The following is a 103,753-nucleotide window of genomic DNA, read 5'->3' on the forward strand; positions in this document are numbered from 1 at the left end:
CTATCATATACATCTATTTGCATTAGGGTGGTGATTCAGTTTTCCAGGCAAGTGGTGTAATGAAATTCATGGCAAATGTTCAGTGCCTGAAATGAATACGTACACGTGTTCTTGTTGTCCTCATCTTTCTTTGTCATAAGCAAAATTATTGAGCTCATCTATACTACTTATTGTGCCCCAACCTCTGTAGTAACTACATCTCCCACTTTTTATCCTGTTATCACTTATTACCGGTTCTTTTAAAAAAAGAGTGCCTAGAAAATAAATTCACTAAAAATTGTTGCTATTTTTGGAAGTGTAACTTATGAATGTGTAAAGTATTGTGTAAACGTTTAATACTTTGATATCATAGTTTAGATTTGCAACACGCTCTCTGTTGTGTCTTTTTATTGGACCAGTAATGTGAAAATATTCTCTTAATTGTGATGGTGAGGTTCGAACCCAGAATTAGTGTTTGTTATGATATACTTGATATGCTCTGATATCATATTGATGTCTTTAAGTTGTTGTTTGAATTGTGTGGTTGCCTAGTCTAAAACCTTAAAGTTCATGAGAAGGAACATATTTATCTGTTAGGTTTTAGGGCTACACCAGTTAATAAACAGAAATTATTTTGAACTGTCACAAAAATGACAGAGTGTGCCATGGTAGCTGGTCGGGTAATGTTCATAACCTTTGAATGATCCATCAATACTGAAATGTCCCTTTTGAAGCTTTCTCGCTTGGATTTATTACTTTATTTCCCGAGAGATTTAAAGAATGTATAACCTCTCTATCTCCATGAGTTAGGGGTAAGGGGTAAGGTTTGTGTACACTCTACCCTTCCCAGACCCTAGTTTGTGGGATTTTACTGGTTATGTTGTTGTATTGGGTAGTTCGATATTCCGTTGGCTTCAGACTGTTTCAACTCCATAGCCTTGCAATCTACGTTTTTTGTAGTTGCTTCCCCTGGCACTGGTTTTGTATCTTGGTTTTGCAACAGTTCTATTTGGATAGTTGAAAATGAACAATGTGCTTATTGAGACTTCAATTACAAAGGTGTTTGGAATAATAAAGGCCTGTTTGTAACTGAACCTCTGTTGAAATAATCAAAGGAAAAAGAGAAGAAACTTCTGATAAAAAAAGCTCTATTTAGGATCCTTATACTATAGGATCAGAAGTTGCTTTATTGTTTAGGAGTAGTGCTACTTTCAGTTTCTGGAACCAATTAGATATCTCCTATGTAGTGTCCTTGCTATGCAGAACTATGTTTATCTGTGAGAAAGTTTGTATAACATGTGACGCCGTTGGTTGCTTAACATGTAGTGTCTTCTTAATCACAGGCTATGGGGGAATTCTTGGTCAGGTGATTGTTGCCTGTCATCAGTCACTTGCAAGTAAGTGTTTGTGGACATATGTCCACTTTGGAATAAAAGAAATAAAATTTGGGTTTTGCTGACTCCTACTTAAGCAAATAACAAATACATCACTCTTCAAATACACCAGCTTTTGATGTTTTTTTTTGCATGGAAAGCAAGTGCAAATGGAAATCATCTGTGGGAGCTAACTTTTGGACCTTCAGATTACAGTACAAAAGTATATTGAATTTCCGTGTGATGACTCAGTCATCCGGGGAAAATATGTGCTTGAGGTGGTGACATCTGGCGGTTAATGTCTCAACAATCAGTGCTTTTCAAGAAGCAATTCATCATACCTTGATCGAATCAGAGGCTAGAGAAATTCTTTGGTTCATGGAGCATCTAGCATGGGAGGAAGTGTTGCAGGTGTGTCTCATTGCATCCTGTTGTTTTTGGACTGGTATTGGAGTGCATTGCTCATGAATTCGTCTCTTTATCAATTTTTTTGAAGAGGTATAGTAACTCATCTGAGAGAAATGCAGAGACGTGGAATTATTAGATTTTCATCTTCAAATGAAGGTTCATAGAACCAAAGTAACTTTAGAAGCACTTCTCCAGAGTAAAGCACAGCTTCCAAATTAGATCTCCTTTTAGCTGTGCTTCTTCCAAGATTCTCCTTGTCTTTCAAGGGTACTATGTTGAGCAGATAGACACACCATATTTTCCAGTAAAAGTTTCCGTATGTATTTGTTTTCAATTTTTCCTGTGCATGCTGTACTGCACCTTAAGTACAGTATTAGTGAGTTGTGTTGAAACAATGAATACTATTTTTTATCACATTAAAATAACTTAACTTTATCCGGATTGAGAGTGCACTACCATGGATGATCATTTCTGCAGATTCTTCTGTTGGTATCAGTGTTCTAAGACCCCTGTTGAATCGTATTCTTCATGCCCAGCTGTCTCATCTAATGGAGAGTTCAGTCGTATGTGTTCCTTGTAGGATTAATACTCAAAAAACAGATAAGAAAAATAAATGAATCAGTAATTAAGAGGCTCTTGAAAACGAGAAAGAGGAGAGGTGAAGTAGGCTCAATCATAGTAGTGTTACTTTTCTAATTTTATGTTCTCTGATCAACAAAAAGTTGTTTTTATTTATAACAACAAAATAAATTTATTACTCTTTTCACTTTATCCTAGCTTAGAATTCTCTCTCCCGTAATGTTTCCATTAAAACCAAGAATCTCTGGTGAAAAAGAGTTATGATGGCATTTGGCTAGACATAGCCAAATAGCTCATACAACGAATTGAGACCAATCAATTAATGTTTAATCATTTTGTATACATTAAACAATAAAAATCTGTTGCTAAATTAGCGATGAATTTTGAAAAAAAAATAATTTACTTATGGGCTGTTTAACAAAAAATTAGCAACAAAATTCGTAACTAATTGATATCTTTTTTAGTAGCTAGCTTGCAAAACTTCAGTTGCAATTCATGTAAATTAAACAAATGACTACTTTACACAATATTTGTTGTTGCAGCATCCGCAGAAGATTGGTGAAAGGCTCTTGACAAGGTGATTCCCGCCGTCATAGTTCTCCGGACCAATGCTTGCCAAGCATTCAACACCGAGGCTGCTGGTGCAAGTTATGCTACGGGCTTCGCCGATTTTCTCTATGGTGCATATATAATACCTGCAATATAAGAAGGAAGAAGCAAAGAGAAAGGAGGAACCCCGATAATATGTATCTCAATTTTATACAGGTACATGACTGCATGCACTAGCTTTGTATTATTAATTGGTACTGCTTTTGGGAAGTACTAGAACTGGGGTTATGGGAATTTACTTTTAGCATTTTGACTCTGATGAATTGCTTATTTATATCATGATATAGAACGTGCCTCGAGTCTGAAATATTTAAACTAAACCAGAAGTCACTATCTTCAAGGCTCATAGTACATGTATATTGTGTAGAGTTCCAGTTTCTATGATCCCCATCATCCTCATACTTGGCCGAGGACACGCTATATCATAGATTAATTCTGCATCAACATATCTTAGTATATAGGCCTGTCCAGCAATACTGGCAACACAGGGAAAATGCGCCCTTCAAGTAATGTGACCAAAATGATCTCTTCAGACATTTTAACAGTAAATTAGTAACATTTCACAACATTCTCAATAATCTTTTTAAAAGGATTTTCGCACTATAATTTGACAGTCTTATGTTTTTTTGAAACCATGGCTCTTTTATAGCCATTATCAGTGCAAGATTGATGAAACTGACTTACAAGTATGTATCTCCGCAGCTCCACCCGTGGTTCTATGTATGCATAAGTATTTGCATACGTCTATTAGCTTTTAAGGTTTCTATACTCGTGAAACTTCTATATATCTTGATTGATATTTTTATTCTTCCAGACATCCTGTGGCCATAACTTACGTTTGAAGTGCTTCCAAAAATGGATTGGACAAGGCAAGGATACAAGAGTCAAATGCCGCAGTCAAATTAGTCGCCAAATGATTAATCAATCAACCACAAATAGACTCGGCACTGGTGACTGCATAAAAGTGATGCTTTTACAAGTCCTCAAGTAGCATGTCCTTAGGTAAGCACACACTTGTCTATGAGTTCAACCGAGCCCAATATCTTTAAAGTAAAAAATAATTCTTGGATCAACCTGTGTATACAGGTGAATCAAGAAGATCACCCTGACAGCCCGTTTATTAGGGAAGGTGCAGCAATATAAAAGAGCTGGAATGGATATTGCATCAAGCGGGAGGGTATTTGTGACACTGAGCCCCAATATTTTAACAGAAAAATTTAATTCTTGGATCCACCCTTGTATACTGGCGAATCAAATAGATCACCCTGATAACCCGTTTATTAGGGAAGGAGGGGCTATATAAAAGAGCTGGAATGGTTAATGCATCAAGTGGGAGGATATTTGTGACCATCCCTTCAGATCATTTCGGGCCAATATTGGTGGAGAATGATCTGGAGAGAAATCAAGGTGTTTTTGTTGGAGAATTGTGGACACATCACTTGAATTGCAGGAAATGGGGTGTGCATTGTCCCCATGTTACTGGAATTGCAGGACATGCAATCTATGGTGCTCTCAGGTGGTTATGAAGATGATGAGGATCATGGAGAATGGTTTCTCTACAGAGGAAAGTACGTGTTAATTATCCCTTCATAGATGAATTTTCAATATTTCTGGTTAGTTTTGAAGGTACTACTTCATACCGAGGCATGTACGTATAGGCTGATTGATAATATTTTGTACTTGAGAGTTTTTCATTATCAGATATTTACAGATAGACATTCATAAAAAATATGAACAATAACCTAGAAAAAAGTAGATTATATGCTACTCTCTCCGTCCCATTTTATATGTCATCCTTTTCTATAAATAGCTGAACCACAATACTTGTCATTTTATAAAATTTATGCATAAATTACCATATTTTGCCTACTATACCCTTGATAGAATAGTTAATTAATCTTGTCATTATTAATAAAGTTGACTTAAGAAAACATTAAATAATGGTAGAAGGGTAAAGTTACATCTTTTCTTAATGCAAGTGCAAAGTAAAAAGGTGACATATAAAATGGGACTGAGGGAGTACAACATATTAAAAACATCGAGTTAGTGTAAAAATTCTTTACCTTATAGTACATACACAAGTTAATTCCATTTTGTAAGAATTAATGTTAATTAGCACTAGAATGGTTTCCTTCACAAGGTCTAATTCCTCGGCATTCAATTGTAAGATTTTTTGTAACTTAGTAAGTTTGCAATATTTATGGTTTTGATTTCTACATAAGAACAACTTACCTAGTTTAACTCTTAGGAATCTTTCTAGTAGTTATGTATATACCCATCTAGTTAATTACATTTGACGAAGTTTAATTTCTATACCTTGACATGTTTTAAAGATCTGTATATTATTCTACCTAGTTGACAAAATCAGCTGACACAGTACAAAGAAGGGTCAGATCTAATAGGAAAAGAAATAAGGAGGTCAAGAAAGTACCTGTGGTCGCACTGTGAACTCCTGGCGGCTACCTTCATTAACTCCACACACTAGTAGACAACACATTACCTCCTAAGCGAGAACAAGGAAAATATCAGTGGCAATAAATGAACAAATCTGAGATAGAAGAGAAGAAAAAAGAAATACCTCTCAATATTGAATGCTCCCGTGTGAGCTCTGACATACAGAGAAGGAGAGGAGCAAGATGGAAACAAACAGATTAGGAACCAAAGTGTGAGGTTTCGGTGGCTGCCGGAGGGAAGCATCTGAAAGGTTAAGCTTAAAAAGGAAAGAGCGGAATAGGCGGAAGTTATTAGGTTTCCTCTCTTAATATAGATAGAGGGTTTGGTTTGGGTTGGGCCGTATTTTCTCCATCATAAACATTGTTGATAATTGATATACGGCCCAAAGCTTTATCTATAATTAGGATAGGAAACCAAATAACTTCCGCCTCTTTCGCTCTTTCCTTTTTTAGCTTAGCCTTCTAGATGCTTCCCTCCGGCATTCACCGAAACCTCACACTTTGATTCCTCATCTGGATTTGTTTCCATCTTTCTCCTTTCCTTCTCCGTATGTCACAGCTCACACGAGAGCATTCACTACTGAGATGTATTTCTTTTTTCTTCTCATTTATCTTAGATTTTGTTCATTTCTTGCCATTGATAATTTCTTTATTCTTGCTTTGGAGGTATGTGTTGTTCACCAGTGTGTGGAGGTAGCCGTCAAGAGTTCACAGTGCGACCACATGTACTTCCTTGACCTCTTTATTTCTTTTCTTGTATCCTTTTAGATCTGACCCTTCTTTGTATTTTGTCAACTATGTAGAATAATATACAGAAAAAACATCTGGAACATAAAGGGATACCCTTCTTCATCCAAGTTATCTTGTGTCAGCACTACTTCCTTAGCCAATAACCAAAAAAATCAAGCTACTTTGTGTGGGATTTTGTTTTTCCAAATGTGTTTCCAAGGCCATTGGAGTATCTGCTGGTTTGGTTGGTTCATCTGCCTAGAGGCTGCATTTACTTTAGAAGTCCCGTTACTATTTCGCTGCCACTATAGGATGTCTTGTTCCAGCCTTCAAACCACTGAATTGGTCGATGGTGCTGAAGAATTCTTAATGGTGATGATGATGGTGAAGTTCAAACCCGGATACTTTGCTTGCTTCTGACTCCTTATGACCCCATACTTTTTTGAAGGGTCGTCGGGACATGGGAGCCTCACGGATTTTATGTCTGTTATGATATACTCTGATATCATGTTGATAGGTGTGAACTGTCTCATTTAAAAGCTTAAGCCGTTGTTTGAGTTGTGTTGCCTAGTCTAAACGCTTAAGTTGCAAGTAAAGGAACATATTTATTTGTTAATTTTAGGTCTGCAACCGTTAATAAGAAGAAAATTGTTTTAAAATGTCGCAAAAATGACGAGTGTACCACGGTAGCTGGTGGGTAATGTTCAAAACCTCCAAATGATCCATCAATACTGAAAAAGCCTCATTTGAAGCTTTCTCACCTGAGTTTCCTACTTCATTCCCGAGAGATTTAAAGAATGTATTTCGATAGCTCGATATTCCTTTGGCTTCAAACAATTTCGACTCCATAGCCTTGCAATCTACTCTTTTCTACTTGCTTCCCATGGGCACCGGTCTAGGTAATGCATCAGTTAACGGCATCCATTTACTATCTTGGTTTTGCAATAGTTCTATTTGGATAGTTGAAGATGAATAATGTGTTTACTGAGACTCGTCCTGCAAACGTGCTTGGGAAAATAAATACCTGTAACTGTGCCTCTACTGAAATCGTCCAAGGGAAAAGAAAGAATTACTTCCGATTAAAAATAGAACGTTTTAGGATCATATTACTTTTGGGTTAGAAGTTGATTTGTAGTGCTACTTTCAGTTTTTGGAACCAATTAGATATAGTGTCCTAGCTACGCAGAACTAATTTATCTGTGAGAATATTTGTATTACATAAGATGCTGTTGGTGCTTAATGCGAGAATTCTTGGTCACATGATTGCTACAGGTTCTTTAATAATGTCTTTGCTCAGGCATGTCATCAGGTACTTGCAACTTGCAAGTAAGTGCTTGTGGACATTTTGAGGTGTTTTTGCATGGAAAACAAGTGAAAATGGAAATCATCTGCAGGAACAAGCTTTTGGACCTTCAAATTGCAGTACTAAGCATATAGAATTTTTGTATGATGACTTAGTTACACGGTTATTCTATGTGCTTCAAGCGGTGACGGCTTTATTACATGCCTTCAAATGTGTGATGTATTATGTAGATGTCTTTGATTAATGGCAGATGGCTCAACAATCGGTGCTGCTCAAGAAGCAATTCACAATATCACCGATCAAGCAATACCACAACCGAACCAGAGGCTAGGGAAATTCTTGGTTCACGGAGCCTTCACCATTGCATCCTGCTGTTTTTGGACTGGTATTGGAGTGCCTTGCTCATGAATTCGTCTCTTTATCAATTTTTTCGATGAGGTAATGTTACCCCATTTAAGGGAAATGCAAAGACTTGGGAGTTTTCATCTTCAAATGAAGGTTTACAAAAGCAAGGGAACTTTAGAAGCACTTCTCCAGAGCAAATTAAGCACTACATCTGAATTAGATTATTTTTTGTAAAGTTGTACTTCTGCTAGAGATTCTCCTGGTCTTTTAAGGAGTATATGTTGAGCAGAAAAGCACTGCCCGGTCACCGTATTTTTCCTGTACAAGTTTCCGTGTATATCTAAACCTTAAGTAGAAGCATGTTAGTTAATGATTTATGTAATTTTCATCACGTTTGGCGTCCTTTTGCTCAAACCCGTTCATCCCATCATTGTGTCAGGCACATTTGGCTATTGAAATCTAGTGAGTTGTGTTGAAGCAATGCCCCTGATATGGTGAAATAGATGACAACGGAACAATGAACGGCGAGGGCATTGAGAGTAAAAAGTAATGTCTCTTGGTAATTCGTCATTGAAAGTCTCTTGATCGAGTCCGTCAGGAATGATGAGAGGAGAAAGGGAGAAGCTGAGCTTGAGGAATAAGCCCACATCCGTCTTAAGGCATATAGTGGTAAAAACTTACTCGAGTGTTTACACCAACCCAATATTCGTTACGATAAGTTCTTACCTTGAAGCATTTTGTTGCACTTTAATCATTCTCGTGAAGAGGCGTGTTTCCCTATGAGGATGATAAAAAAAAAGTAGTGCTTAGGCTTTTAGGTAGATAGATAGATATGTAATGCAGTAAAGTTTGACAATATTATATAGGATATGGAATCTGATTGACTGTATCAAGTTTGAAATATTGAACCTTACATTAATCTTTAGAGGAAAGAAGAATTTTACCCTCTGCAGAATCTCTATCTTATCTGCTAGTAGTAGCAGGGACTCTTTATGTATTTTCAAGAAAGCAACAAAGTTAGTTGACTACTTGTTGTTTCTGTCTTCCACATTGCTACATGTTTTCACATTTAGTTATCAATAAACAGTATGATGAATTTATAATATCTCTAACTTTGAATGTTAAATTATTATAATATCTCTAACTTAGGTTGTGACTTTTTTAATGAGTTGTGACTTTTCCGATAATTGCGACTTTTTTCAAAGGATTGTGATTTTTCGATGAGTTGTGAATTTTTCAAATAGTTGTGATTTTTTCAACAAGTGGTGACTTTTCCAAAGAGTTGTGACTTTTTCAAAGTTTTGCGACTTCTGGAAAGGGTCATGATTTTTCAAATAAGACACAAAAAATATTTGTTTATACTACTCTTTGTTGACTATAAATAGAGTTACTTCTTCTCATTTTCCAACCACAATTTTTTCTAATCATCTACTCCTCTTCTTCTTGCATATTAATTTTTTTTGTGTAATTTATTATCGTTGAGTGAATTCAAAGTTTAGTGAAATATGAGGTACCACTATTCTGATGAAGTAAGTCGTTCTATCCTAAGAGGGTATATTTCATAACCTCGAGTACTTGAGGAAAATAATATAATTTTGATGATATAATAATTATTATTTTTTGCTTAATATATACATTAGTATGTAATGTTTCAATATATGAAGTTAATATGATGTAGTCTAAATTTATTTATTTTTGTTAATAATTTCTCTTATGATGTAGATATATGCTTTTGAATTTATTTTTCCAAAATTTAGAGAATTGTCACGATTTGTTTTTGATGCTCAAGACAAAAGAATGATTTTATTTATCAATGCTACTTATGTGGTTTAGACAAAAGAAAAATTGTTATTACTATTTAAACATTGCCCTTTTGTTTTACTTATTTACTATTTCTGAATATTTCAGTATTTTAGAAGAAAAGTTCATATGACTTGTAATAACGCCAGTTGAAGTTTGTATTAGTTGAATTTTTATTTTTTATTTAATAACTAATTTTATGAGATAAATATTTTCATTAATGCAAATATTTATTTATATTTGGGTAGGTGTATTTTAAAATGTTCCGAGTTCTTTTTTCTAAAAAGAAAACTCACCACAAATGTGAAAATATAAAATATAGTTGTTCTTTTCACATGTTCATATGACATCTAAACAATTTAATGTACAATACACATGCAAAGCACATCTGGTTAGATGACAACAAAAATACAAAACAAATATTGTCTATAAGGTAATATTAGTGAGATGAGACTAATTACATGATTGAACCTCATCAAATTGAAATAAATATATACATAATTGCATTTAACTAATAAAATTTTTCATTGACCATCTTCATAGGCTTGCGTGAATAAGAGATATATATGACGATCAATATTGAACATTTTCAAAAGAATCTGTAATATTTTTGCTAAGCTTATTATTCAAATCTTCGCTTAAATAAGCAAATATTATTTACTATAACATATATATTTAAAATTGGTAATTACGTGTCAAAAAATTAGTATATATAAAAGACAGTAGAAAAAAATGATAACTTAGGTGCGACGACATCTAGAGTTGTGAAGGCGAGTTAGAGCGTGTTAATTAAGTGAGATCGAAGTTGCATGTGGAAATACATGACATCTCAGACATACTCTTTGCAGTTTATAAGGCTATGAATATCTTCTTTAACGGAATGTGCAAGAGTGTAAGAGACGGATCAAAAGAAGTACTGATTAATAACCCTTTGGGGTGGTCCAGTGGTTTGAGCTTGGGATTTTCATGTTAGAGATCTCAAGTTCGACATTCCTTGTCTTTGAAAGCAAGGAGTTTGCCTTCTGGGTCGAGCTCATCACACCGGGCTTGCTTGGTGCGGGTTACCTCTCCTGTGTGGTTGGCGAGCTATTGCATAGAAGCAAATGTTTTACCATGTGCGCACCCAAAGAGTAGTGGCTGCAAATTTTCCTTGTCATAAAAAAAAATACTGATTGATAAAAAAATATTTACACCAATCGCTACTATTTAAAAGTAAAACGTATAAATTGAAAAATAAAGAGTTTCTAATAAAATAGTATTCACACCAGTCGATCCATAGTTCCGTATATTATTATAAGTAAGACATATAAAATGGAACATAAGAGTAACTAAGGAGGGGTTACTCCCTACAAGATTTTCTCTATATTCAGGCTCGAACCCAAAACTTCTGATTAAGGGTGAATCAGTCTCACTATTGCACCACTGAATATACCTTCTACTTACTACATTAGCAATTGTTAAAATACAATTTTGAATTTTGTTTGGATGATTGTTACACATTTATTTCATAAGGTATCGTATAATTTTAGTAAAATAAATTAGGTAACATCCCACCCATAAGTCAATTAAAGTTATGAATAATGATGATTCATGAACATTGTGCGGCGGTCGGTTTATGTGTTTTATTCACTCACTATTATACACATGATGAAAGCCGAAATCTATGACTTCTCAATTGTTTTTTTTTTCAACCTTTTCATATTTGTTCTAATCTTTATATATAAAAAAACCTAATTAATTAGTATAAGATACAGAGAATTTGCACAACTACGATTATTCACTTTACTTTCACTCTAATCTAAGCTTAGCTTTTTTTTTTTTGAACTAAAATATAGACATTGTTTTTTGAATAAAGCTTCATGATGACAATTCCATGCATGTTTTCATGCAAAAAAGGGAAGCTTAGATCATTATCTTTCAACTTTTGGAAATGCATGTCAAAAGGTGAGTTTCATTTTGGACTATACTAGATTCACAATAAAGAGTGTTTTTTCTGTCTTTTATTTCAGGCCTGAAGCATGTTCTTTTCCTTTTTTGGATAGAAACTAAAGTAGTAGTATTATATCGGGTTCGGAGTAAAAAAGGCAACTTTTTCTTTCAAAATGCAGAAATGGCTTTTGAATTATTTTTTCCTACGAAAATTGGACAATGAGATCCTTTCTTAATTTTAACATCGTTAGCGGCATCTAAAATTTGATCTTAGTACTTTCTCTGCTTTAATTCATGTGTCCATTGGTACGTTATTTAATTAGATACAAAATTTAAAATAAATTATTTTAGACTATGTATAGTGTTATTTTTGTTGGGAGAGTGAGAGAATTAAATCTCACATTGGAACTAGAAAGAAAAAGAACTTGTTTGTAAGGTGTTGGATAATTACTTGGCTATTCTTGATGGTGTGAGGTTTTCTATTTTAAAAAAAAATTGTGTTAATTTGGTCTAAATTAAATAATATCATACCGTGTTTAGAGCATTTTAATTGATCATTTAAAGATTGATGTACCTACCTTACATGTTTAGATGCAGAGAAAATTATTACTCTTAATTATTCAGTGTTTAAATTTAATTAAAGACAAGGAATTTTTAGTAATCAAATATATGTATTCATATTAACACATTTTAATCTTGGAAAAAGTTCAAAGTACGTAGCATTCACACTAGGAAAGTTCCTATGAGTAAAATTTTATTGAATAAGTATTTGCAAGTATTTTTATGTAAAAGGTACTTGCGCACATTCATAATCTAATTTTTTTTAAAAAGTTGCAAGAGAATTTAAGACTAGATTCCCTTCACTTAGCATCAACATTTAGCATTAATTAATTAATAGTAAGATTTAAGTGAAAGTGCGGCGTTCCACATATATAATACTATGCTTCTATAGTCTAAGTGAAAGGAATTAGGCATTAATTAGTCCACGCTAATTACTTGCGTGGGCCCTTCTTCTTAATTAATTACCTACCCTTGCCATGCAAAAGAAGCAATTAATTAATTACTAGCCAACTTAGTTCAGCTAGCTAGCTATAGCTACACATAATCAAAATTCTACTCGCTATGTATATATAGCTCCTTAAATTAATTAATTAGGCATCATTTTGCTCGAACTCTCCAATATTGTTATCGTAAACTTGTCAGAGTTCGATCATATCGATCGTGTATATATAGCTATCGTTTTAATAAAATGAACAAAACACACAATAAAAAATAAATATCATTATATTTATAATCCTTAAATTATAATTTCAATATAATTTATTTTCGAACCAAGCGATCCCTAGCTATACACATATTTCATAGATTAGGGAGGAGTAAAGATATAATTGAAGATTAAACTTAGTCCTTAAAACACATAAAATTCATATTTTCCCATTACTTCACCAATATATAGTTCATAAATCATAACAAGCAATAAACTGAAATACAAAAAATAAAATAAAATTGAAAGCCCCACAGTAAAACCACAAGATAGAGCTATTGCATAGGAGCGGGAGTTTTACCCTGTGCGCACCCAAAGGGTAGCGGCTGTGAATTTCCCTTGTGATAAAAAAAAATACAAGATATGTCTCTATCCCTTCTTAAATTAAGCTTATACCATTAGATCATAGACTGAGACAACACATATTTATTTATTTCCTCATATTCTCAACAATACTCATCACTTGCAAGCCTTATTCTTTTTCATGGTCCAAACACGTACATGGATGTTCATACTCAGGACCTTTAATTTGTTAGCTGGCTCTGATACCATCGTCATGCATATTGAAAGTTACTTTTCCTGCTTATATTCTTCCCAATTGCTTTCATCATGTTGAGGTCCACCACTTGAAGTAGAATTTCCAAAATGCGACCCAGAATATTTCATAAAATCTTCTTCTTCATCTTCTTGATAATTATAATTAGTACTTACTTGTTGCTGCTCATCATAAACTGGCAATTCCACTGATGATTGTGAAATATCAAAAGACGATCCTGATGATGAATACTGATAACAAGTACTTGGTGAAACGTCGAAATTCAAATCAATATTATTGTCACTACGAAGTAACAAATCAGCATAGTGATGAACATTAGGGTAATTCTGTTCAAACGTATTATTTGATGACGTGGCAGGTGTAAATTGATGTTGATTAATGTATTGGAATTGTCCTTGAACTCTTTCAGGGAAATTGAGTTTAGCTTTGTTTCCTTTGAATCTAAGAGCAGCTTCATCATAAGCAAGTGCTGCACCTTCTGCTGTTTCAAAAGTACCAAGCCAAACCCTAGCTGCTTTTTTTGGGTCCCGAATTTCTGCTGCCCATTTACCCCATGGTCTTTGACGAACTCCTCTATACCGCCTTCTTTCTGAATTCCCTATGTACATAAATTATTATGAGATTAAGTGTCCGTTTGGATTGACTTATTTTAGGTGCTATTAAGCAGTTTGAAGTGTTTGGGTAAAGTTAAAAAGTGTTTATAATAAGCACTTAAAAATAAGCCATAAATTAGAAATCATAATTAACTTATGGCTTTTGGCTTATTAGTCATAAGCCAAAAGTTAATCCAAACAGGCCATAAATAACAAAGTTCACATGATAAACATCAAGCTTCTAGGTTCACTCATAAAAAATAATCAGGTCTGCACGTGAGGGGACAAGCAATAAAAATATTAAAGTAAATAAAAATATCTTCTCTAGAACAACTTAAATTTTTAGATGAGACAATATTCACATAGAAATAAGATCTTGTTCTTTTTTCTCCTTAAGCTATACTTTTTTTTTTTTTTTGGTTTCCCATCCGGTGTTCGAAGCCCACATTGGAGCTCCGACTAAATCCGGATCGCGCACTGCAAGGCCCATTCAGGGGTGGCGCTCCCAACAGGATTTTCTCCATACCCAGGGGCTCGAACCCGAGACCTCTGGTTAAGGGTGAAGCACTCCCATCAGTGCACCACAATCCATGTTGGTCTCCTTAAGCTATACATGGAAGATAATATATATACCTTGATCTTGAATAGACGATTGAGATTGATTTTGCTGAGTAGATTGTGGAATTAGGGTTAGTGGATTAACATGCACGGCGTCCACGGAGGAATCACCACCAGCAGAAGAAGAAGAGTTACCAATGACTTGAGAGAGTGCAGAAACCATAGCAGACATGTCTTGTTGAGATCGAGCTGATGAGTATATTGGGAATATATTACTAGTGTCTTTTTCTTCTCTTTCATTATTAGAGCCTGATCTTTTCATCTCTTCGATCTAACAAAAACATTCAAACAAGAGCTTAGCTAGCAGCCAGCTATATTACTAAAAATTAGTAAATGAGGTGAGAAAAAGGAGTGAGCTAGGAAGGAGGAGTGAAGAAGATATTAGGGTTTACTACTCTAGCTTTTTTATGAACACAATGTGAATACATACTAGTTATGTGGAAAAAAAAAATACTCTATACGGTCCAACTTTATTTTTTTTTGTTTTGGAGACTAGTACAATATTCAACTTTGTCTGCTTTCTTCTTTTGTCTTTATTTCATATGCGGCATCAGAATATATACTCATTACATTTCGATTTATATGGAGCAATTTGACTTTAATAAGCAAAATGGAATATTTTCTGAAAAACTTGTGGTCATAATATGTGGATGACTTAGAGCGTGTTTGAATTGAGTACTTATTTTAAATACTTTTGTATAGTTTGAGTAAAATAAAAAATATTTTTAAGTATTTGTTCAAATTTTTGATACATTTTTTTTTTCTTTCAAATTTTATAAAATTAGAATAAAGTTATTTGACAGTAACGTTTTACGTATTATTTTACTAAAAAAAATCAATGGCAAAAAGACAAAATCGGATGAATTAAATAGACATACAATGTTACTACCAAATTTACTGCCAAATACATTATATTAATTCGTTACTCACAGAAAATTTTTTAAGCTAAAACGTTATTAACAGTAACATGTAATTTTAAACAAGCACTAACATTTGTGGCTATAAAATTTTTCTAAGGGATAAAAAAATTAAAAGTCATGTTGAGTTCTTTTGAAATTTTATAAGCGTGTCATTTTTCTAATTAAAAAAAAATCATTACTTATTTAATTTGGAAGGGAGGGAGTATATGGTTGCATTAGCTTAGTGAATTTGAAGAAGAGAGAAAAAATTCCCAAATTTTCAATTTGATTTAGTAGTGTATTAGTTAATGGTAGAAAAAAATAATAATGAAAAAACAATAGTTTAACCAAGAGAATGTTTAAGTTCTGCTTACAGCCTTAAACATGACAGTTACAACGGATAACGGACAACTGGAAGGTAACTGTAACAGAAAGGAGATTGGAATTTGCAAGTATAAAGAGCAACGGACTTACGTTTTTTTATCAACAAAATCAATTACAAGACTATGCTGATGAAAGATATCAGCTTAATCTTCTGGGCAACATGAAGCAAAATTTTAGTCTAGAGAGATGGACATTTATATGTACAAGTCTTGTATGATCGATCACAAAGTCGGCTGTATCTTTCTGAACCGCATGTATTCCAACAATTGAGAAGGTAATTCTGCTAAAAGCGATTGAACGACTGAGACATCTCCATCTGCGAATCGAAGAAAAGGCATCACATCAAACAGATGCATAATTTTCTGAAAGCTCTTAAAGAATGTTTTGTTTGATTATCCTTTTCTATTCACCGAGAAATTTATAATATGACCTACTTTGTACATCACGGAGGGGAACAAATTGTACTATATCACGAACAGCAACTCGTCCAGTTGTAGATTCTAGCCTCTCTCCTTTATCAGCATCCAATATCTGTAAAAAGGAATCCACAATACAGTAATGTAAAATGGATGACATAAAAAGCAATGCTTGCTGAGGAAACAAGTTGTTGCACTTGCATACCTCCATTTCCTTAAAGTCTGCACCTCCAACCCAACAATTAGAATTGACAATGGCAAATCCGCTGCTTGAACAAGAGCGTCCTTTGTTTCTTGGAGATCTGTTATTACTCCATCCTGGATTTTTTCTATAATATAATCAGAACAGGAAGGCATAGGACATTCAGTTATAAAAAGAAAACGTCCTCAATGGATTAACCCCAACTCAAATTAGATAGAGTTTGATTTCCAACAAAAGCTGAAGTTTCAAGCTTCTCTACATTTTATGCATTCCAGTGAAATTTATTCATTGGAATGCAGACATATGACCGTGAAAGGATCTATGAACTATAACTCTGACTGGTATAACTCAAGACGATAACAGATGATGGTTAGCATTTCACTTGAAAGGTAAAAAAAAAAGATACTCATCAGGAAAACGGAGGAAGATATATAACATAGAAAATGAAATGTACCGTGATAATTAACAAAACGAAATACTTCCGCTCTCTGTTCGTCAAAGACTGACTTGCTATATGTGCAGCAGAAGTAATCACTGGTCCAAATAAAGTTGGACCTGCAAGTGAAACATTATGAAGGGCACTAATGTATGCCATCATGATACCCTGGATTCCTTCCACCTAGAGTTAAAAAAAGGGCTGAAATTTATAAAATGAATAAGATACAGAAAGCTAAAGCAAGTCCATAAATGTGGAAGTACATAAGGCTCTTTAGGTACCTCACAGTAAGTACTGCTACCATTTAAGTTGAAGCAATGAGAAACTGGGCCATCAATTGGCCGTGCTCCAAACCCCCAAGCAGGAAAACGTTTGTCTGAATCATAAAACTGCAATACCTCCCCAACATCCAGGATTGCCTGACATTGGGATTCTGGTAAGTATCTTACTTCATATGAAGGGAAATATCATTACAACTGAGAATATTTTCTTACTCTCTGATAAGCATTTGGTCGTCCTGAAGGGTCAATATAATGTAATGAATCAGGGAGCCGTGGATTTCCATTGGAAGCTGACAAACAATAATTCAGGCAAAAAAGAATACAGGCTCAGATACAAGTTAAGCAAGAATACAAACATTAACATACAAAACTTTCTTTTAAAGATAAGGGTAACTGCGTATTCACAAAAGGTTTATCATCAAATGATGAGCATACGCCACTTATTTTTTTCTGAATAATAATCGTCTGTGTATACATACGATACAGAAAATTATTGAGAAAATGTAATAATTTTCCAGGGTCTTTTGCATAAGAGGGGTGGGGTGGGGGGTTAGGGCAGATCAGGATGAGTTTCACATCTATAACTCTTGTTATTATTTATGGTAATAATAATAATAAGAGTTGACAGCGGAGGCATCAACCTTTGGTGTCTCAATCCAGCCCCCTGTGCATCCTAATAAGGAAGAGGTTGGAATTTGTCTAAATAAATTGTACCATTGATGAAGACGACAAATATGAATTCCATGCTTAGCTATGGAAACAAAGAAAGACTTGCGAGAATCTGTTTATATATATATGTACATATCAATGCACAACCACATACCAGTAAAGTCAATGGCCACCATGAAGTTGAGTTCATAGCCAAACGCCAAGTAATCAAGGAATGTATACTGTATTTTCTCAGAATAGCTTTCCACGAAAAGTTGACTCTTTAGAACCTGGATAGAAATCATGTGATTGTCATGATTAAATAAGCTTAGCTGGCAGTTGCGTTGTCTGATTAACGAGCTCTTTACCTTGTTTTCTTGTTTTGGTCCCATAGCAGTTGGTATAAAAAGATTTGCACTAGTACCCGCAGAATGCAACTTTTCTAAATCTAATAGTGATGTCTGAATCTTTCTGACAATCAGTAGAAATACTGTCAGCTTCCAGTCTGTAGAGGTCAGAAATGAAGAAGAGACGAAAAAGTTTACCCAATTAAACTATGCTTGCCATTGCTATTGAAGTCATAACACTCGATAATTAATGGGTTCTCCTGCATCAATTCAAATGTTTCTAAATGGAAAATCAAAGAACAAACATTGTGCCATGCATCATACCATATATAGAGTAAATGATAATTTCCTCGTGGGAAAATATATTATCAATCACATCTTTTAAAATAAATGAATTCAAAGTATAGCCCCTCAAAATCAAAACAATTAGATACTTTGATGAGTAAAGTTCGTTTGTATTGCACAGAAGGTAAGATCCCATAGACATCTACAGAATCCCATCAACACAAGATACTATTGCTAATGCAATCATAAAGTCAAAAAACGACAGCTGATTTCAAGTTTTAGAGAATAGATGGGTGAAATATTATCTGTAAGAGAACAAAGATCTGCCAAAAGTGAGTTTGGAAGTTTCATCATTTGAAGTATAAATTTATTCTTCTGCACAGAATTCATATGGAAAAATACTAGCAATGTTTTCTGAACTTGCCTAAAGGCCTAGAAAAAGGTCAGCACATTGCCCCTACAGCTCATAAGATACCTTGTTTACTTGGAATATCATATAGTTCCCGACCAAGAAAAAAAATCTTTAAATGATATTTTACCCTCTTTTTCAGGGTTCTATTATCCCAGGAAACATAACACAATCTTAAGAAAATAGAAAATTGATCACTCAAAAGAGCATTGTCTTGTACCTTACTTCCAATTTGTTGAATTTTCAAGAACACCGGTTTCCAGGTGGGTGAATGATCATTTTTCATCACTTCTGTTTTGCAAATTGGAACGACAATTCCACTTTCAGTAGTTTTGGATACCACCAGAAATGGATCCTGCCAAACACAAAAGAATTATGTATATCAGCAATTCAGCATCATATGATTCAAAATGATAATAGATAATACTATTCTGATGAGTTTTATACACTTTTTGAAAACAAATCCTTCGATTCCAATTCTGAACATCTTAATTTCAACTCGACAGTAGTCTTTGAGCTGATACTTTCTTCAGCAAAAATTGTAAGCTTGCCAAACTTCCGTGCATGTGCTTGACCAGAAAATTGTTCGCCACTTACAAGGTCCATGGTCAGGGATCTGTCAGATTTTGTGACAATCTACAAGGAAATATGTTTAGCTTTCACTTGATTAATAGAAAAAATAACCTCTCAATTACAATGACAAACTACAATGGCGAACACCAGAACTTACTTGAATCCAAAGATAGTTGGAAAGAATAGTTTTAAGCAAGTTACACAGAGATGAAATATAAATAGGTTCAGTGCTTGTAACGTTATCCGACAAAAAAATTCATAACCTCTTGAAAGATAAAGTAAATGGTACGTATGGAAAAGCAGATAGACAACACTGTAGCTACCCACCAACAGGAAATCCATATCGAATAGTGGCAAAAATGTTATTGCACCCAAGTAGGTATTGACAATTGGACTGTGAACAATCTATTCCAGGTCTCAACTAAATAGTGGAGCGCATATCCATAACCAAGTACTACACAATGTAATTAGTAGAAAAGACTCGAGGTGAAATGTGTCTTCGCTTTACTGTTCAGTCAGCAGACCAATAACAGCCTCAGTAGTAAACCCGTTGTCAACACTTCTAGCAGAAAACTATGGCGATAATACAATTTCAGGAAGAGAAGTTGTGATTGAAAAAGGTTGAACACCTGAGCCAATGTGCAACTGGCCTCACCAAGAAAGTCCTGCTCCTCCAGTTTAAGCATCTGCATTAATTATATAAACTTCCATGATTTGTAGGATCTTTTCTGTGAAAGCACTTGAATGAGCATTAAAAGCAAATGATTTTATACCATGTATCCTTTCATTTTTTTAACAAAATATGTAACACATGACTGTATCTTCTACTCTCTAATAGCATTTGCAAAGACAATGCATTAGAAATTTTCCATAATAGGCAAACAAAAGCAAATTCAAAGCGTATGATGGGTGCTCATATATAAGATGTGAAACTATTTTCCCTAGCTTCAATTAGATACGAATGTAATAGAGAGCAAGAGAAAATGAAACCATAAATCTGGTTAGTTGTACAAATTATTTTTACTATTGATCTACTTTTTGTTTTAACTACTGATATTATCCACGGTGTACGTGAAGCAGTGACTCAATTTGAAAGATAAACATCACGGAGACAACTAGCTCCTAAGAAACAGCATATGTAGGACTTCTGAGACCAAGTAACTGCAAGGATCTCAAAAAGAAAGACTCTCTTCAAATATTAAAATGGAGGGGATACTTTTCACGTCTCGCCAGAGATGCCAAAAGAATGGGATTGTCCCATTAGAAGAAGACAGCTAAAAAGTGGCACGCGTAACTTAAAGGCAGGTGAGGTATGTCTAACTTAAAGTCAGGTGCATATGAAATAGTCAAGGTTCTAACTGTTACAGCAACATCAAGAGAATTGCTTGAAGGTTTGGAACCCTTCCGTAAAAAGCGAAAAACATGGCAAAGCTACAATGATCTGTAGCAATTACACCCAATATTATTTTTTAGCATGCTGCAAATATGAACTGTTGTTTTATGCATCATTCGTGTAAGTTATTGAAGGTGCATGTACACATTATATATGCAGCTGTTTTACAACAGAGGTGACATGTTGATTTCAAAATCAAGCACATAAAGCAGCAGAGTAAACAACAAAAAAACATGGATTTGGACATTGTAAAGCACTCGGTATATAGCACATTAATTTGTTCAAAACACACTTCTATTAAGTCTTCTCCATATAATCAGCTTCAAGGTTCATGTAAAACATAAGTAGCTGTGCTTTCTATTCCATTTTATATGACATACCTTTCTTTTTAGTTTGTCCCAAGAAGAAATTTTTCTAAATTCAACTCTGTAATTTTAAACTTCCTATTTTACTCTTAAAAGGCATGCTCTTATAACCATAAAAATGGCGTACATATTTAAGATCATAAGTTCTAAGCATACTTTTGGTATGTGTGAAAAGTCTTTTTATCTTCTCTTAAACTATGTTAGGAGCCGGACACCACCATATGAAAGATAGAGGAAAGTTCAAATTTGCCTCTGAACAATCTGGATATGCTTAATTTTGCCATCCAGTTCACATTAGTTCCTCCATACCCTTGCCATTAGCAAATCATATTGTATTTTCCCTTAACATTAACTAAGCTCCTACATGAATATCTCTGACTCCATAAGTGAAAATTCTTCGAGAAAAAGGAACCAAATTTACTCTTCAACTTTTGTCTATGATTAATATTACCCTCAAGTTGGAGTGGTGTTAGGATCAAGGGCAAAAAACTAGACTTTTCTCTAATGATGGGGTGGGAGTGGGGGAGGGGGGAATATTACACCAAAATTCTAAGCGCAAAGTTGCTCAATTTCGGATGGACACAAATTTGATGTGTTCCTCTATAAAATAAAGCTGAGAGAGGATTAACTAATTCAAAATTACAGGTTTGCCTGATATGATGACCACTGGTCAATTAATAACGAGACAAGGAAAAGCTGTAATTATAATTAACAAAATTTTAGAGGGAGCAACATAAATACCTTGACATCTTGATTATGAAATTGAGTGTCAATATCATACACATGGAACCTGAAATAAAGGCAAGCTTGTCATATAAATTATATTTGCTTGACAGAAACCAGGAAATGGAGTATCAAGACTCACACCAAATTCTGCACCGTCTCAAAATAATAAGCCATAGTATATTTTGTAATCCACTTTGGGTTCAATGAGTTCAGAACTACTTCAGTACGGGTAAGCTCTTTCAATGAACCATCTTTTTCTTTTGAATAAAGAACTGCCATAGGGTCACTCTGTAACAAACAAATCCTCAGTTAAGTTAGTAGCATGTTTATATTTTAAAGAAAGTACATGGAATTTTGTTCACAAATGCAGCACCAAGAAAGCAATGAAATTGCACAATATTTATGACTTAACCCCTGGAGTCTATAATGTCCAAAGCTAGTAACATGCCTATGTTAAAAAATGGACTACGATGCTTGAAGATACAAGATGTCTCATATTGACAAGGCATAATTCATACATCTTTAAAAATATCATTTATCAAAAACAAAGGGATAAAAGAGAATTCGTAATTTATAAAACTAAAATATTTCCAAAGTCCAAAGAAATAGTTTCCAGAGAACTATGAGTGATGCTTAGATGACTATACTTCTTAGATAGGTGGACGTTAGTCCTTTTAAATATTAAAAAGTACTCAACACAATATCGAAATACAACTTAGCCAGTCAAACATCAAAGATGAGCTCAGAGCATACACCACACAGAAATCAAGAAGTTCTAGCTGGTCCAGGACCTAAGTTGCTCGAACACAGGTGTGGGTGTCCGATATGGTGTGGATCTAGAGGTCGGATCCTTCATGATTCAAATTTTAAGATTCAGGGGTATGGATATGGATGTGGGGATTCACCTAAAAATAATTCAAATATATAAAAATAAATTATAAAACATGTCTAAACTATTTAGAAAGAAAGGCATGCACAAATCTTTGAGAGCAAGTTTGAATTTGTAATTATTATTAAGTACAAATGTATCTCCGTATTGTTTTTTGGTGTAACATGGCTATTGCAAATGATATAGAGGCCAGAATAGACTTCTTGAGTTCATTGTACATTCAACAGCGTTGTTGAATCGTTAAAGAACCTTCTGGCTGCAGACTTCTTTAATACACATATCTTTTAATGATAAAAAACACAAGCCTAAATTATGATTTCACCCTAGCTTTTGTTTTGATTTCAGCAACCATTGTGTTGAGTCTTGAATTTCTCTATCGATTTTGGTCTAAGTACCCAAAATTGATTGTATATCCAGTTCGGTTCCAACACACACCCATATCGTGTCGACACGGGTGCATGACACCAAAAAGAAGAGTTTGTGCAACTTATTCCAGGACTGCAAACCCAAAACCCAGTGTACTAATTATGGGCTTGTCCAGCAAGCAATATTTTAGAAGTTACCTGTACAAAGTAAATCAAAGACAAAAATGATATCAAGCTAGCAGGCAATACTCGTATTACATGAAAATAACCTCTATGCTCGGTACCATTTTCTCGAGTATAGTTCCATTAAACTATATGGTTTACAGGGTGTCTTTAGAAGTTAGATTTGGAGAGTGAAGGACATTAGGCCGAACAGATGATATTCTGGGAGCGTTCATGTATGTAATAATACTGACAACATCTGTTCGGAAAAAATAAAACAAATTCCGAAGCAAGCATTTAATGTACCCTCATATTGGAAAAATGAAGCAATTCTTATTCAACAACATTATAAGAACAAATAAAAATCAACAACCATACTCTACACTAACAAAGATGATGATTCATACAATACTCCTGTTCTACTATATCACAACATACGAAAGTCAGCACTATCATTTACATAATCTAACACAAGTCAAATAAGCGACAAACCTTGGAAAGCACATCACGATCACGTAAGCTGGTAGCAGATAGAGACAACTGCAAATGTACAAATAAAGAAATATATTGTTTTTTTAAAATCAATACTGAAAAATGAAGAGCAGATATTAATTATAGATAATGACCAAACCACTATAACGGTAAGCAGTTTGTACAGAGTGATAGAATTGCAATATGATGCTGATAATAAAACAGTAAATGAAAACCTGCATTATCAGTGTACATATGGACTGGATGAGGTAGCTTGCTTCACAAATAACCGCACCGTGATATTTATCTATTCATGAAAGTATTAGGTAAAACCGTAAAAGAATATATTACCTTTCTACACTTGAGTTGAATAGGTACAAAAGTACTTTGCATTTCCCTCTCGTAAAGTGTTGTCATATGGAACAACTTGTTGAGATCTCCTATCTTGGTATCGGCTATGGCTATTGTTTAACTATAGCCATTAAATTGTACTTCTTTTCTAAGAATTTCTTCTATTTATTAATTTCAAATGTGTGGGAGAATGTTGGAGATATTTTATGTTAATATTACAAATAATAACATTAAATTGCATGAAATTTTATTTTTAGTGGCTACAATGGTGAAGGTGGCCATAGTTTCGCGTGTATATCTTGAATCAACTATCTTATGATCTACCCACTGATTAACCTAATAATAGGTCAAGTTATTAACCACTAACGGATGATCTCAAGTTCTTACAACTTCATTGCCCCACTAAACTCTTATTTATTCGATGTAAAAAATTCTGTGCTTATAAACAAGAGTTTTTCTGCCTCGTGATGATAATTTAAAAGTATAGTAGTGTGCATCAAAAGTGAGATGTGATCGTGCAAAAAAGTTGTGAGAAAGAAAAAGCCTAAGCCTAAGCCTCCAACATATTTCCCATAAAAGAGCAGGTATTACTTGTGGGAGAAAGTGTCTTTGTACAAGAGCTTTGGACTCAACTAGTCCAGAGTTTGTTGAGTCTAACAACATCGGACTAGTTGTTGTATCCTAGTTCCTAGAAAAGACAAGTTGAAGAATTAATGCTATATCAATGAAAATATAGTGCAGTAGGTGTGGATCTTCAAAGAGAGCATGATATCCATGTTTCAACCTACAGCATTTGTTCTTTTTCTTCTTTTTTCAATTGTACTTGTATTTGGTCAACATCGACAGGCATTCAATTTCCTTCAGAAATAATCTAGATGAAAGTTAACCACTTACAATGAGTACCTAGTTATAGTACGAGTCCGGATGTAAGGAGTCCATGTCCATTTTGATCACCAATCAAATTTAGAGAGGGACATCTGATCGAGCTAGTGACTCACTAATCACGGAGTAAGTCAGGTTTTGAAACGGACAAATGCTAATTCAACTTGGAGTCCAATCTGGTCGATGAAATTTTCTTCCCAAATTATCACAATTCAACCACAAACCGGTAATACAGTGATAAATATAGTGTAGTAGGCCTGAATCTGCTTAAAGAGAGCAAGATATATGTGTCTCTGTCTCACCCTAACAAATTTGTTTGTTTTTTTTTCTTCTTTTCAATTGTACTTGTATTTTCCGACATATACAGGCATCCGAACTCCATTTATAATCTAGCATAAAATCAGCCACTCACAACAATTAACTAGCTATAGTACAAGTTCAATTTTAAGGAGTCCCTGCCTATTTCAATCACCAAAGGGATATCTAATCAAGCCAGCTATTCAAAATCACTGAGTAAGTCAATTAACAGTCAATGCCTATTAACTTGTAGTCCAATCTGCTCAAATGAATTTCCTCATCGAAAAATATCATAAAATTCAACCATAAACCGAGAAACTAACTCCTCAAAATTAATTTTACACTGGTTAACAAAACATAGAGAAAATGAGATGTACGTATAATTAAACAACATTGAATGAAAATCGAAGTAAATAGAGAGAAAGAGAGAGCCAAGTGCCTCGATCTGAGAGTAGAGGCCTTGGTAACCGCGAGACTTAAGGAAAGCATCGACGGCTTCGTTAGGGGCGTTTGGTTGATTTCCTTGGTTAACTCCGGTACCGCCGACTGCCGACTGTCCACCGGCAACATCAGAGCAGCAATTTCCCATGGCCGCCGCTTTCAAAGAGATACAATTTCTCTCTCCTTAGCTGTGTGTTTCTGTGTAATATATATTTATAACGGCAGTTCAACAATGGATTTTAGCAGAAATGAGACAACTTTGTGGGCCACCCCACTGCCTCGGTTTTTCCGTTTAAACAAAAGCGCGTTTTTTCCAGATTAAAGTACGACTATTTTAAGTGTTTCGTTCAAAGAAAAATAAGGAAAAATAAATAGCAAGTAATAAAAAAATAACGGAATGGTAAGTACTCCTTTCTCCTTAATTAGAAGTCTGAGATTCGAGTCTCCTTGATTTTGGAGTCACCTAGATTCACAGTTTTTATTGCTCATTCAATGTACAACCTCTTGATTCTTGATTTTAATTCTTTCAAAGTTTTCGAATTTGATTTAAAGATTAAGCAAGTGTCATTCGTTTAAGATACGTCATCTGAGTGATCTCTATTGGAATATGAAACCCAAAGACTCACATTTCTTCTTTCTTGGTCAACAACCAAGTCCGCATTTACAACAAATCTCTCTTTCTTATACTTGGATAATGCTTATTTTTCCACACGCCAACTTTTTGATATCCAAAAATCAAAAGAAATGAAGTTCTTTTTCTTTTTACATCTTAGAAATTTCAAAATGAAACTCAGAGAGCTAACAATTTTCTCATGTCTGCATTGAAGTCGAACTAATTTGTATTTGAGTCATGTAGAGGGGAAGCGCTTCCTATCAAAGACTTTTTTCATATTCAGAGTTCGAAATCAAAATATTTAACTAAAGGAGAAACGACTTCGTGAAACTGCATCCTTTGTATTAAAGAGAGCTAATAATAAACTTTCTATTTAAATTTTATATCCAAAGATTTTTTTTATTATCTTCTCTCTGCCTATCAAAACAAATACTAATCCTCTAAATCAATCTACTTATCTTACATGTTTAAGTCATCGGAAATCATTTTTTTCACAAAATATTTCATTTAGACACTCGAATCAACTGACTTTATTTCGATTAAACACCTCAACTCCTAATAAGATATTGTTCCAACTAGACACTTTTGATCAAATTTTGAAGAAAAAAATTACGTATTTTCAGTCATCTATTAAATAGTTAAATCAACCATATAAAATATGTTATCTCCTTTGATTATACGCATCAATCTCAAGTAAAAATGTGTTAGTTTTACGGTAAAAGCGAATGTGTACAATTGAAACAAAACGATATATTTTATACTACTTAATACACGAATGAAAATATACGCAAAAGATCTTTCAAAATCTGAATTAAAAGTGTCTAATTGAAACATTTTATTAGGAGTTGAGATATTCAGTTGAAATATAACTTAATTCGAGTATTTGAATAACTAAATAATACTTGGTTTAGAAAATGTCCAGCGCTAAGTGACCCTACATGCTGATTAATTATTGTATTAGTTTAGAAATTAAAGACCATGTGAATTGACATGTAAGCATTGCAAAGCTTTTTGGAAGCAACACTTTTTTATCTGCTCCACTTTGTTGCATGTAATTATAGAAATTGGACGACTTCTCTGTCTCCATGTTAACTCTCTTTAATTTAATTAGTGTCAATGATGTTTAATAACCAAAGTCTAAATGGAACAACCCACGAAAGTTTAAAGAGTTTGCCACTATACTTTCGTAAAAATACTATTTCCGCCATTTCTCTCCTTCCACTTGAATAAAGAAATGGAAACTCGATCGCAGTGCCTCTTAGTCTTTTATTTTAATATGTTCTTGAATGTCTACGACAACTTCTTAATAAAGACAAGTCTTTTTCGATGTTGAGAGATATCCTTTCCTACTTACTTAATCATGGGAAGCACAAAGTAGTTTACCAAATAAATTGAGTTGTTGGCCATGTAACCCACGCCTGAAATTACTATCAAATTTACATGCATAGGTCATTATTATTAAATAAATAGACAACACAATCATCCTCCATCAAATTGGTCTTTTCTTTAAAAGAAAGCAACCAATTAATGAAGTGATCTATACGTCTGGCAAGCCTTTTTTACTTTTTAGAGTATGATTGGTGTAGACCTAGACCTCTTCATGGAAATTCATTCGTTTATTGAGAGCAAATGTAAAAGTATTTTGCCCACGCCACAACATTCAATATATATAGTACTAAATTTTGTCAAGACTTATCATGGTTAAATGATTTAATAAGGCAAAATTAAATATTAATTAATCATAATTAAATGATAAAATCTGTGTAAATACGCATCTATTATTAAGTTTGTGTATACATCATTCATTTCATCTATGCACCGACATACTAAAAAATATGTTTCATCCTTCTCATAATATTATTATTAAATGTAAAACTGATCCACACATTTAAAATCTCTGAGTTTGATATATGATATATCAAAGCTCAGTTTCAAAGGAAATCTTAGTAACTCAATTAATTTTACCTAAACTTTCACCTTGTTAGTGAGGGTTCAATTGTAATCAAATTTGCCCTTCCTGTAGCCCCATTTTTCTTTTAAAAAAAGGTCTAGTTTCTGGTCAGCGAACAAGGCTAACAGGTAAACCACTAGAGATGGGCGTTACTGGTCATAGTGGAGCAGATATAGTTAGATAAGATGTGAATCTGACCTAATAAGACGAATGGCATCCTAATTTTCTCTGGAAGAATACACACTTTTGGATAAAGGCTGTGTCCTAGACAACATCTTTTCCATGCTACCACAGATATCAGGTAACTTAATTCACAAAGACTAGACGGTAATAACAACTCTATTTAGTGTCTGGTTTCCCTTGGTGGTGCCTACAGCAGTCAACTAACTGACATACCTATGAGTTAAAAAAGGAGGTAAAATGTTTCTGAATGGTACAGAGCCTTTTTCCACAGCTTCTGCATTCATTCAAACACAGCACAAGAAAAGATGACACTGCTTAACATTTCTTTTTAAATCACCTGCAGTATCAGAGTCCACGCGGTGAATTTCTTTGGTCTAAGACCTCAATATTTCTTTCCGGTGATAACTTCCAAAAATGAATGGGAACAATGAGTGCTAAAATGGAAAGGGAAACACCTTTTTAAGCACCTCAAACGATTTTATGAAATCCAATGTTCAAGTCAGATGATATAGAAATGAGGACTGGGAGGGCATGGTGCCAAACAGCTTTGAAGACTCGCCTATTATGAGCTCTAATGGACAGGCAAGGTTCGTGAGAATTGTACCGTATATCAAATATGTGAATGGCAGGATCAACTGAGCCAGATGTAATGTACAAACCATCAGGCGACCAAGCCTGATTTATAAGAGCCGAGTGTGAGTCACTGCTTTCTTGTTTCCACCCGAAGGAATGGGTCTCTCCTTCCCTTGACCTAAAGTCAAACAAGCGAAGCTGCTTCTCTAAGGTCCTGCAGTGGATTAGAGAAAGCAAAATGATAATATATCAGCTTATTTAAATCTTCCTGATCAAATTATATATGCTTTTAAGATAATAATTCAATCAGACTTGTGACATAATGAGAAAATTGTTCAAAAAATAAAACAGGCTTTACACTACGACAACTAAGCCTCAATCCCATACACTATTTGAGGTTTTCTATGTGAATCCTCAATATCCATTTCACTCATTTTGTACCCGTTCTGTTAATGGCATAATTTGTAAAGAGAAATTAGTGCTTTCTACATTTTCAATATAAAAGGTTCTTTACATTTTCTACTAGCAAATAATGTTTAAACAAACTAAAGATTCTTGCCAAACACCAGCCCAAACGTAAGTGTACCAATAAAACTAAACATTAATCCCAACTAGTTAATATCCCTGATCAGAGGATCTTTCACTTCCATCGTTTATATCCTTAGCTAAGTTCCTGTGGAGTCTGAGAGACTCTAGCTCTTTTCTGACAAATTTCTCCCACGTGATTTTAGGTCTAGTTTATCATCTTTTTCTTAAAAGAACCAGTACACACAAAAAAATGTAGATGGTAACCTTGCACTAAGCCAGTGCTATAGAATAAAGTTACAAGTTGTGCAATTCCCTATCATATCTGACATTGCACATGCGCAAAAATACAACACATTGTGTGCTTTGGAGGACAAGTGAATGGGAAATAGCAAGAAAACCCATTACTATGTAAAAGAAATATCTACATAATGAAACATGCACATAATGGAAATAAAGAATATAATATGCACATAATGAACATGTTCATACAATGACCATAATGGTAACTTACCCTGTCTGAATCATAAATAGATTCAAGTCACATGGATTAGGAAGAACACTCATGCATTTACTTTCTACTTGGTGCTTGTAACCAATTCTCTGAGCTGGTAAATCAAATCCAAATATACGCTTATCGGCACCAGCAGACATCACAACTTTCTTATGCTGCAAACCGGCAACTCCCATTACAGCAGAAGAATGCTGCCTATGCAACTCTTTAGGCTTCCATGAATGTTCTCCATCTTTATTGGTCCACAAGATAACGGCATGATCACAACCACCAGTAACAAAACAGCCCTCCTTCCATGGCATGAACTCTATGTTGTTAATGATCCCTTTGACATGGGGCTTATCCTCCAAGAAATTCACTTGCATATTCTGTTAATACACCAGGATATGAGAACAGAGGACAGATAAAATCTAAAAGTCTTTTGACATAGAGTATGCAAGAGATACAATCAAACGTGACATAACCAAGTGTAAGGCTCGAAAGTATGTAATTGTGAGAATGACAAAGACAAGAAAAACAATGCACCTATAGTTCATAGAGTTTAGGCTGGAGGAGCAGCATATAAGTATCGGTCTTACCTGAAGGGTTCCCATGGTATTTTATCTTCAGTAGAGGGAAGAGATCTCAGAGTTTTTGTATGTACTTGTATACTTGACAGAGGACATATTACACCCCTCTTGGATGTTTACTTTTTAACTAAGGTCTAAAAATCAAACATGCTGCTGCCTCTGTAATTTTAAATATTGTTTCTTTTTGAAGCAAAATTGTGCAATAGAGAAAGACATAGATCCCTGAACCTTACAGTAATCTCCAGTCTTTCCTAAGATTTTAAATCATGATTTACGCATGTTTCTACTACAATAAACCTCGTCCTTAAGGCAAAACTGGTCAGTCAACCTGGAAAAAAGAACTAATACTGCACTGACACCACTCTCCAACTCTTTAGCCAATTATCTCCTTCCGAATTTCTTTTATTTCACTTTATGAGATTCCATGAAATATTATAAAGTGAGCATCTAAAAATGTTTTAAGAGCTGTACACACTCATTGAGCATTCAATAATCAATATTATAGAGTGTAGCAGAGAAACAAAAACAGGTAACAAGTGTAGCCCAAGGATTTTATAGTTAGTAGTGAAAATAAAATCAAATTATGGGTTTGGACATATAAGAAGGAGATTAGGTAGTTATTCTATGTTGTTGGCCTTATTAATCACAGATGAATGAGTAATCATCAATCAGCAAAAGAAAACTAGCCCCAATTAGCATAGATTACATAACCAAGAACATCATAAGTGACAAGCAACAAAACAATGCTCCCCCCTCCCCTCACCCCCCTCCATCTCTCTCTATGTGTTGGTGCCTCTAGATAAAGAAATTACGTTAATGAGGGAGGAAAGTACAAGGGTCCTCAATTTCTGATGTAGAACAGTAAAGTAAATACCACAAATTAGGCCAGTACCCTCATACACACAGAGGAGATGAAAATTTCCAAAAACCATAAACAAATTTTTTGTTTATCCTACAAGCTCTCACTCAACGAAATTTTTGTTCTGAGTCTTTTTTTATCCTTTCATCTATTAAACCATTAGAAAATACATTCTCATACACCACCCTATGCATATAGATTAAGATTAGAAGTGAAACAGGATTTTATCATATGTCATGCCCATGCACACAGGCTTTTTCAATCATGCAGATTTTACAGTGATGATAATTGCCATATAACTTCATAATTTCCTAGAAATACCTCTTTTCCCTTGTTAAGATTCAATATTGAAATTTGTGAATCCCCCTCATCAGCGCGGTACACAGAAAAAAGGCTGCTTCCTTCTGGATGCCAGGCTACGTCTTCTGGCCATCTTTTACACTTGTGGGTAAAGCAATCAGTGCTACTGAGAAGATTGGCACATGACCTGAATATCAAAGCGACGCAGCATCAAAATAGAAGTATTTAGTGATGCAAAGGGAAGACAAATTAACATTTTTAAAGCTATTGCTTATTAAGTGGCAGAAAAAGATACAGATGCAGCTCTAGTAATTGGATGTTAGAAATTTGGCATACCCCCTGTCCTGCACCTGCCACAAGTTGACAACCCCATCCAGCGCACTGCATGTTAAGGAACTCTGAGTGAGACTGAAAGTTGAAAATTGTATGAGAAACACTAACAGGCTGTTCTATACATATATATATAAAAGAGAGAGAGAGAGAGAGAAGGGACAAGCTCTGCTCTACAGTTGGTCCATCCATAATTCATTAAAGATCTAGAAGCAATAAACAAAATGCATCCACAATCACAATTGTCATCTACAAAGAGTGGATAAACTTCTAATCTACCTGCTCGCAAAAAGTTGATCATTAGTAGGGCACAAGACAATATTTCTCAGCTTTCGCGTGTGTTGACTAGGTATGACACTGGTTGTTTGGCATTGTAGCTTGCTTGCTGAAGAGGATCTACCTATCAATGGAATCAGCTCTTTATGCTCTATTTGTTCTATATTCACAAAGCGAAGATGACAAACAAGCTCGTCAGATGGTAATTTTATATGAAAAAGCATTTGCATAGTATGTCAGAGTGCATGTTAGAACATGCTAGTATCAATAGATCAGATGTAACAAATATAGTATTACCAGACTTCCTTTTTGTTCCTTTATGTTCAATATCAGCAGCTCCGGTGTCAGGAGGGGTTTTCGCGCTCTTATCTGCTTTTGACCTTACGATACGAGTGTTACGAAAAGAAAAAACTGAGCCTCCAGCACAAGAGTCAGAAAAACATGGGGTGGGACTAGATTCTTCCATCTTCAAATGCAGAGAACCCTTTGGTTTCATGTCAGGAATGATAAGTAGTGGTTTTGCTCGGGGAGGCTTTCCGGAATCATCATTGTTTTTCTGAAAAGGTCTTGCTAATTTTTTATCAAGTGTTGAAGATTTCTGAAGTGGCACAGTGTTGTCTTTGTCAGGTTGAGGTTCACACTCAGAGAGGCTTTCAGAAGAATCATCACTTATCTGGATAGGACTCATGGATCGTCTTTCGACTTTCACTAGATTCAAGTCATTCCCATGATAGCTTGTGGATGTTGCCACAATGGCCTGGGCCCGGAGGCGAGCAAGTTGCTGTTGTGCCTCCTCTAAGTTCTTCTCTTTTTGTTCAAGCTGTAACTCATTCCAATTGGGGGGAGGGGGGATTGAAATATTAGTTATGGTCCCAAAGTAAGAGAAAGAACCCACACTATTCCAATTACATATTAAATTAGATATGAATCATCTGCCAGGTAAAAGCCTACATTCAACAGATATCCCCTCGTGAGAACGCAAGAAAATAAGTAATAAACCAACTTATTTTCCAAGAAAACATTTCCCTTCGTACCAAACACACCCTAAATCCAAGGGCTTATCAGAATGGTATAGTAAGGTAGACAACCCCACAATAGAAAAATTGATTCTTGTTTCCTTTCATAAAAAAAAAACTGAATCTTTTTTTTCCAGTATTGCAACAACTCCTAAGAGGATGATCACCAAAATAAAGAAACTTAAACATCCTCACTCCATCATAGAAAGAAAATCGTAAGTAATTAACAACAAGACATGATCACCAAAAATAGAATCTTGGATAAAAATATGAACTTAAGACAATAAATTATCCATGATAAAAATATATCAAAATTCAAGCAAACCCCCACAATAGAAAAATTGATTCTTTTTTCCTTCATCAAAAGAAAAATTGAATCTTTTTTTCTCCATGGGCACATTACAATTTTCCAGGATTATAACAACTCCTAATAGGATGATCACCAAATAGAGAAACTATAATCTCCTCACTCCATCAGACATAAACACAAAATACAGAATCTTGGACAACAATATAAACTTTAGACAGTAAAAAATCCATGATAAAACTAAAAAAGCTCAAAGAAACGGAAATTTGAAGGCTTGTGGGATAAAGCATTGATTTTGGAGATTGAAACCATCCTTGGGGTTTGATAGAAACCAATAGCTTTGGCTCCTACCCTCTATTTGTCTTAAACAAATTCATTTAATATGTCAAAACCTAGTAACCAAAATGACTCATAAACTAAAATTCAGGTTCTTTCCATTTAAACTAAGACTTTAACACCAAATTCTCAAGAATCATCCTTTAAATATACCCGCATACAAAAGAGTGAAGTTCATCATTCAAGCAAAAACAAAAAGAGGGGAAATTTAAAAAAAAAAATGAGGCAAAAAAAGCGGTCCCCTCTCTCCATACCCCACCAAGTAAGGATCTTTAAAGCTTTAAGCTTTCACCCATTATTAAAACTGAAAAAGGACATTAAATCATTAACAAAAAACTTGATTAGGGTCCCAAAGAAGATAAACCTTGCAAGTATAATAAGCAATTGCTCTCCCAATTTTTTTCGACATTCTTACTACGTTGCTGGATGAGATCCACCAGCACTTCTTCTTCATCCCTTCTTATACCCTTCTTATGTAGGGAAAACAAGTTCCACATGTGGCATTCGACATTAGTTGTGTCCTCCCCACCCTCCAACACACCTCATCTTTACCCCCACCCCGTAGCCCCATCCTCACCATCTCACCACCCTTAACCCCTAACCCCCACCTCACATCACATTTGTCTAGATTACATACAAATGAAATATTTCCCTTTGTACTGAACACACCCTTAATCAAGGGCCTATCAAGAACGGTATAGTAGGGTAGACACTTCCTGTACATGTACATACATATACACACCACAGTCCACACAACTGAAAGCCCCCAATAACACAGACACATTGAAGTTCACTATTCTAAAAAACCTCATAGCAACAGAAATTTGAAGGTTTGTGAGATAAAGCATTGATTTTGGAGATTAAAAACCCTTTTGGGGGTTCGGTAGAAAACAATAACTTTGGCTCAAACCCACTATTTGTGTTTAATATGTCAATACCCAGTAACCAAAATGACCCATAAACTAAAACTCTGGTTCTTTCCATTTAAACTAAGACTTCACCACCAAATTATCAAGAATCAACCTTTAAACATACCCACAGACAAAACAGTAAAGTTCATCATTCAAGCAAAAACAAAAAGAGGGGAAATCCAAAAAAAATAAAAATGGAACAAACAAAGCAGTCCCTTCTCTACATACTCCGCCAAGTAAGAAACTTTAAAGCTTTAACTTCCACCCATTACTAAAATCGAAAAAAAATGACATTAAATCATTAAAAAAAAACTTGATTAGGGTCTGAAAGAAGATAAACCTCGCAAGTATAATAAGCGATTGCTCTTCCAATTTTTTCAACATTCTTAGTACGTTGCTCAATCAGATCCAACAGCGCTTCTTCTTCGTCCCTTCTTATACCCTTTGCTTCTTCTTCCCACATTTTTTTCCCTCCTCTTCTCAGTGTAGTGTTTGCAGTGCTTTCGCTTTCCACAAAGTTCAAAGTTTCGAAGATACCCGCGAAGTGTAGGGGGACTAGATATTGTAATCGTGTTAAATTTTACTAGTAGTTAGTTAAAATACATTAGTAGTAATTAAATTAACAAGAGTTAAAGTACTCCCTCCGTCTATATTTACTTGTCTATCGTACTATTTTGAGATGTCTAATAATATTTGTCTAGTTTATAAGACTAATGAATAATTTATCATGTTATATTTATTTTATCCTTATTATTAAACATTATTTATTTTTTAATATTTAAATGACTTAAATTTAATAAGGGTTATTTGATAAAATTACTATTATCATTTACTGTTTCTTAAATTTTAATCATTGTGTCAAATCAACTGTGGAGGATTATTGTTGGACAGATAATATAATAAAAAAATCATGTTATATGATTGATTTGGCGTACAATTTTAATACTTAAGAATATAGACGAAAAGAATTGTTCTGAGATTGATCTTGAATCTATGGTGTTGATACGAATTTTTATTTGCTTTTTTGGTTTCTTGTAAGAAATTTTAGCAGGAGTATCTATTATGTGGTGTGATGAATTTATGTTTATAGTTATATAAGAAGGAAGAGTTGTTATGAGAATAGTTTTTTTCTTTTGACTAATTAGATTGAACTGATATGATAATTTTTAATTGGTTTATTAATGTTTGATTTAAATAGACGTGTTATGTTATTTTGACACGTTGTATAATTATATTGACTCTTTTTTAATGTGTCATGTTATTTAACACATAACATTAAAGTAGGGATTTCAAATATAATGATCAACTTACTCACTTTTATTAAGATTTTTTAAAATAAATAATTAATGTTGATTTTTTTTTAATTGTTACGGCGATGAAGACTCAAATCACCACTATATATGTCGCTTTTTTCTCTAGTTCTTCTTTCTAATGTAGGATAAACCTAAAGGGATTGTGGTTTATTTTCTACCAATAGGGCTCTCCCTTCACCGCCGCCATGTGATCAACGCTTAGATCCGACTATACCTCAACATCTCGCTTGCCCGGCTGTTGCTGAGCAACTTTTGGATATCAAACGAATCTTTTCATAAGGTAATTTTAATATGGCCGAATTCCCTTCTTTTGCTTGTCCACATTTTTAAGTGTAATTTCTATTTTATGTATGGTCGTCTCTAAAGACATATCGATTAAAGTAAATTTTATTTTTGATCAATGAATTAAAGTAGATTTTTCTTTAATTAATAGTTATAGTAGATCCGTTTTTTGATCAATCGAGTTGAAGTAGATTTTTTTTAATCAATCGAGTTAAAGTAGATCCTTCTTTTGATAATCGAGTTGAAAATGATTGTGCCTAAAGACACATCGATAGAAGATAAGATCAATTGAATTGAAGTAGATTTTCTTTTTTATCAATCTAAGTAAAAGTAGATGTCAATAGGGTTAAAATAGATTTTATTTTCATCAATCGAGTTACAGTAAATTCTCTTTTGATTCTTTTTTTTGAGCAGTCTAATTTTAATTTTCCATTTTAGACTAATGCATTTCACATTTATTTACAATTAAATGTGTCATTTTCAATTTTATAAGGGACGCTATTTGATAACATTTTAAGTGTCACTACATGAGATAGATTGGTTACATAGAAACTCTTAGTAATAAAACAATTTTATCGTCATTCAATCTCTAACATGTCACAAACATATAGATGAGGCACAAATTAAGGAACCGAGGCCCCATATACGTCGAATTAGTAGGCCCAAATAAATAGTTTCAAGATGTGGGTAGGGGCTACACGAACGCTGGCCCCCTCTGCCACAAATTATGATGTAGGCTCAATCACTTGGGCTGACCTTAGGGGATCACCCCTCCAAAGTGCAATGAAGGTCATTAACCTAGGCCATGTACCTTAATGATCACCCATTGACCATGTTCAGGTAAGTATGCGTTATGGTGGTCCCTCCTTTTGTTTTATATTACTCCACCTCGCTGTCTCCCTTTGCCTCAGCCGATGTGGTACCATATTCAGTTAACTCACTTTCATTTTTGCACTCAACACAATTTTGTATATATTTAGCTAAGTAAAAACATCAAAATTCTATGATCGGTTCTTATTTTAAAACAAATAAACCACTGTTCTAATTTGGTTCTAATGAAAGAAGATGGATTTTTCAGAAAACACTATACAATTTGTTACTCTCATTGTCTCAAAACACTTGTTGCTATTAGATTAATGTTGGTCAAAGCGGTTTCAATCTTGAGAAGTAAAAGGTGGCAAGGATTTTGGACAGAGGGGGTAACATTATTAATCTTTTGAGAAATATTTTCAATCACATAAGGGAAGTGTCTTCGGTTATATCTATCCCACTTTATTAGGTAAACTTAATGTATTTAGTAGCATCAGTTACTTGTAAAATTTTAGTAACCCAGGGTAGAGGGTCAACACACCTTTTAAATAGATGCCTTAAACGTTTAGGCAATAAATAGAGCACTAGTACTTGGTCACTCTCCCTTTTCAGAAATGGCAACATCTTCAATGACAGAATCAAGCAAAGCTGTATAGTTGGGCATTTGCAATTAGACAGCATAAATGTACTTAAAGAAAATCTGAAAAATTAAGAAAGCCTTTAAGATTCAATGCCTAAAGAAAGAATACATGCCTTTCTTTGGAAGTCAATCACCAATCAACTTGGTAAAAAAACAGCAAGTAATGTATAGACTATCCACAAAGATCTTTATATTGTCTTCTTGATTGACCTCTGCAGCAAAACTTCAATGAGTACATTAGGCTCAACAGAGATGAATGAGAACACTGCAACGTTAGCTGATGGACAGCAAAAATCGACTGAAGATGGCAAAAGTAAGACACCAAGACACTCGCGATGGACTAGGCAAGAGACGCTTGTTCTCATACAAGGGAAAAAGATTGCTGAGGAAAGAGCTCATAGGGGGCGTAAATCCACTTCTGTTTTTGGATCAGACAAGCCGGAACCCAAATGGGACTCGGTCTCTTCTTACTGCAGACAACATGGAGCAGATAGAGGACCTGTTCAATGTAGAAAACGTTGGAGCAACATGATCAGTGATTTCAAGAAAATTAAAACATGGGAGACACAGACAAATGGAAGCAGTGAATCTTATTGGATTATCAGTAACGATCTCAGGCGAGAGAAAAGGCTACCAGGTTCTTTTGATAGAGAAGTCTACAATGTCTTGGATGGGAAGGAATTCACAGCAGAAGCATACCAACTAGCTCTGGTAACCATAACCACAGATGAAAAACTTGACTATGGTGTAGAAACAGTTGAAGAAGAGGAAGCGGAAGAGGGAGAGGAAGAGAATGACAATGTTTCTCATACTGGGGAATATACTATGGAAGATGATGTTATGCCTCCAGCAACGGAGGAAGTTGGAAGCAGCCCACTGAAGGAACACATCGTCATAGACAAAAAAGCTAAGTCCATTCCCTCTCCAGTGCCTAGATCAGGTAAACGTCCTTCAAAATTTGCTTTTCTCTCAAACAAAACCTCAACACAGAAGTTAACTAACTTTTTATCATCAGAACTTATCTGTAATTAGTTGAATGCAACACCGTAAAGATTGAAACAGTAAAGTACATTCCTCTGTATTGTTCTCAGGTACAGCTGAAGGCAAGCAGCCTGGATCAGATTTCTGGAATAGCCCCATGTTTAAGGACAGAGTGAAGAAAAGAAGACTATCACCAGATGGTTGTATTGATAGTAATCTGGGATATAAACTTCTGAAAACTCTGGAGCAAAACACCAACATGCTTCATTCACAACTTGATGCTCAAATGGAAAATCGTCAACGGGACAGGGAGCAGCAGAAGGAACAAACTAATAGCTTGATTGCTGTTCTCAATAAGGTAGCTGATGCAGTAGCAAGAGTTGCTGATAAGATGTAATGCAGTACTTTGATTTATTTTTGTTTTAGATTAAGTAAGAAGTAGGTTTTGAATGTTTATCGACTATCATTGCCCTTGACAGTGATTATGATGTCTGGTTAGTTGCTGGTACTTGGTTCTGAATCTTCAAATCTTTTTGACAACCATAAGATTTTATTTACATCTACCTTCGACTATGAATTGACAGTCTCTCCAGTGATGAATTTAACAAGCACCAGTCTATCTGAAAAACTGATGATAATGACATGAAAAGCAAACACTTAGCAAGAGAACAGAGTGTAATTCTTTGCTTTTTCTTCCTTTTTAGGTTGTATTAGAAATAAACAAGATGAATGATATGCCATAAGAAAGGTTGAGTGGTCCTCAATTAGACCATTAGAAATTCACAGACAAGTATCCATTTCTTAAAATTAAATCATAGGGGGGAGAGGCTATGTTTGAAAAGCTTCTATAGAGAATTCACAGGTTCAACCTCATCTCTAAACTGGATTACTTGATAGTGAATTCTACTCTGTTTACTCCAATTTATATGACATTATCTCCACTTTTATACCAAATGCTTAACACCATTCCATTAATAGCACTATCTTATAGTTTTCATGACTAAAAATGAAGGATTGGATTTCACAACCATCAAGCATTATTTGAGGAAAAAACGTGGCAGAGCTGCTGACAGGAAACCACAAAAGTTAAGGATGAAAACGAATGAATCAAAGCCACCAAATGATGATTAAATTTACATTTCATAATATATTAATAATATCGACAAAAATTTTCCAAGTCAGAAGCAGAATCCAGATACATTGTAAACTATTATATATGTTAGAAACTGAGGAGTGAAATAACGCATTCATAATAAACACTCAACGGACTTCCTAATATCTAACCAGCAGTGAAGAAACATTGCCAAACAAATGAGATCTCACTTGCCTTTCAATCCTAAGCAGGGACAGCTTCAATAAGCTTTGCAAAGTAAAATTGTGTGGCGATCAAGCCTCTCTTCTTTATCTTCCACCCAGCTTTTTGCAGTGCCCTCTCCACATCAGCCTCTGCATGTAGATATGCTCGTGTAGCCTTTGAAGGTCCAGGGAACAACTCTCCAATTCTTTTTAACAAATCATAATAAAATGTCTTCGGGGCAAAGCTCAGGATCAAGCGATTCTCAGCCAATGATGCAAGATGAGCAATCATACCATCAGCCTTACTTTGTGGGTAGTGTATCATAACATCTAAGCAAACCACAGTGTCATACTTCCCATCCAAACTCTCCAAGTCCTTCACTTCAAATTTCGGCATTACTGGTGCCAGGGATTGGTCATCCTTACCCTTGAACAACTCCTCTTGCGCCTTCATTAAGATTAGGAAGTATTGTTCAGTTCTCAACTCCAAAAAAGCCATAATCTTAATACCAATTACATTCAAAAACAAGTTTCTTTCTTTAAGACGAATCAAGGGCTCTTCTTGAAATCTAAGATACACTCCAAAGATAACATAAAAGCTGCCGGTGAAAAGAAGAGGTACAGGCCTTTAAGATATTGCATTTCCCGCACAGTAATTAAGTTTGTTCAACCTAAGAGAAGCCGAAACCAATTTCTTATTCTACCACTACTCAAACTGTGATGCAGCAGCATAGGCAGGTCCAACTCTTTGAACCTTCGACTCAAACTACTTCCTCTGTCCTAATTTATGTAGCACGCTTTCCTTTCAGGTCTGTCCCAATTTCACCTTTCAAGATTTAGTAGCAATTTAATTTTAAACTTTCTGTTGACATGTTTTAGATCACAAGTTTAATTTTTACGGTCAAACAATGAGACAAAGGGAGTATTATTTTAAACATATACGAAAATTTTTCTTAAGATTATTGGAGTACTTATAATTTCTTGATCCCAGGGTCTATCGGAAACAACAACTCTACCTCTGAGATAGGGATAAGGTATACATACACTTCACTCTCCCCATACCCCGACTACACTGGTAATGTTGTTGTTGTATGAAGTACTTATAATAAATCAACTATGAGGTAATCTACACATCCACAGACATAAAATTTCGAATCTGCAACAATTATTTAGCGAATAAGCTTGAATTCAACAAAGATCACCTGTTTTTGGGCTTCAGCTACCATGGAAGCTGAAATATCACTAGCTGATACAATGGCACCTTCTTTAGCTAACGGAATCGACAAACAACCGGTCCCACAACCGGCGTCACATACAGTAACTCCCTGCAGAGATCCCTCTTCCGTCAACATTTTCATCACATTTTCAACAGTTTTTGAATGTCCCAATCTTATATCCAACTGCACTTTATTCACATCATCCGTATCACCATATATCTTCTTCCACCTCTGGAACCCATTGTTATTGAAATACTCTCTCACCACCTCCTTATCACCGCCGCCGACCTCCTCCGCCTGAAGCTGCCGCCGGCGCTCGGGGTCGGCGAGCGAGAGAATAGCAGCAAGTGCCGCCACGGAACTACCGCCAAGTACGGCGATAGTCGTTCCGTCCAACGGACCTGTGACGGCGGAGATGTCGGTGGCGGTGGAGAGCGGCGGAATGGCGCAGACGGAGAAGCTCCGGCGGTTGTTTGGCTTTGTGCATTTAGGATGATGGAGTTGGGGATTAGGGTTTAAGGTGAAGTTAACCGGAGAAAACAGCGGCGAGGAGAAAGCCATAATAGTTGGAGTTGAGTTAGAGCTAAATTTGGTGGTGGTCGGAAGGTAGTTGATGATAGTGTGGAATCTCGCGGGATAAGGATATGATTCGTTGCCATTCGTTAGCGTTGGGTCCCGTTAGTCAGCATAATTCAACCTTCTTCTAATATGTAAATACGAAATCATAATAACTCAGTTAATTGACTATTTAAACTTCGTTTGAGTCACCGCTTTTTGAAAAATTACTCTTGTGTAATTAATTAATGTTAGAACACTAATTTGTATTTGTACAATGCTTCAAAAGTAGGCCTGTACACTAATTTAGGTTGAACAAACTTAATTAGGCCTGTACACTAATTTAGCTTTTAAATAATATTAGATATTACTCAAAAGTCGCCTCAATTCTCTAAAATAAACCATAAATAAGTACCTATTAATAGAGTTTAAATTATATATGTGGTCACTATCACTACACAAACAGAATTTATACCATTAAAGAAAAAAAACTTCTTAAAAATATGACATTTATAATTTTCAAAATAAAATAAATCTGCCACCATATGTGAGATTTGTTCTTAAAAGAAATCTTTAAATAACTTAATTAAACTCCATAATTTAATAGTAGGATTAGATAAGTGATGATTGGATCATTTTTTGATGTATAATAAATAAAAGAAAGACCGAGGGGGGCTAATTTGTGGGGATTATAATGTGGTAATCAGTAGTGGAGTAATTAACAATAAACGGAGAAGGGCCTAAAATACCCCTAAAATATTTGAATTGGTACAAAATTACCCTTCATCCACCTATCGGCTCTAAAATATCCCTGACGTCCACCTTTCAGCTCAAAAATACCCTTATGTCTAACGCATCATACTCATTAGGTGGATGGAGGGTAATATTGTACCAAATCTCATAGTTTAAGGGAATTTTAGGCCCTTTTCCATTAAAATAATTTGAAATTACTTAATATATAAGCTCACATGATTGACATGCTTTTGAATTTCATAGTAAATTTAATATTATAAAAAGGTTATGTGTCTACTCTCTACTCTTCCTCCCTGACCCTTCACTTCCTATCTCTTTCATTTTTTTCCTATTTGGATCTTGTCCACCATTTTATTTTATTTTTTCAATTTATGACAAACAAGAGAGAAAAAAAGAGGAAAATAACGATGCATTCATATAGAAATAATTAGTTTAATAAAAGATGACTCAATTAAGCAATTATGCACAACTATTACATTTTTCTTTTGTGTGTACCCAAAATTAAAAATAAATTAATAAAAATAATCATTTCTCTTATCCCCACCCTCATCCCATCGTGACAATAATACTAATTAAAAGAATATAAATATGTGATTTCATTTCAAGTTTGAGTCTCAGATATCCTAATTAAGAATAAGAGATTACAAAAAGGAATAAAGAAAAAATGAACAAGACATTTTGATAATTGAGAGAAAATTTTATATCAATGAAAATAATTTTTTTTTAGATGGACAATAAGTCGGGGTAAGTATGGATTTTAGTTGGATTCCCATTTATGAGTTGGGTTACGTTATAATAAATTGGGGTCGATTTAAAATAGGCCAATAGGAAGATATCATGAAATTAATTATTTTTTCAATATTTTTTTCAAGTGTATCGAGTCAAAATATAAAACATAAGTGGTTTTATAGAAAATTAGAACTTTTAAAAATATCATTTTTATTATTTATTTGAGAAGGGTTTAAATTTGGACCGATCATATTAAGCAATATAATAAATAAATATTTAATAATTTTACTTTAAGGGAGCTATTAAAAATAAGGGCAAATATGAGTCAAATGATTAACATAAAGGGTATTTTTGAGCCGAAAGGTGGATGTCAAGAGTATTTTAGGGCTGATAGGCGGATGAAGGATAATTTTGTACCAATTCAAATACTTGAGGGGCATTTTAGACCCTCTCCGAATAATAAATAGATTGTTATGTAGTGATTAATAATGAAGATATTGCTATTGTAATGATTATTGTTAAACAATAATTACTTACTTTAAGTGCATTTTAATCTTTAAAACAGTCTAAATAGAAACTTTTGCCTATTTTCATTATCTTTTAATTTATAAATGCTACATAAAATTTACAAGGTAGTAAGTAGGTGCAAGTGGACACACATTGCACTGGCTTGTTTTAACTATACATGCTGGAGCTTTATAGCAAGTTGAAATTTGTAACAAATGATTAGGCCAAAACTATCTATAGTTTTTATTCTGCAAAATTGATTAGCAGCTCGATTTATCGACTCGAAAAAGGGGCACATTTTGTTGACTTGTTCCTCTTCCTTGCAGATAATTCTTCATATGCCATAACAGCAAGACACTACACTGCACCATTGACATTCTCGATATCGTCTTTAGTCAAATGCATCTTGCCTATGTCTCGTCTAGGATTTCTCTGTATTTGATCTGGTTGCCCTCTCTGCAAAATAAACAAGATTTTAGCCAAGATCACAATTACTATATTTGTCATTGTTAAGTTTGACACATATTGGTGCCTAACATGGTACCTAGACTAGGACAGCAGAAGCAGAGCTAGAGACAAAGTTATGAGTTTGTTAGAACCCAGTAACCTTGGTCTACACACTGAAGTTGTCTTACATCCATTTAATATGTACAAATTATTAATTTAGAACTCAATCATTTGAAAGAGCTCAAATTCTAAACTCATAAGCTTCAAATGAGCAACCCGATTGTGCCTTACATGTGCTCTACAAGCTGCACGTAATCTTTCTTCCCAACAAGTCCTAGTCCACCTCTGTTCTGTATGACTTGGTTAAAGGGATAAGGTCTCGTTCGTCAGGGACATGCTGGTTAGGCCCCCTAGTTCGGTTCGCAGATTACTGTTTAAGAAACAATGGTAATATTGAAACATGAATTAGGCTTCAGTACCTTTCTGAGAACAAATGTCAAATAAAGGTAGGCAACCTCCCATTCATCTGGTGATAGAGTACCTGTTGTTAGCAACACAAGTCAGAACACAAGCTGGGGGAAACCTATAAAATAAGGCATCAAATATCACAACATTACTTCCGATGAAACATCAAAGCGTAAAATTCAGCAACCAAAGAACTACGCTTACTTCGGTCTTGGTTCCCATCACCTAATGCACCGAGCCTCCTCATAAGTTCAATGAACTCTGGTTTCTTCATGTATTCGTCTACAAATATGTGGTTATTCTTCACAAAAACTAGCTCAAAGTCATACTGCATTTAACAAAAGAAAATAAAACTGTCAGAACAAACCAAAAAGGTGAGAAAGAACTGCATGCCATGGTATTCCTGAATGCTAACAATGATATGTCTTCCTAAGTGGCAATCCATTAGATATCAATAACTATGCCTCATATACCATACAAAATATCTCCGACTTACTAGAAGGATTTGTGTGAGATGTAATATACTTTCCTTAATTTGTGACTCATAACTAGCATTAGAGCGCTCTCAATCAAGAAAAATCCACCAACTCAGTATAAAAGAGAACGTACCATGGTCCGATTTAAGGTAAAAAAGGTATCAGTTCCAAAACGGGACTTATAAACCTATGGTTTCCCGTTTTCGTTTAAAGAAAAAGGGATCTACATAAAGTCAGAAAGCAAATGTCCTGTGGGGTCAGAATATATCCAAGCTATAAACAGGGGGTAAAGACACTAAATACCTCTTCAGCCAATGCCTTGAAGATGTGGAAAGGGACAATCCATTCGGGGCAGTCAACAGCATCCTACAGTCCAAATGGAAGCTAAAATTTATGATTTGCAACAAAATGAACAAGAACACATAAACACTAAAAATCATTAGCGATAAGCTTAAAGGATGCAGCAAAGATATATAGGAGAGGCACATGGTGTACACACCTCCAGATGGAACTTGTATTTGATGCCAAAAGGATTTGAAGATTTAAATTTCTGCAACAATAGAAGATCTTAGTATACAGTACTACAAATACACAGAATAGAGAACATACATAAATTTCTGTACAAAATTACTAGAAAATGATAGCACAAGTTACCTTCTCTGAAAATTCTTCATCAAAACGTATCCAGTAGACACTATTACCAAAGGTTAGCCCTTCAGCTGCAGTTTCACAGAGGAAAGGGACCATATATCAACAGATCTTTAAGACTGTTCAAGAACGGCTACATAACACATTTCAAAAAATTCAATTACACCATCACTCCTCTAGTTTGAGCAATGGAAACGCGATCATATAAGTTAACAATATTAGAGTAATTAACAAAGTACTTGGAGGAATTTCAACGTGACTTATTCCATGATGTAAAAGGCATATACACTAGGTTCTAATCAAGGAAAAAAATCCAGAAGATATTACTGAACTTCAGCCTCTTTTCTTTTAATTGAAAAGCTAGAGATGAGAGTGAACATACATCATAAAGACATCACAGTTTCATATTTATAGTTTCAACAGGGATAAGAAGATCAGAACTGAGCAAAAGTTAAACCTTCTCTTAGCTTCTTGATGATGACATTGGCATCTGGCATTGTTCCAATAAATATTCCTCCAGGTCGAAGTAAAGCTGAGACATTGGCCAGCGCACGGCGTGCACGTGCCTCAGTAGACCACGAATAATGCATAGCAAACTGCAAATTTTCAAGTTCTCTTTGTTTACAATCAACTATGAAAGTCCACCTAAGACAAGCATGATTGACAGGATAAAGTGCTGTCGCCTCTCCAGCTACTATGTAGAGGCATCCCATTAGGAGAACACTGTACATCCAATATTTCTTCAACCTCTACGTTCCTAAGGTTTTTCCATTTCAAACTTAAGAAAGATGTGGATTATACTGATAGGAAAAGCTTCTGAGTACACTACTAATTTTCAAGGTTCATCGGAAATATAACTAGTAAGGATGCAGGACAACCAAGATAGCACAAAGGAAACATCTAATATAACCCGGAAGCAGAACATAAAAGCTTGAGAAGAGATATTTACAAGGGAAACAACAAATCCAAAACACCTCAAATTTTCTCGTACCAAGAGAAGTTGTCTTATACAGCGCTTCAACTCATAGAAGCATGTATCTCTATTGGCTATGGGATATCAGAGAAGGAGTTCAATTAAGCCAGAAAACAAATAGATGGTACGGCAGATTTCTAAGGGAAAATACTACTTGTAGTCACTGAGAACGAAGTCCCAAACTATGTAACGAATTCTCAAACAATGTATTTTACCTAACACCCTAAAGAACAAAGTTTGCTATATTATACGAAATACAGGATACTGACATACCTGGCAGCTACAAACATCAAAAGGTGCATCATCTGCTAAAATCCGGTCCAGACGAACCTGAAAATCACCACAAAAGATATCAGTAGTGTCATTGCCCACGATTTTCCAATAAAAGCACAAAGTAATTTGGTATATCAGTAGTTTAAAGCAAATGCTGATCATCACTATACATAAGGTCCTAGTACGTCTAGGAAATGATACATCCAATATTCCTGATGTTTACGACGAGAAAGAAAGCAACAAAAGCTATGAAATTTCAGTTCCATCTGCAAAAGCGGGAAAATTTGATCATGTGGTTAGCTGATTTACCTCATAACAATCTCCACACATAAGTCTGGCAGGAAATGAGAACTTTTTGCGGCGCTGATGGTGATCTGCATCACCATTGTAGCGGGTTCGGCAGTCTTCTATCTTTACATAATTCAATGATAATATCAAAAGTCAGGCTAGCACTCAAATGCCGTAGAAAATAAATACCAGACCTAAAATACAAGAATTTAACAAAAAATATATAAAGAAATATAACCTTCTAAAAGATGAATTTTCGTTTCCGTAAATAAAGGAAGAAACCTATCATGTAATCTACTAAATGGAGGACTCATTTAAGAAATGAAAGCATCTCATATGCCTGAAGCATATAGGACTGTGATGTCAAGTGGGTAGAATTTAAGAAAAGTTCTGTGACCTTCAAGTAAATAATCCAGATTAACCTCCAACTAAAAGGCAAAAACTGCAATTTGATCAACATTTAGCAAACCAATAAGTTTTCCCATTTATTAAAAATTCAATAAAAAAGGAATCCATGGAGATAGTTATGCCAGAGACCAATGCTCAACCTTCATCTTGCAATAAACAATTATTTGCAGGGCAATATTCATTAGTCACGAGTCCATTTCATAGGATTATCTATAGGTAAAACATCTTCCCAGATTATAAGTGATCAAATAACAGATTGCATGTTTTCTAGAAAGTATTATAAATAGTTCAATAAAATATAAATAGCTCACTGAAAGGAATCTAACTTGCAGCATGTAAACATATGACACTTAAGATTAACTCAACCCCAAAAGCTAATGAGGGGGAGTTTGCGCAAATCCAAATAAGCAGACCACTAGTCATTCCCCAACCAATGTGGGACTCTAACACTCCCGAGGTCCACAAATATGGGTCCCGGCCGTATCTCATATAATTATGTGGGGAGGTTAAACGAGTGTAATTTTTTCTCGATATTGGATTAACTTTTGTGATTGCGCTGTTGAGTGATGGATTTGACATTGTAGATGGGGTATGTAAGTTGTTGATATGGTACATCAAGTGCATGATACCAAAAAGTTTGGTACAAAGGTGTTTGATACTGAGGAGGTTGTGTGGTGGGGTTCTGTAGGTTTACAGACGTGTTATGAAGTAAGGGTGGATATGGGTTAATTCGGAGACTGAGTATTTGTTGGAGGCATATAAATAAAGCTCGGTTGATTTTGAGGATAGGAAATAGGATGAGTCGGCGAAGGATTATTTTGAAAGGTGGCCCTATTCTTAAAGAGGGATCGACTAAAAACCTAACTCATTTGCGCATACCAGCTATTTCTTCTTCTAATTCCATTATTTTCTGCTCCAACCTTAAGATCAACTCATTTGAAGGATATTCCTCTTTAAAAGTTCCAACCATTTCCGTGATAATGTTGTTATCAATCATCTTTCTCTTTCCTTTGCGATTCGAACTAGGAGAAGAATGAAGAGCACCTTTCGATTGTTTGTGGTAAACCATAGTGTATAGATCAACCTTTGGGGAAGAGTAGACAAAAATAAAAATCAACAGGAAACCAAGTCAGAATATATTGAGATAATAAGCACATTGTTTTGCTAAAATAAATGTCCTAAATGCAAGGAGCCTCACTGAGCCAGAGGTAGGCCTAAGACGACAAATAAGTGATGCACAATAATAAATTCAAGCCTTATTTTGAAGTTTAGAGTCAGAAAAAGTAAAGAAAACTAAGCTATTATTTATTAAATAAAATTAAACTATTACATCATGATAAAAAAACATAAACAAAGGGGGAAATGGGGTAACATGGAAAAGTAATCCTATAAATTAGAAACTTTGAAGATATTGATCCCAAGAGCTTGGCATCATCTGCTCTCTTATATCTGGAGTGACTTCATATCCATGTTTCGACAAATTGCGTGCCCATATATTTTTTCTCTCATCGGCGAGTCCAGGATATCCTTCTCTACCCTCAGCCTCTTTCGAAATCCACATGTACAGAAGGGTCGTCGTGCACCCATATTTATGGCCATCACCCTCACCCACCTTCAAAGTATGTAATGAACTTGTGGATTATTTGGTCCATAATCATAGTGATTTGTATTGGATCACAGTGGTATCTTGAACCTGTCCAAACTGACGGAGTACTCGAAGAGGAGCATATGGTTGAACGTCCTTTAAGCCAATAAGCTCAATGAAATAACGTTCATCACCTCTCACTATGGCACAAAGGGTGGACAACCAAAAGAGTTTCGATTGAATGTGATAGTTGTTAAGTCCCTTAAAAAATATGAGCCAATTTTCGACTCTCATGGGGAAGATGAAATATTTCATTCTTCTTGGATGACTATCAATTTTGTTGCCTCTACCTTTGAAAAGAACTATCATGTCAGATCGGTTATAGAAGTGTTCAATAGCCCACAATTGTAGTAAAAGATTGCATGAAAAATATTCTACCATTGACATATGCAGACATACTTCTCATTATCTCTGCCAATATCATGGACACTATAATTTTCCTAGGTTCGTCCCTTCCTTGAGCTAACGCACGAACCACGTGACCCAAACAGGTATCGATCTTTAATATTTCTTTGGGAAAAACTAAAGAACCCAATAATGTAATGACAAAGGCACTCAAGTGATATTTTTCCCATTTTTTCAGCAGAACAATCAAATTCTCATTAAAAAATTGATGACTATCTTTATGACCGAAGCGTGAATACAGAAAATCAAAAGGATTCCACCCAAAATCTAAATAGGTTAATGTCAGATTGTATTTCATTCCCACATTCTCTAGAAATGTCTTTGGTGATTGTTTATAGGGTACAATCATTTCACACTCACGATAAAACAAGCCCCTAATTTCTTTAATTGTCGGTACTAATTCAAAATCACTAAAATTGAAGAGCATCCTCAAGGGATCCCGATATTTCAATAAAGCCTTAATCAGGTGATGGTTAGGTACGACAAAAATGAGGAAAGTTAGGCCGCCCAACAAATTGCAAATCTTTATTTCACGGTCTTTTTTTATGTCATTCCACTAATCTCTTAGCTTATGACTCACTTCTACGATCATTTGCGGAATGTGGAGAGGTCATGACTCTGCAAATAAAACAACAAACAAATTCTAAACTCCATTTTGACATAACTTGGCTTGAATTAATTAGTGTGATCACACTGACACTTGGTGTGCATATTATATGTCAATGTGATCATAATAATTAATTCAAGCCACACTATGTCAAAATGGAGTTTAGAATTTGTTTGTTGTTTTATTTGCTGAGTCATGGCCTCTCCACATTTCGTCAACCCGCAAATGGTCGTAGAAGTGAGTGATAAGCTAAGAGATTAGTGGAATGACATAAAAAAAGACCGTGAAATAAAGATTTGCAATTTGTTGGGCGGCCTAACTTTCCTCATTTTTGTCGTACCTAACCATCACCTGATTAAGGCTTTATTGAAATATCGGGATCCCTTGAGGATGCTCTTCAATTTTAGTGATTTTGAATTAGTACCGACAATTAAAGAAATTAGTGGCTTGTTTTATCGTGAGTGTGAAATGATTGTACCCTATAAACAATCACCAAAGACATTTCTAGAGAATGTGGGAATGAAATACAATCTGACATTAACCTATTTAGATTTTGGGTGGAATCCTTTTGATTTTCTGTATTCACGCTTCGGTCATAAAGATAGTCATCAATTTTTTAATGAGAATTTGATTGTTCTGCTGAAAAAATGGGAAAAATATCACTTGAGTGCCTTTGTCATTACATTATTGGGTTCTTTAGTTTTTCCCAAAGAAATATTAAAGATCGATACCTGTTTGGGTCACGTGGTTCGTGCGTTAGCTCAAGGAAGGGACGAACCTAGGAAAATTATAGTGTCCATGATATTGGCAGATATAATGAGAAGTATGTCTGCATATGTCAATGGTAGAATATTTTTCGAAAGATGCAACTTTTTACTACAATTGTGGGCTATCAAACACTTCTATAACCGATTTGACATGATAGATCTTTACAAAGGTAAAGACAACAAAATTGATAGTCATCCAAGAAAAATGGAATATTTCATCGCCCCTGTGGGAGTCGAAGATTGACTTATATTTTTTAAGGGACTCAACAACTATCGCATTCAATGGAAACTCTGTTGGTTGTCCACCCTTTGTATATAGTGTGAGGTGATGAACGCTATTTCATTGAGCTTATTGGCTTAAAGGACGTTCAACCATATGCTTCTCTTCGAGCACTCCGTCAGTTTGGACGGGTTCAAGTGATTTCACTGCGATCCAATACAGATCACTATAAGTATGATTTTGGACAAAATAATCCACAAGTTCATAACACACTTCGAAGGTGGGAAAGAGTGATGACCATAGATATAGGTGCACGACGACCCTTCTGTACATTTTAATACTACATGTGGATCTTGAAAAAGGTTGAGGATAGAGAATCAAGTGGAGAAGGATATCCTGGACTCGCCGATGAGAGAGAAAATATATGGGTACACAATTTGTTGAACCATGAATATGAAATCACTCCAGATATGTGAGAGGAAATTAGCAAGATGGAAAAGCCAGTATCTATCTTTGGGTGGCAGGCTGACTCTTATAAAATCAGTCATGGACAGCCAACCTACCTATATGATGAGTCTATTCCCTCTACCAGGTAACATAGAGAAGAAAATCAACAAGGCTAGAAGAGATTTCCTATGGCAGGGCAACAAGGAGAAGAAGGGGTACAATCTAGTAAAATGGGATAAGGTGATCCTTAACAAAAAACAGGGTGGGATGGGCATTAAGAAGCTAGGTGCACAGAATGAAAGTCTACTGAAGAAATGGTTATGGAGATTCTGTTGTGAAGATGTGGCACTATGGAGGAGATTCATTTCACAAAAATATGGGCTCCAGAATAGTTGGACCACTGAGGAGGTGACTGGTACTTTTGGATGCTCCGTATGGAAAACAATTAGAAGACTGTGGCCCTCTTTCATTAACAACCTGAAGTACAGAATTAGGGATGGGGAGAAGACAAGTTTCTGGAATGAATTGTGGATTGGGGAAGAGGTTCTGAGGACTACCTTTCCTGATCTATACATCTTGAGCTTGCAACAGATGGATAAGGTGGCACAAGTATGGAGTCCTCAAGGGTGGAACTTGATTTTTAGGAGGGCCATGAATGATTGAGAAATAAATAGAGTAGCTGATTTGCTGCAGACTCTAAATGCTTTCCCAGGAGTAAGTGTAGGTTCTGATTTGCCAATTTGGAAACTACATAGCAAGGGGTCTTTTACCGTGAAATCATGTTATTGGAGTTTGAACTTCAGCCAGACAATGACAGCAAAATGGCCTTGGAAACTGATTTGGAAGGTTAAAATACCACACAAAATCTCATGTTTCAGCTGGCTGGTGGTCAGGAGAGCCTGTTTAACACATGAAGTACTACAGAGAAGAGGTATTCAAATTTGCTCTAGGTGTTTTATGTGTGAGCAAGAGGCAGAGATAAATAGTCACTTGTTCATTCATTGCAAAACAGCTGAAAATCTGTGGAACATGTTCTTCTGTTTACTTGGGATAAGTTGGGTAATGCCCAGGACCTCCTTTGATATGTTGAAAAGCTGGGAAGGAGTTGGAAGAAGGGGATCACAAGAAGATTGGTGGAGAAGTATCCCAGCATATGTTTGGTGGACTTTATGGAAAGAGAGAAATGAAAGATGTTTTGAAGGAAAAGCTAGCTGTTTCCAGAAGATCAAGACGAAGAGTATAAGTCTTTTGTATTTTTGGTGTAAACATGATATAGTGGGGGAAATAGATAGTTTAGTTGATTTCAAAAGACAATTGTAAAGCCTCCTATCTAGTCTTTTAATCTCGATGAAGCCCTTAGGGGTTGTAAATCCCACCCCATCAGCTTTTGATTGATGGGTTTTTTGGTGTGAATACACAGTTACTATTATCAAAAAAAATATAAGAGAGCAGATGTGCCAAGTTCTTGGGATCAATATCTTCGAAGTTTCTAATTTCTAGGATTACTTTTCCATGTTACCCCATTTTCCCCTTAGTTTATTTTTGTTTATGTTTTCTTATCATGATGTAATAGTTTAATTTTATTCAATAAATAATAGTTTATTTTTCTTTACTTCTTCTGACTCTAAGCTTCAAATTGGCAAAATAAGGCTTGAATTAATTATTGTGCATCACTTATTTGTCGTCTTAGGCCTACCTCTGGCTCAACGAGGCTCCTTGCATTTAAGACATTTATTTTAGCAAAACAATGTTCTTATTATCTCAATGTATTCAATGTTCTGACTTGGTTTCTTGTTGATTTTTATTTTTGTCTACTCTTCCCCAAAGGTTGATCTGTACACTATGGTTTACCACACACGATCGAAAGGTGCTCTTCCTTCTCCTCCTAGTTCAAATCGCAAAGGAAAGAAAAAAATGATTGATAATAATGTTATCACGGAAATGGTTGAACCTTTTGAAGAGGAATATCCTTCAAATGAGTTGATCTTACAGTTGAAGCAGAAGATAGTAGAATTAGAAGAAAAAATAGTTGGTATGCGCAAATGAGTTAAGATTTTTGGTCGATCCCTTTTTTAAGGACATGCATGGGTGACCGTCCTACCACAAATCAAGCCACTTTTCAAAATAATCCTCCGTCAACTCATCCTATTTCCTATCCTCAAAATCAACCAAGCTTCATTCATATGCCTCCAACGAATACTCAAGTCTCCAAATTACCCATTTCCACCCCAAATTCATACACGTGTCTCTAAACCTACATATCCTACGCCATACCTAAAGAATCTCACCACACTGCCTCCTCGGTATCAAACACCTTTGTACCAAAGTTTTTGGTATCATGCACCTCTCGTACCATATCAAATGTCTCCATATCAACAACTTACATACCCCATCTACAATGTCAAATCTATCACTCAACAATGTTATCACAAAAGTCAATCCAATATTGAGAAAAAGTCCATCAAAAATTACACTCGTTTAACCTCCCCACATAATAATATGAGATACGGCTGGGACCCACATTTGTGGACCTCGAAAGTTATTTAACATTTTCCTTTCGTGGTAATTTAAACCCTTACCTGATCACTAATTTCGTTTGACCTTTTAATTCAATTCATTTGGTAGTTAGTTTAGAATGGTGCCCTAACGCACCTTTAATTTGTTAGATGACGACTCTTCTCTTTTAAATCCTAAAAGTGTTGTCACGTCGTTGCATTAACCTGTTTTGTGAAAAATGAGGCGCGATAGGAGAATTGCTCAAATTCATATAAGTAGACCAACAATTTATTCCCTTACTAATGTGGGGCTCTAACCCACTCAAACACAATAAAAGTGCAGAAAAAGCGACAAAAATATATTCATCTAGGATGAACTTACCGAACCATCGGCAATATCAATGCCAACATAATATCCAACTTTTGCTTTATCCCATTTAATGAGATCACCGCCCTGGTGCAGCAGAAAGAAATTGAAAATTAGATGCATGGGGACTTGTTTCTTAACACCTATAAATTGTTTCAAGTAATGCCAAATAATTAGGGTATACAATATGCAAGAGGTACCTTCCCGCAAGCAAGATCAAGAACTGCATCCCCTCTTTTAGCATAGAGTTGAATCAAGACACTCTTGATCTAAAACGCCAGAAAACCTCATTAGCAATGAACTATGCAGAATAACCATGCCCATGGATAAAGAAGACATACCCAATTGTTAAGTTTCTTTAAGTGGATGATAGGACTTGCTTCACGCTCTTCAAGAGTTTGGTTGGTCCTCGCACTGTAATGATCAGCCACCTTCCTGGCAAAAATTTTTGTGCTCTCATCTTCCAGAAAATGAGCGTCGCCTGACACCAGTTCAAACTTACAATCAACCACAATAAAAAACCCAGTTTCTAACTTCTTTTATCCAAAAGTAACAACGTCCTAAAGTTTTGCATCACAAGTTCAGTCTTTAGAGCATGTTACATTGCTTTGTGGCATTCCACCAGTTGTAGCAAATACTTTGGCAGCTAAAATGACAGTAAAGCTTATTACTAATGTAAAAATGAAAAAAAAAACAAAAAATTCATATCTATACAACTAATAATAGTACTAATAAAATCAAATGAGGTTTCTATTAAAAGAATATGTTCTCTTCTAGGTTATGCTTAAGAATAGTAAATTCACTAACTTTTTGGGTACTAATCAACAGTGAGAACACATATGATGTATCCATATCTACACAAATAAATGGAAATAATCAATTGAGATTTGTCCTACAAGAAAATATGAGAAAACCACCTTCTGGGTTGTGCACTTGTGCTTCTATAAAAGTAAAGTTTCTAACTTTGGATTGACTGTGGTGTTCGGACCAACTTGCGCACACCCAGACTATTTCATCAAGTACTATTACCTCCCGCCAGCCGCCAACACAGTAAATAACAACAAAAACTCTAGCTTTATTGGGTTAATTAATTCAAGAATGTATCCATATTATAAGTAAAAAATAAGAATCAACTAAAATTGATTTGTGTTAAAATTAAAAGGAGAAAATTACCTTCAGGGTTGTGCTTAAATTTGGATTGAGGAGGTCCAAGAGAACTTGAAGATGGAGGCTCTGAGTGATCTCGCTTCATGATTAGAAATCAAGATTCAACAACACCTATCTGATTTTGACAAATTTGACAAGTACAGCGACCTAAAAAATATTTTTTTCCAAATTAACCATTCATGAACAGTGAGAGAAGCACAGGGAATGAGGAGGAGTTTGAACTTTTGACAATATTCGTGTAATCCCTTGCAAACCCAAAAAAGGAAATTGTAAACAATAAAAAAGAAAAGGTTGTTAGGGTTTATCCTTAAATTTTCTATCTATTTTAATTTTATAATAATTGATTTTTAACTCAGAAATAATTTTTTTATACGAGAGATTTTGGAAAAAATTCACAAATGGAGTATATAATTATCTAATATACGTGGTAACAATATAATTCAAAAATTAATTAGCGTTTGACTATGAAAATAAAAAATAAATTCACTTTATTTGAACTTTTGAAATTAGAGTCGAAGTTTAAAGATGTGTGTGTAAAATAGTATGGGTGAAATATCAATGTTAGCGGTGTTAACACAAGTAAATGATAGTACTTTAAATTGGGGGCAATCAAAATATTTAAATATTATTTTGTATGCAATGAAATAACAAATGCTTATTTTAAAACTACGCTAAATTTCTTGCCAGTCACAAATTTTAATAACAATTTATTTTTAAAATAGCTAAGAATATTTAAAAGAGATCGACAAATTTGCAAAGACGAATTGTTTTAGAATGAGCTAATATAAGTTACTGTTCTAGTGTGTTCAATATATTTTTCATTTTTTTCATATTTAATTGGTTTAGATATTTTTAAAATGAATATATTTTCCTTCAATTTAAGAAATATGTCTTTTCTACTAAAAGCGAGGGGAAATATTTTCCTAAATTTTCTTTCAACCTAACCTTCCCACCCCCACTACTTAGGGTCTGTTTGGAAAGCCACCAGGTAATTGGAATTGGTGTAATTACTAGGGTAGTAATTACCAGCCTAGTAATTACACAGTCTAGTAATTACACTGTTCTGTTTGGTTGTCACAGTGTAATTACTTCTTCAAGAACTTCACGGACACTATCAATATCTGAGTGAGGAGTCGTAATTGATTGGAAAGTGGCTTTCTTCACTTTAGGAGCCACCGCAATCTATTTTGATAATCCAAACCAAGATAGATATATCCTGACCAAATAATCACCATATAATAGAAGAAAATTAGATAGTTGTATATAGACAATACAGTTTATAATGCTACGGCAACAGGTATAGTAAGCAAAATCATACGGAAAGAAAAAGGGGGGTATGAGATAACCATAACGGATGCGTCAGAGGGACGTCAAGTGGTTGATATTATCCCTCCCGGACCAGAACTTCTTGTTTCCGAGGGCGTGTAATTACACATGTCATGTTTGAATGCCACAGTGTAATTACACATGTTCTATTTGGATGCACAATTGCAATCATAAAATTATAATAAATTTTTAAAATAAAAATTAATCATTTAAAATTTATACTAGACAAATAAGAAATTTTATAAATGACATTAAATTAAATATAAGATATATATATTCTTTTTAAAAAATATATATTAATTAATAAACATATTTACTGTAACTAATATTATGAAAAAATAATTGATTTATATTTTTTCAAATTAATATATTACAATTGAATTGATCGTAACAATTAAAAGTATGAAGTTTTTACGAACATTGTGAAATGCATGTTTGATAAAAAAGAATAGTAATATATAAATAAAATATCATAAATTATTAAATGTTTGACAAAAATATAATCTATTAAGTCTAATTAAAAAATGACGTGCAATGTAAATTCAATATTACTAAAACAAATGAAACTGAAAATATAACATAAGTAATAAATTCAAAACAAAAAATTTAACATAATACTCTTATAACAAATTTTAACATAGCAATAAATATGATTTATTTTTATTTCTTCATAATAAAGAAAACGTAAGTCTATAACCTTACTTAACAATAAATTGTATTTTAATTTAAAAATTAGAATACTATAAAATTATGCTAATGAGAAAATAAACATGACATAAAGAAATAGATAATACGAGAAGATTACATAGAATTTGAGAACAAGAATAAAATGAAATATAATAATATAAAATAAAAAATAGACTTTTACAATTTTTTAGAATAATAAAAATAAAAATAAAAAGAAATTAAAAAATAATAGAAGTAAAAAAAGTTAAAACAAAATAAAAATAAAAATAGAGATTAAAAAAAATGAAAAAGAAATCATGTGGTAATTACCAGCAATTCACAGCTTCTGCTTGTGAATTGTAAAATGTAATTACCCCCTGCCAATTACACCAATTACCTGTTGACCAAGTAATTACATGTCCTTCAAAACAGGACAAGACAGTGTAATTACACCAAATCCAATTACTAGGGTGTCCTTCCAAATAGGCCCTTAATCTACCCAAATTCACCAACCCTGTGCAGTTAGCTCCTCGACCTACCACATTGTAATGTGACATACCCCACCCCCACCCTCGACTAACTTAAGACTCAATCCATGATCACTTGATTTGAGGCTTGGCTCGATCTAGGGATCAGCCCAAGTCTTAATATGAGCCTCTCACTATCTTGGGATTCACAATCTGAACCCTGACCTAACTCTGAACTGACACGGGACCCAAACCTGAATTGACACAAAACCAAAAACCCCATCAAAAACTCAATCAAAAATTGGGTAGGTGTCAAGTTAGGGTTAGGTCTAAGGTCAAAACGGATCTCAGGGTCGAGTCTCAGAGTGAGGTGTCGAGGTCGAGTCGAGGTTGGGTGTCATGTCTTAGTAATCCCAATTTCGATCTCAAGGTAGTGGTCGGATCTTGATCTTGAATCGTCATTGGGGTTGTAGTCAGGGTCATGTCTCGGGTCAATATTGGGGATTGGATCCTCAATCGATGTCAGATCGGAATGTCTAGTCCTTTATTGAGTTGACACATAAGCCTAAATTCGAGATCATAATATTCGCCTAAATTATATCTAAATATCTTTAATCTTCTTTTTACAATCGAACACATTTTCCTTTCCTACTAAACACACCCTCAAATAATCATATATATATATATTAAAAAGAATCTTAGGCCCGCCTACGTGGTGTCACCACAAACCAAGATTCCTTTTTTAATTTATATATTTACAAAACTAGCTTTCCCCTTTCATGAAAAGTTGCGACTTTTATGAAAAGTTGTGACTTTTGTGAAAAGTTGCGACTTATATGAACAATTGCGACTTTTATGAAAAGTTGAAACTTCTATGAAGAGTTGCAACTTTTATGAAAAGTTTTGTCTTTTACTCCCTTCATTCCATATTAACTTAAGCTTTGAGCCCTTTTCCACTTTTCAAATTAACTTAAGTTTTCAATCTTCAAGACTATTTTTAAAATATTCTTCCAATTTTACCCTTTAAGTTAGTATTGGAATTAGTTATTATAATTAATTTTTAGTTATTTTTGACAATAATTAATAAGGGTAAAAATGGAAAATTATGTTCAATTTATGTCCTAACCTACTTTTCTTAAAGGGTGTGAATCACCTCAAAACTTAAGTTAATATGGAATGGAGGGAGTATTAAAGGTTATGACCATTCCGAAGGGTTGTAACTTTTCCAAAGAGTTGTGACCTTTTCGATAAGGCACAATAAATATTTGTTCACACTACCGTATGTTGTCTAGATATAAATAGAGAGATTTCCTCTCATTTTAAAACATCAAAAATTCTGAACTTCTTCTTCTTAACCTGCACAATTAAATATTTGTGTACAATTTTTTCCTTTCTGTTTCATCCTATTGTTACAAATCATGGTATGTTTTTTTTACCGTATTAATTTATACTTATGTTATTAATTGCTATTTTTGAGTAGATATTTTTAACTTTGTTGTTTATGTTTCTGCAAAGTTATTGTTATAAGTATTTGTTAGTACAAATTAAACAACACACGTTAGTTGAGTATTCACACAAATTTTCTCTACTGATCATAAAATTGTTGAAAAATTCCTTAAAGATCTATACTATTATTTGTCATTATCACATAACTCAAGAACATTTAATGAATGAATTATTCAGGAAATAATAAATCATTAGTTCTTTAATCAACATTAAAAGAAAAAAAAAGAATAAAATAAGAATATATATATACACAAAGGCATTTCGTAAGAACAAAAACACATTTAAGTTGCATAGATTTTACAATTGTGATATGTGTCTCAGGAAAAAAATCAAAAAATTGTTAACATATTCAAAAAAGAAATTACTTACAATATTAATGTTTTTTATATGTAAGATAATTAGTGTTTTAATTTTAATGACTCATAGATTTTAAGTATTTATTTTATAAATTCAGTGATATTAAATGGATGATTTTACTAGTTTCTTTATAAAAGCATTTCAAATTCCAGCCATTTCCAGCTATTTAAGTGTACCAAACAAACAATATTTTTGTTAGTAGAATATAAAAAAGTGAATAGTGGTGGACAAGCAAGAATGGAAGATGGCGGCCATACCGAATATAGACAGACAGTTAAAATGATTAACAAATTCCGTATTTCGTACCGTGCTTCAATTTCCTCATTCTCTGCGCGTTTTGTAAAAATCAAAACCGAACTCCTTAAACGGAGAGAAAGAGAGAGACTAATAGTATTTTAATGACAGCCATGAATTATCGCACCATTTCTCCAGCAATATTTATTTGTTTTCCTCCATTTTCTCCCTCAAAACATCAAAACCCCCGTACTATTTTCATCTTATTTTATCTTCAAAATCACTTTTTTTTCCCTTTCCAAGAACCATTCTTTTTTGGAAATCTTGATTGTTAGTCTTCTTTTTCTTTTTGGGTATGCGAATGTGAATCATAAGAATCATTCTTTTTTGGGTATCTTGATTATTGAACTTCTTTTCTTTTTGGGTATTCGAATGTGAATCAAGAAACTCATAAGATGCAAGAAGGGAAGACTTTATTCGCCAGAATCGATGATTCTCCTATGTTTCGTCAACAGGTAAAGAATTTCAATCTTGATTCTTGATTTTATTTCAAGAAAGTTGCCATATTTGATGGTACCCTCCTGTCTGTGTTATCAGCTTAGCCTATTTTAACGGTAGAAATAACTCCATTATGATGCAGGATGCCTAATCAATTTTGACTATTTGAGGTTTCTGTCAGTCAATTAATATTTTGGGGGCTTATATATATATATATATATTTCTTTTTTTATTACAGTGGTGTCTTGGCTAGCTAGCATGTGGAAACTTGCTACATGCCACCAATGTAGATATCGGTTAACTATGTTCACCAAAGCTTACACATATGAGAATAGATTATATGGTGTTGAGGTGTTTTTTGTATCCACTAGAATTTGACCCCTGATCTTAAAGTTTGTTACCTACCTCATTGACCTCTAAACCACACCTTGGATGCTGTTTTTGCACTTATATTTATGCAGACACTGTTGTTTTCTTGTCTCCCTTATCCTTTAAATGGAATTTATTTTGTCTCAAGTTACATGGTCTTAAAAAGTGAAACATAGTAAGCTGTTGATTTAGCATTTTATCGGACAGTTGTTTGGACTGTAATTGGGCTTTGAGGAATCTGGTTTGTCTGGAATAAACCCTGAGACTATGAGGATTGGGATAGTTTACCAAAGTGTATCATCAACAACCAAGGAGAAGCAAGTTATGCTTTAGCTGAAATATTCTTCCTTGAACGAGTGTATAATTATATTTTGTTAGATGTCAACTGCTACAATTAAGCTGATTTGTGGTATATAGCCCATGGTTAGATGATAGGTGTAGCACCCACTCATTCAATAGGAATGATTCTATAGATCTGTTTGATGATATGCCAAACTGACATATAATCTAGGGCTAGTATATCTTATTATAACTAGCTTAACACCTCTGCAAGTAAGTGTGTTCATACACAGCTGGTCAAGCAGGTATTTATGTGATATATACATTGAGATTGGTATTCATGCAACAGTAGTTGCACATATTTTTGTTGATGTTCTTTTACCATGAGTTGAAGTCCTTAAATTTTGTTTGTGGTGGTGGAACAGATCCAATCATTGGAGGAAAGTTCTGAGACTTTGAGGGACAAATGTCTAAAGTATTATAAAGGATGTCGAAAGTACACGTAAGTTTATTTATCCTGCTCTATCAATTTATTATCATATGTAACATTGCACAGGACAGTCCGTTAGCAAGTATTATGATGTATAAATTGGAGGTGAGAAGGGTGTACAGCTGTCCACTGCAACAACCAGTGCTGTTACTTAGACGGAGGAATTCAGTTCCACCAAAAATGTAGTAGCTTCATTCTTTAGTTCCAACAAACGAGGCACAAATTCTGAGAATATTCCAATTAATATATTATTGATCCCATAAAGTTTTAGGATGCCTGGTCATAAGACTCATACATGTAACCATAATTTGCATGATTAATTAGGGAAATAGCTTTCTTCAGCTTTTGTGCTACCAGCTTGTCATTTAATTTAAACCTTTTAATACCATATATTAGTTGGATAACCTTGAGAAGATGTGATGCTAGAAGAGTGTAAACCTGAAGTTCTAACATGACCTGGAGCAGTTTTTTTTCCCTCAAGGGAAGTCTTACAAGTGGATTTACATTGTAAATCCACAGCTCTTCTTTAACAATATCATACTATCTACCTTAAAATTTGAGGGAACATCCAATGCAGATGTATTATCTGGATATATCAATTTCTGCCTATTCATTGCCTCGTCTTGTAAAATGATGGGAATGTATTATATTATTTTTACTCATCTTTGTTTTCTAACACTATAACTGACTTGACAGCTGTCCATTTTAATCTCTGTACATGCAAGCTGTAACCTAAGCTCTCGTTAAACCATCCTCTCACAATACACTTCCTTCTTAAAACCTTATTTCGTTCCTTCAGATGATTCTCTATTTCGAACCACTAATTCATATTTAAGTCGCATGATTCTCTATTTCTGGGCTACATCATCTTTTATGTTAGTTGCCTGATGAATCATTTGGCAGTTGGCATGAATCAGTTTCACAAAGATTGCTTGTCAGCGAAGTTGATTCACAATTGATTTTTTCAGCAAGGGATATCATGGTCGTATACCAGTCTGTGTATTTCTCTCCTGCTTTCTCTTTCGGCAGCGGGTCTGAAATTACAACTAAGGACAGGCTAACATACATCGGGGGCCTCTGCTTTGCCACTATGGTTCATTAAGTTATAGTATTTCGTGAAGTTCCTTGGCAGTTGTTATTTCTTTCTGACTGTATCTTTCTACAGTTTCCTTTAAACCGGCCGTTATAATGTAAAAATATATTTATCTTCTACCTATTGACCATAGAGGTATATTGCACCATTATGGGCTGTGCTTATAGGAAGGAGTGTTTAGTATTCCTACAAGCTTCATTTCAAGGATGTTACTGGGAAAAAAAAGGCAGTATCTTAATTCTCAAGTAGTTCTGCATAAATTTTGTTTCCATGGTAATCCAAATATGCACTAACATTTTGCTATGAGCTCATTCATTTTTGTTTCCTATTTACAGAGAAGGGCTTGGAGAGGCATATGATAGAGACATTGCTTTTGCCAGTTCACTTGAAATCTTTAGTGGAGGGCGTAATGATCCCATTTCTGTTGCATATGGAGGTTTCCTATTCTCTCTTTACCTTTTCAGATCAGATTGTTTGGTATTTAGGGTGTGTTTGGTATGAAGGAAAATGTTTTCTATAAGTTTTGTACTTTTTAAACTCTCTATAATAAAATCCTCCTTGTGGTGATGCGGGTGGTGGTGGGGGTTAGGAATTAGGGGTGGGCATTCGGTATTTCGGTTCGGTTTCGGTTTTTTTTTTCGGTTTTTTCGGTTTTCGGTTCTTGTACAACGTGTACCGAACACCGAACCGAAATAATTCGGTTCGGTTTTTATTATTTCGGTTCGGTTTTTGTTATTTCGGTTTTTTGTTATGGGCCTGCTTAGTGGGCTTTTTAAAATTTTGTAATTTTTCTGTTTATTTTATTTATGTTTATTTCTTTTTGCTTATTTTACTCTGTTTTTCAAATTATTGTATGATTCAAAATAATAAATTATCGTTAACATTGAAATTTAGCCTTGTATAACATTGAAATTTACCGGTCGTTGTTGTGCTACGGCTGCCTACTGGTCAATTGGCAGCTGCTGCATGCTGCTGGTCGCCGGAACGGTCGACGCTGCTATAGTCTGTAGACGACTAGACGTGGGAAGTGGGAACGGTAATTTTTGCCTTTTGGGAAGTGGGTTTGTAAAGTTGAAAAGTTTGAAAAGACAATCTTTTGTTTTTAATTTTAAATTATAATATTTATTTTTAAATATTAATAATTAATATAATATTAATATATATTATAATTTAATATATTTCGGTAAACCGAAAAACCGAAATACCGAATTACACAAAAATTGCATACCGAAAACCGAACCGAAATACCGAAAAATACAAAACCATGTACCGAAAACCGAAATACCGAAACCGAATTACCAAAATAATTCGGTTCGGTTCGGTTTTTCGGTTTTCCGGTGTTTATGCCCACCCCTATTAGGAATTGACCCTTAATGTACACTAATATTAAAAGGGGAAAAATACGAAGGAGGGGAGACCTCATGTTATCACCTCACATCCTAAGTTTGTTGAACAAGTTCAACTCTTTACATCGTGGATGCTTTATAAAGGTAATATATCCTAAATGGTGGTTACACAGTGTCAGAGCTGTGGTATGCTAGGGGACTCCTTCGTGCAAAAGGTATGCATATGCATATTACAAAGAAAAGCACAACTTTCAAAGATGCACATGTATTCTAGATTATGATTTCTAGAAGGGCCTCAAATCTTTGAATTCAGTTATGAACCCTTTGAACTTAGAAGTGATTACCTATAGGTCCCTTATCCAAAACAGAAAATGTCTATGACCTATAGGTTCAATAGGGGACTGATTGTTTCTCATTGATTGTGATGTTCCTATATAATTGCTAAACGTTAGAAGGTTAACGACTTGGATTGGCATATTTGGCTGCACTTATCTAACTCACGTGCATTCATTTGCAATTCTCTATTTTTTTCCATTTCCACATAAAGCAACACTTTTTTGCAACAAAGAATTAATGCAAAGTCTTACTTCCCCAATTATACTAAATGCAAGTTGCATTCATAGGCCCTGATATGGCCAAATTTGCTATCGCTCTGAGAGAAATTGGAACCTACAAGGAAGTTCTTCGGTCACAGGTATCAGTTTCCCCCCATATCTGCACTTCAACTATTATGCAGTTTTTTCCTTTTAAAAAAACTATTATGCTGTTTATCAAATGATTTGTATTGTTAACAGTTGTTATATCTGCATGGATGTAATCCATATCCTAGTACTGGTCCATGAATTGTTTGGTAAAATTGTAGAATCATATTGTAGATAGAGTGGCCACCTCATGTTAAAGTTTAAACTACTACAGGGACGGAGGACACTTCTAATTAAATAATTATTTTTTACACGCTCTCTCACATGCGAGCCTGCTCTGTTATCATGTTGAATTATGTGACTAGAGGAGATACTTTTATTTATTTAATAATGATATCTGGACACATCTAATGTGTTCAAACTTTCTCATGCCAACTTGTTTTAGGAGTATTATTGCTCTTCTAGACTTTAAGTCTAATTTACTTTTTTCTTTTCCATTCCAATGTCTACTTTATACTGTGTGTGCCTTGAAATATCTTCGCCTTGTTTATTTCATTTGACTGGCATTTTTTCTGTGTCTTGCTTAGGTAGAGCGTATATTAAATGATCGATTACTGCATTTAGCAACCATTGATCTTCCAGATGTAAAGGTATACTCACTACTTTCACTTGTAGTCCATTATGTAGAGAAAGTTTGTACAGATAAGAAAATCTAGTCTTTTGGGTACTTCGGCTAATTCTTACTTATGAAGCACATTTACTAGGATGTTTCATTGCCCATTGGTGCAAGTACTTTTCCTTATTTTGTCAGTATATATTTTCATCTTCCTGGATGCATATAGAAGGAAGCATCTAAATGAACAATAAAGTGATGAACCAAAATTGGTCAGTCAAAATACTTTGTAGATGAACTGACATGTAAGCTAATCAACCTTGCATAAACTTTATTTTCTGAAGTATGGATGTTTGTAGAACCTGTCCTACTGGGCTAAAGCATATGCTTGTGCACGTTATTATATGTTCTGTTTATGAGAGAATGAAAACAATAGAGTAGGATTATCTTCAAAGTAAGCTTTGAATATAGGTATATGGTTGGTGTTTTGACCTCTGTTGCTGTAACCTGCCCAATGGTTCGTTGGTTGGGTGAGTAGCATAATTGAAGTCGTTATGATAGTCTGAGCTTCTAATGACACTCTGAACACTGACTAAAGTTTCCACCAGGCTTCATGCTTCAACCAAATGCAAATCAAACCATTGGCAAGGTCTTCCCTCTTGTATTTCTTTGTTGGGTTCAAATCTTAGAGTTAATAGATTTAAGTGATGGAGTAGCTGGTATTCAAATTAATAGAGAAAAGAAGGAACCGAGTTATCAGAATAAGTTTAGACAAGGATTCCTCCATGTGGATAGGAAATGCTTCTTGAAAAGCAACTGAAGGGGATGGCTCGATTTTGTAGAAGTTGTTGAAGGAAGGAGCAATAATGTACGCATGCTAGGGAACTCAGTAGGTAACTTCGTCTTAACACTGACTAAAGCTTCTGTCAGATTTCAGGCCTTCAACTAAATTTGAGAAAGGACAAGATGTAGCCAAATTCTCTATTAGCTCTTTGGGCACTACTCTTACACTCTGTGTATTGATAGTAAGAACAAGCATGTTAAGAGCAGAAAACCTTACCTGATCAAAGTAGAAAGCCCTTTTGCTTTCTGTTTGACAGCTACTTGAGCTTCATTCTTTTTTAGGTGCGAAAATTTTCTTCCGTAGACTGAGAAATGAATCAAGAGAGTGTGTTTTTTAAACAACAAACTAATTTGTAGTATCTGTAATTTGGTTCGTAAATGTTTAATCGATGGTTTCAAAAGACTACACTTGATGCTCATTGATTTTGTTTTGAGAATTTGTCAAATTGATACCTAGAAAAAAAAAAGAAATAGGAAATAATTAAACTGGATCAGATAGAAAAAGAAATAGTTGAATGTTTCTAAGGAGTTAAGATTAGAAAAAGGCAGTGTCTTTGTTTTGGGATTATTTTCTAAGTTTAACGCCCATTATTCTTTCAAGACAACTAGCTGGAACTCTACAATGTTATAGCTTTTTAGGGTTGCTTTAATAGATTTTTTAAGAATATCAGCTATCTGGTTTCAACATATAGATAGTTTCTGCTCCACTAGAGATATTGAATAACCTTTGAAGCTGAATGTTTCTAAGGAGTTAAGATTAGAAAAAGGCAGTGTCTTTGTTTTGGGATTATTTTCTAAGTTTAACGCCCATTATTCTTTCAAGACAACTAGCTGGAACTCTACAATGTTATAGCTTTTTAGGGTTGCTTTAATAGATTTTTTAAGAATATCAGCTATCTGGTTTCAACATATAGATAGTTTCTGCTCCACTAGAGATATTGAATAACCTTTGAAGCATCTCATTTATACTAATCATTATTGAAATAAAAGGGGGGAGGGGGAGAAGATGCTGACAGTAACTAGTTATCATTTGGGTAGGACTTGCCTATGATTTCGATGGTTTAGTTTTTGACTTGTTCCATACTTGACCATACATGATCTCGCAGAACTCTATCCCACCCAATTGTCCAATCAACCTTACATCTCAGTTATGCAAATATATGTACAGATCTCTCTTCTTGCTCCTTTTGTAGTTCAACCACTTGTAGTGTATTCTCAAAGACCTAACACGTGTATTTTGATGTTATGTGAATTTTCATTACTTTCAGGAAGCTCGGAAGCGTTTTGACAAAGCCAATGTTGCTTATGATCAGGTGGATACAATGTCTCTCTAGTCAAATCTTTTATCTGTCGTGTGTTGAGCTTTATATTCTTGGATAATTACCCATTTAAATTGAAAAATACAAACTTGCAATGGAGTGACTTTCTGTTGAAATTGTACCTAATTGTTCTCTGTTTTTCTAATTGTACTTTCTCTTTTGAAATAGCAGACTCAACTTAGAACCTATAAATACCATTTCAAAAGGATAGGGGAGGCAGTAATTAATAATATGTCAAGTAAAAAAGCGGGAATTACTAATTTACTAGTATTGAAAACTTGAAAGCAAGATATTTATGTACCTAATATTCTAATAATCAATATTATCTTGTTTGCCAGTGGCTGCTTTTTTCTGTTCTGTGATTGGTTAGTATTCCTAAATCCTGTAACTTAAGTGACAACCTTGATTGTTGAAGTCCAAACAATGTTTGTGCATGTTAATGTGTCATTTTGAATTAGCCATGGTCTTGCTCTTTGTTGTAAAAGACTTTCCTGTTGTCTTTGACATGTATCCTTATCTTTTCAGATTATTTTAAGCAACAGATTTTGGTATATTAAGACATTAATCCTTTTAAAATTGTTCAATAATGATTAACTTCTAAATCCCAAACTAAGTTGGGACGACTATATGAATCATCAATATATGTTTGCTCCTTTTGGACTCATTTCATACAATCTTTTTTGAGTTACATTTTGAAGAAAAAGAGTTTTTGGGTGTCTACTTCTCGGAACTAAGGCCAACCGGGTACAAGATCTTTATACCCTTGGTAACAGATTAACACCGGATGGCGTTTCCACATCTTGCTTCTATGACCTTTAAACCTTTAGAAACATCTTCACATTTGTTGAGTTGTAGCTTTCTGAAAAGAAGTTGAAATAGTTCGAAAATTAACATGATGGTACTTGGTTCTTTGTTTTGATGTACATTAAAATGATTGCTTTTATCATCTAGGTTCGAGAGAAGTTTTTGTCATTGAGGAAAAGTACTAGGATGGATATAGCTGCAGCCATTGAGGAGGTAACAAACATCGGTTCTTCTTATAATCCATAAACACTATCCTTTTATGTTGTTTATTGATCAGGTAGTTTCTATGGTAACCATTGTCAGGCAACATCTAATTTGGTAGTCCTTCCAGGAACTTTACAATGCAAGGTTGAGCTTTGAGCAAGCCCGCTTTAATCTGGTGTGCACAATTCTTTGGCAGTCGGTATCAAATAGTGATGCAACAAATAGCAATATAATATAATTGTTGAAATATTTCATAAGTTCAGGTCGGTGCTCTTTCTGCGGTTGAGGCCAAAAAGAAGTATGAATTTTTGGAAGCTGTTGGCAGTATGATGGACAGTCATCTTCGGTTTTTCAAACAGGTCCTTTTCCTTTTTCTTTTTCAGTGGAAAAAAAGTTTTAAATGGTGAAATCTTATGCTTGTTGATATTAATGAATGCATCATGCTGAATTCGAGATATTACGTGATGCACAGGGGTATGAAGTTTTGCATCAAATGGAGCCTTATATCAGCCAGGTTAGATGCTAGTGATGAAACAGTTTTTTTGTGAATACCCTTTTCCCATGATGCCTTCCAATTTGCTTGAGGGAATGGATGATAATGTGCTACCTTCATGAAACTGAATTGTTGGGTTCTTTTTCATTCCTTTTTATTACCTTCATGACAAATATTCTCTTTTTGGCATCCGTAATCCTTTTTATCCGCAATCCTTCCAATTTACAGTTCTATATAGATAAACTACCTATTTCAAATTCTAATTGTTAGATATCACTGAAATTAGTTAACGTTCACATGTCTTACACTGAAGACTTTATTACTGTTACGCAATCGCCACAAAGTAATCAAGGCAAGTTAACTTGGACTGTGTTCCGCCACTTGCGTATTGTTTTTTTACAAAGAAATATTATAATTATATTACAAAAGCAACATTTACAGCACAGTGCATTTGATCATATTAATAATAAGAAAAATAAACAGCCTCACATTTAGAAGTTGCTAGGACAGGACATTACAAGAAAGGAAATCTCCCAATACAATAAACGAAAAGGACGGATTCCTTCTGTACAGAGTATTATTCCTGTAGAGAATCTATGAATTTCAATTTTGGCATCTTGTAGGTTGCCCCGAATAGTCCAAATCGTATACATCTTCTGTATAGCATCTTCCTTCCCTTCGAAACATCTTGCTTGATGTGCAGTTCATTTGATCTTGTAGGTATTAACACAATACATGGTAAATTGCATGCATGTGTAGTTTGCTTTTAGATCTTTCAGGGAAAAAATGGATTTTAGAATTTTTACCAATTTTGTGACTCACTAACTGCGTATTGAAGTGTAGGAAAGAGTGGTATAGTGGTACCCAGAAGTCATTAACCCATGCATTCTCCAAACCTCGAACTTCAAAAGTCTACTGCTGGTCTATCAGTTTTTTGCTCAGATTTGATTTGCGCCGTTGCCCACCATAAAACAATGCCTTCGTAGATTGAACATTTGCCAAATCATAGGAAGCTCCACATTGCCCCGTTTTGGTGCTTCTTGAAGCCTCGACTAAATTTTTATTCATTTTCGCTGGATCTTGATCAAAGAAAAATTAATGGTTTTGGGCATTGAAGTTACAAAGGGTCCAAGCACAAGCTTGTAAATTCAGGAGATAATTGCATGAATTCTGAATCCATTACCGACCCCAAGATTACTAGATAGGCAGATGAGGCAATTTAGTTTCTCAATCATTAATAGCTAATTTGATTTTAGTTCGTCTTTTTTTGGTTGTCTGTGACTCTGCATGATAAAGTTCTTCTGTTATAGTTTCAATTGTCAGCTGCTGGATCCATTATTTGTGCATCTACTATTACACTCTACTTATGTAGCATACGTGGAATTACTTCAGTGATATACTACTAATTTTCATTGTATGCTTATGGCATCTTTTAATAGTTTTTATATGTTTTGAGGGATGCTGTTCTGTTTCAGGTCTTGGCTTATTCACAAAAAGCTCGAGAAAGTTCCATGTATGAGCAGGCAGCTCTCAATGAGAGGATGCAAGAGTACAAAAGGAAAATAGATCAAGAAAGGAGATGTTCGTTCAATGGGTCTACAAATGGTGACGTCACACAACCTTTTTCCAGGAGTTCTCACAAACTTATTGAAGCAGTCATGCAATCTGCTTCTGAAGGAAAGGTATGTAGTACAATCCTGCATTTGGCTACAACTATTAGCAAATAACATTCTCTTACTGCTTACGATATTCAGTATTCCTTTTAAAGAAAATTCTACCTTTCATTTCTTTAGCTAAGATTTCAATAGTTTAGGTACAAACTATAAAACAAGGATACCTGTCAAAGCGTTCTTCTAATATCAGAGGTGACTGGAAGAGAAGATTCTTTGTTCTAGATAGCAGAGGAATGCTGTACTACTATCGAAAACAATTGAGCAGGCCATCTGTAAGTCATCGAACTAAATGTTTGTCACAAGTTCTTTCAGCTATTATATAGACCTGCTCAAATGTGGAGAATGCAGTTTCAGGGTTCTGCCAGCCCACTCCTTTCAAACAGATGCTCTTCCCCAGAACCGGGATCAGGACTGCTGAGTCGTTGGCTTTCTTCTCATTATCATGGAGGTGTACATGAGGAAAAAGCTGTTGCACGTCACACAGTGAACCTACTGACATCAACAATAAAAGCAGATGCAGATCAGTCTGATCTGAGATTTTGCTTCAGAATAATTTCACCAACAAAGAATTATACTTTGCAGGTAAATGCCTGAGGCATCCTGATAATTCTTTGGGCTGTAGTAAGAGAACTGGATTTCAACCTAGATTTCTAATCAACAATAACCTTTTAGTAAAGATATATCCTTTGGCTATTCAGGCAGAGAGTGCAGCGGAGCAAATGGACTGGATAGAAAAAATAACAGGAGTTATTACTTCATTGCTAACTTCCCAGACACCTGAAAGGGTAAACTAGAAAATAAGTATATGAGTCTTCCTTTCCTTATTTTTGTTGTTATATCTGATAATATGATTTTTTGGTGTTCAGCATTTCTCTGGTAGTCCCATTAGTGAAAGTAGTTCTATAGGAAGTCCAATTGACCATGATCAAAGAGCAATGGAAGAGTACACATCTGGGAGGGATCTTACTGGTAGATCTTTCATACGCCCATCCAAAAGTTCAGTGCACATCCTCAGCACGAAAAGAGAGAAACCAGTTGAAGCACTAAAACGGATACCTGGGAATGATAAATGTGCTGATTGTGGTGCTCCTGGACCAGAATGGGCTTCTTTAAATCTTGGACTTCTTATATGCATTGAATGTTCTGGTGTTCACCGGAACTTTGGTGTACATATATCCAAGGCAAGCCAACTTAGTTACATTTTGCACCTAAGTTTCTTTCTGTGTGCATAATCAGAAACTTAATCTTCTTAAACCTCTCTCATTTCGTGTGGGAATAGAAAGTCCTGCTGTCAAGTTAACCATGTGCATCTTGTGTAATTGTCTGTTAGAGCTTTTACAAGTATATGTATCATCTTTCTGTGTAAAAATTAAAGGAGACCCATTCCAAAAGAAGAAAGGAACTAGATACCTCAGTTTTAACCACATAATCTCTTGATGATAGATCGGACCTCTTCTTTTGCTGCTGAAATTTTTGAAATACCTAGATACATGAAAAAATTGGTGAGGAGTGAACTTTCGTTCACAATTAAAATTCTAAATGAAGTCTGATCTTATCGTGTTTAAACTTCTGAGGGTTGTACTTGATAATTCTCCTTGTTGTCATTGTGAAATCGTTTCTTCATTTAGTTTGAGTTTTTAAAATATTTATTTTCTCCAAATTTACACTTGTCAAAAGAAGAAAGTTTGGCTCTTTTCATCCTCCAGTTTTTTTGTTGTAGTTGTATTTAGCGCAAGCCGCAAATCAAGTTATGATCGGAATGACAGAACTTGAGTACAAAATATGAATTTCAGTAAACCAGAGTAAAGTGGAAGTGAGAAGAGAAGACCTTAACTGCATTTTATGTTAATTTTCTGCAGCATATCCGAAGAGAAAGGCTATAATATGAGACAAGAGAATCATGTTGCTGAATGACAATGCAGTATTCTGTCCATTTTCCCCTTTCTTGTTTAGATTTAGAATAGTTTGTCCTTTGTTAAGCACTTCACTTGCTTAAAAAATAATAGTTTATAGACCTGTGACAGATGATCATGCAAAAGATGAAGTTTCCTTTTCTGAAATTATCTAACAGTTTTCAACTTTGAATTGTAGGTAAGATCTTTGAAACTTGATGTTAAAGTGTGGGGGCCTTCAATCATAACGCTTTTCGAGGCACTGGGTAATGTGTTCGTGAATTCTGTTTGGGAGGAGCTGTTGCATGCAAGAAAAACGTTTCAGGCTGATGAAATACCAATGCGGTTTTTTGAGTCTGAAAAACACAAAGAGTTCTTTGGAAAACCCAGTTATGCTGATCATATTTCAGTAAAGGAGAGATTCATTCATGCAAAGGTACTTCTCCGAATAGTTAAGCTACTTCCTTTGCCGTCTGTTCAATCTCTTCAAGGGGTTGCTCGTCTTGTAATTTTCTTTCTCAATTAAAGCTGACATCATCAGCTCATTACTCCAGTTCTTTCAATTGGTTTGCCCTTAATGTGTCCAGGTTTATGGACATTGCACATTAGGCCTAAGAGTGACCCTATAGTTTATCTAGTTGCTTTTCTCTGGTATTATCTCCCAGTTCAAAGCTAATAGAAGAGATCGGTGGTCTAGGACATTGCACATTCTGCTATGTAAGATGGATGTCAAACATTTTCTCTCTGATGTTCTCCTAATTTCTTATATTTCTCAAGAACTTATGTGATACCACAAAAGTTACAAAATTACGCCTGCAGTTTATGTTAGAAGCATGACTTGATCTGAAGACTAAAGAAGAAAAGAACCATCCTAGGCAAAAAAATATACTGTAAATATTTTATTCTAGGTTAAATTGAGACTCTTCTTTGTTACGTAATCTTGACATTTGTCGTCTTTTTATTTTGGTAAAATCAAAGGATCTTAGTTAATTAAATATTTGGTGATCATGCATGTTATGACTATGAAATTGATGAAGTATGTTATGCACAACTATTAGCATCTTTTGCTGGTATGTAGTAGACCGTGTACAAATAATATATAAAGTTGAAATATTTGTTCGAATGAGGTTATATCCCTCTATGTTTCAAAATGTTCATCTTTTCTGTTGTGCGACTCTGTTTCTTACCCGACTCTGGTATCCATATCTGCGTTACACAGACATTATTCATATGTGAATAATCTCGTACAGTTTAGATGTGTTGCCTATCTCAAGCTCTCAGCACAGTGTATAGAGGCCTTCTGTGGCATTTTTGTGTGCAAATGAATATGTAGTACTAATGGTGCTCCCCTATGTGCAACTAGTCTGCACGTGGTAACTGAAAGAACTCTTCCTAAATAATTCAAATCTCTATAGCTAGCTTTTCTGGTTAAATGTGAATTAATGTATGTTTGCTATGTCTGTTTCTGGTTGCAGTACGCAGAAAAACGTTTCATTCACAAGGTGAAGGACACTACACACCTCCTTTCGGTTGCAGAACAGTTGTGGGAAGGTGTCCGTGCAAATGACAAGAAAGCTGTATATCGTCTCATTGTGGTCTACCAATCTGATGTTAATGCAGTCCATGGGGAAGAAGCATCACCTGGTACGTCTCAAAATCTAGAGACTTGTTCTGATTCGAACAAAACCTGATTATAACATCATCTTTTTAGGCAGTGATAGTTCAAGCTCATTTAACCCACAAAGTGAAAGTGAAGAGCATTGCATTGCTGAATTTCTTGATGGCTGTTCCTTACTTCACCTAGCTTGCCAAACTGCTGATATTGGCATGGTGGAGCTGCTTCTGCAGCATGGTGCCAACATAAATGCTTGTGATTCACGAGGTCAGACCCCACTGCATCATAGTGTTATGAGAGGAAGAACTGCAACTTCCAAACTGTTACTTGCGAGGTAATTCTTTGTTTTTAAGTTCGCTGTTAATCCTTATAAGTAAAGATAAAAGGGGTACTTTGTGTTTAACCATCATTCTGATGCATGCACACACGCTTATGCTTGTCTCTATACCCTGCAAGCACACACTTATGCTTGTCTCACTTACCATAGTTCTTTCTCTCACAACCTAGAAGCTTATGCTTGTATATCTTCAGTTTTAAGTTTGCGAAACAAACTAATGTTTGGATATTCACAAAAGTTCCGAAGGAGCTCGATGTTAATGGCATGTACCAGAACATTCTATAAATTTTTATTTGTTGAAGTCATGGGAGTCCACAACTATTGTGCCCACATTCAGAATATTTATATCTCGCATATGCCAAGGGAGTGCTTTATTGGGAAACTCCACCTATCTCATGGGTGGTCGGACTTCTAATCCCAAGTTAAGCTTAGTTCATGAAGCTGCCTCTGTGAGAATTAGTTACAACTCAGAACCGTAACTTATACTTGATACATCATGTGAAGTATCTCAATGCAAAATTGTGTATTTTTTTTATTCAATGAAATGCTTCAATGAATAAAGTGGTGGTTAGACCAGCTTTGTTAAATGGGGTGGAGTGTTGACAGATCAAGAGCTCTCACATTCAGAAACTGAAAGTGGTGGAGATGAGGATGCTACGATGGATGTGTGGGTATACTAGAAGAGATGGGATTCAAAATGAGGATATCCGAGACAAGGTGGGGAGTGACTTCGGTGGAAGACAAGATGCGGGAAGCGAGGTTGAGATGGTTCGGGCATGTGATGAGGAGAAACAAAAATCCCCCAGGTGGTGTGAGAGGTTGGCTATGGATGGATTCAGGAGAGGTAGAGGTAGACCGAAGAAGTATTGAGAGAGGTAGAGGTAGAGCGAAGAAGTATTGAGGGGTCGTTTGGTTGGGAACAAGTTATCCCAGGATTAGTTATCCCGGGGTTAGCTATCCTGGGATAACTTATCCTATCATGTATATGTCACTGTGATATAAATGACAGGATAAGTTATCCCAAACATGGTAACCAAACAAGTTACAAAATTTTTATCCCATCACTATTTATTTTTATCCCTCACACCAAACGACCCTGAGAGAGGTAGAGGTAGACCGAAGAAGTATTTAGAGAGGTGATTAAACATGATATGACGCAGTTGCAGCTCACCGAAAGTGTAGAGTCCGCGCAACTTAGCTTTTAGCATTCACTTGTACAGTAAAACTCTTTTCTTTTGAGGAAGTTGTTTTTTGCATTAAAGTTGGTTCTCTTGAATTTCTCGTTTAGTTCAACTTTGGATGTTGATGTGTTGTGGTTGAAACAATCAGCTTTTTTCCCGAGTCTAGTCTTCAGTGACCGTTTCATAAGAGTATCTAACCTGCCCACCCTGATCTGCCTGCTGCAACAGTTTAAAAAGATTTGTTGATCTCTAACTCTATAAATAGGACTCTTGTTATTTTGTTTGGAATAAAGCTTGACGAATACTTTATACTTTATGAATTAATCTCTCTCTCTCTCTCTCTTTCTCTTATTCATTCTACCTCTCTTTCTTTGTCTCTCTTCTGCACTTCTTCTCCCTTTTCTCATTTCTTGCCCTTCCTGCACGTCTTTTTGGAACTACATTAGACTTGCACTTCCAACTTTTTGGTCAGTAATACTTTGCTCAAATTTGAGGGGGATTTATATGTTTTTGGATCAATAATGAACTTAGCTATGATTATGTTTGAACCATCAGACTAATGATCAAGATCGTCTTGTCCTGTGTAACCAACTACACAGTTGTATCATTTGTATATTTTAAATCATCTTTATCTGACCAATATGATTTATTTTGAACAGGGGGGCCAACCCACGCATTGCTGATCTTGAAGGCAAGACCCCATGTCACCTTGTCTCAGAATTAGCCCTCAATGATGTGGAGATTCTTTCCCTCCTGAAAGTTGCAAATAGATAGCAGCAGCACAAAGGTCACTCGGAGGTAAGAGTTTCCACGTCCCACAGAGTGATGCGTTATCTTCAAAGCAACTAAGGTTTAAGCTATCTCGGAAAACAGCTTGCTATAATGTCCAGGTCTTGGAGATTTTAATATATGCAGCCTTCATGGAATGAAGGAGAGAAATCTCTTTGCGTTGGCAAATTGGAGCGAAGAGATGATATAACAGAGAGTGCCCAGGATGTTTAGTTTGCTGCTTCACTCATGCTTCAAGATGCATAATCCACTTGTTCATATGTATTTTTCAGCGTTTAGTTTCTTCTCTATAAATTCTTGCAGAGCTTACAGAATTAGACAGTAGATTAGTTGTAAATAGTTTGTTATATTAAATTAGTTTGAGATGCTGTAGAAACTGAAGAGGTGCAAAGTGATAATTTTTTTTCTTCCCCAACTATATATATAAAGCAAACTCATGTTGATCAATTGTTAATATTTGTTTCGATTTCTAGCTTAGATTCTCCAGAGTGATTTCTTATTTTCATGGTATCGAACTGATCTCTGTATATTGGGAGGATGTGCTCGGGCTCAACATCACGGTCCACTACCTCATGTGAGTTCAGTTCGATATCATGTTCGGGACGAGGAATGAGGCTTGGCAGTCAAGCCCATACACAAGTCATAAATATATGTAGAATGTATTTTCATAATTTTGTGGTCTTAAAAGGATGTTACGTGGAAAGTTAGTATTAAAGAATTGTCAAAAAAAAAAAAGTGCTCCTTTTGGAACAAACAAAAAAAGGAGTGTAAGACAAACAAATCAAAATCGAGTTGGAACTGATAATTCGAAATGAAAAATTGTTATTGGTTTATAGGAGTTATTGTATGAGGTTTACCCAATGCTAGATGTAGAGACGCATAATAGATCGATATGAACATCATGAGTTGTCCTATAATAAAATCAGTTGTTGTTGATACCTCTTTCCATAGCTAGAACTTGGAGAAGGAAGGAATAAGAGGGTCTAATGGTTATTAGTTTAATGATTTAGATTTTATCTTTTATCGAATAGCGGTTTAGAATTTTTAATGAAGAATATGTTTTCATATGAAATATTAATAGTTGAACAAATGATAAATAACAATCAATAATCGATATCTTAAAGTTTCTTTAATGATTTAGCATGTTCACAAAACGATAACACATTTGCAACCGAACCGAGCATCATACAGGCACGTGCAAAATTTGCTAATTTTGATATTTCTTCTTCTTATTTGTGATTCAGTGAATTTGTTTTTTCATTTGTGTCATAGTTAGACTTGATTCAATTAATTTGACGCAAATTGACAAGTAGTTCTCAATAAGCTTTTACTATAAAACTCCAACATACAAATTCAAGAAAGAATAACTTCGACTCACCGAAAAATGGCATCCGACAGATCTGAATCGACCGGAGATTCCAATGGCGATCGCCGGAAAGTAGCTCTGATCACCGGCATTACTGGCCAAGACGGGTCGTATCTGACTGAATTCCTTCTCGACAAGGGCTATGAAGTTCATGGACTGATTCGTAGATCCTCCAATTTCAACACCCAACGAGTTAATCACATCTACATCGATCCTCACAATGTCCATAAGGCACGCATGAAGCTTCACTATGCCGATCTTACCGATGCCTCTTCTCTCCGCCGCTGGATTGATACAATTCAACCTGATGAGGTTTACAACCTCGCCGCACAGTCTCATGTTGCCGTCTCCTTTGAGATCCCTGATTACACCGCCGACGTTGTCGCCACCGGTGCTCTTCGTCTTCTGGAGGCTGTCCGTTCTCACATTTCTGCTACTGGAAGATCAAATATCCGTTACTACCAAGCTGGTTCATCTGAGATGTTCGGATCCACACCACCACCGCAATCTGAATCTACACCCTTCCACCCTAGATCCCCTTACGCTGTATCCAAGTGTGCCGCGCATTGGTACACCGTTAATTACCGTGAAGCGTACGGGATCTTCGCTTGTAATGGGATCTTGTTCAATCATGAATCTCCCAGGCGGGGTGAGAACTTTGTCACTAGGAAGATCACTCGGGCTGTGGGTCGGATCAAGATTGGGCTACAGAGCAAGCTGTTTTTAGGGAATCTGCAGGCATCCAGGGATTGGGGTTTTGCTGGGGACTATGTAGAAGCAATGTGGATGATGCTGCAGCAAGAGAAGCCGGATGACTATGTGGTAGCAACCGAGGAGTCCCACACGGTAGAGGAGTTCTTGGAAGAGGCATTTGGTTATGTAGGATTGAAATGGTCGGATCATGTGGTGATTGATAAGAGGTACTTTAGGCCTACAGAAGTTGATAATCTTAAGGGAGATTCGAGCAAGGCTAGGAAAGTTTTGGGATGGAAGCCCAAAGTTGGATTCAAACAACTGGTGAAGATGATGGTGGACGAGGATGTCGAATTGGCTAAAAGGGAGAAGGTTCTTGTTGATGCTGGTTACATGGATGCTCAACAACAGCCTTGAAGCTCTCTGTAATGCCACTTACATTTGCTAGTTACTTTGCTCTAGTTGAAAATTGTATTGAAGATAGGCACCATGCTATTTTCTATTGTTATTGTTGTTCATGACTTCGTTTTAAATACAAACATAAATGAGTCGTCTTATTGGATCAAACTCAATTGTTAAGTTTTGAGGAATCATATTCTAATTATTTGAGTTTTGCTGCTTCAATGTTGGAAATGGAACAGTCAAATTGTGTTCAAGTTTTTGTGTAGAAATTCACAGATATGCCGAACTATAGATTTACATAGTAAAAAAAAAAACCACACAAAGACATTTATTACTATTGGTGCTTCCCGTATGTGTGTGGTAATAAAGAACATTTGCTAAATAATTCACATCTTTATAGGGTATCTGGCTAAAGCCTCTCTACCTAAGGTAGAGGTAAGGTCTGTGTACGCTCACCTCCCCAGACCCCCCACCCCACTTTGTTACTGGGTATGTTGTAGTTGTAGTTTAATTTATGTCTGATTCTTGTTGCAGTATGCAGAACCTGCTTTCAGTTGCAGAACAGTTGTGGGAATGTGTCTGCAAATGACAAGAAAGTTGTATATCGTCTCATTGTTGTCTACCAAGCCGATGTTAATGCAGTAGTCCATGGTGAAGCGTCTCCTGGTGTGTGTGTTTGCAGTGTAGAAGACATAAAGAGGTATATGTATAGGAAGTCGGAATCCTCCAGAGGAAAAAGTAAATATTGAACTTCCATAGCTGACTGCTTTGTTAAATTTACTGCAAAACCCTGAAGTGCTTTATACAAAACATAGTTAAACAAGAATTTTTCTCTACTAGTACAGTAAAACTCAATTCTTTTGAGGAAGTTGTTTCTTCCATTAAAATTGATTCTCTTGAATTTAGTTCAAATTTGGAATTTGATGTGGTTGAATCAGGGTTTTCCCGAGCCTCGTTTTCAGTGACAAGAAGTATCCAACTTGCCACCCTGATCTGCCGGGCTTCCTCTGCCCTGTCATGCCATCCCTGTTAAGAAATCTCTACTCGACTCTGTTATTTTGTTTGGAACAAGCTGATGAATTGTTCCTTCTCTTTTGTTCTCTCTTAGTCTTATTCTTTCTACCTCTCTTTCTTTTTGTTTCTCTTGTTGTACCTTCTTCTCCGCTTTCTCGTTTCTTTCCCTTCTCCTTCCTCCACCTTTTTTCTGGTACTACATTATAGTTGCACGGTAAGTGATACTTGGCTCGAATTTGAGAGAGTATATATATGTTTTTGGATCAATAATGAACATACTTCTGATTATGCTAAACCATCAGACTAATGATCAAAGATCATCTTGTCAATTGTCATGTTTAATCAACTAAAGCTGTATCATTTCGTTTTGACCAATAGAATTTCGTTTGAACCCACGCATTGCTGATCTTGAAGGCAAGACCATTTGTCACCTTGTCTCAGAATTAGCCCTCAATGATGTGGAGATTCTTACCCTCCTAAAAGTTGCAAACAGATAACAGCAGCACATAAGTCACTCACAGCTTGAAGTTTCCACGTCCCAAAAAGCAACGAAGGTTTGAGTTATCTGGGGAAACAGCTTGCTCAGTCCAGGTTATTCATTCTGCCAAAGGAAATTTTAATATGTAATGATATAAAACACAGAGGGCCAAGTTACAATGTCACGCATGTCTTTCATCGAAATAACTTCTTGATGTTTTTTTTATACCTTAGTTTCTTCTCTAAAATTCTTTGCACATTGTACAGTATTGGGCAGTACTCAACTTGGGCAAATGTTCATCAAAATACTCTGTACTTTTTTCCAGTGACAATGTGAAGCCTATACATAAAATATTAAAGTTTTACAAAACGAATAATCATTAGATAGTGAGACATAGATCTACAGCTAACAAGAGACATCCATCCTAGTTTCAACGCTGGTAAGTAACTTCAGAAGTGCATCAGAGGGGTTGAAAACTACACGAGAAACGCCTTGGCATCCTTCTCCAAGAACCTACATAAAGACAGAAAGGAAACTGTGAGCAAGCAGAATTGTTTCTGATACAAAAGCTTTGACATTGGTATTCAGTATGTATATTACTTACAGTTACTCAAATGTACACATCAAGGTTTCCTTGCCTTGCTTTTCCTCAATAGACCAAGGAAAAAGCACCGTGATAAGGATGACATAAGCAGAGTGACCATAGAACCGAAGAATAATGTAGCAAGTTCCAAGGAAAGAACTTCACATGCAAGCTGCAGTGCTACAAACATTTGCTCCTTTATAAATGGAAACAACTTATATCAGATAACATGAGAATAAATAACACTGAGTTGCAGACATTCTTTTTCAATCAGGCAACTAAATTATGCTGAAACTTGATCATTTGTCAGTTCATCTTAATAGTCTCACCACTCTAACCATGCAAATCTGGTTGCACCGTATAAACAACAATATGAACCCACCAACTCTGCCAACAAAAGTTTTATGGACTATGACCAATAAAACTTCAAAGAGCAATTATTCATCGAGCTAGTATCATCATAAAACAATCCTCAAGGTCTTTAAATATCAATATTCTCATCATTAGTGTGTTTGGCGAGTAGAGATGGATGAGAAAATGTTGACACATCAAAGGCATGGTGCATGACAAAGCAGATGAGCAATCTTCTCTTTTTAAATAAGCAAGAATTTTGTTAACATTCAAACCCCACATTAAGAAAATACTGGATACATATATTTTGTACACAGAGATAAAATCACTATCCTATTTCAGGTAGTAAACTTAAAAAATTCAGCAGTTTAACAACAACATACCCAGTGTTGTCCCACAAGTGGAGTCTGGGTTTGCCATCGAGCATCCACGGTCAGAAACCGCAGAGAGAACGGATTAATCCAGCATACAACATTCTTGTTGAGCTAGTCTTGAAGCTGACAAGTAACTTATAAGGCTGATTGCTTTGGAGTGTTGCTAATACTTTCAGTATGTTCATCTATCTGACAATGTCTGATTAAGTCATTTGAAGTCATGGAATTGGAGATCCAGGAAAACTTTACCATGGTCTCCATAACCATAGGTAATATTTCAGAATATCCTGCTTGATTTAATCCGTGGGCTAAAGTACTGCACATAGCAAGACTAGGTACAAAACCTTGCTCTCCTATTTCATTGAGTGATGCCAACAATGCCGAAATTTCTCCCTTCTCACACCAAGACCCTACTAATGTTTCACTTACATGTCCTTTCAAAAGACCTTTATCCAAAAGTTCATTCCAAAGACTGAAAGCTTTATGTAGATTCCCTTCTCGGTAAAGTGCATCAACCATTGAGCTGTAGACTACTTCATCAGGCTGAATGCCCCTTGCCACCATTTCCTCAAATAGTGAAAACACCTTCAATTTTTCTCCAATTCTGTGATAACCTTGTATGAGTGAAGTGTAAGTCACAATGTTTGGTATCAGTTTCCTCCCTTGCATCGTTTGGAAAAGCTCTTCTGCTACTTTCATCATTCCGTTCTTGCAACAGTAGTCAATTAAAATGGTGTAAGTTACATGATCAGGCAGGATGTGCATATCAGACATACCCTTCACCAACTCCAGTGCTTCACTCAATCTTCCTAACTTGCAAAACCCATCAATCAATGTGTTGAGAGTAAGAGTAGATGCAATTCCCTTCTCTACCATTTCATGGAATAATGACAATGCCTTCTCTATCTCTCCTGCCTTGCAGCATCCGTGAAGAAGAGCATTGTATACGAAGGCATCCGGTTGAACACCCCGTAAAGGCATTTCATCTGAAAGGCGAAATGCCTCATCTAGATCACCAGCTTTGCAGTAACCATCAATGATTGTAGTATATGTCACACCATTTGGTGCTAAACCCTTTCCAGAGATGCCATCAAACACTTCCCTAGCTCTCGATAGGTCACCTGACTTGCAAAGACCACCTATTAAGCTATTATAAGTGACTATGTTTGGTTTAACACCTTTCTGACTCATTTCATCAAGAAGTAGAAAAGCCTTTTCCAAATTACTCTGCTTGCAGAAACCAGAAATTAGTGAGGTGTAAGTGAACACATCAGGAACTAGACCCTTATTATAAAGTTCAGATAAAACATCCATGGCATCTGACAATTTCCCATTCTTTGAGAGGGCATTGATAAGAATACCATAAAGTTGAGCATTTGGCAGTCGACCTATTTCAAGCATGCGATTCAATACTGAAAATGCTTGTGATATATTCCCATATTTGCAGTAACCATCAATGATACACGCAAAGGTGACATAATTAGGCGCTATACCACGATCTATCATCTCCCAGAAATACTGTTCTGCAACTTGCATATTCCCTGCCTCTCTATACCAAGAAATAAAAGGCCCAAAAGTATATGAATTCGGTCTCAGTCTTCTCTTCTCTATTTCAACGAGACACGCTTTTGCTTCATCTATCCTTCCCACCTTACAGAGCCCACTAATAATTGAATTATAACAGAAGATATCAGGTAATATACCATCCTGCCACATATCCTGCACAATATGTTTTGCTTCTTCAAATTTACCATCCTCTACATAACCTTTTATGATTGGGGTGTAGATGATAACATTTCGTCTCACGCCAGCTGCAATCATCTTCTCCAAAATAAGAATTGCTTGACAGAGATCTCCAGCGTTGCAGAAAGCATTAATCAGCACACCATAAGTATAGGCTGAAGGTACCAAGTTTATGTCAGTCATCTCAACCAAAAGTTCAGAAGCCTTATCCATGTTATTCTTGCGACCATAGCCCTCAATTAAATAATTGTATGTTTGCACATCAGGGAATATGTCCATATCAATCATGTCAGCCTTGATAGTTACTGCTTTGTCAATCTGGCCAATTTTGCAAAGCCCGTTTATGATAGAATTGTAGGTCATTAGATTCAAACTCTTCCCACGTTCAACCATTTCATCCTTTATTCTAAATGCCTCATCCACCTCACCCTCCTTCATGAATCCATCAATTAGCACAGTATATGCAAAATGATCCGGGTTCAGACCTACTTCATACATTTCATCCAAAATCTGTTTTGCCTCCCTGGATTTCTTTTTCTTACAGAAGCCATCAATGAGTGTGCTGTAGGTATAGATATCCGGAACCAATCCCTTTCCTTCCATTGACTTCTTTAGCTTCAATGCTTCATCAACTGTACCTGTCCCACACAAGCCTTTGATAACCACATTGTATGTAACCAAGTTTGGATTGCACCCCTTTTCTCCCATATCATGAAGAAGTCTTTTAGCATCCTTAATATTGCCAATCTTGCAATAAGCATTGATCACATTGGTGTATGTATAAACATCAAGACTAATCTTGCTCTCCAGCATTCCCTCATAAACCTTCCAAAACAGTTCCATTTTATTACCATTTAGTAATTCATTCAACAACGTATTACAACACAACAAACTCGGGAAAAAGCCTTCATTTTTAATATCCAAGAACATAGAAACAGCCTCATTTAGCATACCCTTTTTCCTATAAGCATCAATTGGCAACTCAAACACCACAGTCTTTGAGCTAAACTTATCACATTCCTTATAACATTTAACCAACGAACTAACAATATCCCGTACTGGAAATCGTCTCTGAATCATTTCATCAAACACATGCTGGGCGGGAGCAAAATTGTTCGAATTACACAAAGCCAAAGCAAGAATGGAGAAAGAATCAATGTGAGCAATACCCAATTTCTGATTCGACCAGTCAAAGAAGTCAAGCAAGCGTTTAGGGTTGACAAGTAATTTGTTCAAATCAAGAACGGACTGAACCACATCTGCATTTAGCTTTTTAGGGATTTCTGACGACTCCAAAAGTAATTTCCAGTTCTTAAGTTTCAGAATCGTCGAGATTTCTTCCGCTGTTGATTTACTTTCCGAAATCTTATCTTTCAAAATCGTCGAGATTTCTTCCACTGTTGATTTACTGTGGGTATAGCGCATTGATTTCTTGATTACATGTCTTCGACAACTCCAATTGTAGATAATCAATATCCTTTTTGACAATACGAGATTCATAGTTTCTTAACAAACTTGTCCAGATTACCATAACCAGTTAAATAAGTGTAGATCTCAAAGAGGATTTTTGCAGAGGAAAGTGAACAGAGATGACTTTATGTATGGTATTATTTAGTATGTTGTCATGACTCAATGGTATAATTTTTTAAATATTTTAATTTGAGTATTTTATAATATATAATTAAAATTGGGAAAAAGGTCTGAAATATATCTGAATTTTGATCGAAATTATTGTAATATTTTTGAACTTTGGAAATGATTTTTTACCCCTATGCACTATATAATAGTGTATTTTAAAGGTATATATGTGTCCACGTGGACATCATAAATATTGCATCATTATAAATAGTAACGTGTTCACGTGGGTACATATATACCTTTAAAATACACAATTAAATATTGTATGTGGGTAATAGGTCATGCTTAAAGTTTGAGATTGTTACAGCAATTTCGGTCAAAGTTCTGATATATTTCGAACTCTTATTAGATTTTTTTAAAACCATCTCAATCATATCGGTTTCTCTTTGGTATCGGCATGGTTCGTTTAATTTTCAATTTTTTTTTACTTTAAAAATATCATCTCAAAAATATTACTATTAAACTATTTATTTCGCAAATATGTTCTTAAAGAAGCACTTTAATTCCTCACCAAGAAGACAAGAATAAAAATCTTGTTATCGTATTGTTTGATCTTAAACACTTAATTGGAGTGTTTGCATCAGCTTTGTTATATTATTTGATAGAGTATCTATTACAATATCTTTTAATTTTAAACCTAATTAAGTAAAGGCTATTTAAAGAGCAAAGACTCAAACTCGTCTAGTCATATATATATAAATATATTTGAAAAATGTTATAAAATATATTTATTTATTAAATTTAACATATTGTTAATATATAAAATATAGTAAAAAATTTAAGAATCTCATTAGGGGTGGCAATTTCAGTCCATATTAATGAAATGAGTTCATTTTACACATATTTAGTAGGCGTTTGGCCATGCGATACCATATCACGATATGATGTTGTGAGATGGAATCAGCGTTTGGACATGCGATTTTACGCTGATTCCATCTCATGATTCCATATCATGAGAGGTGATACCATATTCTCCAAAAACCATGATATGAAATTATATGGTGATTCCATATCATGATTTGAGATATTTTAATACAATAATTGATCCATGAGTTTATATTTTGTTAAAACAACCCCACATTTATATCTACTAACCATTTGTTTCATATGTAAATAAAATTTATGATCACATCATTACTTTTTAAAATTTATTATTCTCACCAATATAAAATTTATTATTACTTTAAATTTGGTGAATATAAATGATAAAGTAGAAATTCATTTGGTGAATATAAATAAGAACGAATGGAGTAATACTTTTTTGATTTTTCATAATAAAAAAAAACGTCTTAATCTTATGACTAAGCATAATATTGATAAAAGACAATTTTCATTGGCAGTGCCGCACTTTCTTAATCTTAATATTCTCAAAATGTTCGTTCACATGACTGAAGAATATCAAGTCCAATGAATTGAAGACTTGGGAAAAAATTGATCAATTAGTTATTAATATTTAGTCAAGTAGACTAGTTATAACTTTTTTGATTAAATTTTATTAGAAGTGTTTTTGACTCAAACTTGTGGTAACTTTTTAAAATTTCGTTATTCTATAATATTTAACTATTGATTTTTCTTGTAAATAGTTAGAAGTCAGTGATGTTTGTTAATTTTTATCTTAGTATATTTAACTTCTAAGTTAATATTTACTCACTAATGTATATTTTTTTTCTACTTTATAGTTTATTTGTAAGATTAGTTGAGAGATATGAGCATATAAGTACAATTTATGTTCAATTTTTTTTATTAAATTAAAGTTAGATGAAACAATTACTTAAGTGGAGAACAAATAACTTTGTAATAATTTATTATGCGATTTTATAATTTTTTGTTTATTTGATAAGATTGAATAAACAATTGGGGCTATTTTAATAGTTTTACAACTTGTGGGATTTTTATGTTTATGAGAAAATATACAACACAAAAATTCCATATCGCATGGCCAAACAAACCTTCAATTTCATCTCATGATTCCATATCATGATACCATATCGCATGGCCAAACGGGCCCTTAATGACTTGGATCATTCATATTTTAATTGGGTAAATATGAGTTTCAAGCTATTTTAAGAGTCTCTACAAATATAGTCAAAATGGGTAAAATATGGGTATCCATATTGACCCATAATCGATCACTTAGTTTTCACTTCCACTCAAAATTCTTAATTGTGCTAAAAAATAAAAAAATTAATATTAATTTTCAAACTTAGATATTTTCTTCTTTTGGAAAACAAAAAAATATTAGGGGTAGGTTGGTGGAAGTTGGGGAGCCCCGGGGGTGGGGGGGCCCGGGGGAGGGGGATAATTTTTTTTTTGAAAAACAAAAAAAAATTAGGGGTCGGTTGGTGGAAGGTGGGGGGTGTCTGGGGGAGGGGGTAAATTTTTTTTTTTTTTTTTTGTTTTTTAGAAAACAAAAAAAAAAATAGGGGTTAGGTTGGTGGAAGGTGTGTGTGGGGGTGAGGGGGAGGGGTAAATTTAAAAAAAAAAAACAATTTTTTTTTGTTTTTGGAAAATAAAAAAAAATTAGGGGTCGGTTGGTGGAAGATGGGTGGGGGGGGGGTGGGGGATCCTCGAGCGGAAGGGATAAATTTTTATTTTTTTTTGTTTTTGGAAAACAAAAAAATTAGGGGTGGGGAGTGCCTGGGGGAGGGGGTAAATTTTATTTTTTTTGAAAAACATAAAAAAAAATTTGTTTTTGAAAAACAAAAAAAAATTAGAGGTCGGTTGGTGGAAGGTGGAGATGGCCGGGGGGAGGGGGTAAATTGATGTCATGAAGCCCATTTCACTTAGTCAAGGAAATATGTAGAGGTTTTAAATGAGTTAGAACCATTTTACCCAAATTATATTTGATCAAATTCATATTTACCCATATTCTATTTTGGTGGATTGTAATCCTAACCATTTTTGCTCAATCCATTCAAATCCGATCCAATCCAACCATTTGCCACCCCTAAATCCCATAGTGTAAGGAGCAAATTACATTTTATCCCTACTCTTTTTCAATTTACAAAAATTCCTTAAAATTGTTGTCAACCAGATACATCACATTTGATACATTATACAACTAGTTTGCTGAGATTAAAAAGGAAATTAAATATAAAATTAAATGTCTGTTCCCCAAATCATGCAAATAAATTGATGTCAATCTCTCCCAAATAACAGCTCCAAACAATTCAAATTTCAAAATTTTCTTCTCTCATATCTCCCCCAAATCGTATCAGATTAAAAAAAAGTTGAAAATTTTATATAGCTATGTCACATACAAAAAAAAAAACTATGACTATGATATACACTGATTTATTTATAAAATAATGTTGCAGATACTTAACAACATCTGATACATCACAACATCTGATATATAACTTTGTTATATACATAACAAGTTATGTGTCATATACATAACTATGAATATGATACTAATGATTTTGTTATAAAACATTAGTGTTTATGTATCAACAGAAAATTTGATAGTCTCTACCGATACATAGCTTGTTACTAGTTGAATAAGCCTGGTGTATGTATCGATAGTAAAAAATAATGAAATTTGTAATATTTGTGTATCCAATGCATAACTATGAACATGATACATACTAATTCGTGTTTTAATAAATTAGAGTTATGTATCAAAATTAATATTTGAAAATGATATATTGTACATGACAAAATTGTAATTCATCATAAATGTGAAACGAACGAATTATACATTAATTTAAGAATCAAAATCAACTAGATACATTAAAAGATCTGAACCCATATGTATCAGAAAAAGATGAACAACAAAAAATCGGAAAAGAAAGTCAACAATCTGTTAAAATGATGAAGAAATCCTTATACACTTTCTCTTTTGCTCTGTATCAACTCTCGTAGCTTTTTTTTCACTTTCAACAATAGCTTCACTCATGGATCTCGACCCAAAACTCATACCGAAGCCACCAACAACTCGACATTTTCCTCATTTTTTGGGTTTTTTTTCCACAATTGATTTTTGAAGTTGAAGATGCATCCTTCTTCAATTAAATTTGTAGATGAAAAAAGCTAAAAATAAAAAATAAAAAATTGATACTTGATGAAGTAGAAAGAAAAAAAATAGATGAAGAAGAAGATGAAGAATAGCTACCTCTTCAACAACTTGCAATTGATAAATCAGATAGAGAAAATATTTGAAATTCAAAAATACAGTGATGGAGATAATTGATGATACGTGATTTTAGGTATGAAAAAAGGAAAAAAAAACTTGGGGTGGTAATTTACAGTGATGTATCCGGAAAAGTGAGAGAAATTATGGAAAAGAGGAATTTTGTAATTTTTTGAAATGGTAGGGAATAATAGAAAATATGATGAAAAAGAATGTATAGTTAGGTAATTAATCCTAAAATATATTACATATATGTAAGGTTATTCGGTTTGAGAATTTTTCGGTTTTTTTCATAAATTAAAAAGACCATCTCAATTGTTCGATTAGGTTCGGTGGGTTTTTTATATTCTTTTGACACCTCTATTATTTAGTACTATGTTTGGTAGAAATTTGGGCCTATGTATTTATACACCCTACATGGTATAATAGAATGTATTACTAATACCTTCAATTTGAAGGTACTAGCAATACATGAGATTTAATACCATGGGATAAGTCTATGTAAAGACAAAAATATCCCTCAAATCATTTTAATTATTTGTTTATTTTCTTGATTTTATATTTATACTAGTAAAATTATTTAAATAAATTAGCTTACAAATTATTTAGAGAGAGTTGTTTGATACTAAATAAATCCAACACAAATCAACGCAATATTTGAAATGTGAGTTGTTTGACATTTACTAATTAAAAAGGTAAATATATCATGACGTTTATGATCTTAACTGAATGTATTATTTGTTGATGTGTGTGTGTATATATATATATAAACCATCTACATTTACAAATAGAATTTGCAAGTTGTAGATTTAAGTATATAATTTTATAAATTGTCAAAATACAAATATTTAGAAAACCACACAAATATTAATGTGTAAATGTAGATGGTTTATTTAATTTTATTATTGTTTACCATCCTTTCGATTTTTAACAATAGATGATTTATCTTTTTTAAATTGAAAAGTGGCATTTTGTGGGTGATCAATTTAATAAAATGACAATTATTTATCCTTAAATAATTCAAGTGAAAAAATAGCAAACATGACAACATAATTGTTCTTCTCCTAGCTAGTTAGAAGGCCATAAAATTAATATTGTCGCAATTATCTACCTTGACCAAATTACATAATAATTCAAGGGTATACAAGATAATGTGGGAAATAATGAACCAAACACTTGATAAAAATAAACTCTACATTACTAATCTTTACGTTATTAATCCATGCGTTATTAATCTGTGTACCAAACAACCCCTAAATTTGCCATTCAAACATTTGTTATATGTGTTGCCTAAATTTAAAAGAAGAAATATTATACATATCTAATAAAAATTTAAAATACATGATAACTAATTATTATTATTTTCAATCAGCAATATAATATTTCGTATAAACTGTAACCCTAATTTTGCAATTCAAAAATCAATCTGAGAAATTTTTATTTTTATACATATATTATATTTCTGGTAGACATAAGAGCTCATTTGACTAGGAGGTTTTAGGTCAATTTTTAAAAAAAGAGATCTTGTGCTTATTTAATAAATTTTCAAAATACATGATAATTAATTGCTATTATTTTCAATTGTCTATATAATATTTCTTGTAATAATTAGTAAGACATTAATATAGATATATAAGTTATTATACATTGTATAACACTACAAATGTTTATATTCTAGATACGTTATTATTGATTATAGTTTTTGAAATTTTATCAATTGAGTCAATTATTATACAAACTATCAAAATATTATAGAAGTAGTAGGAATATTTTTTAAAAATGAGACTTCACATGATTGAGTATACCAATTAGAGTATCATTTTTACTTGTAATATTTTGTATTACATTTAATTAGAAAATTAGGTTTAAACCATAGTGATTGTTATGCTTTAGAAGGCATTCAAAGTTAAGATAATGTCTTCTAAAATTTAATTATTCGATAAGTTAATTATCTTGAGTTTGAAATATATAAGAGATGTCAAGAAAATTCCAAAAAATGATTGATCCAAATTGAAGTTAATTAGACAAATTAAGAAATAGAAAGTAATGTAAATTTAATTGCTTACAACTTTTAATTATAATTACATCAGCTGTATTTAAGAAAAATAATTTTTTTTTAAAAATGTATGCATAATGATTGATAAAAGATTGGCAATAAACTATTAAGAACATTTCAATTGATTCTAACAATAAATACATAATTATTTAAATTATAAATATTACCATTAAATAATGTTGAGGCCTTATTTTTCCAGGGGTCTAAAGTGTAATGACCCGGATCCGAAAGGTCATTTTTTTGATAATTTTGAATAGTCATTTAACTATAATAATTAATTTATGGGTAATTTGGTTATTGTTAATAATAGTGGGCCAAGTTTGAAATAATAAAATAAGTTAGTAGGAATTATTAGTTTTAATAAATATTTAATTTAGAAAAGAAAATAAAGAGGAGCAGAAAGAAAACTAACATGCCGGCGTGCGTTGAGTGAAGAACGAGAGTGCAGGTATACTTAATTCTGTGGATGAAAATTTCTGCTTTTTAATTGCATAAGAAATCAAAATAGTTATTATATTATTAAGTTGCAATTCTTTCAATTGAATTATTATTATAAGTGGGTATGGAATGAATTGGATCTTCTGCAATATTGTTGGTTTTCAAATTGATGGGCAAGTATTTATGGGTTACAGTTGACAAATTTTAGTGGAAGTAACCAATAGTTATTATTATTATTATTATATTAGTATAATGGTTGTATTAGATTGAAGGGGGCAGTGGTGAATTCTTGGCGGCTTAGAAATTAGGGGACAAGAAAAGATGCTAATATTATTGCTATTATTATTAGTACTCCTTTTTGTTTGTTATCATTATTTTATTATTATTATTATTATAGTTGATTGTAATAGAAAAAGAAAAACAAGAAAGTGGGTTTGGATCAAGAAGAAGTGTAAATTGGAATACTGTACAACGTTATTGAAATTGTAGAAATATGGGTCTAAGATTTAGTTGACAATGATAATAATCCTAAAGAAGGTTAGGAGGATGAATGTGATTATGAATTAAAATATAATTTCATTACTAGAGGTTATCGGATTTTTTGTTCTTGTATCAATTTTCCAGTTGGATTTTTCGTGGTTGTCACATTATGGCTCCTATCTTAACCTATTGATACTTGTAAGTAAGTATTATGTGTATTATATTATATGAAAGTTATTAGGGTTGTAGTGTTTGGAGAAATTATGACTTAACCCTAGGCTTGAATTTGAGAAATATGAGAGTTGACATGTTAATGGACATCGAGCTTAAGAACTTAATTATAAACTTGGGTGAATTTTTGGGTCAAAGATAAACACATAGTAATATGAGTGTTGTTAGTTTTGGAATCTTATTGTGGTCATTTATTTGAATAGATTGTTTTGAGTTGAAAGTTCAATGAAAGGGGAAGATTCAAGTTCCAGAGTGAATTCTTGATTGATTGAGGCAAGTAGATTTCTAAACCCTTGTTAAGTGTATGAAATTCGTGTATTTCCTTGTAATATGTGTTTGGGGATAATGAGACTTGGTGATGGGTTGACTTGTCCACATTGATTAATTTTAATGATGAAAAAGGGGTAATAAAAGGCAATGTGATTAATTGTTTATGTGTGATTGTGTTCTTTATTGAACCCGTATACTTGTGATAGTTGAGGTGATTACATTTCATAATGATATTTGATTAAGATCATCATCCCCTTTATTTGGAATTATATTGTGCATATACATTGACATGAGATTGAGTATAAGTTGGGCACGCGGAGATCGTCCGTGCTGGGAATGGTGAGATGTTAAAATTATAATTTGGACACGTGAAGATCGTCCATGTCGGTATATAGACCTCGCGAGTCCCCAATGGGTCATGAACTCTTGATGTATTTCCGAGGAATATCATGTATATATATACGGTTGAGAGAGTATTTAGATTCTGAGGCATATCATTTCATGGTGTCATATTGAATTACATCCCATGACATCCTTCATTCTTGATGATTATGTGTTTTATTGGTGATTGGAAAATACTTGATATTTGATTACCTTTATTTGATGAACTTAATCTTGTGTGTTGCTGATATTTGTGAGTGCCTTTTGTGAAAGTTGTAATTGATAAATATTGAGTTTGTTATTGAGGATATGTAATTTGTTAAAGTGATTGATGTTGAGCTGCTATGTAAATTGTGAATTGTTAGGTTGGGCTGGTTTATGCAGGTTGTAGTTGTGGAGGTTCGGTTGGTGTGTAAGGAGTACGTGTATTCTATTACCTTAGCTTGTGTTTAGAAGTTTACTTGCTGAGTACCGTGTGGTTTGGTACTCACCCCTTGCTACTACATTTTTTTGTAGGTTACTAGCCCGGACTTTTGTGAAATTTTCTCTTCTCCTTGTCTGAGGCTTCTTGTGGAGGTTTGTGATGTAGCTGCTTTTCATTTCAGCGGACCTTCTTTCTCCTTAATTATGATCTTGTTCTATTCTAGAAACAATGTCATTGAACTTGTATTTTCCTTCAATTTTGTTATAACACATTAGAGGCTTATACACGTGACAGCCAGATTTTTGGGGTGTTGTTGAGTTGATTATAAAAATTTCCGCATTTTATTATAATGGTTGAGTTTTAGGCTGACTTGTCTTGGTGGGATAAGACTAGTGTCATCACGTCTATTTTTGGGTCGTGACATAAAGTCATTGCTTCGTTGACTTTAGAGTTGAGCCGCTCTTGGATCTATGCATTTTACTTTCTCAAGTCTTTATTTATAAGATTTCATTAAATATATTATTTATAGTTATAATTTTCGTAGATTGTTCCTTTTCGGGACAATTGTTAAATAAATAACAATCTTCTTCTTCTTTTTCTCTAATTTCTCTTGCAATTTATGAAAATGACAATCTAATTTTAGAGTACGATTTTAAATTTTGTAAATGTTAAATGGCAATCTTATTTTTTATGGGAAAATTGTATGAAATAACAAACTATTAATTCAAATTAAATGTTATAGCCATAGTTTATTTTAATTGTAATTCGCAGCAAACATCCCTTTTTTTTGCCATTTGATTCAATATACAATTAGCCATTTTCGGTATACAATTAGTCATTTTATACATTTCAGTATAAAATGTGTTTGTGTTTGTATAAAGCGAGAGAAAAGTGTATATACAAATACAAATACATATATTTTTGTCATATACACTTATAATTATACAAATACAGATCTTATTATACAAATTACAATGTATAAATGAATTTATACAAAACTGAACAATTTGTATAAAATTTGATATTTGTAGCGAATTATACAAATCAAAAGCTCCATAGCAAACATAAAATTTGATATGGAGCGCAATTATACAAATTATAGTTATAACATACAAATATAATTTTTATGTTTGTTATATGTAAAAATTGCTTTTTTTTATCAGTCTCAAGTGATATGTTTGCACAACTTTTAAGAAATGGACATAATTAATATAGTAGTTGTTTAAAAAGGAAATATTTGTGTAAACATCGTAACAGGCTTGGACTGCTTGAAGCCGGAATTGGGCTTCAATTTTCCTGAGAGCATCATATTGGACTCATTTGTAATTGTGGATATGGGCCCTTAAAGTAATGGGCCTATAAATTAAAATGGGCTATTAAAACTTCAAACAGTTCATATACCTATTGTCTTGAAGTCATTGGTAAGGCAGCTTATCCAATCATGGTGGACACCACAATTAGGACCGTTAAATAGGCGGATTAAATCGAATTTGAACATATTAAAATGGACTGAAATAACAAAAATGGGTAGGTATAAGTTACTTGTGGGCTTGTGTTGAAATTTGTTGGGCCGGAATGAATTAACCAATGGATCATAATCCAACCCGTTCAACGTTTCTCAGGTTTTACCCCTTTGTGTCTTTTTCTTATAATTTATTTAAGGGAAAATTGTATAAAATAGCAAATTATTAATTCAAATTAAATGTTATAACCACAATTTGATTTAATTGTAACCCGTAGCAAACAACTGTCATTCGCCTCTCTCCCCAGATTTCTCGCTCGCCACTCTCCTGACCTTGCTCCGCAGTTTCTCTCTCGCCTCTCTCACTTTATACAAACACAAATGTATAAATTATGTTTGTTTTTGTATAAAGCAAGAGAAAATTGTATATATACATATCTTTTCGTTCGTCTATCTCCCATAGAATCTCTCTCGCCACCCTCACAGATCTCGCTCGCCACCCTCACAGATCTCGCTCGCCACTCTCCCTCACCTCTCTCACTTTATACAAACACAAATGTATAATTGAGTTTGTGTTTGTATAAAGCGAGAGAAAATTGTATATATAAATACAAATACATATATTTTCGTCATATACACTTATAATTATACAAATACATATCGATTTTATACAAACGAGAGGCCTACCAGCGATTTATACAAATCTGATGCTCCATAGCAAACTTTAAGTTTGTTATGGAGCGCAATTATACAAACTATAGTTATAACATACAAATATGATTTTTATGTTTGTTAAACCTAAAATTTACTCTTTATTTAATTACCAAATAAAAAATATCTTTATTATGACTACATATAACAAAATCAAAGAAAAATGTATCTTTGGAAGTAATTCGTTGAGTTTCTCATGGATTAATTTATGTTACATATCAACCCAACATACATATGAGTTGAATTAGGCGGATCAAAATGAGCTTATATGAATCAACAGACGAATTATTAACCCATTCAAATTTAGACAGATTGAGCAAATCATATTTTCATGTGCTAATTTTGTCAACCCTAATGTGCATTCTTGAACTTACATGCTTATGAATCATCATGACCTTGTGTTTTGCAAAAATGTGTTAATGTGAGAGCATCTTATTTCTGAAACAGCAAGGGACCAAATTAAAGGACTATTTTGTTAGCACATATACTTTGAGAAATAGTAAACAAAAGTTGTTTGTGGGGAGAAGTTCAATGAATAAATTGCACATGTTATGGTCCATAACATTAATTATTATTTTTTAAATAAAAAATTAGTAACAAGAATTGAATGACTTAGTGTTCACCAGCGATATCATGTTTAATCTCGTATTCTAAAAAAAATTATAAAGGTGTATATAGCATATAATTACAGGGATCAACTGAACTCAACATTGTCGACACAAAACATAATTGGGCTAGAGGTTCCTAAAACCATATACATTATGTTCAATGTACTTTTTTTTTAATAATAGACAAGCCATGTTGTGATTTCTTGAATTGGGAAAAACTTTTATGATATGAAGAAAGAGTAAATAATTTGTGGTTGGAGTTTATAAAAGATTCCTCAACTGTTCTTTAGCTTATTTTAGGCCGAACCTTGACTACCCATACTCACCCATATAACTAACCCATTCTGTGAATATAAGAAAAAAAAGGTTTTTAATAAGATAAAAAATGTTAGGGACATGACCCAATAGTACAAAGGCCCACTCGCCATATTGTCCCTATTACCCAATTTACTTTATTTAATCGAAGAAATAACGTTTATTGACCATTTTCTCATCATGTTTTCTTGAAATGTTTCAAATTGTTATGGAGTTTTAGCTCCGGAAAATTCAAACTCCATGAAAAATTGGCTATTAATGCATGCACTAGTGACGGTTGGATAACCAAATTCGTCTATAATTCATGATATAAGGGAATTTGAATTCGAAACTTTTTTGACTTACAATCAAGAATTAGCTACATAATTTTCTTTCTCTTCTTTTTTTCTCCCCTTATAGCTACGTAGTTTTATTTATTAACTAAACGGTCAAATATTTGTCCATTCCTCATAGAGAAAAAAACTTACAATCTAAGTATCTCTTAATTAATAGGAGTCTCATCGAGAATTCATCATTTGATATTTTATATGAACGATATTATTTTTTCGATGACTTTTTTTAATGAACCCCTTCCGCTCATCTGGCTTCGGACCCTGCACTCAACAGGGAGGCATGGGAGCGTCATTGATGATGTCCTATAGAAAATGGTGATCCAATGTTTTATAAGATTTAACCAGCCTATCATATGTAGACACGTATATATATATATATTGGTAGAAACCATTTTGGCCTTTTACTACTTTTGAGTATTTTAATTTTTGTGGATATAAATTATTTTTATTGACTTCTATTTCCTACTAATACATATTTTTCTACCTATATCCTTTTTGTTTGCACCTACCTTGTTACAATAATTACAAAAGCTTTTTAGACAATTTTAATTTTGATGAGAATCTAGGGAGTTCATTGCAAAATTGACTAGGATACTTCTAATTGATTAGTATTAATTAAAGTGTTCATATTTAAAGGACAAAGCTTAGGTTTCTAATTATGACTAATTGGAGGATTAGATGTTGTCATTGATACCTACTAAAACCTTAATTATGTACAATATAAAAGGTAGGACGGTGGGGATAATATTTTTTGTATTCAAATAAGAACCCTTTATTTAAATAAAAGCTCCTTATGTTTCATTGTTCATAACATGTCCTTCTTGACACAACAACATAGCTAATCAAAGTACTTTTTTACTTGATCGTAAAAGCGGAGTCAAAATCTTAAAATAATAATTTCAAGGGTTAATAATTAATTTTATTTTAAATATTTTTGTGCATATTTTATTAATAAAAAATTAATGTGTCATTCAAACTCGTATTAGGTCTTCTACCTATGTCGTACTTATTCCTTTAGTATAGTTATTGTGTGTATGATGGCGACGTTTATATCAACTCATAGTAGTGTATGAATCTCGATTGATTCATTGAGTAATATGTAACCTTGTGTCACGGTAAATATCGAATAATTGTGTCCACATATTTTGTTACTAATTATCGTGTACATGGTCAAATTAATTTATTTATTCTGAGAAAAAAAGAAGAAGAAAACATATAATTATAGGATTAATTAATCTTAATGTAGTAATATATATTTGTTAATAGTTGGTGAAACATGATCATATGAAGAAGTCATGGTTGGCCATAATTAGAAGCCGATTAATCACTAATATTTTGACAAATAAACATGGTCCCCTCATAATATAAAAATAATTTCAAATATATAGTCTGTGCATTTGGGATATTTAAGATTTTCTTAGTATTATTAAAACTTATCTTCTCCCAAAATAATGGTGGAGTTTGGCCCATGTTTGCTAAATGGATTGGTGGTTTGGTGGTCTTATTAGATTACAAAGTCTTAACTAATGCTCATAAATATATTTTTTTGTGATAATTATTGGTAACATTCATCAACCACCTCCTCCTAAATCTCTGAGTAAAATATTAGTAGTAAATTTATAATTTTTGTTTTGTGTTGTAGGTTGGAAAATAACATGTTATTTGTCAATCACGCTTTTATATTGGTGATAAGTAAATAACTATTAAAAATAAAGTAATCTTTTACTTTGATTAAAGTGAAGAATATGAATGAAGTAAAATCGAAGTAGAAAGAAGAAAATTTAGTTGCAAAAGCAAAAAGGAGGATATCCCTTTTTTCTTTTTCTTTTATGTGTGTGCGGACGCGCTTATGTAATAAAGTTTATTAATATAAACATCGAATGTCTACAAAAAATTTGTCGACGCTAGGCTTTCTTCGCCTTCCCCTTCTATGAAAATGTAACATTTGTCGAAAATTAATCTCTAAAATAAAAGAGAATCCAAAACCAAAGAGATAATATATATATATATATATATATATATATATATATAAATTTTAATAATTTATATCGTGTAATTTTCTAACGAAGGTTTTATTGGTTAGAGTGTCTTGTTCTCATGGTCCAACATATTGAAATGAATAATGTATAACAATATTAAAAGTCATCCAGATTAGGACTTATCGGAATATCATTTGTATCTATCAATTTTTTATACGTTTGAATTGAACTTCCACTTTCTCATTTTGAATTTGCTCTCATCTTATAAATAAAGTGATATATATATATCCATTTTCAACTTAGTGCTCTAATTTTTGTTTTACTACTATAACTATGCACAAAGTTAATATTTACATTATGAAAAAAAAAATGTGAAGCTCGATCTCAAACTGTGCCGCTAAGTTAGAAGGTTTAGTAACGAAATTCAAAATATTAAGAAATATAAATATACTCAGAAATTAAATCAAGAAGATTTATTATTCCATTTCTCCTAACTTTATAATTTGTTTCGTCCTTAATTTCGAAGATAAAAATTAAAAGAAATAAGTCGTATATACTAATCATTGTTTTATAGGAATTCAACTTGTTGAAATGTCGTGTCATTAGTTACCATTTTCTCAATGACCAAAGAATTTTAAACATCTTATGAAAAAACTCAACCAACCATTTATAGATAATAACAAAGAATTAAGTTAAAGGAAAATTAAGAAAAGTGACTTCTTTCGAGAAAAAAAATAATAAATAGATAGGATTATTAAATTGACTAATCACATTCACACGTGTTAACAATATCCCCTCCCAAATTGCAGAATAATATATTATTTATTGTTTTCCTTTTTCTTTTTCATACACAACGATAATATTACAGGTTCACATAAATTCAGTAATTTTTATTTTATTATCTTGAAAATTCAATTATTATTATATATTAATTTAAAATTACAGTAAAAATTCTTAAACTAAATTTAGATTCCACCTCGATGTTTATCAACTTGTTTATTGGATATTTAGAGATAACAATAAAAATTAAACATGGCTAGTGCTGGTGAACTGGACTGTCTTGTCTCAATAAACAGAAGAATAGTGTACTAATTATATCATATAATATTATTAGTTGTAAAAGTTGCTTGAAAGGAAATTAAATATTTTAAAAATAATAAAAGAATATATTGCTGCGTATTTCTGGACAACCTAGGCCAGCAAGATCATCTGAATGTTTATTATAATAATTAACTAATTAATAAAATAGATTTCCATTTTGTTGGACAAAATTGGCCAATGGAAGAAGGTCAAAGACTATGACTTATAGTATAGTATAATATATAATATAATAATATAATCTAGAGCCCACATTTAAGCAACTTTTTTTAATCTATGATTGGTTTTTCTTGCATGCGAAAGTTACGCATTTATAATGTCACTTCTTGATTTTTATTAGAAGGGAAATTTAGTTTTTTTTATGACCATTGAAATGTGGTATTTACTTTTTCTGTTCACATTTATTTGTCTCCTTTTGATTTTGGAGAGATAAAATAAATTTTGATTAATATGTTAAGAATATTTTTTTTTTCGCTAGGCTAATATGAAAAGGATTGTGATTTATAGAAAATATATATATATATATATATATTAGAGGCATACGAGGCACAAATACAAATTTAATCCCATAGAAAAAATTGGTCGGTGAAAAAATAATAAAAGAACATTCGATAATGGTCGCAGAAATTTATACAATGACAATATTTAAAATTTCAATTTAATTAATTTCGCATCTCCAATTATTGCCAACACGTTAAGATTTATAAAATTTTCAGATGATATAAGCAAAAAGAAAAATGATGAATGCAACATAAATCTAATTTTAAATTTTTACTACTTTTATATATAGTACTACAAGACTACAAATTGGTGCAAAAAGGTATATTCTCTAACACAATTATAAACCATGGTTATAATCATCATAAAGTATAAACCATGATTATTGGTTTTAAATTTGTTGATTGTTGAATCTTGGTTATGATAAGGAAATCTCATAAGTAATTTGTTTTGTACACATAATACATACATCATTCTTTGTGTGCCCTAATATCCCCATCAACCCTAATCTCTAGCTGGAACCTAAAACCGTATTAAATTAATTAAGCATGCTTGCTGCTGCACTAATTAGTGTTATCCTATCTTAATTAACACAACTTGTCAATTGTCATCACTTAACCCGCCAATTAAAAGATTACGAAATGGTGCTTAATTAATTAATCAACGAGAAAGCTACCGGTTTTCCTACTCAAATAATACAACAAAACAAAACATGATATTTAATGGTAATAGTTTTTTCTTTTATTGTCATAAAAATATTTAGCCACAATTGAGTTAAATCATTGCATCCAGAAACACTAATTTTTTAGTGATATTTATATAAAGTGTTGATTATAAATACTCATATTTATTATTGTTTCTAAATCTTTTTCTTTTTATTTGGTAGTGAATAGTGATGATCATCACCGGTGTTCAAGTGATTTTTTTCTTCTTCCCTTGTGTTTATTTAGTTCTCTAAACTTTCCTTCTCAACCTTAATTATGTTTTTTCATTAATTAACTAAAAATACAAAAATAAATAAATTGAGGAATATGTAAAAAAAAAAAAAAGTAACCTTTTTTTCAATTGAAATTATATTGCCCAAATACTAATAATTTAGGGGTTGTTTGTTAGTTGGCTAGAGTTATGCAAATATTAATAATGTAAGTTTAGTTATGAGTGAATTTTTGTATCATTTATGCATATATTAGTTATTCCACCTTCTACCATGTATAAAATGATATATAGATTCCTCATAACTTACATGTACTAGTTACATAGTTTACATGTAGGAACATGTAAGTCAGGGTGTCCAATTGGACATCATTCGTCGGAAAAAAACCCATATATACAACTAAAATGGTATACGGAGTGATTAAATAACATATTTTGGACGCCCTTGATGTAATAGGTTGTTGCAGTCTAGTGGTTTTAGATGCCTTTAATTGGTTTTAGACACCTTAAATGAGCTAGTGCTCACGTGTTCGAATCTCCCCTTTTTAAAAAGAGGATTTGTTGTGCAATTTCTGGACACCCTTCGTGAAATTTCTGGGTTCACCATTGATTAGTTATACGAATTTCTAAATTGTCAACCAAACGGCATATTAATTTTATACATGAATAACTTATTTCTTATCTACATATATACCTATCAAACGTCGCATAAGTTATATAAAAATTAATACATAAATAACTTATTTTTTATTCAATTATACCATATAACCCCTTAGAACTTCAAAACATGTTTATCCTCAATGTGAAATTTCTCGATCTCAATACGAATATTAAATATCGAACGAAAGAAGACATCGAACGCAAGCATGATGTAAAATACGTCGTAAAAGAAAGGGTCCGTTACGAGCTTTTTACCAAAGTGGTCACGCAAACTCCATGACACGACGTAACAAAATTTTATTCCAAAAAGACCATCTTTGACTGTCTGGCGCCATATGATTTGTACACGTGTCCATGATATGACATTAGGACACGTGGATCATTCCTATTGCATCATGTAAAGCAGGGTTGGGATGTACTCTACTATCTTATCTTTATGCATTTCCCTTTCTGTCCTTTTCCTAAATAAATTATAAGCTGTAACGCAATCCCGTTTCAAGTCCGTAACCGTTGAGCTCAGTTACGCTAAAAACGGGATGTTGGAAACTTGCCGTTACAAACGGCGCCAATTTTGAGTGTTTGGAAACGTGCCGTTAGCTAAGTTTTCTTTTTTATCTTTGTAATATAATTCCACGAATAGGATCTGAAAAAAAGTGATATATAAGTTGTTCTATTTTTACTTTTAATAATGTCCCATTCGAGTAAGCATATAAAAATCATGTGTATATAACAAATACTAGCACGAGAAATTCATGCTGAAAATAATTGAAAAGAGAATAAATAGCAATAACAATTTTCTTTTAATACTTCTTCGAACTATTTACGTTTATATCGACAATCTCTTACATCCAAATCATCTCATTC

The 103,753-nt window shown here is 34.0% G+C and overlaps 9 protein-coding genes, 1 long non-coding RNA gene and 1 other non-coding gene across 12 annotated transcripts; 4 read left to right on the top strand and 7 right to left on the bottom strand.

The window, feature by feature from the left end:
- Positions 1–2,934: 2,934 nt before the first annotated feature.
- On the top strand, positions 2,935–4,650 carry LOC125832634 (uncharacterized). The gene is made up of 3 exons (XR_007443237.1): positions 2,935–3,104; positions 3,763–3,950; positions 4,035–4,650. It is a non-coding gene; the product is annotated as an uncharacterized LOC125832634 (long non-coding RNA).
- Positions 4,651–13,341: 8,691 nt separating this feature from the next.
- Positions 13,342–14,813, bottom strand: LOC125832450 (ethylene-responsive transcription factor ERF114-like). The gene is made up of 2 exons (XM_049511603.1): positions 14,554–14,813; positions 13,342–13,925 (listed from the first exon to the last, which is right to left on the bottom strand). The coding sequence occupies exons 1-2, from the start codon at positions 14,798–14,800 to the stop codon at positions 13,342–13,344; spliced, it is 831 nt and encodes a 276-aa protein (XP_049367560.1). The 5' UTR covers positions 14,801–14,813.
- Positions 14,814–15,762: 949 nt separating this feature from the next.
- Positions 15,763–25,958, bottom strand: LOC125832317 (protein BONZAI 1-like). The gene is given in 17 exon segments (XM_049511456.1): positions 15,763–16,137; positions 16,256–16,352; positions 16,443–16,471; positions 16,474–16,555; positions 16,894–17,058; positions 17,157–17,294; positions 17,370–17,446; positions 17,980–18,094; positions 18,173–18,275; positions 18,350–18,411; positions 19,066–19,200; positions 19,293–19,481; positions 20,048–20,104; positions 21,918–21,966; positions 22,042–22,190; positions 23,811–23,858; positions 25,759–25,958. Coding segments are annotated over 17 exon segments (1,740 nt in total). The 5' UTR covers positions 25,909–25,958; the 3' UTR covers positions 15,763–16,042.
- Positions 25,959–28,808: 2,850 nt separating this feature from the next.
- LOC125832418 (uncharacterized) lies at positions 28,809–35,530 on the bottom strand. The gene is made up of 7 exons (XM_049511566.1): positions 35,364–35,530; positions 32,751–33,273; positions 32,457–32,613; positions 32,184–32,228; positions 31,869–32,034; positions 30,120–30,487; positions 28,809–29,294 (listed from the first exon to the last, which is right to left on the bottom strand). Exons 1-7 carry the CDS (start codon positions 35,484–35,486, stop codon positions 28,976–28,978), a joined length of 1,701 nt encoding a protein of 566 aa, XP_049367523.1. The 5' UTR covers positions 35,487–35,530; the 3' UTR covers positions 28,809–28,975.
- Positions 35,531–37,305: 1,775 nt separating this feature from the next.
- On the bottom strand, positions 37,306–37,466 carry LOC125832721 (U1 spliceosomal RNA). Its single transcript, XR_007443249.1, has one exon. It is a non-coding gene; the product is annotated as a U1 spliceosomal RNA (small nuclear RNA).
- A 635-nt stretch (positions 37,467–38,101) lies between these two features.
- Positions 38,102–39,446, top strand: LOC125832267 (trihelix transcription factor ASR3-like). The gene is made up of 2 exons (XM_049511411.1): positions 38,102–39,008; positions 39,160–39,446. Exons 1-2 carry the CDS (start codon positions 38,297–38,299, stop codon positions 39,444–39,446), a joined length of 999 nt encoding a protein of 332 aa, XP_049367368.1. The 5' UTR covers positions 38,102–38,296.
- Positions 39,447–40,169: 723 nt separating this feature from the next.
- LOC125832268 (magnesium protoporphyrin IX methyltransferase, chloroplastic) lies at positions 40,170–42,180 on the bottom strand. The gene is made up of 2 exons (XM_049511412.1): positions 41,548–42,180; positions 40,170–40,793 (listed from the first exon to the last, which is right to left on the bottom strand). Exons 1-2 carry the CDS (start codon positions 42,121–42,123, stop codon positions 40,386–40,388), a joined length of 984 nt encoding a protein of 327 aa, XP_049367369.1. The 5' UTR covers positions 42,124–42,180; the 3' UTR covers positions 40,170–40,385.
- Positions 42,181–44,246: 2,066 nt separating this feature from the next.
- Positions 44,247–56,324, bottom strand: LOC125832486 (mRNA cap guanine-N7 methyltransferase 1-like). Its single transcript, XM_049511639.1, has 13 exons — positions 56,211–56,324; positions 55,379–55,518; positions 55,238–55,306; positions 55,053–55,124; positions 47,698–47,799; positions 47,389–47,445; positions 46,600–46,738; positions 46,149–46,213; positions 45,994–46,044; positions 45,798–45,860; positions 45,223–45,346; positions 45,033–45,094; positions 44,247–44,562 (listed from the first exon to the last, which is right to left on the bottom strand). Exons 1-13 carry the CDS (start codon positions 56,287–56,289, stop codon positions 44,464–44,466), a joined length of 1,122 nt encoding a protein of 373 aa, XP_049367596.1. The 5' UTR covers positions 56,290–56,324; the 3' UTR covers positions 44,247–44,463.
- A 4,858-nt stretch (positions 56,325–61,182) lies between these two features.
- Positions 61,183–77,688, top strand: LOC125832482 (ADP-ribosylation factor GTPase-activating protein AGD3-like). Of its 2 annotated transcripts, none has more exons than XR_007443228.1 (19): positions 61,183–61,275; positions 62,332–62,408; positions 63,825–63,925; positions 65,459–65,529; positions 66,064–66,126; positions 68,201–68,245; positions 69,203–69,268; positions 69,387–69,434; positions 69,523–69,618; positions 69,732–69,773; positions 71,228–71,434; positions 71,566–71,697; positions 71,774–72,007; positions 72,124–72,210; positions 72,292–72,606; positions 73,517–73,753; positions 74,793–74,961; positions 75,033–75,266; positions 77,110–77,383. XR_007443228.1 is itself a non-coding variant. In XM_049511634.1 (19 exons), the coding sequence occupies exons 1-19, from the start codon at positions 61,216–61,218 to the stop codon at positions 77,222–77,224; spliced, it is 2,403 nt and encodes an 800-aa protein (XP_049367591.1). In that variant the 5' UTR covers positions 61,183–61,215; the 3' UTR covers positions 77,225–77,688. The 2 variants fall into 2 exon arrangements, 1 of the variants encoding a protein (XP_049367591.1); XM_049511634.1 differs by having other exon boundaries at positions 75,029–75,266; positions 77,110–77,688.
- An 872-nt stretch (positions 77,689–78,560) lies between these two features.
- On the top strand, positions 78,561–79,931 carry LOC125832487 (GDP-mannose 4,6 dehydratase 1). Its single transcript, XM_049511640.1, has one exon. The coding sequence runs from the start codon at positions 78,624–78,626 to the stop codon at positions 79,713–79,715; it is 1,092 nt and encodes a 363-aa protein (XP_049367597.1). The 5' UTR covers positions 78,561–78,623; the 3' UTR covers positions 79,716–79,931.
- A 2,584-nt stretch (positions 79,932–82,515) lies between these two features.
- LOC125832477 (pentatricopeptide repeat-containing protein At5g61990, mitochondrial) lies at positions 82,516–85,835 on the bottom strand. Its single transcript, XM_049511629.1, has one exon. The coding sequence runs from the start codon at positions 85,741–85,743 to the stop codon at positions 82,636–82,638; it is 3,108 nt and encodes a 1,035-aa protein (XP_049367586.1). The 5' UTR covers positions 85,744–85,835; the 3' UTR covers positions 82,516–82,635.
- Positions 85,836–103,753: the final 17,918 nt, after the last annotated feature.

Source organism: Solanum verrucosum, unplaced genomic scaffold, assembly GCF_900185275.1.
Source record: "Solanum verrucosum unplaced genomic scaffold, falcon-dt-bn FXZP01000009.1, whole genome shotgun sequence".
Taxonomy (NCBI): domain Eukaryota; kingdom Viridiplantae; phylum Streptophyta; class Magnoliopsida; order Solanales; family Solanaceae; genus Solanum; species Solanum verrucosum.

Excerpts from the sequence above, each read along its gene's own strand:
- LOC125832418 (XM_049511566.1), bottom strand. The coding sequence starts at position 35,486 with ATGTGGGAAGAAGAAGCAAAGGGTATAAGAAGGGACGAAGAAGAAGCG. Across the intron at positions 32,229-32,456 it reads GATCAACTTTTTGCGAGCAG|TGCGCTGGATGGGGTTGTCA; the intron begins GTAGATTAGAAG and ends CTTAACATGCAG. Across the intron at positions 30,488-31,868 it reads ATCTTAACAAGGGAAAAGAG|AATATGCAAGTGAATTTCTT; the intron begins GTATTTCTAGGA and ends GTGTATTAACAG.
- LOC125832482 (XM_049511634.1), top strand. The coding sequence starts at position 61,216 with ATGCAAGAAGGGAAGACTTTATTCGCCAGAATCGATGATTCTCCTATG. Across the intron at positions 66,127-68,200 it reads TTGATCTTCCAGATGTAAAG|GAAGCTCGGAAGCGTTTTGA; the intron begins GTATACTCACTA and ends CATTACTTTCAG. Across the intron at positions 74,962-75,028 it reads TGGGGAAGAAGCATCACCTG|GCAGTGATAGTTCAAGCTCA; the intron begins GTACGTCTCAAA and ends TCATCTTTTTAG.
- LOC125832477 (XM_049511629.1), bottom strand. The coding sequence starts at position 85,743 with ATGAATCTCGTATTGTCAAAAAGGATATTGATTATCTACAATTGGAGT.
- LOC125832267 (XM_049511411.1), top strand. The coding sequence starts at position 38,297 with ATGAGTACATTAGGCTCAACAGAGATGAATGAGAACACTGCAACGTTA. Across the intron at positions 39,009-39,159 it reads CTCTCCAGTGCCTAGATCAG|GTACAGCTGAAGGCAAGCAG; the intron begins GTAAACGTCCTT and ends TATTGTTCTCAG.
- LOC125832486 (XM_049511639.1), bottom strand. The coding sequence starts at position 56,289 with ATGAAGCGAGATCACTCAGAGCCTCCATCTTCAAGTTCTCTTGGACCT. Across the intron at positions 45,861-45,993 it reads AATACAAGTTCCATCTGGAG|GATGCTGTTGACTGCCCCGA; the intron begins GTGTGTACACCA and ends TTTGGACTGTAG. Across the intron at positions 45,347-45,797 it reads TCAAGGCATTGGCTGAAGAG|TATGACTTTGAGCTAGTTTT; the intron begins GTATTTAGTGTC and ends TGTTAAATGCAG.
- LOC125832268 (XM_049511412.1), bottom strand. The coding sequence starts at position 42,123 with ATGGCTTTCTCCTCGCCGCTGTTTTCTCCGGTTAACTTCACCTTAAAC. Across the intron at positions 40,794-41,547 it reads TAGCTGAAGCCCAAAAACAG|GCGCAAGAGGAGTTGTTCAA; the intron begins GTGATCTTTGTT and ends ATCTTAATGAAG.
- LOC125832487 (XM_049511640.1), top strand. The coding sequence starts at position 78,624 with ATGGCATCCGACAGATCTGAATCGACCGGAGATTCCAATGGCGATCGC.
- LOC125832450 (XM_049511603.1), bottom strand. The coding sequence starts at position 14,800 with ATGAAAAGATCAGGCTCTAATAATGAAAGAGAAGAAAAAGACACTAGT. Across the intron at positions 13,926-14,553 it reads ATCGTCTATTCAAGATCAAG|GGAATTCAGAAAGAAGGCGG; the intron begins GTATATATATTA and ends TTATGTACATAG.